Here is a 121,566-nt window from a genome sequence, read left to right as displayed (position 1 = left end):
TCGGTAGTGACCCAAAAATCAACATGTTCCGTACACGTTCTCTTTTATACAAACTAAATACATTTCACTCATGTGACGCATAAATCAATCTTTGAAATATTTTCAAGAATTTGAGAAATTTAAATATAACATAGATAAATAGATAAAAACTTACTTGATTCCATCGAAATAATTAACGAATTAGTTCAGAAATATAACTACGTTTACGTGAGATATGATGGGGGTAGTTTTGTGTGTTTTACCCAAAACCTAAACTAAAAGATATATATAATTCATTCAGCACCTTAAACATATTTTGCATATGTCACAACATACTGTTATAAAATAATTGAGGATGGAGGGAGTGCCCTCTCCGTCGACATAGCAAGTACAACATGATGAGCAAAAGGGCAAAACGAAGGCCCATGCATGATTAATAGTGACGGTGGGGAGGGGCCGAAAACATCCTATCCACTCGAATACCTGATTTTGACACTCACGACCTCTTTTAAAATTATTTGGATGCTTTTGTCTGAAAAAGACAACAACCAAAAGGAAAAAAAACACCAACACGTTCATGCCAATTTGTGAGACACTGACAAAATAACAAATTCCCCCTGTTTTGATAGATTTTAAATACAAGGAGATTGCATATATAGTTTATGTAAGAAAATGTACCTTGCACTGAAATAAGTATACACAAAATATTATAGGACATTATGATTACTTTTCTGTTTTAAATTTGTCGTCAGAAATTTGATTACTTAATGATCCATCTCAAAGCCAATCTTATCTCCTTGTATTAGAAATGGTTTTAGTCTTTTATTAACAAGAGCCAAGAGATTTGTTGGAAACAATGACTTTATAAAAAGGAAATCGTGGGAAATAATCTTTTAAAAGGAAAAATTAAAACCCTAACATTAATTTTGTTTAATTATTAATTATTGAATATTGTAAGTAACTTGCATTTAAAAATGTTTTCACAGTACCTTAATACAGTTGATTCTTTAATAATTAACATTTCTTCTAAAATTTAAACTTGAATCATTTTAATTGTCACCTGAAAAATGTTAAGTTAAATTGAATAATCTAATAGATAATGAGAAGAAAACAATGAAAATAAATAAAATACATGGGTGAAATAATCCCGTTTAGGAACAAATCACCTTCCGTTATATAGCAAGACAACGCTAGTCTAAAAGAATTGGTTTCCATTAGATTACAAACTAGAATCACGTGTAATATGCAAAACTTTAATAATAACAAGTTTAATTAAACTTATCCTTTCTCTGTTGATTCATGAACCTTATTTTGACTTCGGTTGTCGCCGTCTTCAAGCCGCCGGTAACAGTGATGATGATGAGCTGGATCATTAAAAGGACATATGAAATCCATGTTGGCCCCATTCCCGCCGCTACCAAACATTTTAGCGTCGGCTATGTCGAAGTAGAGGGGATCGTAGTCAACGAAATGACCAGTTGCAGCGGCAGTTGCGATTGGAGAAGTGATTGGGGGGGGGGGGGGGGGGGGGGGGGGGGGGGGTGGTGTAAGCACTCGGAAAGTATTTTTCTAAACTGAGTTTATCATCGTATAATGTTGATGATTGGTAACTGCTGGTAGCTTTATATTTTTTTGCTGTAGAATTTAATCCGTAGATTTATTTGTTGTAGTTTTTTTTGCAATAGATTTCTAAAGCACTAAATTTTTGTTCTGGAAATAAAGCTCTTTACAGCCATATTTTGATTTTCCAGAAATTTTTTTGCTGTGAATTTTTTAATGAAAGCAAAGCTCGATTAGTTGACATATATAGCTGTAGACTAAATTTTGGCTGTGCAAAGCATCTACGGCCCCAACTAATCATCTCCTATATTGTTACAAATGGAGATAAACTACTTATAACATATGCAATGGTAATGAATAATTTCATGGATGACAATATATGACATAGTTTTTTATATAACACTCAGAATCCATGGACATTCAATATTTTCGATAAATAGCACGCAATCACAATAAAACCGTTATACTTACAATATTCTAAAATATCTGTGTAAACTTTATATCCTATAATCTTTACAAAATATATTTTCTGAAAATCAAATCCTAAACCTGATGTAGATGTCTTTAAACTCTTTGATTATTAGACCACATAGCTTCCACGCTTGGGGCTTCTACACTGAGAAATGATTTATTTTGACTATTTTTAAATGAAAAATATTTTAGAACATTCCAAAACATGCAAAGATCGCAATAACGAAAAAGAAATACCAAATTAAATGAAATTTCATATACAAGAAAACAAAAACTTATGATTCCAAGAGAATAACAGAAGAAGCGAAAAAATGGTTTAAATCTCTTATTTTCTACCACGAATGTTTGGATGAATGAGTCGGCAAATATTTTACCCTCTTGCTCTATCCACGATTGGGCTAAAAGAACCTCTTGCTCTATCTAACCTATTTTAATCTAGACTACACTTCTGAAACACTGAAAGGCCACTTTTAAACAAAACTATTTTATGGCTTTTTTTGTATAACTACACAACTATTTTATGTTTTTTTTACGTTAGATAAATATGTTATTACAATTATGAGAAATATTATAGACGATTTTACGGTCGACAATTCTACATGCGCCGTATAAGGATTCATGTATGGCTGCATCACCTGAACCGCTTTATTTTATGTTTTAAACTATTTTATGTTTTTTTTTTGTCACCAACTAACATTCATTCATAACTCTAGTTTGGTGGGGACATTAAAGCCACCACCACCTCTTGTTCGTACAATCTTAAGGCATTTTTGGCCAATAAATCAGCCTCCTCATTCCTCTCTCTCGAGATCCAACCAAATACAACATCATCAAAAAGCACTAGCAATAATGTGGATATCTTCCACAATTCCATACAGCTCCAAGGGGGGGTTATCACCATTGACAGCCGAAATCAGCTGGCTCGAATCCGGTTCAAACAATGCTTCCTTCACTCCATGGAAGTTGTAAGTAGCTACCGCTTCCGTCAGCCCTAAGCCTTCTGCAACTAGGGCTGAGGGAGTAAAACCAATCCCTTTCTTTAGCATGGTCCTCTGTTCTCGCGATGTTACCGTCCACCCTAGCCCTGCATTTTTTGTGGTCTCTGACCACGCAGTGTCCGACCGAGCTATCGTACCAAGCTCACGAGACGTCTGCTCCGGGCTCTTTTGGCTATATTTAGCTTTCTTCTCCTGCGCGGAGGCCCACTCTTTTGCTGCAACTATTGCCTGTGATAGTATGTCTGCCGGAGTCCCAGCGAAGTTCTCAAAGACATACCTGTTCTGTGCTTTCCACAAGCCCCATATAATCCAAGGAACAATCGGGGAGGAAAATAAACCTGTTGGGGGGAGGCACTTCTGCTTCTGGAGCTCAGTCCAGTCAGCTCTCAAATCTGTCAATCCGCTAATTCCAAACCGTCCGTCGAGAGGAGCGAGATCCCACACTTCCCGAGCAAACGGACAATGAAAAATAAGATGATTGATAGATTATGAGTTCCCGCACCGTTTACAGGCGGGGTTGATGTTTATATGTCGGGCCAGCAGTCTCTCTCCTACCGGGAGGATTCCCCTCAGACACTTCCACATAAACATCTTTACCTTCGGGGCCACTGCCAAATTCCACACCGTCTTCTTCCAATCAAACTTCGGGGTAGGCTCTCCTTCTAAGATCTCATCTGTTACTTATGCCATGGCGGTAAAATATCCTGACTTGACCGAGTACTCCCCTGTTCTTGTTCCTAACCATTTTAACGCATCAGGTGCTCCTTTAGTACTAGGTTGTAGATTGAGAATTCTTGCTTCTTCAAACGGTAGGATAGTCTGGATCAGACCTCTGTTCCACTCGCCGGTCTCCTCTAGGATGAGATCTTTGACCGTTAACTCAGCTGATTCTCTAGTTTCTGGGCCCATTGGTCGGCACAGAGCATCAAGCGTTAACCATGCATCATCCCAGACCTTGATTGATTCCTAATTCCCTACTATCCAGCCCAGATTTTTAGCCAATAAGTCCCTCCCCACCAGAATGCTTTGCCAACCATGAGACGCTGCACTCGGCGCGAAACATGTGAGGAGGTTCCCATCGGGACAGTACTTGCTTAGGAGTATTCTCCCTAGGAGGCAGTCTAGGTTTTCCTTCAGTCGCCAGCTTATCTTGGCCAGGTAAGCATCGTTAAATGCATGTATATCCCTGATGCCCAAACCGCCATTGCTCTTTGGAAGAGTCATTTTGTTCCAAGCGATCCAAACCATCTTCTTCTTCCCCGACTTATCGTCCCACCAGAACCGGGTGAGCGCTGATTGGATACGGTTACATAAGGATACTGAGAGTTTAAAACATGTCATGGAGAAGGATGGTATAGGTGAAAGGACACTTTGAAGCATCACCATCTTTCCTGCTGCGGATAGATATCTGTTCGACCAACTACTTGCTTTTTGTTTAATCCGCTCCACAATAGACGAGAACAAGTCTTTCTTCTTTCTTCCGAAGTGCTCCGGTAGACCAAGATACTTCCCAACTCCGCCTTCCTTTTGGATTTGCAGTTCATTGTGCACCATTCTTTTCAATGTAGCCGGGGCTTTGCATGAGAACGTGACCGAAGACTTTGCCAGGTTAATCGACTGGCCCGATGCTTTCTCGTAGCTATGCAAGATCTCTTTTAGTGCCAGCGTCGATTCTTTGTTTGCCTTGAGGAAGAACATAGTGTCATCCGCAAACAACAGGTGGTTAATCCGGGGACTCCCCCTTGCCACCTTAATGCCCTCAATACGGCCCTCCGCTTGTGCTTTGTTACAAAGACCCGAGAGTACCTCACTACAAAGAGTGAATATGTAGGGAGAGAGGGGGTCGCCTTGGCGAATCCCTCGGCTCGGTTTAACCTTTCTTCTAGGCGAACCGTTAATGAGGAAGGAGTATGTAACTGTCGAGATACACTGCATGATTAGACCAATCCACTGGTGGTGAAATCCGAGTCTCTCTAACACCGCCGCGATGAAGTCCCATTCTAGTCGATCGTACGCTTTACTCATGTCCGTTTTTACTGCCATCGCCACTCTTTTCTCTGCTTTAGACGTCTTCAAGGTGTGTAAAACCTCATGAGTAATTAGGATGTTGTCTCCTATCAGTCTCCCTGGGACGAAAGCTGATTGGTTCTCCGATATAATCTTCCCCAACAGCGGCTGTAGCCTTCTTTGGAGTATCTTGGAATAGACCTTGTAATAAACATTACATAGCGCAATAGGCCGATAATCAGATACTCGTTGCGGGCCTTTGATCTTCGGGATCATGCACACGTGAGTGTCATTAACTCTGCGGGGAAGGGTTCCTGATCTGAACACCACTTGAACCTCTTCTACAAGGTCTGGCCCGATCACACTCCAATGGGTGTGGTAGAAGCTCGCCGAAAACCCGTTGGGTCCTGGTGCTTTTTCTCCATTAATAGCAAACATTGCTTCTTTCACCTCCAGGGCCGACGGTATTACTATCAGGCCCGCATTATCTTCATCCGAGATTAGGGGTTGGAGGGTGTCTGTCACCATACTAGTTCGCTCCCCCTGTTCCGAGGTGAACAGCTCTTTGAAGTACTCCTCTACTGTCTTCGCTATCTCAGTCTCTTTATATACCATCACCCTTGCGCTATCTTCCAATATTGTTAGAGCATTAGCCCTTTTCTGATTCTTTGTTGTGGCATGAAAGAACCCAGAATTTCTATCTCCTAAACTGAGCCTCAACAGCCGGCTTCTTTGCTTCCAGAAAGCCTCCTCCGCCAGATAGGCCTCATTAAGTTTATCATCAACTTCCTTGATAAGGGCCGTGTCATTTAGCGGGCTAGTCAGGGCTGCCTCCAATTCTTGCTTTCTTTGCTCAATAAGGACCTTGCTGTTCTGTTGTTGTAGCTTATTCCACTCTGATAATGCTCTTCTTGTAGCCGCTAGTCTCTCAGATACTTTTGGCCGGTCTAAGCTAGCCCATGACTCCAGAACCACTTTTATTGCCTCTTCATTCGTGTTGAGCCTTCTGTCATACCGAAAGAGACCTTTCCTGTTCATCATAGTTGGGTCAAGGAAAGAGACGAGTGGCTTGTGATCCGAGCCTTCATACTCCAGGTAATGGCAGCGAGCCGATGGGTAGTTCTCCGCCCAAGAGCTATTGGCCACAGCTCTATCCAGTCTACATCACACCAAATGAGTACCTCGTTGGCCTCGCCAAGACAATGGGTCGCCTGAATGGTGGAGATCATACAGGTCGCCTTCAGAAAAAAAGGTTCGCAAGTCTGAAAAGGAGCCCTCTGGCCTGTCCGGGCCCCCTACCTTCTCTTCACTACGCAGTAAGTCATTAAAATCCCCCGTAAGGAACCACGGTGCATCTCGTGATTCTGCTGATGCCAAGAGGTGGTTCCACAGCAGGTTTCTTTGGCCTCTGTCCGTACTGCCATATACAAAACTTGCATAGAATAATTTTCCTTCGTATTCAATACTCGTATCGATTACATCAGCATTATGATAGAGCACTTGTAACTTTATTTCTTGCTTCCAAAGTAACACAAGACCCCCCGCTCCGTGGCCTGTGGGAGTTACCAAGAAATGCTCATCATACCCAAGCTGATCACATTTTTGAAGTACGAAGTCATCGGGATTTTTAGTCTCAATAAGGAAACAGATGTCGGGTCGGTAGGTCTTCGTTATTTCCTTGAGACGACGAACTGTCTTGGGATTCCCTAACCCTTGACAGTTCCAGCTCACCATCTTTAAGGACCGGGAGCGGATGGGATCCGAAAATCCATCATCTTCCTCGAAATGCTTGGGATCATGTTACAGAGTGGCCTATTTTCTGAGCTTGTCGTTGAACCTCCTGGTTGATTCTTCCCTTTAGACGGACCCGCCCCAGATTTGGCTTTTGCAGCTTTAGTAGACCGCCTTATTGGGGATGGTTTGCCAGCAGGCACCCTTCTTATTTTACTACTAGCAGCTGCAGCTAATGGGGGCTTAGCCCCTGATGACTCGTTTCCTTTTTTTGGTCCTGGGGGTCGTCCCGGCTTCCTTTTAACTGTCGACCCCGTGGTTGTGGGTGGTAGTACAGTCTCAGGGGGGTAATCTAGCCTTAACGAGGCTGGTACTCTCTCCGCATTTACTATATCTCCATTAGGAGGAATGGTCCTCTGAACTGGTTCCTGGACTAGGGGGCACGGTCCCAGTCTTGCAGATGTGGGGATGCACTCATGAGATTCCGGAACTGAAAGACGTTGAACTGCCGGAATTCTTTCTGGAGTATCAGTTATTTGTATCCGACCATGCTTTTCTGCACTCAGATGCATGGCTGCTTGGACCATATTGGTCGCCGTTTCCTCCATTTCCCCTAGATCCTCCGCAAGTCTCATTCTTTCCTCCCGAGCTTCCCTTTCCAATGGGTCAGCCACTCTAGTATATTGTAGCATAGCATCATGAACCTCTTTGCGTGCCTGCTGTAGAGCTTCAGTTGGGAGAGAGGGCACAGGTTCAGGTAAGGGAATCCCCTTTTCAAAATTTCTAGATTGGGACCTCACAGAGCTCAACCCATTGTCAATATCAGTCCGTGGGCTTCTTACTACTGCTCTGTAATAGCTTCTACTTTGAGATGACGCTTGTCTTTTTTGTAGAACAGAGGTACTCATGCGTGCATTGTAGCGCTCCTCAGGGTAGCGAGAGCGTTCCCTAGCTTGACTGGCTCTCTTGTACTCTTCTTTCTCCTTCCATGTCTTCAGTTGCAGTTTATACTACCGGCGGCCCTTCAGTTCTTGATCATAGTGGGACCGTCGCTCACGATATTCTGCTCCATTCGAGGCCGAGAAATGGTAGATTGTATTATCTCGTGGTGACTGCTCCCTAGCTTCGCGACCTTCTCTGACTGAGGTTTGGGAGGCTTGCTTACTACGATCCGCCTTCTGAGACGCTCTGAGTAAACGTTTCTTTGCCTTTTCTTCCAAACAATCATGTATATCATGATCCAGCCTCAAGCAAGTTGTACAATGCCTCTCCAGTCTCTTATAGACTAAACTTGTCGTCACTTCCTCTCCATTGGGATACTCTATTACTGTGGAGGTGATTAGTGGAAGGAGGCCGTTGACATGGGCTCGCATGCGCATGGCCAGAGGAGTGATTTCAGCTTTCTCAAAGATCCCTATATCATTTCCAATACTCGTCGCTATTCCCTCAGACCAGAGGTGTATGGGGATTCCTTGGATTTTTATCCAGAAGGGGATTAAGGACGGGAATGCTTTCGACAGCGTTGGCTCCCATCTTTGGACTATAACCATCCATCTAGCAAAGTGGTATGGTCTTTTCTCCAACACTTGGAGTAGGTCTTCCTCCCTTTCAAATTGGAATTGAAAGAGACCATTACCCAGGTCTGCCCCCACAGGTTTCACATCAGACTTCCAGAGGTCTGAGCAGAAAGAAAGGAGGGGCCAGATCTTCTGAACCGAGCGATTAGTGACTCTCCCTATTAGCGTTAGGGAGCACTTGTTGATAAGCTCAGTGTTCTCCGGGAGTTCAGCTCGAACCCGAGCCGTACGAGGCGCCTGATAGTCCTCTGTACATATTTGTTTTCCCTTATCAGCTACAGATATCCTTCTCTGCATTCTCGCTGCTGATTTCGGAAATAACTTATTGGTTAAGTTTTCGAGCGGTGGGGTGATTGCTTCTTAGATCCAGCCGTGAACTTCAAACAATGTCTCTACCTACTGATACTAAAATCGCAAGCAGCAAAAAGGACAGGAACCTCTGTATCATAAGCTTCGGTTGCAACTGGTTTTGTCTTCAAGGGGCGGTAGGAGACAGACAATCTGCATAAGGACTAACTCTGGTAAGCAGGCTGGCGAGGGCGAACGGCGGCGGTCCCTCCGACATCGGGTTGGGGGAAGAACCCGGGGGATAAAGGCCAAGGCTTTGGATGGACCGCTGGGTAACTCTAAAACCGGTAAAAATTTGAAAATACAGAAGGATAATCAGAGGAATTAACCCATAACCGGTAAAGAGACTGGCGGGTAAAAAGGGTATTGCTTTACGCAAAAAGGATAATGCCTTTTCTCGGGAAGCTCGTCTAGGAGAGAATTTTTCTGATATATCTTTTTTAATTTTATGCTCTTTAAACTATTTTATGTTTAAAACAACTATTTTAGGTCAACCCCAAAACTATTTTATGTTTTTTTTTAACAAAACTATTTTATGTTAAAAAAAAAACAGAAGAGGCGAAAACATTGGGTTATGAATCGGCCCCCATAAAAACAGCACGAATCGTAAACTCCACGGCGTCTTAAGAACAAATAAACAGCACGAACTGTAATAACAAAATACGAAAACAGTCGATCACAATCCTCTTACACTCTCAGTCTCAGATCACAATACGAAAACGAGATGATGCAGATTGTCGAAGAAGAAGAAGAAACATAAAGAACAAGGAGCTTCCAATTTTGAGCTCCACCTTGGTTCCTTGTGATTCAATCTTTGGCTTTATACCTCTCTTGAGGCATCCAAATATACTTTCGTTTCTTCACAGCACTGAGGTTGAGACTCATGATGGTACTAGTGCCAAGGTCACAATCTACATTGTCACTGAGCCTGAACAATGACTGCAAACTTGTGAGTATTTACTTCTTCCAACATTATATTTTCAGCTATTTAGGAATATATGCTAGATTTTCTTGTAGATATCATTTTGAATTTTGTGATGACAAAACTTTGAATCCTCACAGGTACATGGAAATGTCTGCCTTGCGACTGTTGTTGTAACACCTACTTTAGACTGGAAACTCCATGCTTTTGATGTCCTATCGGAGTTTGATGGGAGCAAGTGGACCTATGCTGGTACTACTCCATGAACTTAACTGTAACATATTGCTAGCCAACTTGAGTGCAATTCTTACACTGAAGTCCCCCTTTCTTCCCTTTTTGAAGGTTGTCTTATTTATGAACTCTTCTCGGGCTCTAAGCTGGGGAAAACAGAGGAGCTTCGTAACACTACTGGCATTCCTAAGGTTAGGCTGAATATGTGGATTTAACTCCACTGAATTTGAACTTCAAATACTGGCTTTGTGTTTTTTGATGGTTTATCAGTTTTTATGACTTTAATTACTTCCAGATTATCAGCGACTCCTAAGTTCCATGCCTTCTCGCAGATTGAACACCTCGAAACTTGTAGAAAATGGCGGTAATCTTCCTGTCTTGGTTACAAATTTGTAACTTAAAATACTTTATTTTGGGATTTTTGTAACGGTGTTGTATCGTTGACCATCTCTTAGTTCTTATATTTGACATTTGGCAGAGTATTTCCAAAATAAGCTGGTAGACACCATACATTTTATGGATATACTCAACTTGAAAGACAGTGTTGAGAAGGATACTTTCTTCCGCAAACTTCCAAATGTTGCTGAACAGCTTCCTCGGGAGATTGTGTGTGCTTAAGAAGGTTTGAACCTGGATTATTCGTTGAAGGCTTTGCGTTTTGTTATTTGACTTTAGCTTCTGGTTGATGCAGAAGCTAATACTTTCTGCGTTTTGTTGTGCTAACCATTGACCAAGACAGGTTCCTTATTTAAAAGCACATGTTGTTCCTTTTCCCCACATGTAGTTTAGTACACTTTGAATGGGACCATAGTCTGGCATTTTCCCCAGAAAAGAGCAGACAATATACTCTTTGTGGAGCGCAGCTCCTCTCTCAAAGACTGCATCGGGAACTAGAACACGAGGTTTCCCATCAGGGGAGACGGTAGTTGGAGCAAGGCGCTGAAGAGACCTATCAACCAGGAGCCTAGTTTTCTGAGCATAGGTTTGAGGGGGCTTGGAAGAGTTTGGTTTAGGGACAGAGGGTTTGGTGGTGTGGTGGGAAGGAATTGGAGCTGGTTTAGGTTTGGTTTTGGAAGGGGTTTTAATGGGAGGATCTGACGCTGGCTTGGGTTTGGGGGGCAGTGAAAAAGAGGCGGAGGCAGAGTTTGTAGTGAGGGGAGAAGTACCTTTTGAGGGAAGAATAATTAGGTTTTCATTTTGGGGAAAATGAACAGTAACAGTTTCAGATCCAGAAATAGGATCTTCAGTAATAGGTAAATGGAGGGGGGGATCTTCAGCATTTACCATAGTAGTATCAGAGGGAGGTGAGATGAGGGTGGAAGAAGGCACAAGAAGAGAAACAGAGGAAGTAATTGGAGGAACCAACACAGTAGTGGTTGAAGGAGAAAGAGATGGAAGGGTAGTTTTAAAAGGGGAGCTGGATGAAGGTAGTGGAGGAAACGAGAGAGGGTCAGGGGGTTCAGGGAGAGGGGGAAGTAGTCCACCGGAGGTAGACTGCAGAGGGTCGCCGTCGGAAGCACAACTGTTCAAAGAGAGCCAGGGGTTCTCTCTCTCCATTTTTTAAGTGGTAAATAAATAATCTAATAGATAATGAGAAGAAAACAATGAAAATAAATAAAATACATGGGTGAAATAATCCCGTTTAGGAACAAATCACCTTCCGTTATATAGCAAGACAACGCTAGTCTAAAAGAATTGGTTTCCATTAGATTACAAACTAGAATCACGTGTAATATGCAAAACTTTAATAATAACAAGTTTAATTAAACTTATCCTTTCTCTGTTGATTCATGAACCTTATTTTGACTTCGGTTGTCGCCGTCTTCAAGCCGCCGGTAACAGTGATGATGATGAGCTGGATCATTAAAAGGACATATGAAATCCATGTTGGCCCCATTCCCGCCGCTACCAAACATTTTAGCGTCGGCTATGTCGAAGTAGAGGGGATCGTAGTCAACGAAATGACCAGTTGCAGCGGCAGTTGCGATTGGGTGGGGGGGGGGGTGGTGTAAGCACTCGGAAAGTATTTTTCTAAACTGAGTTTATCATCGTATAATGTTGATGATTGGTAACTGCTGGTAGCTTTATATTTTTTTGCTGTAGAATTTAATCCGTAGATTTATTTGTTGTAGTTTTTTTTGCAGTAGATTTCTAAAGCACTAAATTTTTGTTCTGGAAATAAAGCTCTTTACAGCCATATTTTGATTTTCCAGAAATTTTTTTGATGTGAATTTTTTAATGAAAGCAAAGCTCGATTAGTTGACATATATAGCTGTAGACTAAATTTTGGCTGTGCAAAGCATCTACGGCCCCAACTAATCATCTCCTATATTGTTACAAATGGAGATAAACTACTTATAACATATGCAATGGTAATGAATAATTTCATGGATGACAATATATGACATAGTTTTTTATATAACACTCAGAATCCATGGACATTCAATATTTTCGATAAATAGCACACAATCACAATAAAACCGTTATACTTACAATATTCTAAAATATCTGTGTAAACTTTATATCCTATAATCTTTACAAAATATATTTTCTGAAAATCAAATCCTAAACCTGATGTAGATGTCTTTAAACTCTTTGATTATTAGACCACATAGCTTCCACGCTTGGAGCTTCTACACTGAGAAATGATTTATTTTGATTATTTTTAAATGTAAAATATTTTAGAACATTCCAAAACATGCAAAGATCTCAATAACGAAAAAGAAATACCAAATTAAATGAAATTTCATATACAAGAAAACAAAAACTTATGATTCCAAGAGAATAACAGAAGAAGCGAAAAAATGGTTTAAATCTCTTATTTTTTACCACGAATGTTTGGATGAATGAGTCGGCAAATATTTTATCCTCTTGCTCTATCCACGATTGGGCTAAAAGAACCTCTTGCTCTATCTAACCTATTTTAATCTAGACTACACTTCTGAAACACTGAAAGGCCACTTTTAAACAAAACTATTTTATGGTTTTTTTTTTGGTATAACTACACGACTATTTTATGTTTTCTTTTTACGTTAGATAAATATGTTATTACAGTTATGAAAAATATTATAAACGATTTTACAGTCGACAATTCTACATTCGCCGTATAAAGATTCATGTCTGGATGCATCACCTGGACGGCTTTATTTTATGTTTTAATCTATTTTATGTTTAAAACAACTATTTTAGGTCAATTCCAAAACTATTTTATGTTTTTTTTTTAACAAAACTATCTAACCTATTAAAAGGGAAAAAACGTTAAAAAATCTATTTAAACAAAGTTGTTAGAACATTTCATTAACTATTTATTATATTTTGGACTCACTTAATTAATAACTATTTATTATATTCTGATCCTATAATTAATTACTTTAACTTTATACAATTAATTACTCTAACTAATACGATTAACAGGATTATATTCTCCAATCTTAACAGAGTTTTCTTTTCTCTTTTGTTGGTTGCTTTCCGATTCGAACTGAATCTTTTGCGTTTGAATCAGATAAAAAATTCCGACTTAGATTTGTTCAAAGTTTGAATCTGTTTTTGTTTTTTTGTTTCGCTTTCGGCTTTCCTCTTCACCGATAGCTAAAGCTCTCAAATGTTGGTTAATGAAAATTCCGATGGTTTTATCAACCGGTTTCTCTTCCTCTGCGTTCATTCTCGATCTTTTCTTTCTGAGAAAGTTATATTCTTCACTGTCCCGTTGATGTGGGCGTAATAGGTTAGGAATAGGTGAAGCTTTTCTTTGGATCAATAAGATTGAGGTGTTGTTCTTGGAGATTAAACTTGGTTGGTGACTTAAGAAACCATGATTGGCCTTGATTTGTTCCTGTGGAAGGAGCTTTGTGATGGTTATGATGCTCAGGCGAGCCACGCGGCGGCGCTCATGCAGACCGTGTATCTCATGTACTGGATTCTTTTTTTTCCCTCACGTTGTCAACATTGGTGGGCTTTAGTTCAATCAAAATGTAAATGGGGTCGAATTGTGCTTTTCCGAATCATCACTTTGTATGTTTCATTGAAATGAAACACGTTACAAAACAAGTCGATGACAGAGAAAAAATCAGCTCCGTAAAGAATATTAATTTATTTCGATTTGTTTCCTATGGTACATAGTGTTTTAGACATAAATTTTACGAAGACCTACTGGTCTGTAAAAAAACAATAATGTATTTTTAACATAAGGTCATAATACTTATGTTGTCTAATACCATATACAGTAACTTCATAAGCAAAACAATTTATGGTAAATATAAAAAAAACATTACTTTAATTGTAAAACGTATGAGGTTATATTTGATAGTAAATAAAAATAATTTTAAAACATTAAGTTATATTTGATAAAAGATATTAATTCAACTGAATAATAAATTTGAATTTTTACATACTATCATATAAGTAAATATTTATAGTAATAATAACTAATTTAATTTATAAAAAAACATTGATAAATTAGGTTAATATGTATTCACATTAAAAAAAAATTGATTAATATTTATATTAGTTGATTATATATTAGACCGGTTCACATTTGTATTTACAGGTTATTTCATTACACATGTAATGTGAAAAAAGAAATATTTCATTTTTATTATAAAATCATTAAAAGAATTTTAGCTAATACAAGTTGATTACCACTTTCAACGTTAAGTCATAACAAAAAGTAACAATGCTAAACATGTTAAATAAATAGATTAGTCTATTTTTATTCTCATATATTTATATTTTAATTTAAGTATAATATTTTTAAAATATAATATTATAAAAATAAATATTATTAAAAGATAATCATTCTAAAACTACTATAAAAATTAATTAGACTTATGTATAACTATTTATTATTTTATCGTAATATTAATCATTATAACCACACAATATTTTAAATAAATCATATATTACTCTTCATTTTATCTTATAGACTTTTTTCTAAAGATATTTTATCATCGAACTATATATTTGGACTTAACTATATATTTGAAATTTTTGGTTATAATTCGTGTCAATTCCTTTCGAGTTCGGAAAGGTTTGAGTCAATAATTTAAATACCTGTTATTTCAGGTATGTAATGGATCTGGTTCGGTTTGACTATTTAAGACCCGGAGAAGATTCAAAGTACCAAAAAAACTCGAAAATACTGAAACACAAAAATACTTAAAACGTAAACAAATATCTGAAAATATTCAAATACTCAAAAAACCCAAAATTTTATCCGTGATCTGCTCGAAGAACAAAAAAATTCCCAATTCTAAATACTCCAAATATATTTTACAAATTTGAAAGATTACCCAAAATCCAAACTATAACTGAAAACCTGAACCCAAAACTTAAAAAAAAATCGGTACTACCAAAACATATCTGAAATACCTAATGTAGCACATACACGCGGGTCTCGGATAGCATCCTGACTCGAACAGATACCCGTGGGTTCAAGAAAAAACTTAATAGGCACTTTGCCATAGATCCGGAACCGATCGAACCTGTATTTTTGGGAGGTTTCGGTTTGAATTTTTGGGTCTAGATTAAATAGTGAGGTCTAAAAAAATCACTTAAGAATGTATATACAAAATTTCTGCTTCGATAGTTACAATTTTGTAATATAATAATGTAAAAAAATTCCAAAATACTAATTCATTCCAAAATTTGTTTATAATTCAAAAAAACTAGCGCGAGTCGATATCTAGTTTTATGTTAAAAAGAAAAACAGAAGAGACGAAAACATTGGGTTATGAATCGGCCCACATAAAAACAGCACGAATCGTAAACTCCACGGCGTCTTAAGAACAAATAAACAGCACGAACTGTAATAAGAAAATACGAAAACAGTCGATCAGAATCCTCTTACACTCTCAGTCTGAGATCACAATACGAAAACGAGATGATGCAGATTGTCACAATAAGAAACATAAAGAACAAGGAGCTTCCAATTTTGAGCTCCACCTTGGTTCCTTGTGATTCCATATAGACCAGAGCAACAACGTTCTTCTTCAGTATACAGAGGTCGTGAAGAAGAAGATATGTTCAATATTCGGAAAGGAGTGGTGGGTGGATCTGGGACGGGGCTCAAGGATCTACCTTACAACATCGGTGATCCTTACACCTCAAAGGTCCCTCCTTTCTCTCTCTTTCGAATTACTCTGTTTTTATGATTCAACTCGATAATTATGTAGTGATGGGTTTTGTTCAGGACGATGGATCTCAAGTTTCAGTTGGCTGCTGGGCGTAACGGTGTCAAGCGCCTTCGTACTGTAAGTTCCTCATCACTCTCTGTAACTAAAGTTTCAATCTTTGGCTTTATACCTCTCTTGTATGCAGGTGAGGCATCCAAATATACTTTCGTTTCTTCACAGCACTGAGGTTGAGACTCATGATGGTACTAGTGCCAAGGTTACAATCTACATTGTCACTGAGCCTGAACAATGACTGCAAACTTGTGAGTATTTACTTCTTCCAACATTATATTTTCAGCTATTTAGGAATATATGCTAGATTTTCTTGTAGATATCATTTTGAATTTTGTGATGACAAAACTTTGAATCCTCACAGGTACATGGAAATGTCTGCCTTGCGACTGTTGTTGTAACACCTACTTTAGACTGGAAACTCCATGCTTTTGATGTCCTATCGGAGTTTGATGGGAGCAAGTGGACCTATGCTGGTACTACTCCATGAACTTAACTGTAACATATTGCTAGCCAACTTGAGTGCAATTCTTACACTGAAGTCCCCCTTTCTTCCCTTTTTGAAGGTTGTCTTATTTATGAACTCTTCTCGGGCTCTAAGCTGGGGAAAACAGAGGAGCTTCGTAACACTACTGGCATTCCTAAGGTTAGGCTGAATATGTGGCTATGTGTTTTTTGATGGTTTATCAGTTTGTATGACTTTAATTTCCAAGAGCTGCCTTTTATTTCAGTTTGAATGTTTCTTTTCTCACAGTCTCTACTTCCAGATTATCAGCGACTCCTAAGTTCCATGCCTTCTCGCAGATTGAACACCTCGAAACTTGTAGAAAATGGCGGTAATCTTCCTGTCTTGGTTACAAATTTGTAACTTAAAATACTTTATTTTGGGATTTTTGTAACGGTGTTGTATCGTTGACCATCTCTTAGTTCTTATATTTGACATTTGGCAGAGTATTTCCAAAATAAGCTGGTAGACACCATACATTTTATGGATATACTCAACTTGAAAGACAGTGTTGAGAAGGATACTTTCTTCCGCAAACTTCCAAATGTTGCTGAACAGCTTCCTCGGGAGATTGTGTGTGCTTAAGAAGGTTTGAACCTGGATTATTCGTTGAAGGCTTTGCGTTTTGTTATTTGACTTTAGCTTCTGGTTGATGCAGAAGCTAATACTTCTGCGTTTTGTTGCGCTAACCATTTGACCAAGACAGTTTCCTTATTTAAAAGCACATGCTGTTCCTTTTTTTTTGCTCACTTGGACAAACTGTAAATCATCTCGTCTCATTTTCCTTAACAGTGAGGTTCGATCCAAGGCATTTCAGGCTGTAGAACAGTTTCTTGAGATACTGAAACAGAACTACGAGAAGGTGGAAATAACCGCCTATAGCTTACCTCTTTTCCTTGAGGTTTTATTAGTATGTAAAGTCTTAATTGACATTTGGTTTGTGAATAGACAAACTCTGGAGAGACAGGAGGCACCGGAGGAGCCTCAGCTATACCTGAAACTGCTGGTCTGATCGGGTGAGTGTAGTAGATGATGAACTATATATATGTGAACATTGCTCAGAGTGTTCGGTATACTAAACAGTTTTACTCTTATAGATGGGCTATGAGACTCTGAAGGGTAAGCCATTAGATCAAGCGCCTCTTGCTTCTTCTTCTTCAGCACCATCCCTAGCTTCTGCAGCTTTAAATGCCACAAGCACAGGTACACTTGAGATCACTTTCCATAATCTTGTCAACACTCTTTCTTTTTCTTAGTTTTGTTTATTGATTGTAAATTTTTCCTCAGCAACGGAGGCGCCAAGTGTCATCATACACGTTCCAACTCGGACTTCACAGATCAACCCGCACCACCATCCCCAACATCAACAGATGGTTGGGGAGACATTGAGAATGGCATTAGCGAAGGTCATGATAGCGACAAAGACGGTTGGGATCTCGATCCTATCGATGAACCAAAACCTGCTCCAGCTCTCTCAAACATTCAAGCTGCTCAAAAAAGACCTGTGTCTCAGCCTTCTAGACCTCCAGGTACCAATCTCTATCTGAATCACTTCGCCTCTTAAGCCTATCTCTTATAGGGTGTCAAACTCGTTGCTCTTTGTAGCTACAAGCTCAAGAGTCAAGACCAAAGATTAACTCGGCAAGAGCAGCTGCAAAATACGAGGACGATGATCTGTGGGGATCCATAGCTGCTCCTCAACCTGCAACTACTTCAAGACCGTTGAACTTGAAGAAAGACAGTACAGTCTACTGATGATGAAGTCCCTTGGGCTGCCATTGCTGCTCCAACACCAACCTCCAGAGCAAAACCTTTGTCTTCTGGTCGTGGCAGAGTAGCCAAACCTGCAGCTCCCAGACTTGGTGCCCAACGCATTAACAGAACCTCATCTTGAATGTAATGAACACTAGAGGAAGAAGATAAACAGGCATACACTGTACATTTTTTTGAAAGCATAATCGAACCAAGCAACAAACTAATTATTTGATTTGTCATATCATTCATTTTAAACCTCAAAAATGTCTCTAATTATATTATCTTGTTTAAGTGGACACATCTTTATCTGCAGCTTACTCGTTAAGCTATTCATAGCAATGAATCTTTAGAATTAGAGAGAAGTTCTCAACAATTATGATAAGGTTCCAAACTTTAAAGATATTTCAAAATTTTCATTGTAACATAACTGCTCTCATTACAAAACTTCTGTGATGGTTTGTGGTGAAGAAACGGATTTGATCAAGTTTTTGTTGTACTTCTACTATTGCCACCACTCATCTTCTTTCTCTTCTTTGGGTGTTGCCCTTTCTGGCGTTCGTCTCTCTTCCTCTTCATTGTTTCCTTATGGTGTGACTTTCCAACCAACGAAGGCTGCTCTTTCAGAGCAAAGCTCTTGGCTACATGACCCAAGTGAAGCTTCTTCACCACAAAGATGCTCTTCAGCTCTCCCTTGTGAGCTGCATATCCCCTAACCCAAGAGACAAACGCATTCTTCGCCAGGTTCTTCATCTTCGGCTGCAAATAAAGGATCATTTTCCATCAGAACACACCAAGCAGGAGAAGACAAGAGAGGAGACAGAGAGAGAGAATCATACCTCGGCGTAAGTAAAGAACTCAAGAGCTCTCTGCAGAGATATCACCCAGGGATGTGATTCTAAGGATATGACCTTCTTGATGCGAGGCATGTTGCCAAGTAGCGGAAACTTATCAAGTACTTTCAGAAGAGGGTACTCTGCAAGTGTTGCACCATGTTTCTTAAGGTCCTTAAGATAGTCTATCTCAACCGGCTGTAAAAACAACAAGGCTTCTCCCTTTTCACCAATACGAGCTGTTCTACCAACTCTGCAACCATAAAAATCCCCAAAGCTCATTAAATTCAAAGGTACAATGTATTTTTAAGGTAGAAACGTCATTCCAAGACTACTTTACCTATGCACATACTCAGTAGCTTCCCCGGGACAGTCGTATTGTATAATACATCTTACTTTTGGGAAGTCCAATCCTCTAGCAGCAACATCTGTGCTCAAGAGAAGAGCTTGTTTCTCTGCTTTGAAGTTCGCAAACGCAGATCTTCTATCCTCTTGCTCCATGCTTCCATGTAACCTGAACGTTTTGCACTTGAGAAACAGCTGTTTAGTCGCCGCCTCCTCTTCTTGTGTCTCGGACTTTGGTGGCCACTGGAATTCACTTAGAAGCGAGTGATGAAAATCTACAGCATCACGTGTTGAGAAGAACACAACCACCTGTAACAGAGTGTATCCACACAAAGACCTCAATCAAACAGACTGTTCTATGACAAGAAACTTCAGATATGTTACCTTTTGAGAAGCTTCTCTCTCAAAAAGGTTCTTGAGAACGGAAAGAAGCGCCACAAGCCGTGCACCACACGGTACTGTATACAAATAGACATTGTTACAAAGAGTATCGAACAAGTCAAAAGGACTCAAGTGAAGATAAATGTACCTTTAACATATTTCTGCACAAGCTGCGACGGTATCCCATAGTCCTCAGAGGAAGGATTTGCTGATTTGTTTACGTGAATCACCATCTCATCCTCATCGGAATCAGGAGAGGCATGAGACTCTATTGGCAGCTGCTTTTGTTGCAGTTTGCTGTTGTCAAGACCAATCATTACCGGATCATCCAAACTGAGTTTTGCAAGGTGGTTAACTTTCTCATTCAGTGTCGCTGAGAGTAACAAAGTCTGTTTCTGAGCGCCCTTTGGTACAACAATATCATCATCGTCGTCGTCTTCCCCTTCCTCGTGTTGTCTAGAGCCTAGAAGCTTAATGATCTGTTCTGTCTCCTTCCCATAACCCATTTCGAGAATGCTGTTACAAATTCAAAGAAAGAACTAAATAAAGGAAGTACATGATCTAGCTTTAAGGTACAGAAACTATACCAATCAGCTTCATCAAAGATGACCCATCGAAGATTCTTGTGCTCAAATGAAGCTGTGTTCTTCAAATGGTCAAGAAGGCGTCCTGGGGTTGCAATTAGAATAGATATCCCTGAAGTAACCAATCAAACAATCATTAATATCTTCTACTCAGTAAACAGTAATGCTAAGAAACAAAACATGTGAAAAAGAAGAAAAGACCACACCTTTCCTTAGCCTAGCCTTTTCTTTAGCCTTCTTCTCGCCTCCCATCACATAACCAGGGACAATCCAATGGAACCGATGCAGCAGCTTCTCCAAAGTCTCGTACACTTGCAGACACAGTTCTCTTGTCGGCACAATCACCAAAGCTGCCACATACAAAGTCACAAAGCATCATTACCAAAAGTCCATTTACTAAGACCATCTCCAATGGTTCACTCAATTTTTTTTTTTCAAAAATAAAGTAACACTATAACAAAAAATAAATAAGTTACTTCATTTACTATTTTACTCTATAATAGAAGGGGCACATACCAAAAGTTCCATGAGAACGATCAACCTTGGGAGAATAAGCTTGCAAGTGGTGGATGATTGGTGCCAAGTAGGCTATAGTTTTACCAGTTCCGGTTGCAGCATTAACAAGTCTATACATTTATATGATTATATCCCACGGTTAAAGGAAACAAACATGACTACGACAAATACAATCATAGATAGAAGACTGTAGAAAAAAAAAAGATACACATCTCGACCGGAGAGAATAACAGGAATAGATTGAGCTTGTACAAGCGTAGGAGCTTCAAAACCCATCCTTTCTGTTCAATTAGACACGACAAACAGACCATTAATGTATAGGGTCAAGCTCATTAAGCATGAAGACATAGACAGAGACATAAAGAGTGAACCTTGGAGCTGGTCGGAGAGTTTGGGATCTAGGCCGAGGGAAGAGAAGGAGCAAGAAGCGAACAGACCGTTCTTCGATTTGGTTACATCTTTAGCTTCTTGCTTTGTCTCTCTCGCCGTTTGTTGGGTTCTCTTAAACATCTTCTTCTTCTCCGATTAAACAAACTAGTTTCTCCTCCGTCGTTTACGGTAACTCGACGGCGATAAACTGCAACTGTAAGGGTTTTGATTTCTATACGACGTCGGTTTGTATTTGGGTCCTCGAGAGCTTGGGCCTGTAAGCTTTAAAAAGCCTTTCTATATTATTTCCAGCCTGTAAGACATTCAAATCACTTTATAAACTTATCTGAACATTTTTTTCAGGGTTAAGTATATATTTCCCCTCCCAACTTTTAAATAATGCTAACTGAAAATATAATAATCAGAAATCAACTTATAAATTGTTTTAGCAGTATTCTTCTGTTTCAAAATATAATTAGTTTTTACATTTTAAAGCAATTTTTTGTATTTATTAGATAAGCCCTGTTCGGCGCATCGTCACAGCGCGTCCAGAGTCAGCGACAAAAAAAACAGTGTATTTTTGTTGCTTAACACACAAGACACGGAGAACAACGACGCGCTAATGTTAATAATATTAGACGCAGCGGCAGTTTCCGAACGAGATCTGATCGCTTAAAATTCCAGCGTCAACCGCGTCTTATTCCGGTGACTCTTTTCAATGTTGCGGCGATATTTTTTTAAGCTCACGCCATCCTCCGCATCGTTTAATTTATTGCCGCTCATAATAATCGCCGCGTCCATTATCCGAACAGGGCTATATTGTCTGACCAACTAAATTATGTAGATTATTTATAACTGATTGAACTTATATATTATATATTAGATGATACTTTTTAAAAACGTAATTTTTTAATATTAATTTTTAAATAAAACTGCATATATTTTGAAAATAAAAATTTTCAGAGTTCAAGTTCAACGGAAGTACTTTACTAAGTTAGGTCATTTATTAAGTAATTTACTAAGTTTTCACATTTTAAATAAAATATATCTAAAAATGGTTTTGATATTCAGATTTCAAACTCTTTAAATAAGTTAGGTCAGAATCTGGTGAACATTTAATTCCGCGTTTTAGCTCAATCAGCTCCGCTAATTCCCATATATAAATTTTGATAGAATTATTGGAAAAAAAAAAATTGAAACCAATTATTGGAAATTGACTAGCAATATTAGATAACTTGTAGCATTTAAATGTAGACTATAATAATGGCATGGTTTTATTATATAATCTAAAACAATTCATATGATTACACTATTCTACTACAAGTGTAGATAAATCGTGCGCATACGCAACAAAATAGAACATCAAAATTAAAAAAAAAACTTTTTTTTATCGGCCGATCCGATCGGACTCGGAAGGAACATACTTAGTGCTATAGAGTGGACTAGCTACCATACTGTCTGACCTGAGTTTAGAATATCTTTCGACTAATGTCAGGGGTGAACCGATCATCTGTTACGATCCACCGTGTAAATCATTTGGGCCGAAGTCCAATACAGACTGACCAAGTGATGATAATTTAGTTCTTACGATGAATCGAACATAACACTGACGTGGATACACACCAAATTCCAATAGAATGACACTAGGCTACCGCACCTTGATTAATTAAAAAAATCTTGGTTGGTGGGAGCATGAGGTTTCGTCTAAGACATAGAGGAATGACACGTGGCGTGATGTTGAAAGCTCCCTATGGAGATTTACAATACAAGCCTCCCAAGGATATTCTTCAGGACAATTTCTCCACTGCGTTTCAAACCTTCTCTCTCTATCTTTTGGAGAAGAAAGAGATTCATCTTCTTCCTCTTCAAATCTGAGGTAAGTAATGAGATACATCTTCTTCATATTGAACCCTAGACTTTCTTGCAGCATAAGGTTCCATTATATTTCTTAATTTCTTCTCAGATTTGATCTGAAAACCAGATAACGATGACAATCTTGTGCAACAACGGCCGCAAAAGAGACAAGAGGAGAAGAAAAGAGAAAGAAAAGTTGAAAGAAGAGAATCCTCATCAATGTTGTTGTTATTGCGTGTTGCCTACGTTTTCAATGGTCAGAGGAATAAAGAGATGTCTCTTCCTCTCGTGCTATCCATTTATTCGTTGCTTAGGGTTTGAAGACAGAAGACATCGTCACCATCTTCATAACCACAATCATTTTCTATGATTCTTCCCTCCTTACACTTCTTTTTTCTTTGTGTATGTGTGAAGATTATTTATTAAACATCTTGAAAACACCTTGATTTTCAGACAAAAAACATGTAAACAATCAAATAAAGGAATCAAGATATTGAAATGTTTATGGTTGGGGCTACATATAATATCTCTCATGGTCAGATTCTGCAGTTGATGAGATGACATTTGAGTTTCTCAATATCATATATAGTTTAAGAGACTAGAAACAAGTTATCTAACGAGTTTAGGGTCAAATAAGATTATCATCAACGGCTAAAACAAGGTTTGGTGATAGCTTAACAAAAAAAAAAAAGTCAAAAACAGTAAATAAGAACAAAGTCATAGCTTAACTTGAATTGTGACAACTTTCTTTATCCAACAGAGTGCGTGAATATCATCAAAGAGAAGAAGTATAACTACTTGATGGTAGCTTTGGGGATAGTGGAAGTGCATGGTCCAGCTGACGTCATGAACGGAATGCCCTTGTAAGTGGCTACACCACTTTCATCAGTGTACAGATGCTGCAAATGTATTAATGCAAACACAATACTCTCATCAGTGTTCAGTTTTGTTTTAAAGAATGAAACTTAATGAATATGTGTTTTGTACATACCGGTGTTATCTTCTCAAGTTGCTTCTTTTTTGGGTTCAGTACCTCTTCCGCCTTTCCTTCCACCCTATAAAACACACAAAAGGGTTCTTTAGTTTAGTTAGTGATGGACAAGCATGTTTCCAAAGCAATCAAAGATGTTTGATGTTTAAGTCATAAACATTACATACCCTGAGAATGAAACACGCTCTCCTGGTTTAGCTCCAGCAGGTGGTAGCAACGGCTCCACAACCGAGTGATCTTCATTTGAAGCACAAAGAACCTGTAGCGAAAAGAAGAACAAGTGTGAGAGAACTGAGAGTTAAGCAATAATCTGATCGTTGATAGAATAAAACTCTTACCAGTCCTTCTGACATTACATCTCTTAGCTTTCCAGGTTTGACATTTGTGATGAGCGCAACAAGACGGTTCTTCATCATCATCACAATGCATCAACCAACAAACAATAGATAAGTAAGCTTTAAAATTCAAGACTAATACAACAACAATGCATCACTATTACCGTTAGATCATCAGGACTGCAGAATTTAGCTAAGCCACTAACGACTTGCCTCACTTTACCCTCTCCAACATCTATTTCTTCCACCAGCAAACTGCATAAGACCAGTCCTAACATATTAGAAGACTCCCAACAGAGCCACAAGATTGAAGTGTTTTGATCACAAACCTGTCTGCCGACGGGTGTTTCCATGCTTTGCGAATCAAACCGACCTGAATATTTAGCAGACTGACACTAAGCTCTGTCTCTTTGTTAGCTGGTGCTGGTGCTGCTGCTTCAGCAGGCTTCTTCTTTTCTTTCTTGGCATCCTTCTCCTTTGCAGCCTTTTTCTTCGGCTCCTGGACCAAACAAAAACCGTTGAAACATCAGAGATTCTCTACAACATGTAACATACTCACAATCAAATGAATCCAACTTCAAAGTACAAACTTAATTACCTCAGGCTCAGTTTTCTTTGTGCTTGGCTGAGCTTCTGACTTGTCAACAGGCTTTGGACTCTCTGCAGCTTTCTTTGTATCCACCTTGACGACACTTTTTGGTACCTCGAAGTCAAACTGTGGTAACTTCACAGAGATTGGTCCAAACAATGTTGTCAACTCTTCTTTAATCTGTAAAAGACATAGCAAGCAGCAATTACAAACACAGTGGCTAATTATACAGACACAAGGTGTGTTGTTAACTCCATAGTATTTACAGACTAGCTTGACAAACCTGGATGTAGTTCATCCATCTTATGACATGTGGGATCTTCTCCTTGTCTGAATCTGAGAGACCAAGCTGAGTAACACACCAAGTCAGCAAAACAAAGATGTCATTAAAACAACAGATAACAAGAACATCATAACAGTCCATTACCACTGAAGAATGCAAAGCTGCAAAGACAGCAACATCAGCTGCAGATGGCGTCAGTCCATTTCCCAAGACCACCGACTTGACTGCTAACTCTGCATTCAGCTTCTCAAGAGCTGCAAAGCAATCCTTTGAGAGACCTTCCGCATACTCCATCCACTTTAACACCTGTAATATGCAAAAATGTGAATAAAACCGAATAAAAATCCATCCTTTACCACTATAGATAAGACATTGCATTGTAAACTCAAACAAACCAATCACAAACGAGAAGGGAGCTCAATAAAAATTCAATCTTTACAGTTCAGAAAGTACCTCCTCGTTGTTTTGTGAAGACAGTTCTTTTCCTGATGCCTTCACTACATTAGAGTACAGCGTCTTGACATCATTCTCATCTGACCCTCCAAGACCAATCTTGATGAATCAATTCAATTTCAATATCCCTCATTAGAATCAAAGATCAGAAACTAGCTATCATGAAGAAAAAAGGTGAAAGCTTTCTTCTTGTTCACTTACAGGGTCAACGGAGAAGTGTTTACAGAGAGCTGATAGGATCATCTGCTTCGTCTTTGAATCCATCTTCTTCTCTTTTATCGTTCTTGGGACTCTTCGCTGCCTGAAACCAAACACTCCTGCCGTTTTCTCTCTTAGGGTTTTTGCCTCGAATATAACGGCCTTAACGGACTTCCAACTAGCGGCGTTATCTCAGTTTCTTATGGGCCTGAAATATAAATCGGGCCATTGATCTCTTCCCATTATGGGCTTATCAGAAGGTCTTTTACATTTATACATAGTTATAAAATCTATATTATAATAGTTGAGTTTTTGCTCACTCCTCAGCGTGTCACCTCAGCATTTTGTGGGGTCCACTTTTAAAAAATGTGAAAAAGTGTCAAGTCCATGGCTCGAACCCGGGTTATTGAGATATAATCACCAACATTTATGCCACTAAGCTAAGTGATACTTTGTACATTGATGGCCAAACCTAATATATATTTATAAAGGTCGGAAGCTCTCGATTCTTCGGCTTCCTCTGAGGGTCGGGCCTACAAGTGTATTATGAGTTTCATTTTTAAATGAGATTCATCACGTTATATGAAAAAAAGCTCAAGTTTGCAACAATTATAGTTTTCCCATATTGTAATCTGTTGTCGTTTAACATGAGTTTGAGTTCTTTTCATCATTGTCTCAAACAAGTCTGAGTTACAGAGTTGCGTCGTGTGTCTGTTCGTAATCTATTTTTTCAGCGGTGAACTCTTCATGTCCCCATCTTAAATCGCTTGATCATAAATGTTCCTGATTTGTAGCCCCTATGTAAACCCTATATATATGATTTTCATCTTTGATGAACCCAATCTACATCTCCACAAAACTCATTGATTCCTCTTAGCTTTAACCATTTTCTAGAAAATGTTTGTCCTCTGCCTCTCCTGTTCCTCAAACCGGCGTCCGTCACTCAACCTTCGAGTCTCTCCGTCTTGGCCGTAGTAGTCAGAGCATAGACTTTGGCTTCCTCCGCTTCTGGGATTCCCTGAACTTCAAGAAAGACAGGGAGTTTGTGGGAATCACGGTTCTATTCCTTGATGAAAAGATAATTTAATCTTCGATCTATCACACTTATTTAACATAATTATTTTAATTGATTTCTTGATTCTTTGTTGAATAATATTATTTGCAGATACCGTGATTCATGGGTTTACTCCCATCGGACGTGCTAATCATTACAAGCCATCTTTGAAAGCAGATTCCATTGTGAAAGTCGATCGTTTTGAGATTGCTAGGTGCTCAAGCATGTACAAGATAACTGATCATCCATTCCTCATTCGTTTCATCTCACTAACCATTATTGATGAAAATTAGACTGTTCGGCAATCTCCAAGTGATTGCGAACACAAACCTAGAACTCCCAGGTATATTATCATATTGCATCTGGGTTTATATTATGTTTCGATATCATAAATGATATTTAAACTCGCAGACGTGGTTGGACAAATCCGTTCTGTCCAGGGTACTGACCTCACCAAAGAAACAACTCGAGTCGTTATCCGTCTCCTCATTGATCCGTAAGAAATAATCAACACATAATTCCCTTTATATTACTGTCTATATTGTGCTAACATCAATAATGATAACCCAAACAATCAAAACACCAAAAATTAGACGAGTCATTAATGATCACCTCCCTTTTTGTCTAATCTTACAAATAAACTTCAAAACAAATATGCCATATCAATCAACTCAACTAAAACTCAACGACATATACATTGAACCAACTAAACAAATACAAACTACGAGGCCAGCTATTTAACAATTTACAAACTTACTTTCGCATATTCTTACGAAGAAGACGAAGACGACAACCAAGATCAGTGAAATTACCTGAACAAAAAAGCAGAGTAAGTTACAAACTCTGATAAATACAACTAACAATGATTTTTATTTACATATTACCTATCAAATAAAAGAGAAACAAACACAGCCACACCAGGAGATACAAGAGACAATCCCAACAGACACAAAAGCGTCAATAACATCTCCACCTGCTCACTCCTCTTGTCTTATGAAAATAGCTTACATGCTCAATGTCAACAGACTAATGCTATTGTCTTCTTATAAGAAATACATATATTCGTTTAAAACCCATTAAGGCCCAAATACTAATTGTCACTCATTTTATAGTTATTTCTACAAGTCTTCATGTATTTGTTTTAAAGGTCTGGTAAAAGCAACAAGTTTTAAAAAAAAACATATAACCAACATAATAAGAATAAAAAATATTATTACTTAATACACACAACTTACACAACTAAACTGGAAAAAAAATATTCAGAAACAAAAAGTACTCTCAACAACCTTAATATAATTTATGTAATCTCAACAGTACAAATAAAAAATTAAAAAGACAAACAAACAATAAGTCTGAGTGACACATCAAACAACATCACGAACTATATCAATCACATTACTAACACAGTTTAGTCCTTCATGAGAGGAGAACAGTGCATACACAGTTCATGATCACAACTCTAACCCTATAACAATAAAAAACTTGAAAAACAATGATCAACTCAAAACGCAAAATTCATAGCTACAATAACCCTAACAAATTTTGAGATGAAGCAAGAACTCTGTTCATAACTCCGCGCTTGCGCGGGGGCAATGCCCCTAGTATACTATAATTTTGTGTAACTAAAAATGTTATAAAGAGAAAGTGCAGGTGATTTAATTATTTAATGGGTAATTCTCTGTTTTTTTTTTTAGTTTTTCTGGCCAAAATATTCTTCAGAAAAGAAAATTACCAAAATAACATCTTTTTATTTTAAAAATTTTAATTTTAATTTTTTTTTATCTTTTTAAATTTTAAAATTCCACCCAAAAAACCCCACCACTTAACTATAAACTCTAAGCGTAGATTAGTTAACCCTAGGATATAAATATATATTTACTCTTTAATAAAATTTATTTTGGTCTTTTCCATCTTTGAGAAGTATTATGTGAAAATAAATTATAAATTGATATTTTAGAGTACAACTCCAAATCTTTGAACTGTAAATGAATTTTATGGCAATCCTACATGTTAATCTATTACTCTTCATTCCTTCAAATTAACTGAGTTTAGAACCCCAAAGAAAAAAAAAACTAATTTACATATTTTCTGATATTGATCAATCCAACCTAAGAAAAAAAAAACTTTATCCAACGACAATTCCAAATTACTACTTAACATGCATAAGAAACATCCAAATTACAATTTACAAATCCACAGAATTTAATTACTTCTTAAATGATAATTAAAATCTATATGATTTTGTGTAGTCAAAAGACAGGGAAAAGAGCTTCAAAGTTGCTTTAGCAGTTAAAAAGAAGAAGAAAAAAAAAGTAAATGAAGCACCAAACGACGCCGTACGCAGCCCGTTTCGGTTAAAAAAACGTGAAATCTGAATCTCTCATTCGCTGTCCGATTCCGACAGATAGACAGAGGAGAGAGAGAGAAGGCGCGAAACACAGAGATAGAGAAGGACGATCCAATTCCAAAGAGCATGGATGATTCTTCGAACGCCAAATCTAACCAATGCCCGCCGCCTCTCTCCAACCCAACTCCGACGCCGTTTCGTGGTCCGTACCATCGTCGAGCTCATTCCGAGGTTCAGTTCCGTCTCCCCGAAGATCTAGATCTCTCCGAACCGTTCGGAGGGTTCGACGACCTCGGATCCGAAGATGACATCTTCTGCACCTACATGGACATCGAGAAACTCGGATCCGGATCCGATTCGGCTGGACCGAGGTCCGAGAACCCGTTGTTTTCCGGTGAAGAAGGTGGGAGCTCGAGTTCGAGGCCTAGGCACAGGCACAGCCTCTCCGTTGATGGTGGGTCTTCGAGTTTGGAGTCGATCGAGGCTAAGAAAGCCATGGCTCCTGATAAGCTCGCTGAGCTTTGGGTCGTTGATCCCAAGAGAGCTAAAAGGTTTCCTCTTTTAACTCACAAATGATTTGATTAAAATCTAGTTCCCGTTATTAGATCGTTAAGACCAGTTTGTATATGTCTTGTGCACACACAAAAAAAAAAAAAAAAGAACAAGACCAGTTTACATATGTCTTGTTTTGTATAATTCGCGGGAAAAAAGATGGTTTCTTTATGACGTTGATGTGATGCATTACTTTTGGTTACGTGTTACACTACTTTTGTTTTGACTATGATTCTTGAATTTCAACGGTAATAACTGAAAATTTTAGTTAGGTTCTACTATGCTGCTTTTGCTAGGTCTTTTTTTGGGTGAGAGGGTCCCATAAGTATGTTTCTTTTTGTGATTCTTGAATTTGTACGACAATGTCTCTTTCATGATGATGTGATGCCCCCCTATAACTAGATATTTTTGTTTGATTTTGTCTGTTCAAGCTTGTTGTACTTGTACATTCTTGTTTTGGTTAGAGATTCTATCTTAATAATGACTTTTTTTCGTGTGTGTCGTACTTCTCATAAGGTTTGAATATGTTTCATGTTCAAACTTTTGAGATGATCCCTTTTTAACATTTCCTTTTAGTACTGTATTGAAAGTTAATAGTTTCAAGTGGCTTTGGTTCGGAAAAGTTTTGTGCATTAGCTTTGTGTGCATGTTTCCATAATTGTTATGAACCTCTATGGCAATGGTTGCTATTAATAGCATGACTGTTCTCAACTACTAAATATGTTAGTCTGTATTATTCTAAATTTTTTGAACATTTAATCCAATCCTGTCTCGTGCACTCTGTGCAGGATAATTGCTAATAGACAATCTGCTGCTCGTTCAAAAGAGAGGAAGGCTAGGTACATTATGGAGCTGGAGAGGAAAGTTCAGACCTTGCAAACTGAAGCTACTACCCTCTCAGCACAACTCTCCTTGTTCCAGGTTTCTTTATTCACAAACTGCATTTGTAGTAACATTACATTCTCATCTACTGTGCCTAATAACTTGCTTCTTACAGAGAGACACAACTGGTTTGTCATCTGAGAATACAGAGCTCAAGCTTCGTTTACAAGTCATGGAACAACAAGCCAAGTTGCGAGATGGTATGTTAACCTGTCCCCTCTCTCCTCTTATGTTATTTAAGATCATTTACAGATGATTCTTCTCTACGCAGCACTAAACGAGCAACTGAAAGAGGAAGTAGAGAGGCTGAAATTCGCCACGGGAGAAGTCTCACACGCTGATGCTTATGACCTCGGGATGGCACACATGCAATACTCTCAACAGCAGCAGCAACCACCACAACAGCAATCCTTCTTTCAACATAATCATCATCAGCAACAACAAACCGATGCTCAAAACCTGCAACAGATGACTCATCAGTTTCATCTCTTCCAGCCCAATAACAACAACAACAACCAAAACCCAAACATTATGCATCAGGCTACTTCTAATGCCTCGGGTCAGTCTCATTCCTTTGCAGAGGCGATGAGTGAAGACCCTCTTGGTCGGTTACAGGGGCTTGACATTAGCAGCTGTGGCAGAGGCTCGAACTTTGGTAGGTCTGACACCGTCAGTGAAAGCAGTAGCACCATGTGAGTCCTGCCTTGTGGATAATCCTATTCTTTTGCCCTCTCCCTTCAAAATCTTTAGCTAAATATGGTTCGTCTGATTCATTTTTTTCTATTCTGTAAAACTTTTATTTTCTTTGTGAGGGGGTTTCAACATAGAGACCCACAGGTGTTTTTAACTTTTCTGATTCATATTGTTCTTCCTTGGGAGCTATCTTAGTTGAACCAGTTACCTTTTTATGTTTATTTATGTGCTCTTGCTTTTTCATTTATTCCTGTGTAAACGGTGGTTGTAATTTGGATTTGGCTTCAAGAAATTGGTTTTTGTTGTTTCAGGTCTCTTACATCACTTTATCTTCTTTTGTTACTTCTAGAATTCCATGTTAATTACTTTGCTTCAAGCACAAGTTTCTTAGCACTTCCATAAGAACCCTATTGTCTGAAATCAGTTTTTGTTTTTTCAATGTTCTTAAACCGACACTAGGAATCAACCACTACAGTTTCATCCAAACATATGAACCTTAACTAAATTGCTTAGAAAGCAAATCAGGGTTAGGTGTTAAACCGTCAAGACTCATAAAACATGAAACAAACTAGTCAGGTTGAGGCCACTCAAACGGTATCCTAACTACCAAACAACAAAATTAAATCCTCACATGAAAATCCATGAACTATATCTTCAGACTTAAGTTTATCTTGTGTCGGCTCATAAGTTGGGTCATTGAACTGACGTTCTCTTTGGGACAGTGACAATTCTTCAGGCACGTAGTTATGGCAAGTCCCGGCAGTTTCGGGGCAACTAAGGGCAACATTATAGGCAGTCCCTTAGGCTGGGCCCTTAAGCGTAAGGTCCCTTAGCTTTTAACTAAAAACGCTAAGGGACGGCCTTTAAATAAGGGATTTGAGAGAAGTCCCTTAGCGTTTTTAGTTAAAAGTTAAGGGACCCTACGCTTAAAGGCCCAGCCGAAGGAACCGCCTATAATGTTGCCCTAAGAGACAAACCCCTTGTGATGGGTTACGTAAAGTGTGGTCCCTTTAAGAGTTTTCAACACTTTTGGATAGATCTCACGTGACCTTTTTGTGGATACAATTCTATAGTTTTTTTTTCTTTTTGGTTTCAGTCGAATTCTTGCTTTTCCTACTGGAATATATATTTGTATTATCTAGTTGGTAATAAACGTAGACGACAATCGAAAACTTTAATTTATGTTGTAGTTCTAAAGATGTCATGATTGTATATGTTGAATACAATTGAAACACATTTTACTATTGAAATTCTAAAATTGTAATGTGTCTTTCCTGCCAAAAATGAAAACCCATTTCTACATTTTGAGGGAATCATGAAGGAACCTAAATAAATCAAACCATTTATGATGAGTTGATTACATTTTAGACGTAGAAGACACTTAATAAAATGCATAGAAGGGCCACGAAAATGACGTATCAAAAATATGCATGGGAGGAGCCTCACACGTCAAGAGCCTCTTGCATGTGCTTGTAACATGGTAGGACCATCTCGTGTCACACTTGCTATATTTTGTTTATACATTAGTGGCCTCTCTAGTCAATCCATATCATTTAGAGAGCTAAAGCAAAATCATACTCGTGATCAAACCCCCAAACCAAAACGTATCAATCAATATTAGAATGGAATACCTATCTAAACATTTCAGTATATAATTACCGACTGGTATAATTGATTCCCTATTCCAATGTGTTCACATTAACTAACCTTATAAGTTCATCGTGTAAATGGATCATTTGCAACATAAACATTGATCTAATATTTACACTAATGTTTTCTAAGATTGTCAAAATTTGTATGAGTGGTTTGTACATACTGACTGAAGTTATTGATGTGTATGATCTTCAACACAAATAAAAGATATTGATCATATGACCAACGCAAAATGAAAGAAGAGACAAACTAATAAAGACTTGTGTATTGAAGCATGTGCAAGTAGGAGCCACTTGATTACGAATCACATTTGGTCTAGCCGCAACATTTGCATGTGGCCACAACCTTCAAAGCCCCCCCTGATCTTATAAAATCATAAATACACACATTTTCATTTGTTTTCCTAACTGTTTAATTTGTTGTCCACATATATTAGTACGATATAAATATTATCTCTTGCTACTATTATAAACTCCAAAACTTCCCTATATAAACTCAACTCCTCCACCCTTGATTCCACATCAGTCTCACTATTCTCACCAAATCAAATCCAATACTCAAAACCGAATTAATCAACCAGTCCAAAAAATGTATATTACATCCAAATATTCTATAATCTCAATATTATCCATATTCAGCTTATTATTCTCCCTCCAAGGAACTAATGGGGACGACGGAGGTTGGCAAGGTGGTCACGCCACATTCTACGGTGGCGGCGACGCTTCCGGCACCATGGGTATGACCAAAAATTCTTATGTTAATTAGCTTACTTAATCTCTATACATCCGTCTCTTAGCTAATACGTGGCCTATCCCAAATATTCAGGTGGAGCTTGTGGCTATGGCAATCTATATAGCCAAGGTTACGGGACGAACACGGCAGCTTTAAGTACGGCACTGTTCAACAACGGACTCACGTGCGGGGCGTGCTACGAGATGAAGTGCAACGATGACCCGAGATGGTGTCTTGGTTCTACTATCACCGTCACGGCTACAAACTTCTGTCCACCGAACTTTGGCCTCTCAAACGATAATGGAGGATGGTGCAATCCTCCTCTTCAACATTTCGACCTCGCCGAGCCAGCTTTTCTCCAAATCGCTCAGTACCGTGCCGGCATTGTTCCCGTCTCTTTCCGAAGGTCCGTTTTACTTTTCCTGATACTTGAATTGCAAGTAACAAAGTTGCTAGGTGTTACTAGGAACTAAGTTTTTAATAAAGATGAGGAATGTATCGTACTCCCCATTCGTCACAATGTAAATGTTTAATTTTTTTTCATACACATTAAGATAACATTTAAATTTAATATTATATTAAATTTATGATGTTTTTAATTAATAAATCAAAAGAATAGAGATAAAACTAAAAAAATTATAAATTTCTGCATTAAAAATATAAAACGACATTCTAAGATCATGATTATTGGGGGGTTCTTAGAGTGATGTTCTTACCAGAATATAAGAACTCGTCTCTTAACTTTTAACTAAAAAAGTTAAGAGACGAGTTCTTATATTCCGCTAAGAACATCATCCTAAGAACCTTCTAATAATCATGCTCTAAGTAAAATAAAATTTTACTTTTAAATCGACATATACAATTTAAATATATATAAACTAAACGGGAGAGAGTATTAATTATCATGTTTTTAAAAAAGACCACATCCAAACAAACAATTAAATTAATGAGTTATGTTGTTGTGTAAATGCAGAGTACCATGCATGAAGAAAGGAGGGATAAGGTTTACGATCAACGGACACTCTTACTTCAACCTTGTTCTGATCTCGAACGTAGGAGGAGCAGGAGACGTCCACGCCGTTTCGATCAGAGGCTCAAAAACAGGGTCGTGGCAAGCAATGTCTAGGAACTGGGGCCAAAACTGGCAGAGCAATTCTTACCTCAACGACCAGAGCCTCTCGTTCCAGGTCACCACCAGTGATGGTCGCACAGTCGTTAGCAATGACATTGCCCCTTCTAATTGGCAGTTCGGACAAACATTCCAAGGCGGTCAGTTCTGACTTTTGAGTCAGACAGTCATCCTATCTCTCTCCCTGTTATGTGGTGCTGGTGTGGCTCATAAGCACCCGCTTAGCTTTCTATGGTTGTATTTATCGTGCCTACGAAGAGCAAGTGTTTAATTTAGTTTACATGTTTATTGAACTTAGCCTGCTGGCATACTCTCAAAAATCTGTTGACCTATATATATAAAGAACTTTTTTTTATCAATATATAGAACTTAATAGATTGAATTTCTATTACCAATAAAGAGCATATTGACTTTGAAGTCAACGGTTGCTATATAGACCAAGAATTAACACTATCAAGACGTAACATGATTCTCTAATACTCCACACAAAGAGCTATTTGATATTTGTGTTGTCTGATGAGAGCCTTGTGACTAATTGACTATCTTCAATGGTTATATTTGGGAATAAAGAAAGTCTTTTAAGGATTCAGCACAACTTCATGTCTTTTTAAGAATACCAATTCGAAAATATAATTTGTTTAATAACTCAAAAAGACATGAAAAACACAACCGTAAATTAAAAACAGTAGTCGTCATGGAACAAGAACTTGGACGCATGTCTGTCAGAATGAACATTACCTTTTATATATATGTTATATTTTCAAAATATAATGCATCGTTCTCATCGTATAGAATTAACTCCTGTTATTGTTGGTAAGCATTCAGCTGTTTTACGCTGCTAAGGACATCTACAATGGAGCCTCTTAGCTCCAAAACCTAGATAAAAAATTATTAAAAATTTGATGGGTTCCACACTATATTAAGGATTAGCCTCTTATTATCCTTATATAAGGATCAATCCGTGAGAAATATTGTCACTGTTTGCGGATCCCGCTGTTAAGTGGCGACTTACCATTGGTTATTATTATTTTTTTCTTTGTTGAAAAATAAATAATAAAAAAAAGTGATTTTTTAAGGATTTTTTACCGAATCCACGGTTGCATATGGTCTAATGAATCTCTTTAACTAATTACAAAATGCTTTTGAGTGTAAGAAAAGGTAGGTCTTTTAAACACGCAAACTAAGCACATTAACCTTAATTAAATGAAAACTTACAGAAGTCAAAAGATACAAAAAATGAAATGTGATGACTGTTTCTTCATCTGTTCTGTCTTTCTCCTAATAGGACTTCCCGAGAAGTGCTAACTGTCTGTCTCATTCATGGCTTCTGGAGCTGTTTTCAATTTGTCTGATTCTAGTCTTCTCAAAATCCTTCAAGGTGACATAACCGAGTGGTCCGTGGATGCGTCCGCCGATGCTATTGTAAGTCTCTCCTTCTCGATCAATATAAATCCTAAGAGTTAGATGAAACTTGAGGGTTTGTGATGAAAAATGGTTGATATATAGTCTCTTGTATCATTTGGTTGATACTATTGCTTCATCGTTACGTTGACTTTGACAGTATGTTTCTTCAGGTCAATCCAGCAAATAAACGAATGCTAGGTGGTGGTGGCGCCGATGGAGGTAGCTTAACGAATTTTGTCTTTATCAGTTTTCTACCAGTTCCATTGCCATTGTGTATATCCCTTAACATAAACTGTGACCATTAATGTGAAATCTAAAGGAAAATATAATTATATTTTTGACAGCAATACATAGAGCTGCTGGGCCACAGATGAGAGCAGCATGCTATGACATCCCTGAGGTTCGTCCTGGAGTGCGTTGTCCAACCGGTGAAGCAAGAATCACACCGTTGGTTACTCTTATTCTACTCATATATATAATAAGTGGATATAATATTAATTAGGTATTGTTGATGAATGAAAAATGTTGGGTTGTGAAAATGGAACAGCGGTTTCAACTTGCATGCATATCATGTGATTCATACTGTTGGACCAGTCTATGACTCAGACGTCAACCCTAGAGAATCCCTCACTAGTTCTTACAGGTAAGCAGTTTCTCTTGTTCTATAGGTTTCTTCTAAACATAACTCACTTCATCTCTCTGTTTGCTACAGAAATTGTCTTACAGTGGCAAAGGAAAACAACATCAAGTACATTGCATTTCCTGCCATATCTTGTGGGATTAATGGGTAAAATCGTCGCAACCAAAGACTTAACTCGTTTTCCTAGTTTAGGTTTGCTCTTAGAATGTATTGTTTTTGTTATTAAAGATATCCTTCTGATGAAGCTGCTGTGATCGGCATATCGACGATCAAAGAATTCGCCAATGACTTTAAAGAGGTAAAGGATGCTTTCTCTCGTCCATATTGTTACACTTGCATGGGATTCAAATGACATTTTCTTACAATCTTGTATTGTCATTCTTATGAAGGTGCATTTTACTCTGTCCGCGGACGATATTTATAACGTGTGGGTAAACAAAGCAAATGAGATGCTACAAGAAGCTTAAGATTCCATCTGCCGCCTAAGTGAATGGCCAAGTAAACATGAGTAAATAAGTTGTGTTAGTGTGATGAGAGCCTTGTGTTATACTCCACACAAAAGAAACACTTGCCGTTTTGTGTTATGTGATGAGAGCCTTGTGATATTTATGGTCCTTTGGATTTAAGAGTTGAAAGTTGAACCCAACAAAAACAGTCGGTTTTATAAATAAATTCCAGTTTATTTGTAAACTAAACCCTCCTGGAATCCAACAAACTTACCTGAAAATTGAAAAAGGAAATTGTAGGATATTCTACTACAAAATATAGAAAAATATTAAAATTAACATGATCGTTAAAATAAAAAACCAAATTAAATATGATCGCTAAAAACAAAAAGAAAACTAAACATGATCGTTTAAGGAAAAAGGAAATTAAACATGATCATTAAATAAAAGGAAATTAAACATGATCGTGTTAATATAAAAGGAAATTAGTTAAGGAACTTGTTGAAACAAAAAAAAAAAGGAAATAGTGAAGAGACCACTCTAAAATTTCCTTTTTCGGGCTACCGACTGAACTATATTCTTATAAATAACGCAGCCAAGTCTCCACCATGCATGAACCATATCAAACAAACCTAAATAGCTAGAGAGTATCTGAGTATTATGAAGATGAATAGAGATCACCAAAGTAAATCTAAGGTTGATGAATCTTCATCAAAGTCTAACTATGTTCTTGGTCGTGAAGAGGGTTTTGAAGAGGGATCTTCATCTTCCCACAGTCACGTGAACAATCTCCAGGAACAGCAGAGACTCATGATGCTTCGTTCCCAAGGCATGCCTCCTCCTGTCAATCACATGTACAATCTCGAGGAACACCAGAGACGGATGCTTCATTATCATCGCATGCCTCATACCGATCCAAGCAGCAGCTCCATTAACACTGTGAAGGCTCCGGTTTATCCGCCTGGTTCACGGTTTCTTCCAACCAACTTGGGATGTGTAAGAGTTCATCTTAGGAACAAGGTAGACAAGAAGAAGAGCGGTTTCATAACAACTTTGGATCTGTACAAAGACGACCCGTGGCTTCTTGATCACGTCCAAAACGACCTGTTCCCTAGAGGCGAATGGTACTACTTTACTCCTAGGAACAAAAGAGGTGCCAGTTCATGTACCAGGACCGTTCGGGGAAGAGGAGGCGGTACATGGAAAAGCACTAGTGGGAAAGAGCCGATCAAGGACAAAGACGAGAAGGTGCAAGGTTACAAGCAGAGTCTTGTCTATAACAAGACTAATGTGAATGGAAAGATAGAGCCAACTGGTTGGAACATGACAGAGTATTGCCTTTATGAGGAAAATCAAGACGATTTGGTCTTGTGTCGTATCAAAGGAAATTTAGAAAAGAAAGGGTTCGCTGAGGAGGTGAAGAACAACAACATCTTATCGAAACAAGTGCAAGATCATGTAGAAGAAGCTGGTGCTAATGGAGTTGAGATGAGGACGTTAGAGGAAGACCATGGTGACACCACTCAGCAACCACAACAACAAGAGCAAGAAGCACAGGTTGTATATATTCCTCCTCATCATGAAGGTCAAGGTTTAGGAGTGGAGCAAGAAGATCATGGTGACGCCACGCAGCAGCAGCAACAAGAGCAAGATGCACCACCGGTTCTAGTTCCTCCTCATGAAGGTCAAGAACCAGTACTTGAGGCGATGATGAACGACGAGAACAACTTCATGACGAGGGGGGACGAAGACCAACAATGTCAGTGGGATGATTCAGATTTATATCTTGACGTCGATGAACTCTTTAGGGAGGAAGAGATTATGCCAATGGATGACATTTTACAACAACCGGTTTCTCAAGCTCGAGATGTGGGAGAGAGAGAATCAGGTTATTAAATCAGATTAAGTTTATGTCTCAGTGTGTAATGTTATCTGTTGTGGCATTCTTAGTTAAGTCCTAAGAGTCATCTTAGTTTGTCGTTTGAGTTTGTTTTTCACCTGCTTTGTACCTGTCTCTTGAGTTTTTTTTTTAGTTATCAAAAATATTCAAAAGAAATCAGGTAGGAACTGAGTTCCAATGAACTTTGGTCACGTTTTTGTGCTCAGTAAATAGATATGAAACGCTTCTTCTTCTTAATCATAACTCAGTAGAGATTACAACATACCAAACAATCCAGAAGAGGCTCTGGTTTCACTTGAGCCTCTCCTTTCTAAGTCTTTCTAGTTCCAACACCATTTGCCAGTGCTCTAACGAAAGAGTAGTCTCGTCATAACTCACAGACATCATGCGAGCCATTGTCAACAATCTGCTTAACCAACCAAACAAAATTGCCAAAAAAAAAATCCTTATATATTTGATGAGAATAAACATTAAAGGAAAGGCTTTAGTTACTACCTGCTCAAGTCTTGGCTGCCTGAACTACGACCCGTTTGCCTTAATTCAACCAAATCATTCTCCAGCACCTGTTGCAACTCCTCCCCAATGGAGTTGGATAACGATTTGCAAGTAGCTAAGTAACACCTCCAAGCTTCTGCTGTTTCTGGTGAGATGACTTGCAATGAGTTCACTTGGGAAGGTTGAAACGGTACGACCACATCAGCTGGCATTATGTTCGATTTCCCCTCGGAGAAGATGAGCATTTGAGCATCAGTGGCCATTTCCATTTTATAATATTGAAAATCATACTCCACCTGAAGTAACAGCAGCAGACTCCACAAATTCAATATCTGAATCTGATTTAAAGTGAAAGAGTAAATAACACATTGCTTTTACCTTTTGACACTCCAAGAGGTTTTTAAGCAGCTTTGCATTCTCAACTCCAACGGAGTTCAATGTGCCAGGATGCAACTCTGTTTCGTCCAGTATCAAGTGTGTACCATCAGCGATTTGTAGAACTCAAGGGACCAATCTGTTGGTTCCATAATCTTTCTTGGGACCGAGGGAGGCAGTGTTTAGATACTCAATAATAAGTGGTATAGATTGTGTGATCCATTTTAAATTAGTTAACCTTTGACAGAAGATGCAGTAACAGGAACTGTGCAGCGATGTGATCATCCCCAAGTAACCCTGTAAGGTACTTCATTAAGCTCTCTCTTATCTCTTTAAATACCTGAGGGGATTTAAGCTGCTAGATCAAAAAAAAAAGGTAAGAAGAGTGTTGAAAACCAATATGAGAGCTATAATGTTTTGACTGATGGTATACTTGCCTCTGTTGATAAGGAAGAGCCATTCAAGAAATGTTGTGTTTCAAGCTTCCTGTGGATGATACAATGTAGGCGTGGAACATTTTCAGAGGGCATCTGAACAGATTCAGCTTCAGAAAGGGCCTCGGAGTTTTCATCAGCATTTTGATCGAAAGTCAACACTCCAAGGAACTCAGCCACATCGTTTAGCTTCAGGTCTGACTCTGGAGAATCATAAATCTGCGTTGACGCATATGAGTTTTTGTCAACAAACTATTTGTTCAGCTTAGGTAATGAACAAAAAGCCAAATAGTTACCTTCACAAGACAAGGTAGAGAATCTGTACTAGTTAGCAGGCGGGATGATGGAGCTTTGTGAAGCACAACCAGTCCTAGGAACCTGCTGAGACTCTGAAGCTGATGAGGTAGCTTCCCCCACTTTCTGTTGTATATAAAAACCAAAAATGATTAGAAACTATCTTATCAGCCGCAAAGCAGTAAGAGTATGTATAGTGAATAAAGAATGAGAGACAAAGTCCTTACCATTTTCTTGAATGGAGAGCAGTTAAGCCCAGCTTCCATAGAATCACACATTTCTTCATCAACCCTCGCACGCTTTTCTCTGTTTTGGCCAGTTAGATCCAAAAAGCGGCTCCTCAGCTCAGGCCCGTCCCTGCCATAAGGCAGGTGAAGCATTTGCTTGAGGCCACATCTTCTCTATTAAAAGAGAAGTACCATTTTTATCTACTATTTAGAAGTCTACTAGGACCATTTCATTAATCACATAATATGATATTCTTCTCTATTAAAAGAGAAGTACCATTTTTATCTACTATTTAGAAGTCTACTAGGACCATTTCATTAATCACATAATATGATATAATAATTAATAGGAATATTAATAATAAATTAATTTTAACTATAGATTTGAATTTTATTTTCAGTTATAACAAAATCTGTTGAGAAAAATCTAACAAAATCCTACTAAATTTTTAAATAATTTTTATTTAATATTTGTTTAATTAATTTCGTATTTAAATAATAGAATGCTTTCATTTAAATAAATTATCATCTACCACTAAAACGGGTTCAAATTTGTTAATCATGTCAGATTTGTTTTATGCAAATGAAGTTATTAACATATGTTAAAAATTTATTTCTACAGCTATATATTTTCAAAAATCATATGTTGAAGAATATTTTTTATTTGATGATTTCAAATTATGAAAACTCGAAAACGTAATAAAAAGGGTAAAATGTATAAAACAAACCCCTATATTAATAAAATAATAAGAAACTTAAACAATAAAATTAAAAAGTTATAAAATACTAAACACTAAAATATAAATTGTATATTTAAATTTATATAATAATATTAAAATTAAATATTTATAAAATGAAAATATACCCGCACTATGTGCGGGATAAACTCTAGTTTTATATGGTAAAAATGAGGCCACATTTCATATAATCTTTTGGACAAATGATTATTTGTTTGATTTTTAGTTATCATATCCTTATTCCATTTTTTCCATTTTTATCTTCTCCAGCATACTTCCTATCTTAACCATATTTATTATTAAATGAAAAACCTTATTTATTATTCTTTTTAGCCTTTTTGTATTGTTTGTGGTACTATTTACCATTACTATCTTATGTAAAAGGCCACACAATTTTTTTATTTTTTTTGCTTTAGGCCACTCTCAACTATGGGACGGCACTGCCTCAGCTCCTCAGAAGAACATTCAGTCCACTGGTTTTGTCCTGGGACCTACATTGCAATCCAGTGCTGTTATATATAAGAACCAAGTAAACAACAAAAAACAAAGACAAAGATCAACATTTTAGAGATAAAAAAACGTACTGGAACACAGTAGAGTAAGCGACGCTCCCAAACTTTCATATCAGAACCGTCAGGGAACTGTGAGACATCACTGTACTTATTCGTACTCCATGTTAAACCATCCTTCACATAAAGAAAAACAAACAAACCATTATTAAAAGCTAAAGATTCAAACGCATCAAACCATCAAAAGCTAACCTTGTAAGCGCCAGCATAAAACTCATTACCAAGCATGTCCTGAATCATGCCACGAAACCTGACAAGAGTCTTGGGCTGTACCCACTTGATACTTGACGAATCAAGCATGTGAGAGATAATAGTATTAACGTTTTATTTTTTTTTAATATTCGTGTACTATGCAAACTTTCGATAATAATAATAATCTTTTTTTTTTTTTTGTCTGTGGATGTAGCTAATTTTACCGATGATTACTCATCATTTTTGTCTAAACAGAGGATTTACTAACATCTTGGTCAAAAAAGTCAAAAACACTAACACAAAGATGGATCTATGAACAAAGAAAGACAAGAAGCTAAACTATCACCAATAACAGTGAACATACAAATTAGATTTTGTGTTTTTTTTTCTCTCTTAATTCAAACAACATAAACCATGCCTACTTCCAAAAGCGAAACCGGCGGTACCTTGAGCGCCACGTCAGGTCCTCTACAGTTCCTCCTCAAGAAATTATAACCGAAGTTAACAGCCAACCTCTTCATCACCAACGACCCTTGCTTCGCTTTCACATGCGAGTGTCCCAATATAAACGCCGTCCCAGCCTCTTGCGCCGCCACTAAATCACTCAGCTCACTCCTCAGCTCCTCCTCCTCCTCGTAACTCTCTTCTTCCACCGCAAACCTAACCCTCCTTATGGTTGCCGTTGGCGCCACGTCAGCCATTTCTACGACCTCTTCCATGCTCTCTACTGTGGTGAAACCTATAGAGACGCTCTCCGGCTGAAGATTCTCTTCTATCTCGTAAGCAACCGTTCCTATCACCGCCAGTCTTGAAGACTCGCTTGACCTATCCTCCTCCTCTTGTGTTCTTTTATGCCAATCGTAACGTATGAAGTCTCCAAGCTTGGTTACTAGCTCCGTCTCGAACGAGTCAACATCTTGATGCACGTCACGGTAACCATACCTCACAATACAGCGGTAAGACCTGTGGTCGACAGGCCCAACACGGCCCACTAAGTATCTCTCAGCGGCTGGAACGAAAGGGACAGGGACGGACTTCACGCAGACGAAGACGAGGACACGGTGGAAAGCAGGGAGGTTGGTGACGAACCGGGAGAAGTTCGCGGGGATGCCTGAGGTCAAGTCAGTGAAGACCAAACCGATGCCTGGAACTCTCGAGATACCTAGGCTCGGACCTAACGCGAGGAGCCAGTCGAGGGAGACTTTGTTCTGGAGATCGAACTCGTACTTCTTGATTGTTGTGTAATGCCAAACGAACATGATGATCATGAAGAAGAGGGATAAGAGGATGGGGAGCCAAGCGCCCTCGCGGAACTTGGTGAGTGAGGCTGAGAAGTAGAGTAGCTCTATTGACCCGAAGAAGAGGAGGAACAAGAGGGCTAGGAACGGTGGCTTGTGCCAGCAAAGAACGATGACTAGTGACATAAGACATGTTGTTACTAGCATAACCGCCATTACAGCCAAACCTGCAACCCACCACAAACAACATGAGCAAGTGGAGCGATCGAACATAGCCCGAATCTAAAACAAAAAAAAAACTAATTTTTTTATTATAAATCATGGTCTAAAACTTTAAATTTTTAGATATACTAATAAATTTAGAGTTTGTAATTTCAAAAAAGACGTCAAATATATATAAGTAGGGCTATAAACTTTTAAAACTACTTAATTATAACACTAAAATACATTTAATATTTTTTGAACAGGGTCCATAAATAATATGAGACAGCACTGCACAAAGGAGCAAGTACTAATCAATAGATATAGTGTTTGCAGTTTTTTTGCGGAAAACGTGATTTTGCAGTTTTTTTGGCGGAAAACGTGATTTTGCGGTTTTTAGAATTCAAGAAGTAGTGTGAAGTGGTGAAAAGAATCTTTGGTACCTGATGCATTGCCGAGGTGTTTGACATCTCTAAACCCAATAGTAACAGCAATGCAGAGAACCATGAGCATCCAGTTAATCTCAGGTATGTAAATCTGACCATGGATCTTGTCAGAGGTGTGGATGACTTTGACACGAGGGAAGCATCCAAGAGACTGGCTTTGGTTTATTATCGAGAAAGTGCCGCTGATGATCGCTTGGCTTCCCACAACAGACGCAAGAATCGCTATCATAAGCACAGGCCAGTGTACACATTCTGAATAAAAAACCAAATGATTTAAAATTTAAAGAAAAATGATCAGATTCTTGAAATTAAGGCAAGCTAGTTACTGACTTGGCACCGAGACGTAGAACCCAATGGCGTGAGCAGAGTTGTGATGCTGTGATAGGTAAGCAGCTTGTCCCATGTACGCCAATATGAGAGCAGGATAAACCAGGAAGCTAAAAGCAATCTAAAAACAAAACAAACACATATAACTACTCAAAACATGTGGCGTTATAACAACAAGTAAAAAAGCATAGAAACTTGCCTGAATTGCAGCGTAGTTGAAATGACCAAGATCAGCAAACATTGCCTCAGCACCTTAAAAAAACAAAGACTCCAAGAGTTAGATTTTACCAAAACATTTTCATCTTATTAGCAAAATAGGAAGAGACCAAACTAACCAGTTATACACAACAAGATCCCGCCTAGAGACATCCATCCACTTACTCTCGTCTTCCTCAAGAACATGAACATGTACTTAGGAGAGAGAGCTTTGTACACATGAGGATTCCACTGTATTATATTGTAAAGGCCAATGCCGCTTATACAGAGCAGCCAAGTAAGGACAATAGGCGCGAAAACAAACCCAACACGGTGTGTTCCAAAATGCTGAAGCGCAAAAAGACAGACTAGTATGAAGCAGCTTATAGGAATCACTGCATCTGCAAAGGAAGCCATAGTAAGAACTCAAGGAGCAACAAAGGTAAAACATTAAACCACTTACATTGGTGATGTTCTTTAGACATATTCATCTCAAGACCTGACACAGCAGAGAAAACTAGATACAGGAAAAAAAAAAAGATGAGATTAGAAAAAACCCATTTAAGCATTTAAGGTATCTACAGCCAACCATACCGGAGATAGCTGGAGTGAGAAGTCCATCTCCAATAACCATACAAGTCCCAAGAAGAACAAGAATCAGCAAAGCAGTGTGTAACCACTTGTGCTTCTCCAGATACCTTTTCACACAAGAGTCATGGATCTTCTCCGGTGGATGCTCCAGTTTATAAGTGGATAGCGCCTCGTCAGCTGCTTGCCGGTTAGGAAGGAGGCTGACTTTGACATGACGGCATATCAATGAGTACAAAGCAAAAGTCCCACCTTCTCCGTTATCATCAGCACGGAGGACAATGAAGACATACTTAAGCAAAGGGAGCAAAGTAAGAGTCCAGAAAACGAAAGACAGAACACCATAGATCTCCTCATTGGTCTCTGAATGACGAATGTCTTCAGCGAAAGTGCTCTTGAAGACGTAAAGAGGAGAGATGCTCAAGTCTCCGTAGACAACACCAAGACTCTGATAAGCAAGAAGCAAAACAGACCTCCATGACTCCTTCTGCATTATTTGTAAAACACACATCAGGATAGGTCCAAACTTTGAACAAAATCTCAAAAGAGTAGAAATCTACAAACCTTTTTAGAACCACAGCATTTTCCAAAATTGAGATCCATTGTTTTGTTTTACTTTACTTCAAAATCTTCAGCCTAACAAGTTTTAAGACAAAACCCAGAAGTAAAGTTCCAAACTTGTAATAAGTAGAACCCACCATGATAAAGATTCAACATAGTGAGCCAAGTAAATAGCATTATAAGCCCATAAATGAGTAAAATCAATTATTTTCTTTTGCCCATATTCTGTCTCTCAACGCTTACCTGTATATGTTTCCACTTACAGTAACTTTCTAGAAATTGTAGAACTTTTTTTTGCTGGGTGACGTGAAACGAAATGTATCTGCTTTATTCATTGAGGAGAAGATAAAGCCTCCACATTGCTACCAAAAGAAGAAAAAAAAAATCAAATCTTTTTTTTTTTGTTTTTCTTCTAGGGCGTGAAGAAAGAGAGCAAACGTGGTGAGAATATTATACAGGTGAAGAGACAGAAACACGTGAGCGCCTCCGAGACAGTTAAGTACTTAATTTAATTACTCTACTTACCAACAAGATTTGTGCCATTGATGCAGCTTTGTCCATCAGCCTCCGAGTTTGGTCATCGCCAAACCCCACTCTCTTTCATTTTCCGTTTATTTTTGGTGGTGTTGTTAATAAGTTTTCATTTTTTCAACATGTGTGTTGTGTTGACGGTAACAATTTTTTTTGTTAAAGATGTTAAAAACGCTTAATTAGCAAGTTATCAAAATTATTGGTTTCCATAATTCCATAATTTTTAGCTTACTAGATCTAAACACAAAGATATGGTGAATGAATGGTGTATCAAAAGGCCATGTATATTAAGATTTTTGTCCTATTATAGTGTTCAAGTAGATGATAAATAACAAATAAACAAAATAGCAGGAAAGAAAATCATTAATGGATTAAATAAATCTTCATATAGTGTAAGATGATAAATTGCTTTTTTTCTTACTTTCTTATATTGTAATTTTGATGAATAATTGTTATTATTAAAATAAAATATGGTGTTTGGAAATATCAAATCTAAAGTCATTGGTTGGTAGTTTAGAAAGAAGTCATTGGTTGGTGCTCCTTTTCAATTCCCTTCTTTTCATGCTTCTTTTTCTGTAACTCCATGTTTTTATGTTTCTTTATCTCCTTTTATTAGGTGTTACTGAAGTTTCAACCTTTATCAATTGTGAAAATGAAACGATTTTTTAGCCCACTTTCTCACCTTTTTTTTTGTAAGTGCACTTTCTCACTTTTGACATTACTGTATTTGAACAATTAGAGAACTGGATCGGAATCCAATTCTTGTAGTTCAAAACGTCTACTATACAGGTCGGTGGATTCAATGCATGCATAAAAAATTTGACCGATGTCTATGTACCATGAAAGAGAATTTAGTATACATTAACGTATAATGTGGTTGAGATTTTTAAACAACACTAAAGAGTGTAAATTTCAATATATAGAGCACTTATTGAAAAAATAAATTTTATAGTGGTTGTTAACCTTCAGATTTTGACAAAAATTCAAAAATATGACAATCTTGTTTTATGGCGTAGTTGCATCCTGGCCTGACATAGGAAAATGGTCAAAGAGGTTTGAAATCTTTTTTGTGTCCGTTTCTCTAGAGATTTCATAGTGGTTGGTCCACTGATTTACGCAATATATGAATTTTTATTAAATTAACTGTAAAAAATTAAAGACAATATTCATGTACCAGGAAAAAGAGTTTAGAATACATCAATACAATTGTATAATGCGGTTAGAAATTTTTAAACAACACTAAAGAGTGTAAACTTCACTATATAGAGAATTTACCGATAACTCAATTTTGTAGGAGTTGAGAAAATTTCAAAAAAATATGACAATCTTGTTTTATTGCATAAGTGCATCCTGAACTGACTTACGATGATGGTCAAAAAGGTTTTAAAATATTTATTGTCCATTTCTCTTTGAGAATATATATTTTATAGTAGTTAGTTCACTGACTTAAGCAGTATATAGAGTTTTATTAAATTAATTGTTAAAAATTTAGAGCGATGTCTATGTACCATGAAAATGAGTTTATCATACATTAATACAAATTTAGAATGTTGTTAGAAAATTTTAAGAAACATTAAAGAGTGTATACTTCAATATATAGAGAACTTACTGAAAACTCAATTTTGTAGGAGTTAACATTCATATTTTGAGAAAAAAATCAAAAAATATGACAATCTTGCTTTAGTGCATAGTTGCATCATGCACTCACATAGGATGGTGGTAAAAGAGGTTTGAAATTTTTTTTTGTGTATGTTTCTCTAGAGAGTAGATATTTTATAATAGTTAGTCCACTGATTTAAGCATTATAAATTTTTTTATTAAATTAATTGTTAAAAAAATTAGAAAGATGTCTATGTAACATGAAAGAGAGTTTAGCAAACATTAATATAAATGGAAAAAGTGGTTAGAAATTTTTAAACAATACTGAAGAGCGTAAAATTCAATATATAGAGAACTTACCAGAAAACTTAATTTTGTAGGGGTGTTAACCTTCAGATTTTGAGAAAATTCAAAAATATGACAATCTTGTTTTATTGCATAGTTGCATCCAACACTGACATAATATGATGGTCAAAGAGGTTTGAAATTCTTTTTGTGTCCGTTTCTCTAGAGAATAGAGATTTCATAGTGGTTAGTCCACTGATTTATGCAATCTATGACGTTTTATTAAATTAACAGTTAAACAATTATAGAAAATACTCATGTACCATAAAAAAAGTTTAGAATAAATTAACACAAATGTATAATGGGGTTAGAATTTAAGAAAAAAACTAAAGTACGTAAACTTCATTATATATATTTTAGAGAATATTGTTGTCATGCATAGCATTTCTCTCGAGAATATATATTTTATAGTAGTTTTATTAAATTAATTATTAGAAAAAATTAGAGAGATGTCTATGTAACATGAAAGGGAGTTTATCATACATTAATACAAATTTAGAATGTGGTTAGAAAATTTTAAGAAACACTAAAGAGTGTACATTTCAATATATAAAGCACTTACTGGAAAACTTAATTTCGTAAGGGTTAACCTTCTGATTTTGAGAAAAAATCAAAAATATGACAATCTTGTTTTATTGCACAATTGCATCCAAAACTGACATAGTATGATGGTCAAAGAAGTTTGAAATTCTTTTTGTGTCCGTTTTTCTAGAGAATAGAGATTTCATAGTGGTTTGTCCACTGATTATACAATCTATGAAGTTTTCTTAAATTAACTGTTAAAAAATTATAGAAAAGACTCATGTACCATGAAAGAGAGTTTAGAATAAATTAATACAAATGTATAATATGGTTAGAAATTTTTAAACAACACTAAAGTGTGTAAACTTCATTATATGGAGCATTTACCGAAAACTCAATTTCGTAAAAGTTAACCTTCAGATTTTGAGAAAAATTCAAAAAAAATTGACATGTATTATTTATTGCATAAGTGCATCCTGAACTGACATAGGATGATGGTCAAAGAGGTTTGAAATCCTCATTGTGACATTTTCTTTAGAGAATATATATTTTATAGTGTTTAGTCCACTGATTTAAGTAGTATATAAAGTTTTATTTAATTAATTGTTAAAACATTTGAGCGATGTCTATGTACCATGAAAGATAATTAATCATACATTAATGTATAATGTGGTTGAGATTTTTAAACAACACTAAAGAGTGTAAAAATCTGAAATTAATTTTTCCGGTAAATGTTACATATTGAATTTTACACTCTTTAGTGTTGTTTAAAAATTTCTAACAATTCATAATGCAATATTTAAAACCTCTTTGACCATCATTGTATGTCAGTTCAGGATGAACTTATGCAATAAAACAAGATTGTCTTTAATTTTTAACAGTTAATTTAATAAAAATTCATATATTGCATAAATCAGTTGACCAACCACTATGAAATCTCTATTCTCTAGAGAAACGGACAAAAAAAAAATTTCAAACCTCTTTGACCATCATCCTATGTCAGGTCAAGATGCAACTATGCCTTAAAGCAAAATTGTCATATTTTTGAATTTTTATCAAAATCTGAAGGTTAACCCCTACGAAATTAAGTTTTTCAATAAGTGATCTATATATTAAAGTTTACACTCTTTAGTGTTGTTTAAAAATCTCAACCACATTATACATTAACGTATGTTAAAATCTCTTTCATGGTACATAGACATCGCTCAAATCTTTTAACAATTAATTTAATAAAACTTTTTATACTGCTTAAATCAGTAGACTAACCACTACACAATATATATTCTCTAGAGAAAAGGTCACAGCGAGAATTTCAAACCTCGTTGACCCTCATCCTATGTCAGTTCATGATGCACTTATACAATAAAAAATACAAGTCATATTTTTTGATTATTCTAAAAATCTGAAGGTTAACCCTTACGAAATTGACTTTTCGGTAAATGCTCTATATAATGAAGTTTACACCCTTTAGTGTTGTTTAAAAATTTCTAAACACATTATACATTTGTATTAATTTATTCTAAACTCTCTTTCATGATACACAAGTATTTTCTATAACTTTTTAACAGTTAATTTAATAAAACTTCATAGATTGTATAAATCAGTGGACTAACCACTATGAAATCTTTATTCTCTAGAGAAACAGACACAAAAAAAATTCCAAACCTCTTTGACCATCATACTATGTCAGTTCTGGATGGAACTATGAAATAAAACAAGATTGTTATAGTTTTGAATTTTTTACAAAATCCGAAGGTTAACCCCTACGAAATGAAGTTTTCCGGTAAGTGCTATATAAATTGAAGTGTACACTCTTTAGTGTTTCTTAAAATTTTCTAACCACATTCTAAATTTGTATTAATATATGATAAACTCTTTTTCATGTTACATAGACATCTCTCTAATATTTTTTAATAATTAATTTAATAAAACTTTTTATAATGCTTAAATCAGTGGACTAACCACTACAAAATATATATTCTCTAGAGAAACGGACAATAAATAATTAAAACCTCTTTGACCATCATCCTATGCCAGTTCAGGATGCACTTATGCAATAAAAAAAATTTCTTATTTTTTTTTATTTTTCTCAATATCTGAAGGTTAACCCCTACAAAATTGAGTTATCGGTAAATGGTCGATATAGTGAAGTTTACACTCTTTACTGTTATTTAAAAATTTCTAACCGCATTATACAATTGTATTGATGTATTCTAAACTCTTTTTCTCAAAATCTGAAGGTTAACCCCGACAAAATTAAATTTTCCGGTAAGTGCTCTATATATTCAATTTTACACTCTTTATTGTTATTTAAAAATCTCAACCACATTATACATTAATGTATGCTAAACTCTCTTTCATGGTACATAGACATCGCTCAAATGTTTTAACAATTAATTTAATAAAACCTTTTATACTGCTTAAATCAGTAGACTAACCACTACAAAATATATATTCTCTAGAGGAAATGTCACAATGAGGATTTCAAACCTCTTTGACCATCATCCTATGTTAGTTCATGATGCACTTATGCAATAAAAAATACATGTCATATTTTTTTTTATTTTTTCTCAAAATCTGAAGGTTAACCCTTACGAAATTGAGCTTTCGGTAAATGCTCTATATAATGAAGTTTACACACTTTAGTGTTGTTTAAAAATTTCTAAACACATTATAAATTTGTATTAATTTATTTTAAATTCTCTTTTATGATACATGAGTATTTTCTATAACTTTTTAACAGTTAATTTAATTTATTTTTTTGAGCAACTTCATAAATTGTATAAATCAGTGGACTAACCACTATGAAATCTTTATTCTCTAAAGAAACGGACACAAAAAGAATTCCAAACCTCTTGACCATCATACTATGTCAGTGCTGGATGCAACAATGAAATAAAACAAGATTGTCATATTTTTGAATTTTTCTCAAAATCTGAAGGTTAACAACCCCTACGAAATTGAGTTTTCCGGTAAGTGGTCTATATATTGAAGTGTACACTCTTTAGTGTTTCTTAAAATTTTCTAACCACATTCTAAATTTGTATTAATATATGATAAACTCCCTTTCATGTTACATAGACATCTCTCTAATTTGTTTAATAATTAATTTAATAAAACTTTTTATAATGCTTAGATTAGTGGACTAACCACTATAAAATATATATTCTCTAGAGAAATGGACAATAAATAATTAAAACCTCTTTGACCATCATCCTATGTCAGTTCCGGATGCACTTATGCAATAAAAAAAATTGTCATATTTTTTGATTTTTTCTCAATATCTGAAGGCTAACCCCTACAAAATTGAGTTATCGGTAAATGGTCGATTTAGTGAAGTTTACACTCTTTATTGTTGTTTAAAAATTTCTAACCACATTATACAATTGTATTGATGTATTCTTTCTCAAAATCTGAAGGTTAACCTCTACGAAAATAAGTTTTCCGGTAAGTGCTCTATATATTGAATTTTACACTCTTTAGTGTTGTTTAAGAATTTCTAACAACATTTTACATTTATATTCATATATTCTAAACTCTATTTCGTGCTAAAAAGACATCTCTCTAATTTGTTTAACAATTAATTTTATAAAACTTTTTATAATGCTTAAATCAGTGAATTAACTATTATAAAATATCTACTTTCTAGAGAAACATATACAAACAGATTCCAAACCTCTTTGACAATCATCCAATGTCAGTTCATGATGCAACTATACATTAAAGCAAGATTGTCATATTTTTTATTTGTTTTTCAAAATATGAAGGTTAACCCCTACGAAATTGAGTTTTCGGTAAGTTCTCTATATATTGAAGTGTACACTCTTTAGTGTTTGTTAAAATTTTCAAACCATATTCTAAATTTGTATTAATGTATGATAAACTCTCTTTCATGGTATATAGACATCGCTCTAAATTTTTAGAAATTAATTTAATAAAAATTTATATACTGTTTAAATATGTGGACTAACCACTATAAAATAAATTTTCTCTAGAGAAATGGAAAATAAATATTTAAAACCTCTTTGATCATCATCGTATGTCATTTCAGGATGCACTTAGGAAATAAAACAATATTGTCATATTTGTTTGAATTTTTCTCAACTCCTACAAAATTGAGTTATAGAGAAATGCTCTATATAGTGAAGTTTATACTCTTTAGTGTTGTTTAAAATTTTCTAACCGCATTATACAATTGTATTGATGTATTCTAAACTCCCTTTCCTGGTACATGAGTATTGTCTTTAATTTTTAACAGTTAATTTAATAAAAATTCATATACTGCGTAAATTAGTGGACCAACCACTATGAAATCTCTATTCTCTAGAGAAATGAACACAAAAAGATTCCAAACCTCTTTGACCATCATCCTATGTCAGTTCATGATGCAACTATGCCATAAAGCAAGATTGTCATATTTTTGATTTTTTTATCAAAATCTGGAGGTTAACCCCTACGAAACTTAGTTTTTCAATAAGTGATTTACACTCTTTAGTGTTGTTTAATAATCTCAACCAAATTATACATTAATGTATGCTAAATTCTCTTTCATGGTACATAGACATCGCTCAATTTTTTTAACAATTAAGTTAATAAAACCTTTTATACTGCTTAAATCAATAGACTAACCACTACAAAATATATATTCTTTAGAGTAAAGGTTACAACGAGGATTTCAAACCTCTTTGACCATCATCATAGGTCAGTTCCGGATGCGCTTATGAAATAAAAAATACATGTCATATTTTTTGAATTTTTCTCAAAATTTGAAGGTTACAAAATTGAGTTTTCGGTAAATGATTTATATAATGAAGTTTACACACTTTACTATTGTTTAAAAATTTCTAACCACATTATACATTTGTATTATTAATTTATTATAAACTATATTTCATGGTACTTGAGTATTTTCTATAAATATTTAACAGTTAATTTAATAAAACTTCATAGATTGTATAAATCAGTGGACTAACCACTATGAAATCTTTATTTTCTGGAGAAACGGACACAAAAAGAATTGCAAACCTCTTTGACCATCATACTATGTCAATGTTAGATGCAACTATGAAATAAAACAAGATTGTCATATTTTTGATTTTTTCTCAAAATCTGAAGGTTAACCCCTACGAAATTAAGTTTTCCGGTAAGTGCTCTATATATTGAAGTGTACACTCTTTAGTGTTTCTTAAAATTTTCTAACCACATTCTAAATTTGTATTAGTATATGATAAACTCCCATTCATGTTACATAGATATCTCTCTAATTTTTTTAATAATTAATTTAATAAAAAATTTTATAATGCTTAAATCAGTGGACTAACCTTTATAAAATATATATTCTCTAGAGAAATGGACAATAAATATTTAAAACCTCTTTGACCATCATCCTATGTCAGTTCAGGATGCACTTATGCAATAAAAAAAGATTGTCATATTTTTTTTAAGTTTTTTCAATATCTGAAGGTTAACCCCTACAAAATTGAGTTATCGGTAAATGGTCGATATAGTGAAGTTTGCACTCTTTATTGTTTAAAAATTTCTAACCGCATTATACAATTGTATTGATGTATTATACATGAATATTGTCTTTAATTTTTAACAATTAATTTAATAAAAATTTATATATTGCGTAAATCAGTGGACCAACCACTATGAAATCTCTATAGAAACGGACACAAAAAAGATTCCAAACTTCTTTGACCATCATCTTATGTCAGTTCAGTATGCAACTATGCCATAGAGCAAGATTGTCATATTTTTGAATTTTTATCAAAATCTGAAGGTTAACACCTACGAAATTTAGTTTTTCAATAAGTGCTCTATATATTGATTTTCAATAAGTGCTCTATATATTGAAGTTTATACTCTTTAGTGTTGTTTAAAAATCTCAACCACATTATACATTAACGTATGCTAAACTCTCTTTCATGGTACATAGACATTGCTCAAATGTTTTAACAATTAATTTAATAAAACTTTTTATATTGCTTAAATCAGTAGACTAACCACTATAAAATATATATTCTCTAGAGAAAATGCCACAACGAGGATTTCAAACCTCTTTGACCATCATTCTATGTCAGTTCAGGATGCACTTATGCAATAAAAAATATATGTCAATTTTTTTGAATTTTTCTCAAAATCTGAAAGTTAACCCTTACGAAATTGAGTTTTCGGTAAATGCTCTATATAATGAAGTTTACACACTTTAGTATTGTTTAAAAATTCTAACCACATTTTTAAATTTTATTAATTAATTCTGAACTCCTTTTCATGGTACATGAGTATTTTCTATAATTATTTAACAATTGATTCAATAAAACTTCATATATTGCCCAAATGAATGGACTAACCACTATGACATCTCTATTCTCTAGAAATACGGACACAAAAATATTCTAAACCTCTTTGACCATCATCATATGTCAGTTTAAGATGCAACTATGGCATAAAGCAAGATTGTCATATTTTGAATTTTTATTAAAATCTGAAAGTTAACTCCTACAAAATTTAGTTTTTCAATAAGTGCTCTATATATTGAAGTTTACGCTCTTTAGTGTTGTTTAAAAATCTCAACCACATTATACGTTAATATATGCTAAACTATCTTTCATGGTATATAGACTTCGATCAAATATTTTAATAATTAATTTATTAAAACTTTATATACTGCTTAAATTCGTGGACTAACCAATATAAAATATATATTCTCTAAACAAAAGGTCACAATGAGGATTTTAAACCTCTTTGACCGTCTTCCTATTTCAGTTCAGGATGCACTTATGCAATAAAAAATACATTTAATATTTTTTGAATTTTTTTCAAAATCTAAAAGTTATCCCATACGAAATTAAGTTTTCGAGTAAGTGCTCTTTAGTGTTTCTTAAAAAAAATTAACCACATTTAAAATTTTTATTAATGTATGAAAAACTTTTTTTCATGTTACATACACATCTCTCTAATTTTTTTAATAATTAATTTACTAAAACCATTATAAAATATATAATCTCTAGAGAATTGTGATGCATGACGACAATTCACAATTCACAATCGGTGGATTCAATGCATGCATAGTATTATATTGCATGCGAATATGCGATGCATGACGACAATTCACAATTCACAATTCACACCAACACTAATATTTCAAAGCAAAACACTAAATGTGTTTTTATATAATTTTAAGCTTCATACGTAATTCTAGGAATGATGTGCTTTTCAGGTTGGCACATTTTCTGCAAGTCAGCCAAAAGAAAAACATGTGCACGGGATTTAGAGATCGCTTTATTCTCGTATACAACAGTCGTTTACAGTGGATCAAATTTCTAAGTATTAAGATTTAGAAGTTCAAAATGTTAGATTTAATTGTTTGACTATGGCATAATGTTACTATATCTTATTTTAAGGGAACATCGTACATTGCATATATTTTATTGAGAATTTCCTTAGGATAGTATTTTTTAAGTTTTTGTCACAAAATAGCTCACAATAAAGAAAATGATCAAAATAAGTTTTATTAAAATGTAAAAATGTATTTTTATCGTAAGATTAACTAATTTATACTTAGGGTTTAGAGTTAATGGGTAGGGTTTTGGGAATATGGTTTCAAATTTTAAAAAATAAAAAATAAATATTAAAAATTTCAAAATAAAAAAAGACTATTTTAGTCATTTTCTTTTTTTGAGTGTTATTTTTGTGACAAAAACTTAAAAATGACTATTTGAAAGAATTATCCTATATTATATTAGTTATATATATATCATATTTCACACAATAGCTGCCCCCATGTGAGAGTTAATATTTGCAATGCTTTGTTAAAGGCCATGAAGCCAAAACTTGTTTATCAAAAAAAAAAAATGAAGCCAAAACATGAATTATTGTCGTTTTTTATTTTTAATTTGTAAATACAACTTGTCATATGGTGAATATTGGTTCAATAGCAAAGACTGCACAACTGACACAGTGTTCTTTTTGTTAACAACTGACGGAATGTTTTTGTGTTTTTGCCCCCTTTTATTAATCTCAAATAATATTTTTGAAAACATGAAACTATAATATACACCTGTGTAAACCCGTTTGGTTCATCAATTGTTTTTATGTAAATTTGGATTCCTTCGAACGATAATAAACGTTATTATACCAATTAAATTAATCTCACGACAAAGTAGAAACATGTTATTTTTATATATTGTTTAAGATCAATTCCAACTACCGATTTAGTATACTTTGTGTCTACGGTTTTTTTAACAAAAGAAAAATACAGGTTTATCTAATGAAATAATGAGTACGAAACATACATACAAGAAGCTCCCATCAACACGAGAAAACGAGACAATTCAATATAGAGGTCACTATTTATTAAAAAAAAGACATAATTAAAATGTATAGATTTCGAAAATGAAGAAAAAGCAACAAAAATGATCATGTGGAGACACGACCTTTCAGGACAAAAAACATATATGAACAAGAAAACAAACATGTATGTATAAATATATAATGCAAAATGCTGAAATATAGTATATGTGTAGAGAATACACATGAAAACGTATCATCAGTGGCCAATACCGGGGCTTGGGACATCACCTTGCCTTTTATAGATATCATCGTCATAATCAGGCACTGGTGGTGATGGTGATGCAGAAGTGGCTCCATCATCATAATCACCTGAATAATCAACTTCCAGTTTCGTAGCCATCAACTTCCTTCTCTTCATTGCCGGGAAGTACTTTCCGCCGTGAAATGCTTCCGGTTCGTATCTAGTAATGCCTCTCATTTTGAACCCGTGAATCGAAGGAGCCATGGAGATGAGTATGAAAGAGAGTAACAAAACGTGAATCTTAATCTTACTTTCATCCATTTCGCGAAGAAGCCTTCAAGAACACAATCAAATGGTGAAATAAGAAATTTTGTATATACGGATTTTCTTTCTTCTTGATGACTTTAGGGTCCAAGAAGAGATTGTGTGTTATAAATAACTAGAAATAACTATATAAGAAAAGAAATATTGAATTATTCAATCTGGAGGGCCAACTTTGTTGAAATTGGCAAACAATGGTCATGATGAATTTATAACATGTCTACTATTTACTTCTTTTTTCTCTTTTCTTAATGTTATCTTCTTTTTATCGTAATGATCCATCATTGCATGCTCTATGACAAGTCGTATATTTGTTGGAAAATTGATTAAGACAAGGGAAGTTGGAGGCTATAGCCACACAAAAAAACGATATTCACCGTGTAGCCATTTAACCTAACGATTTTATAGACGCTGTTAGAAATATAAAATAATACTGTAATATCTCTAAAAACAACCGGCTCAACCTGATACAAAAATAATTAAATATTTTAATTATTCACCGCACAAAAATAACTCGTGTCTCACCCTTCTTCACATCTTTTCCTTTTAACTTTTCTTGTAATTTTGCTGCAGTCGAACGGTCTCCTGCACCGCTTTCATCCATCGCCTCCACTCTGCATGCAATCGACATCTTTTCCAGATCCTCCGTCCTCTGTTTTCAATCTTCTTCGGCGTTACAGTTCTTGGTTAGGGTTTCAGCGGCGGTAGTAAGAAACCCTTTCTACCCAACTTCACCCCTTCGATTCTTCTCAGATCTCTGAACCCCACGTAAGTTCTCCTTCTCTACTGTAGATTGTCTTCACCGTGTCGCCCTATGTGCTTATTTTCTTCCAATTTGGAGCTCATCTCATAATCAAAGTGTTATAGTTTCTAGGTATGTATCATCGGCTGATGTGAATTCGATCGTCCCCGATTCGGAATTAGTCTCTCCCACTAAGTTCTTGGTGTTTCTCCGTCGATTCTGGTTATTAAAACTTCTTCTCAGATCTTTATAGCGGTGATGCGAAATAAGTAGTGTAGTAATTTAGGGGAAGATGTGTGGAATATCATTGCTTAGAAATGCTCAGTCGGTACACATAGTATGATATTTCGAATCCGGTTTCCATTTGAAATGTAATAGTATACTTATCTCATTCAACTATTCCACTGAGGATATTATCACTTGCTATTATGTTTTGCTTTGCTGCAATTTGTGGTCGGTTGTGGTTCCCTCCCTGATGTTCTTATTCTAAGTTATGCTTGAATTGGGGTTTTTGTCTCTGCGGTGCATAGTTCATGGTGTAGAAATATTGATTATTTTATGGAATAACATCTGCAATACATAGATGTTTCATCGTATGCCCGTATCAGTACATCTCATTGCTATATGTCATGTTAAGTGGAATAGTATAAGGTTCACATTATTCCATTTTACATGGAATCGTACTTTTACATCATATGCCTTTCCATTCGTTAGCCATTTTTATTCTGTTTGACTCATAATTCATTTCTATATTGAATATTACAGTGTGAACCGTCCTCATTCTTTGCCTCTCTTACTTTTCATTCTTCAGGTTTGGTATGGACGAGTTAGACCTTCCAAGTAGATTGTTTGAGACATGCTTTGAACCAACTGGCAAAAAAAGGGTTAACAACTATTTCCAGTATTATGGCAGGTGAATTTAATTTCACAAAGACTTGAGTTGCCTATGTATTGGGGTTTATATTTACTTAACTTGGGTTTAGTGTTTACTGTCAAGTGTTATATTACCATTCCCATTAGCTTTGTATTTCATGTGGCTAATGAGGAATGTAAATACATATCTCTAGTATTATGGCATGTGAATTTAGTTTCCTGAAGATTTGGGTTGCCTATGGTGGATTGGGGTTTATATTTCTCTAACTTGGGTTTAGTGTTCTATTACCAGCTCCATTAGCTTTGTATTTCATGTTGCTCATGAGAAATGTAAATACACGTCTCCAGTATTATGGCATGTGAATTTATTTTCACAAAGATTTGGGTTGCATATGTATTGAGGTTTATATTTTCCTAACTTGGGTTTAGTGTTTACTATCAAGTATTTTTTTACCATTCCCATTAGCTTTGTATTTCATGTGGCGCATGAGAAATGTAAATACATGTCTCCAGTATTATGGCAGGTGGATTAAATTTCCTGAAAATTTGGGTTCCCTATGAATTGAATTTATATTTCCTTAACTTGGGTTTAGTGTTTACTGTTAAGTGTTTTATTACCATTCCTATTAGCTTTGTATTTCATGTTACTCAATCTTGGCTCTAGTATGCACATAGTATCATTTTAAATAGTACATTGTATATAGTATAGAAGTCTTTTCGTAATGGATGGTGCAAATGTGTACGTAACCCTATACACACATTTATAATCATTAACCTACACCAGTTGTTTAAATTTATACAGTGAAAATATCTTACTAAATCGACGTCAGTATGTGGCATCCTCCTACTCTTTCATCAGGAGTAGCTGTCACCAACTATCCGACTTTCATATTTCCCTAATTTGTGTTTAGTGTCAAGTGTTCATCTACCAATCCCCCATTAGATTTTGTAAATCAATCCTGGATGTATGCTACTAGTATATAAATAACATAGTATATTTTATATGGAATAGCAGTTCTCAGATAAATTACATAGTGTATTGTATATGGAATATACCTTCTCATGTAATATACGTCATAAACGTTAATTCACCTTATAACGGACATATATTATCAGAAGTTAACATTGACATCATTTCATTTAACCAAAATAGAAGGTCACAAGGTTTTCTGTACAACAAACACAATGTGCCCACATTCCATTAAATTTGGGTTACGTTACATATTCTTCTGTGTGGTTTACCGAGAGTTTACATTTCCATACTATTTGGCCTTTAGTTTATTTCTGTCTGGTTGATAAATTTATTTATGGAATATTTGGCTTGCTTTTGGGTAAAACATTACGTACTTTCCTTGCATCATGTACCTTTTTAACTGTAGCGAAATTATGAAGACCATATTTCACTTGGAACTACATTTATAATATTACTATTCCACATACGGTACATAGTATGGAAACTCATACAATCGGTATAGAATATACTTGTCGTCATCTTCAGTTCGTCGTTATGTTAGAATTGTTTCTGGCACACTTACAACTGTTATCCACTCCCTCGATTCATACCCTTACATCATATGTGTTGAATACAGCTGCACAACGCGATTCATATGTTATGTGATTGCTACGATGCCACACAAAAATGCTACGTCGTTTACTTTATAATATGGATCCGGTAACCTGTTACTTGAAGGGGTATAACCGGATGGAATGAAACACAAAAGTCAGACAATTAACTATATCAAAATCATAACTACTTCCTTAATTTATCACCAAAATATGGCCATTTGACCAATAAGCTCTTAAGACAATATGTAGACGGTGAGTCATGTATTAATAACTTATTTATTTAAATCAAACACATTTAATAAACTTTTCAACTAGGATGCATAAATTTTTTGTTAAAAAAAAAACTAGGATGCGATGACTACAGTTTATATGTTTTTTTTGTAATTAAAAAAATGGTAAACCATTTTTCGGAGAGAGAATGTGAAAGCTCCAGTGGCCACGTGCGTGGAAATCTGGTATGGTACAGATTCAAACTCGGATTTCTTTAGAGATCCACGGAACGCCTTGATCATCTAACCACAGACGCGTGATTTTTTTTTTGTAATTAGTCATGGAAGACTAGTTATAGCATCTGCATCGCGATGAAGTGAGCGTCTCTAAAGGGTGGGGAGCCCACAATTTTGGCAAAAGACGGTATGTTATGTTGCAAAATAAGAGACGTGTATTGGGTGGTTTTTGCACTGTTCGCGGATCCTACCGACACGTGGTGGTCCGCGATTGGAGCACTTTTTAATTTTATTTTTTTTTAAATCAGAAGAAAAAAATATAAAAAATAAAAAAATAAAAAATAAGAAACCTTAATGGACGCAGATGCTCTTAGTATTTACTTGAAGAGTTTATAAGCGAAGTACAGGAACTGATATGCACCAAGAATTAAAAATATATATTAATATATATCGTCGGCTATCATATACTAACATCGGAGACACTTGCCATGATTGGTCAATGCAGACTGAAGTGGTAGCTCGAATAAAGCATGGGGCTATAAATTAGGATTTAGGTTAGTATGTAATCAAAGGTACCTATAATGTCTAACGACATAATATTCCAGCACAGAAGAAGTATATAATTGCGTTTGCTTAACTTAGAATAATCATGTCTCGCTTAGAAACTTAGAAATGCACTACATGTTACAAAAAAATTGTAATTTGTTGCTAATTGTAGAGAACAGACACGTATGTATCATTGGGATCCGTTCAAGTTAGTGATGGTCTTAATGCGAAAGAAATATTAACTTAAATTTAATTTAACAAGATTACCTACTTATGTGTCACCAACTACATAATAACACTACACTAATTACACATAACTTGCTAAGATCTCTTATATAATCAAACTTATTACTTAACCTGATTAACATCGTATCTTCCAAACTATTCATGTAACTATACGAATCATCGGCTCATCTTGCATAGAGAATTACAATAAGTTGTAGATACTGCTGGCCAGAGGATGACGTAATGCTTTGAAAGTATATCGTCTTCACACATAGGACATATCAATTTAAATGAAAATGGATAAGAAAGAGTCATACGGTGGACCCCACAACTCTGGACTAGCATGTGATAACAACTTCTCTATCAGATCAAACATAAACCCATAATAAGTTAGCGTCATGGTGATGTAATAATAATCTTTTTTTTTTTTCATCAATAGATATTTGATTGACGGACCTAAAAACCCACAATATAACATACACAAATCCAAGAAAACGGACCAAAATACAATAAACCCAAGGCCCAACTACGAAAACCCTAGGAGACAAATGAGGCTCCGCCGCCGCGCGGACAAACGCTGCGGCTCCGACGTTGCCCTCGCTTCGAAACACCACCGGGTAACCAACCGTCGATTCACCCGGATCCACCAGAGCTCACTAACTCCACACCATCACCACCGCAAACATCTTCAACTCAAGCGAACCCAATATCGGAGAGCATCAATCGACTATTCGAGAGCTCATCCGTCACCATTCATCCCAATCACCGAGAGGAAAGCTTCACGCGAACCATCACCGTTAACCATGGTCGAGCTTCGATCGTCCTCCGACGAGATCTCAACCAACCCTAACCAAACCAAAAGCGTAAAACTAAAAGGAAGGAGAAAACCAAACCCTAAAACGGAACTAGGGAACCAAAAGTCGGCGAGGCAAAGCAAGGAACGCCTTTACCCCTCGGGATCTAGACCGACGACGGCAGAGCTGACGAAGCCTCCACCTCTTGGGGACAGGAACCGGCGTCGACAGAGCTGGAGGAACCTCTGTCTCCTGGAGACAAAACCAAGTAGCCGAACGATGAGCTTCACCGCGCTTTCCTCAACACGACCGCGCCTTTACGCCAGAGACAGATCCGCCATGTGTGGCCTTGTTCCAGAGCTCAAGCAAAACGGAGGAGAGAGGAAACGAGAGCGAAGCGAAAATCAACAGCTTTACAAGTGACTTGAGGGGCTCCGGTGACGGCACGCACGCTCACGCGCCAGCCGGTCACCGGACCCGGTTATAGATCTACTTTCTCTTGTTTTCTCTCTCACTTGTACTTGCTTTCTTTTGCTTGATGTAATAATAATCTTACAGTTTAGATTATTTTATCAAATTTTGGTTTTTTTTTGTTGCTGTTGTTAACTCAATAAAGAGCTAGATTCATTGTAGTTACTAAAGTATAACATTATTTTTTCTACTGTCAAGAGATCTCTAAATGATCCTAATAAAAAGAAGCATATGCTTTTAACCTCTGGAACTTCACATTTAGCACCATAACAAAAAAAAAAAAAAAACTCTTGTCATTGTTTTCTGTTGGTAAACATAAAGAGACAAAACCTAAGAAACCAATTCAAATATTCTGTTTGACAAGTTGAGACTGAGATGCTGAAGGCAATGAGTTCACCGTGTTCGGTTTGCCACTGAACCTCTCTGTATAAGATTGCTGACTCTGCAAAAACAAAACCTGATGGATCATACAAAAGACTCGAGGAGAAAAAAAAAATGGTGAATGAACTGTACCATTTCAGGAATGTAAGTGCCTGTCCCTCTTGATCTCCTCATGTTCTGCAACGAGTTTGATGAACCATTCATATTCCTCCGATGGAAATCATTCTTTTGTCCGGCCACAAACCAACGAACAATGTCCCAAGAACTTGTGTGGTCTTGCCCCTGGCCCTGAGGGATCCACTTATGCTGAGTCTCTCCGTGAAACCCTTTCCCATAAACAAGACTCTTGAAGTATCCTTCAAAGTCTCCTCTGAGTTCAGACGCTTCTGCTCTCCCAGTGCCAAACGCCACGACAGGCTCCTCCACGTCTTGTCTCTGTCCCTTGCCGTTCCTCTCCAACGAGCTACAAAAGAACTTCTCCAGTTTCCATCCCATGGCTTCTCCAGGCACTGAGAGCACATCTTTGAGCTTCCTAGCTCCCAGAGTAAAAGCATGTCTTATACGTTGCAAATTGCCTAGCAAATTAAAAATCATTAGCTTAATGTTTTGGACTCTTGCTGCATCAATTGGGAAGTTACCTTTCGTCACACTACGGCCAAGGTTGTTACTGTGCTTCAAAGGATCCACTATGTTGAAATGCTTCACAGGGAAGTAATGACCATTTGCTTCAACAGCTTTAGTTGGAACCGAATACAACTCAATGCACTCTCTGAAGAACTTCTCGTTCAGGACAACTTCAGCATCATTACTAGGCATATCAGGCAGAGAAGATATGGGGACTGGACCGTTGACAGTTACACAGTAGCTGTCCCAATCAAATGATGCATAGTAATCCAAGAACTTAAACAGCACCTGTTGATACCATATGTTTAAAATCTTAGAACCAATGGGAATATAAGCTTAAGAGTTATTATTATACACACACTCACAGCTAAAGGGCCAGAGAGTGATGAATAAGAGATGTTGATGATATGCAAGACTAGTACTGCCAATGCATAAGTCGAAATCAATCCAGTGTTGGCGCCGAGGATGCGGCTCTCATAGTAGCACCAAGCTTTGATCAAGATGATGCTACGCTTGAACAGATGGTCCTTCCCAAAAATCTGGTCAACCTAACAGAGCAACCAAATCAAAGACGAATCATGGAAGAACTATTTATAAATGTCTACCTGCTCTAAGAAACATAGAGCGCAGAGTCCAGCCATTTGATTGAAGGAGATGTCTACAGCAATGTTCCTGATACTGCATTTTATGACCTTAACCTACCATCATCAGCATAACCATGAAAATGAGTTTTTTTTTATTACAAATAAATCAAAAAGACACAAAAGGGATCAAACAAAAAACCTGTGCTGGGATGTATTGAACGTCAGTCACATGGAAATCAGATTCTTTGTCTTCGGCTCTAAGCATATTGCACAATGCGTTAGCCAAGTCCTCCTCTTTATCTTGAGGAGTTAGGACTGTCAGATCAATATCTCCATCTGGTAGATATGTTTTCAGTGGCACCGAGCCAAACAAGAAGACCTGCAATGGTACATAGAGTTTAGGGACAAGATAATAGTCCTAGCTCCAAATCTAGTCACACAGCATTTTTTTTAACGCTTAGTAGTAATGAACTAATACAACTTTGTGTGCAACATCACAAACAAGATGATATCATCAAACAAAGTATCAACTAATCAGTATAAATATTTGTTTAGTTTTTTTTCTCAATGAACAAAAGAGAAAGCCAAGCAAGTCTAACCTCAATTCCAAGACGATCTTTAACAAGGGTCTGGACATAATCGATGATCTCGTTCCTGCTTTTGTCTGAAACAAAGACAGGTTGGATGGCGTTTAGTATCTCCTGAGCCCTTTCCTCGGCAACCATCCAGAGCTCTCCATCTATTGGCATTGTTGATAGTGATAGAGAAGACGATGATGATGAGGAGGAGGAGGATGAAGATGAGGAGAGTGACATCCTCTCTTGAAGATCAGCCATTTGAAACACAAAGAACTTGAATTTACTGCAACTGAATCACCACAGATCAGAGAAAGAAGAGAAAAGAGGTAAAAGAGATCAATTTACTGCTTAGTGCTAAAAAAAAAACAAAATCTTGAATTAGATTTCTAAGTTCCACCAATGAATGCTACACAACAATTTAAGCCAAACCAGTGATTCCATAGCACTACAATGATTGCAACAAAGCTTAAACTAGTTTCAGGAATCTCAAAGAACAAACCTTTATCAACCTCGTAGATGCAGAAAATAGTTTTTTTTTTTCTTTTCTTTTTGAGTTGTAAGTAACGAAAAGGTACCTGTGCTTTTAGTACATGTGTCAAGATCCTTCCTTTGAACAAAACCCGTGTTGGCTTTTTAACTCATCCTGCAAAACAATAGACATCCAGAAAAAAATAAAAATCAAAACTTTATATGAACAATAGATTGTAAACAGATTTAGGGTTTTAGGATTTTTGATTTAATTGGCATTTGTGTTTCACCTTCAAATAAAAAAAAAAAGAAAAAATGAAATTGAGAAGAGAATTTCAACGAAAATGTTTGGTGGTGTAATTAATTGAGACAATGGTGATTTAGTTTTTTTTTTTTAAGAGATGAGATCAAATAGTAAAGAGGAGGAAAAAAACCCACTGAAACTCCGGCGGAAAATGTGGCAGCTTGGCGTCTAAACAAGGAGAAGATAAAACCAAGTTAAAATGAAAATGAAACGATGGCTGGGGAAATTAAATAAATAAAAAAGTCAATGAAATTTTTGGAAGATTCCTGGAGTGTGTGTGACTTTATGAGTCATGAATAAAATTATATATTTTCTCCATTTAAGATAGATATTTTTTAAAATATATAAATATAAGATAGATTTTATATTTCCTATGCAGTAAATATTTTTTTAAAAAATGATTTTATTATTTATTAAAAATTATTAAAAATTGATAACTATAAAAAATGTTGTATGGTGTATGGATACTCTTAATCTAACATGGATTATGAAATTTAGTATTTGTATAAATGCGTATTGTAGCCTAAACATACTACTATTAATAACTTTTTTTAATAAAGTGATACTAATTTAAACGTCCTTGTTGTTTTTTAGAAAATCTTCTGAAATTTAGCTTTGTGTTCATAAATAATACAAAACAAAAATTAATTTTAATACATAATATTTTATAAAAAATGGACAGAAACTAATACTATTATTGAGAGGATCGATCGGGTCGGATGTACAAGATTTACAGCTACTTTTAATTATGATTTGTTTTATTTGCAAGAAAAACTATATATATATATATATATATAAGTATATTATAAAAAAAAATATTGTATATTAACAATAGAGTTTCAAATTATTGATTACTCAAACCCTTATGAGTGCTGAGTGCATGTCGGTAAGACGTGATGGTGAGTGTACGTAGGCTATTCAAACATATATATGTCCATAATAGTACGAGAGTATAAATAGCTTTTTCATGATTGTGAGTAAATTGTTTTTCTTTTCTAAAACAAACATTGTAGTTGTTTTAAGAGTTTTACAAAATTGTCTAACTTCTACATTAGCTTGAAAAAATTGACAGATTACCAAGTTAATAGCCTTTACATGTGTCCTACCAAAACAAACGGCTAAAAGGAAAACTACCTGAAATGTTAATCTCGTTAATACAATTAGTCTAAGCAGGCAGCAAATATCAAAAACAAGAAGTCATGTATGCGATGCACTTTGTTCTACTGATATCTTTATTTTTGTGATTTGGTTCACTCCATCAATTCTATATACATGTTTTGACTGTATAGTCTGTATCCATCGTTATAAATCCACGAGTAACCTTCCTTAGCCTTTTCATTGTTGTTATAAACCAAGGAATAACCTTCTTTCTCTACCATAGTAACATCATCTATGAACTTCACCTCATCTTCGTGATATATTTTGCCTTATCATAGGCATATTTAGTTCATCAGATACAAATTCTCTAGGCATCGAGAGATGAACGCACAGTTGATGGTCTAATAGTACGAGAGGTCTATAGGAGCAAAGGAAGGAGGTTCAGATCCATTTATACTATTATCTTTAAACTCAATAATACAGCAAAAATGTCCACTATACATTATAGAAAGCTACAAATACAGTAGGAAAAACTGAATACACTACTTGTTATATAACTTATTTTCTTTACAATAACCCTACTTCTTGAATGAGCCATAAAGTGTTATATATTTTTGAAACAACTAGTATAGTTTTTTTTTTTTTTTGTAACAAACAACTAGTATAGTTTAAAAGGTAATTAATAACAGGAATCTTGAGATAATCAAACCCACATCTCCAAATTATCCTTTGTGCAAGTCAAAGTAACTACTCTTACTTCAAACTATATTGATATTCATTCCACCAGGAAAACAGCATTCAGGTTGCATTATTTTGCCAGATCAAAAATGAAGCAAACATGAGTAACAACTTGTATTGAATTGAATGAAGGACTACAAGGAAAATAAGGAGAGTAATATTTTGCCCAAAAAAAAAGAGAGTAATATAATTCAAAGATACGAAAGTCAATCAAACTAAGAGAGAGTACAAATCATTTTCATGCAAAGCAAATATATAACGTAAACTCATTCGACAAACTAAGAAAGAAACTTAAACTGAAGTAAACATGAGATTAATCTGAAGATCCTCCTACTGCATCTTGAGCGTGAGAAACCGGTTGTAAATGTGCTTCATTGGCATCATTTTTAATACTTTCAAAACATAAATCTAAATCATCAAACTGATATTGTTGGTTTTCGTCCAACACCGGCATGAAGTTTTTGTCGTTGTTCGGCGTCCAAAACCATGAAGGAGGAGCTAAAACCTGTGGTGAATCTTGCTCTTGTTGCTGCTTCTGAGTGGCGTCACCATGATCATCCTGTCGCATCGTGATCATCGTCTCAAACCCTAGTTCATGACTTTCATGAAGAGAAGGAGGAGCTAGAACCGGTGGTGCATCTTGCTCTTGTTGCTGCTGCTGAGTGGCGTCACCATGATCTTCTTGCTCCACTCCTAAACCTTGACCTTCATGATGAGGAGGAATATATACAACCTGTGCTTCTTGCTCTTGTTGTTGTGGTTGCTGAGTGGTGTCACCATGGTCTTCCTCTAACGTCCTCATCTCAACTCCATTAGCACCAGCTTCTTCTTCATGATCTTGCACTTGTTTCGATAAGATGTTGTTCTTCACCTCCTCAGCGAACCCTTTCTTTTCTAAATTTCCTTTGATACGACACAAGACCAAATCGTCTTGATTTTCCTCATAAAGGCAATACTCTGTCATGTTCCAACCAGTTGGCTCTATCTTTCCATTCACATTAGTCTTGTTATAGACAAGACTCTGCTTGTAACCTTGCACCTTCTCGTCTTTGTCCTTGATCGGCTTTTTCACACTAGTGCTTTTCCACGTGCCGCCTCCTCTTCCCCGAACGGTCCTGGTACATGAACTGGCACCTCTTTTGTTCCTAGGAGTAAAGTAGTACCATTCGCCTCTAGGGAACAGGTCGTTTTGCACGTGATCAAGAAGCCACGGGTCGTCTTTGTACAGATCCAAAGTTGTTATGAAACCGCTCTTCTTCTTGTCTACCTTGTTCCTAAGATGAACCCTTACACATCCCAAGTTGGTTGGAAGAAACCGTGAACCAGGCGGATAAACCGGAGCCTTCACAGTGTTTGAGCTGCTGTTTGGATCGGTACGTTGGGTACGAGGCATGCGTTGCATGATGCGATGATAGTAAAGCATCCTGAGTCTCTGCTCTTCCTCGAGATTGTTAGGCGGAGGACGAGGCATGTCTTGGGAACGAAGCATCATGAGTCTCTGCTGTTCCTGGAGATTGTTCACGTGACTGTGGGAAGATGAGGATCCCTCTTCAAAACCCTCTTCACGACCAAGAACATAGTTAGACTTTGATGAAGATTCATCAACCTTAGATTTACTTTGGTGTTCTCTATTCATCTTCTCCATAATACTCAGATACTCTCTAGCTATTTAGGTTTGTTTGATATGGTTCATGCATGGTGGAGACTTGGCTGCGTTATTTATAAGAATATAGTTCAGTCGGTAGCCCAAAAAAGGAAATTTTAGAGTGGTCTCTTCACTATTTCCTTTTTTTTTTGTTTCAACAAGTTCCTTAACTAATTTCCTTTTATATTAACGACCATGTTTAATTTCCTTTTATTTAATGATCATGTTTAATTTCCTTTTTCCTTAAACGATCATGTTTAGTTTTCTTTTTGTATTTTAGCGATCATATTTAATTTGGTTTTTTATTTTAACGATCATGTTAATTTTAATATTTTTCTATATTTTGTAGTAGAATATCCTACAATTTCCTTTTTCAATTTTGAGGTAAGTTTGTTGGATTCCAGGAGGGTTCAGTTTACAAATAAACTGGAATTTATTTATAAAACCGAGTGTTTTTGTTGGGTTCAACTTTCAACTCTTAAATCCAAAGGACCATAACATTATATGGAATATCACAAGGCTCTCATCACATAACACAAAACGGCAAATAATGTTTCCTTTGTGTGGAGTATAACACAAGGCTCTCATCACACTAACACAAAATAACAGTGTCTTATTTACTCATGTTTACTTGGCCATTCACTTAGGCGGCAGATGGAATCTTAAGCTTCTTGCCGTGAACCAGGCGGATAAACCCGAGCCTTCACAGTGTTAATGGAGCTGCTGCTTGGATCGGTACGAGGCATGCGATGATAATGAAGCATGAGTCTCTGGTGTTCCTCGAGATTGTACATGTTGGTTGAAAGCCGGAGGACGAGGCATGCCTTGGGAACGAAGCATCATGAGCCTCTGCTGTTCCTGGAGATTATTGTTTACGTGGCTATGGGAAGATGAAGATCCCTCTTCACGACCAAGAACATAGTTAGACTTTGATGAAGATTCATCAACTTCAGATTCACCATCGTCTCTAGTCATCTTCTCCATAATACTCAGATAATACTCTGTAGCTATTTAGGTTTGTTTGATATGGTTCATGGTGGAGTCTTGGCTGAGTTATTTATAAGAATACAGTTCAGTCGGTAGCCCAAAAAAGGAAAATTTGAGAGTGATCTCCTCACTATTTCCTTTTTTTTTTGTTTCTACATTTATCTCTTATAAAGTTTCAAAAAAACATTTATCTCTTATTTATTTATTTTATTTTTTTGTTCCTTATCTAATTTCCTTTTTATTTATTAAAATTCAATATTTTAAGTTACTCAATTTACTATTTCCTTTCTATATCAACGATCATGTTTAATATCTTTTTTTTTTACCAAATCTTTTTTTTCTTGTTCCTTATATAATTTCCTTTTTATTTTAAAGATCATGTTTAATTTCCTTTTTTAGAATTTAATATTTTTGAGTTGAATTTCCTATACAATATCCTATATTTCAACTCTAAAAATATAAAAAAATTGTTTAGGAAATATATAATTTCCTAAACAATCATCACCTTTAGATTTTGAGAAAAAATAAAAACAAATATGAAAAATCTTTCTTTATTGCATAGTTGCATCATGCACTAGCATATGATGATTTTCAAAGAGGTTTGAAATTTTTTTTTGTGTATGTTTCTCTACAGAATAGAGATTTCATAGTGGTTAGTCCATTGATTTATACAATATATGAAGTTTTATTAAATTAACAGTTAAAAATTAGAGACAATAATAATGTATCATGAAAGAGAGTTTAAAATACATTAATACAAATGTATAATGTGGTTATAAATTTTTAAACATCACTAAAGAGTGTAAATTTCATTATATAGAGCATTTACCGAAAAAACTCATTTTCGTATGGGGGGAGGGTAACCTTCAGATTTTAGGAGAAAAAATATCAAAATATGAATATCTTGCTTTATTGAATAGTTGCATCATGCACTGATATAGGATGATGGTCAAAGAGGTTTGAAATATTTTTTGTGTCCAGTTCTCTAGAGAGTAGAAATTTCATAATGGTTAGTCCACTAATTTAGGCAATATATGAAGTTTTAGTAAATTAATTGTTAAAAAATTAGATACTATACTAATGTACCATGAAAAAGAGTTTAGAATACATTAAGACAAATGTAGAATGTGGTTAGAAATTTTCAAACAACACTAAAGAGTGTAAACTTCATTATATAGAACATTTACCGAAAACTCAATTTAGTAGGGGTTAACCTTCAGATTTTGAGAAAATTCAAAAAATATGAAAGTCTTGTTTTATTGTATAAGTGCATCATGAACTGACATAGTATGATGGTCAAAGATGTTTGAGATCTTTGTTGTGCCCATTTCTATAGAGAATATATATTTTATAGTGGTTAGTCCACTAATATAAGCAGCATATAAATTTTTATTAAATTAATTCTTAAAAAAAAATATAGAGATGTCCATGTACCATGAAAGATAGTTTAGAATATATTTATACAAATATAGAATGTGGTTAAAAAAATTTAATCAACACTAAAAAGTGTAAACTTCAATATAGAGAGCACTTACCGAAAAGTTCAATTTCGTAGGGGTTAATATTCAGATTTTGAGAAAAAAAATCAAAAATATGATATATTGATTTATGGCATAGTTGCATCCAACACTGAAATATGATGATGGCTAAATAGTTTTGAAATCTTTGTTGCGTCCATTTCTCTAGAAAATATATATTTTATAGTGGTTAGTCTCTTGATTTAAGCAGTATATAAAGTTTTATTAAATTAATTGTTAAAAAATTAGAGAGATGTCTATGTACCATGAAAGAGAGTTTATTATATATTATTAAAAATTGAAAATGTAGTTAGAAATTTGTAAGCAACACTAAAGGGTGTAAACTTTAATATATACATCATTTACCGAAAAAAACACAATTTCGTATGAGTTAACCTTCAGATTTTGAGAAAAAATAAAAAATGACAATGTTGGTTTATTGCATAGTTTCATCTTTCACTGACATAGTATGATAGTCAAAGATGTTTGGAATCTTTTTGTGCCTGTTTTTTTAGAGAATATGGATTTCATAGTGTCAATCCACTAATTTAGGCAATATATGAAGTTTTATTAAATTAATTGTTTAAAACTTAGAGAGGATACTCATGTACCATGAAATAGTGTTCAGAATATATTAAGACAAATGTATAATATGGTTCGAAAATTTTAAACAAAAATAAAGAGTGTATACTTTATTTATAGAGAATTTACCGACAATCCAATTTCGTAGGGGTGTTAACTTTTAGATTTTGAGAAAAAATAAAAAAATATGACAAACTTGTTTTATTGCATAGTTGAATCATGCACTGACAAATTATGATGGTCAAAAAGGTTTGAAATATTTTTTGTGTCCGTTTCTCTGGAGAATAGATATTCAATAACGGTTAGTCCACTGATTTAAGCAGTATAAAACGTTTTATAAAATTAATTTTAAAAATATTAGAGCGATTTCTATGTAACATGAAATATATTTTAGCATACATAATGTATAATGTGGTTAGAAATTTTTAAACAACACTAAAGAGTGTAAACTTTAATATATAGAGCACTTACGGAAAAAAGTAAATTTCGTAGGGATTAATCTTTAAATTTTTGATAAAAAAATCAAAATTATGAAAATCTTGCTTTATTGAATAGTTGCATCCTAAAGTGACAAATAATGATGGTCAAAGAGGTTTAGAATCTTTATTGTGCCCGTTTCTCCAGAAAATAGAGATTTTTTGTTAGTCCACTGATTTAGACAATATATGAAGTTTCATTAAATTAACAGTTGAAAAATTAAAGATACTCATGTACCATGAAATAGATTTTATAATACATTAATAAAAATTTATAACGTGGTTAAATTTTTTTTAACAACACTAAACAGAGAAAACTTCATTATATAGAGGATTTACCGAAAATCAAATTTTGTATGGGTGTTAACCTTTAGATTTTGAGAAAATATCAAAAATAATGACAATCTTGTTTTATTGCATAATTGCATCCTGCACTGACATAGGATGAAAGTCAAAAAGATTTGAAATATTTTTTGTGTTCGTTTCTCTAGAGAATAGATATTTATAGTGGCTAGTCCAATTATTTAAGCAGTATGTAGAGTTTTATAAAATTAATTGTTAAAAAAATTAGAGCGATGTTTATGTACCATGAAAGAGATTTAGCATACATTATTACAAATGTAGAATGTGGCTAGAAAATTTTAAGCAACACTAAAGAGTGTAAACATCAATATAAAGAGCACTTACCGAAAAACTTAATTTCGTAGGTTAACCTTCAGATTTGAGAAAAATTCAAAAATATGAAAATTTTGCTTTATTAAATAGTTGCATCCTACACTGATATATGATTATGGTAAAAGAGGTTTGGAATATTTTTTGTGTTCAGTTCTCTAGAGAGTAGAAAATTCATAATGTTTAGTCCACTAATTTTGGCAATATATGAAGTTTTATTAAATTAATTGTTAAAAAGTTAGATACTATACTCATGTACCATGAAAGAGAGTTTAAAATACATTTATATAAATGTAGAATGTGGTTATAAATTTTCAAACAACACTAAAGAGTGTAAACTTCATTATATACAACATTTACCGAAAACTCAATTTAGTAGGGGGTAACCTTTAGATTTTGAGAAAAATTCAAAAAATATGAAAGTTTTGTTTTATTGCATAAGTGCAACATAGTATGATGGTTAAAGAGGTTTGATATCTCTATTGTGCTCATTTCTATAGAGAATATATATTTTATAGTGGTTTGTCCATTGATATAAGCAGTATATAAAATTTTAATAAATTAATTCTTGAAAATAAATAAAGAGAAGTCTATGTAATATGAAAGAGAGTTTAGAATATATTTATAAAAAATGTAGAATGTGGTTAAAATTTTTTTATCAACACTAAAGAGTGTAAACTTCAATATAGAGAGCACTTACTGAAAAACTCAATTTCGTAGGGGTTAATCTTCAGATTTTTGAGAAAAATTCAAAAATATGATATTTGTTTTATTACACTGACATAGAATGATGGCCAAATAGGCTTGAAATTTTTTTTGTGTCTATTTCAATAGAGATAGAGATTTCATAGTGGTTAGTCCACTAATTTAGGCAATATATGAATTTTTAACAAATTAACTGTTAAAAATTAGTGGCGATACTGAAGTACAATGAAAGAGAGCTTAGAATATATTAATACAAATGTATAATGTGGTTAGAATTTTTTGAACAACACTAAAGAGCGTAAATTTCATTATATCGAAAATTTATCGAAAACTTAATTTCGTAGGGGTTAAACCTTCAGATTTTGAGAAAAAATTCAAAAAATATGACAATTCTTGTTTTATTGCATAAGTTCATCTTGCACTGACATAGGATGATGTTCAAGGAGGTTTGAAATCTTTTTTGTGTCTGTTTCTCTAAAATATATATTTAATAGTGGTTAGTCCACTATATTAAGCAATATATAAAGTTTTATTAAATTAATTATTAATAAATTAGAGCGATGTCTACGTACCATGAAGAGACTTTAGCATAAGTTTATACAAATGTAAAATGTGGTTAGAAATTTTTAATCAACACTAAAGAGTGTGAACTTCAATATATAAGAGCACTTACCGAAATATTCAATTTCGTAGGGGATTAACTTTCAAATTTTGAGAAAAAGTAAAAAAAAAAATGACAATATTTCTCTATTGAATATTTGCATCCTGCACTGACATAGTATGATGGTCAAAGAGTTTTTGAATCTTTTTTGTTGTGTCCAGTTCTCTAGAGAATATACATTTTATAGTGGTTAGTCTCTTGATTTAGGCAATATAAAAAGTTTTATTAAATTAATTGGTAAACAATTAAAGACAATACTCATGCACCATGAAAGAAAGTTTATAATACATTAATAAAAATGTAGAATGTGATTAAAAAATTTTAAGCAACACTAGAGTATAAACTTCAATATATGGAGCACTTATCTAAAAACTCAATTTTGCAAGGGTGAACCTTTAGATTTTAAGAAAAAATCCAAAATATGACAATGCTGTCAAAAAAAAAATCAAAAATATGAAAATATTGTTTTATTGAATTGCATCATGCACTTACATAAGATGATGGTCAAAGAGTTTTGAATTTTTTATTTGTGTGCAGTTCTCTAGAGAATAGAGATTTCATAGTGGTTAGTCAACTAATTGAGGCAATATATGAAGTTTTATTATATTAATTGTTAACAAAATTAGTTATTATATTCATGTACCATGAAAGAGAGTTTAAAATACATTAATACGAATGTATAATGTAGTTAGAAATTTTCAAACAACACTAAAGAGTGTAAATTTCATTACATAGAGTATTTACCGAAAACTCAATTTCGTAGACGTTAACCTTCATGTTTTGATAAAAATTCAAAAATCATGACATGACAATCTTGTTTTATTGCATAGTTTCATCATGCACTTACGTAGGATCATGGTCAAAGACGTTCGAAATCTTTTTTGTGTTTGTTTCTCTAGAGAATATATATACTTCTTAGTGGTATAATCCACTGATTTGGAAAATATATGAAGTTCAATTAAATTAAATGTAAAAAAATTAGAGACGATACTCATGCACCACGAAAGAGAGTTTAGAATACATTAATACAAATGTAGAATATAGTTATAAATTTTTAAATAACACTAAAGAGTGTAAACTTCATCATATTGAGCATTTATCGGAAACTCAATTTCGTAGAGGTTAACCTTCAGATTTAGAAAAAAAATCAAAAATTATAACAAATTTTTATTGCATAGTTGCATCATGTACGGACATAGGATGATGTTCAAAGAAGTTTGAAATCTTTTTTCTGTCTGTTTTTCTAGAGATAGATATTTTGTAGTGATTATTCAACTGATTTAGGCAGCATATAAAGTTTTATTAAATTAATAGTTAAACTTTTGAGCGATGTTTATGTACCATGAAAGAAAGTTTAGCCTATATTAATACAATGTATAATGTGGTTATAAGTTTTAAGCAACACTAAAGAGTGTAAACTTCAATATATAAATCACTTACCAAAAAACTAAATTTCATAGGGAGTTAACCTTTAGATTTTGATAAAAATTCAAAAATATGACAATCTTGTTTTGTGGAAAAGTTGCATACTGAAGTGACATAGAATTATGGTCAAAAAGGTTTAGAATATTTTTTGTAAACGTTTTTCTAGAGAATAGAGATTTTTTGTGTCAATTTCTCTAGAGAATATATATTTCATACTGGTTAGTCCACTCATTTGGGTAATTTATGAAATTTTATTAAATTAATTGTTAAACAATTAAAGACAATACTCATGTACCTTGAAAGAGAGTTTTGAATACATTAATACAAATGTATAATGTGGTTAGAAATTTTTAAACAACACGAAAAAGTGTAACCTTCATTATATAAGGAATTTACCGAAAACTCGATTTCGTTGGGGGGTTGTTAGCTTCAGATTTTGAAAAAAAATTAAAAAATATGACAATCTTGATTTATTGTATAAGTGAATCTTGAACTGAAATAGGATGATGGCTAAAGAGTTTTGAAATCTTTGTTGTGTTCATTTCTCTAGAAAATATATATTTTATAGTGGTTAGTCCCTTGATTTAAGCAGTATATAAAGTTTTATTAAATTAATTGTTAAAAAATTAGATCGATGTCTATGTACCATGAAAGATAGTTTATCATATATTATTATAAATTTAGAATGTACTTAGAAATTTGTAAGCAATACTAAAGGGTGTAAACTTTAATATATACATCATTTACCGAAAAAACTCAATTTTGTAGGGAGGTTAACTTTCAGATTAAAATAAAAAATAAAAAAATATGACTATGTTGCTTTATTGCATAGTTTCATTTTGCACTGACATAGGATGATAGTTAAAGATGTTTGGAATCTTTTTGTGCCAGTTTCTTTAGAAAATAGGGATTTCATAGTGTTAATCCACTAATTTAGGCAATATATGAAATTTTATTAAATTAATTGTTAAAAAATTAGAGAGGATACTCATGTACCATGAAATAGTGTTTAGAATATATTAAGACAAATTTATAATGTGCTTCGAAAATTTTAAACAAAAATAAAGAGTGTATGCTTTATTTATAGAGAATTTACCGACAATCCAATTTCGTAGGGGTGTTAACTTTTAGATTTTGAGAAAAAATAAAAAATATGACAAACTTTGTTTATTCCATAGTTGAATCATACACTGACAAATGATGATGGTCAAAAATGTTTGAAATATTTGTTTGTGTCTGTTTCTCTGGAGAATAGATATTCAATAACGGTTAGTCCACTGATTTAAGCAGTATAAAACATTTTATAAAATTAATTTTTAAAATATTAGAGCAATGTCTATGTAACATGAAATATAGTTTAGCATACATAATGTATAATGTGGTTATAAATTTTTAAACAACACTAAAAAATGTAAACTTCAATATATAGAGCACTTACAGAAAAAGTTTCGTAGGGATTAACCTTCAGATTTTTGATAAAAAAAATCAAAAATATGAAAATCTTGCTTTATGGAATAGTTGCATTCTAAAGTAACATAGGATGATGATCAAAGAGGTTTGAAATATTTGTTGTGTCCATTTCTCTAGAGAATAAAGATTTTTTGTTAGTCCACTGATTTAAACAATATATGAACTTTTATCAAATTAACAGTTGAAAAATTAAAGATATTCATGTACCATGAAATGGATTTTATAATACATTAATAAAAATTTATAATGTGGTAAAAAAAATTTAAACAACATTAAACAGAGAAAACTTCATTATATAGAGCATTTACCGAAAATCAAATTTTGTATGGGTGTTAACCTTCAAATTTTGAGAAAATTTCAAAAATAATGACAATCTTGTTTTATTGCATTATTGTATCCTGCACTGACATAGAATGATGGTCAAAAAGGCTTGAAATATTTGTTTTTTTGTCCGTTTTTCTAGAGAATAAATATTTATAGTGGTAGTCTAATTATTTAAGTAGTATGTAGATTTTTATAAAATTAATTTTTAAAACAATTAGAGCGATGTTTATGTACCATGAAAGAGATTTAACATACATTATTACAAATTTAGAATGTGGTTAGAAAATTTTAAGCAACACTAAAGAGTATAAATATCAATATAAAGAGCACTTACCGAAAAACTTAGAGGTTGATTGTTTTTGGTTTTTCTTTTAGTTTTTGATTTTTGCTTTTGTAAAAACTATTTTTTACCCAATAAAGTTTTAGCTTTTAGTTTCTGTTTTTGTAAAAATCATTTCACTTGACAATCAAGTTTTTTAACAAATAGATTCCCTAAAATTTAGGGAAACTAGTTTTTCAAAATTTCAACCAATTTGTGAAGAAAAGCCTAAAACCAAATTTTGTGAATTTTCAAAATAAAACGAATTTTTTTATTTTGTATAAAGTACTATATTTTAATAAATTAATAATTAAATAAATAATATTTTCATAAAAATAAAATTCTCATATATTTTTTTATCATTTAACATTAATGTAAAACAATCTATGTGCTTCATATATGTAAATAAATATAGATAATTTTAGTATTATTTGTAACCAATTAATTATTAATATCTATAAATAAAATTATTGAATAATTTTAATAATTATTATACAAACTAAACAACAACTAAAAATTATAAAATTTAAAATATTTTATTAATACAATATATTACACTAATTTTTAAAAATAGCCATTCAAGTTCTAAAAACTAAAAGTATTTTATCTAATAAAATTTATAAATAGTTTCAAAATTTCAAAATATTTTATTTTTTTATAATTTATAGATATTTATTAATTATATTTAAGTATAATAATTCAAAATAAAATAAACTAAAACATGGTAATGTTTTTATTTTAAATAACAACCACTTTATTTTGATAAACTTTAATGGTAATTTTAAAATATTTTATTATTTTTTATTATTTTAAAACAATGTATTGCTTATTTTATTAAAAAAATAAGAATACAACAAAACCAAAATCTAAAAATAAAAATAAAAACCAAAAACCAAAACCAAAAGCTGAAAATTAAAAACCAAAACCTAAAAGTTAAAAACCAAAAATCTAAATCTAAAACCAAAATCTAAAAACGAGAAACTAAAACCAAAAACTAATGGAAACAATCATCACCTTAATTTCGTAGGTGGTGATTGTTTACCAATATATTTCTGAGTTGAATATCCTATACTATTGTAAATTTAGAGTTCAAATATTTTTATATTTAGATTTACAAATAAACCGAAATTTGATTATAAACCAAAGAGTGAAAGTAAAAACATGTATCCAACAGTCAGGAACAGGATCATTGACATTAACTTGCGTCTGGGAGGGAGGTGAAGAACAAAAACATCATTTTAATAGATGTGTAATCGCTATTCTCTTCCATTTGATTTCCAAAACACGAAAGATTACACATCTCTAAGAACAAAACATAGTGTAAGGGAATGTGTACTTGTTCTCTTTTAATATCTAATTCCTTGAGCAACCTCAAAGAAGTGTGCAACGTTCTCTTGAGGCGTTCCAACTTTAATACCACGCCCTAGATTCAGAACATGTTTCTCTCTCTCAGCTTTCTTCACAGTATCTTCAATCCTGCTCGTGATAAACTCTTTAGAACCGAACAAAACTCCCGGATCCACGTTTCCTTGAACCGCTATGTCTCTCCCTAGCCTGTCCCTTCCTTCAGCCATGTCCACAGTCCAGTCCAAGCTCACAACATCCACACTGGTCCGAGCCAGTCTCTCTAGTAACCCTCCTGATCCACTCGCGTAGAGTATTAAAGGTAGGTGTGGGTGAGTTTGCTTCACAGCTTCCACAATGTGTTTAAGGTAAGGTAAGCTAAACTCCTCAAAGTCCACAGGGCTTAGCTCTGTAGCCCAAGAGTCAAAGATTTAAACTGCTTGAGCTCCGCTGTCTGCTTGGTAGCGTATGTATGTGATTGTCGAGGTTGTGAACTTTTGGAGTAAAGCATGTAGAACCTGGAGAAGAAAGAAATAAAGAAACAAACATCTGAGAAGTTTACTAAGTTTGTACCAAATGCTTAAAGGCCGGTCCTGGGCCAAGCCTCGCCTCGGACCCTAAAATTTTTGAAAAAAAATTATATGCAAATAGTTCTCCAAATTTAAAGAAAAAAATTTAGGCCCTTAAATCTTTTATTAAATGGGCCCTCAAAATCTCAGGATCAGCCTGATAATCTTACCTTACATTTGAGAGAAAGCTAATCTTTTGATCTGTGTGAAGTTCTTAGATGAGCCACCTTCGATTACATAGGAGGAAAGAGTAAATGGAGCTCCAACAAAACCAAGAACAGCAGCTTCATTCCCCACCTGAAAGACAAAACATGTTATGATATAAGTGGATTGACCTATCTATCTTATATATTGCTTAGATCTCCTTCCAAGTACCACGTGGGAGACTAGTCTCTGATAATCAAGAGCTTAAGAGCATTTATCATTATGACTACCTCGTTTCTTAATCTTTTGAGTGCTTCTCCAACGTAAGGAACAGACTCCTCAGGTACGAACTCTCTAACTTGATCAACATCAGCAGCTGATTGCGGCGGGCTGAAGATGATGGGACCTTTTCCTTTGACAATGTCGAAAGGTATGTTCATTGGAGAGAGAGGAGTGAGAATGTCTGAGAACAGAAGCACACCGTCTGGCTTGAACACCTTCCAGGGCTGCAGAGAGATCTCCACCACAATATCAGCGTTCTCTGATCTGTCTCGGAAAGAAGGATACTTCTCACACAGAGTTTGATAATAGACATTGAGATGGAGAGAATACTAGAAGAATAAGAAAGAGAAGAGCTTGAGAGTTGAAGGATTGACATTATATTAGAGCTGGCTTCTTCAGAGAGGTGTTTTGGTTGTTATACTCTGCTTTGAGATCTTAGCATCATCTTCTTCCTCTCTTTAACGCAGACAAAGAAGAGACGATGATAAAGAGATCTGCTGACGTGGCTTCAACTTTGCCTTGTCAGCACATTTTTGCCATGTCATTAAAAGGTTAGTATATATTAATCTCTTTTATAATGGTTTAATCACAATTCTTCAGTTTTAATTGCATTTGCTATTATTGTTCTACAAAATCTTCTTTTTTTTTAAAGTTCCTAGCATTTCAAATATGCCATTTTTTTTTGATTTTTTACTGAAGAATTAAACCATTTTAAGATATACAAGTCGAACAAAAATTATAATATAGGAATAACTTTTTTTCAACTTAATATAGGAATAACTATGTTTGCACAATACATATGCATAACAGTGGTTGAAATTTTGAGCCAGTATTTAAACCTTTGAGAACTAGCTTCTCAAGATTTTTAGGTACTGTAATGGTACAAATATTGAATACTCGAGGTTGAATTAATGTTTGATAGTATTTGTAAAGAACGTATCTGATTCAATCTTGAAATGGAACCAATTTTTTTATTTTCGTTATATAACTAGAATTTGAAAAACAAAACAAATGTAACAAAACATATGTAGACTGTACAGATGTAACGAAAGAGTGTATGAGTGTGCTTGAAATAGGTTATTTATTAGTTTGAGTACACCACTAAATGTGGTTTAGGCGGCCATTTAATCTCTGGTTCTGAGTAGTGACCGTCTAGAATTAATTCATATTAGCCGTTTAGAATCTATAGCCTACACCACCCAACCGACTGCTCTCTTGAACTAGAACTGCCTAAACATCTTTATCTTTTTTTTTTTTGAACTGGCCTAAACAATTGTCTAGACCGTCGTTTGTGACTTTGTGTTTATCTTAAATCTATATGTAGAATACATTTAGCGTATATAGGGTGGATATATGAAATAAATAAGAGGAGCTATACGTCTTATATTTTCTAACTAACTTTGTCTTCATATTTCTCTATCGAATTTAAGCAAATCTCAGTACGGTCCACGAACGGCATCTCCTATTCATTAATACGGCTCAACTGTACATCCAGCGATCCACAGTCATCCACCTTGCTTACCCCTCTTTTGTATCCTACAGTATATCATTTTCAACGAAATTAATTGTCACACGGTTTTTAATTACAGGGTATTGTATGCAGCTACCACATGAATTCACTTGATTTCTAGGTTCATTCAGTAGCAAGAACAATAAAAGACCATACATACTAGGAGTAATGTTAATGCATGTTATGTTAGAGTAAATAAAATAGTAACATCTAACAATATTACGTCGCATACACATTCGCCCCCACTCATTTATTATCTAACTATTTATTGCCCTCTGCAATTATTTTGGAGTATCATATATATAATCCATATGGGTCATCCATGTGAAATCTACCAATAGAAAAATCCAGAAAATAATACAGACTACAAAAAAATACAAGAAAGCATAATATAAACACATGACATGTGCTTGCTTAGACACTCCATGCAAATAGAGATCCTTTAATTCTTCCGCAAACTTCTCTTACACTAACAAAGCATCACTTTTCATAAATAGATGCACCTTTGTTTCTCTTTCATATCTGAAGAAGCTTCGTTGTCTTCGGATCTCGCATTTCCATTTTCGTAGCTTAGTTCTGATAAAACCTGACTCAAAACATATCCAAGAGAGGGAGTTTTGCTAGATCACGTCAAACATTTAATGACAATGTCAGAAAGATCAGAAGACAACACAAACGTAGTCAGATCTTTAAATGTAATCGTAAAGGAGAGCTCGCAGGTCAATACATCATCAAGAATCTATTACTACGGCGGAGCTTCCGTGCCGTTTTTGTGGGAGACACGGCCAGGCACACCAAAACACCCTCGTTTCTCTGAATCATTTCATCTTCCGCCGTTAACGCCGCCTCCGTCATATTTCTCCTCATCCTTGTCCTCCGGGAACAAACTGAGCAAAGCTAGAACGAAACAAACTCGATCAGTTAAGACCCTTTTCAACGCAAAGCATCACGTGTCGTGTCCTTCGTTTTCTTGGTCGTCTACCACGTCGTCTTCTTCTTCCTCTTTGTCCTCGTCTCCTCGGTCTAAAACAGTGTATCCTGCCAACAATTGTTTTCTTTTTTGCTCGAGATCGTACGTTAAAGATGACGACGAGGAAGAGATTGGTTCATCGTCTCCGACGTCAACGTTGTATTATAAAAGAGGGTTTAGCTCATCAATGGGAAGTATGAAGAGAGCTTTGAGTTCTGTTCTTAGCAACCGATCTAGTCGTAATGATCTTAGATTGATTTAATGGCATGTTGTCTTATTTCGTTTGTTGTTATGAAACCTAGGATCTTGGTTTTTAGCTTCACTGTTTTTAATGTTTTGGCTTTTGCCTCTTTGAACACACATTTTAGTGTTTGATCGTGTTCACTGCTAATGATCGCATGTTTTGATCATATTGCTCGTTGTGACTTTAGTAATTTCATTGTTTGGAGTTTATGAAATTTAAATGAATATTTTGTTACGCTAAAACTAAATCGATCGATGGTGTGTTTATTAAAAGAGATTTTTTTTCGCCGAAATGTGTTTGTTTATTTTTCTCGAATTTACTGATTAGCTGTCAAATTTTATTATGTGAACGACAAGCTTTATCTAAGAACTAAAGACAAGAAAAAATATGGATGATTAACTGACCATGTGCCATTTATTGACTCTATTCATATACCCTTGGTTTTTGAAAAACATATTCATTCTCTCAGTTTAAACCAGTAAACCAAAACCAGAATGGTCAACGTCAACAAAAAACAGTGATAAGAAACAACAACGAACTGATACCTTTCAACCGTTTTGAAGATGCTAACTATAATTTTAATCATATTTCTCTTTTTATAGTAAGTGTTGTTTTAGATTTCAATGCAAAATTTTGACACACAATTCCTAACTTAATCTCAAATGTAATAAATAATTTCAAGAAGCAACTGTAATCTTGAGGACTAATTATTTTTAATATGGCTTTTTGGGTTGTGCGAAAACTGAAAAGAGTCAAACGACTATCCTTTAAAAACCAAAGTTCATATAAAAGGAGAACAAAGAGCGTTACCTGAAATTGTGGGTAGTTGTTTTTTTTTTGTCTTCATGATATTTGTGCATGTATGACATTTAACAACTGAAGTAATTTTCCCAAAAGAAGATTTCCTTAGAATATGCAACTTTTTGGGTGTCAAAATTTCAAATTGTGTGTAGCATATATCTTAGTGTAGTTTAATCAACCACATAGTTAATCAAGACACATAATTCGGGGGTAAGGCCTACAAAATAACGGTCCAATGGGGCTCGGGTCCATGTAAAAATAAGTATATTGTCCAGCCCAAATTATATTTGTAATTCGATTTTTCAATTTTGCAAGTACACTTAAATTATATTTTATATGTCATTAAATAATATTCTCTGCTAATTCTAAATTTTAAATTTTAATATTTTAAGAATAAAAACTCAAAATTTTTTTTTTGGTAATCATGTTAAATTTCATACCATTTTCAAAAGTTTACATGTTGTTTAGCAACTTATTTGAGTGAGACAAACAAACAAAACAACCCCAAACAAGAAACAATGAAATAGAAAAGACAGGAAGCGACGGAGATTCAAGCCGGCCTTGTGAAGGCGAAGTAGACTTGCAGGAGAGGAGGCTGGAAGCATGAAATGGCTTAATGGACAGCAACCGGTCCCGAATTTGACGATCCACTGCAGCACGAACTGTAGGGGCAGGAGTAACATGTGACTGAAAAATCCTCATGTTCCTTTCTTTCCAAATATGATAAATTATTGATTGGAAGAAGAGTTTGATGATACAAACTCTAAATTTTAATACAAAGAAAGAACAACGGGGCGACTAGTTAGGCTACGAATACGGGTCAAACAAGAATATACAAGTGCAAAACTTTCTTAGAGTCTAAGCAATATTCTTCTTTCTATTGGATTTTGAATTGAAACTGGAGATAAATTGAATAATTATTATTTTACAGTGACCAAGATATATATAACTTATGGATGTTAATCTCAGGGTTATGCCACCATCTGAACTCAAATCTATAAAGTGCATATTAACAAATATATAATATCGTTGTGATAACAATATTACCTTTTTGTAACACCGAAATTCTGAACCATGATATCTTTTCGAATATGAAAGCAAAGCTGACTTAATCCTCTCCAGTAATACATATTTTACGCAAGTGCTATCTACGCCATTGTTAGATGTGTGTTCGTGGTTCAAGATTTAAGTAACCTTTAACGATTGACGAGGAAATTTGATAAAATGTTTGGTACTATACTAAGTACTAACTGTGGTCTACAGAGAATATATATGGGCCTATAGTTAATAACAAAGAATATGTTTTCTAAATGCTTCACCAAATTTTTACTGTTATGAACTTTCAAACGTATTAAGCTATCGTTGATCCGTTTAGGATCGTCAGGCGGTCCATTCGCGTGCAACCGTGTAGACATATATATAATCCTGTAATGCCAGAAAGAATTAGCTGCAAACTTGGTTACATTATATAAAACGTAAATTTGATTTCTAAGAAGTATAAATTTGATTCTTATTGAAAATAAAGCAGAAGCGTTATAAATGTGAAGCAAAAGTCCACATGCGGCCATGGGAAAACAAAAATATTTAAAGTAGGCATTAAGCACAAAATCCATCTGTTGTTGACTGGCCGATGAATGAGTGACTACATGCATGCATATTTGTATATGATTATAATTGTGTGTGATCATCAGAACTTTTTTTTCTGAACACAGATCATCAGATTCATAAGGTCAAAATAAAAATAAAAATAAAAACCCTCACGGGTCACGTGCTTAAGCAATAAATACAGCTCTTCAGTCTTCATTAACTATAGATATCTTCAGTTGTTTTCATCTTAAAAGAGACACTGTTCTGCTTCTCGAGCTACCAAACCCCTTTCATCTCCTTCAGAAAGGTCTATTCAACCCAGCCTCAACATTTTCTTATATATCTATCTTTATATTGACACAGGTATATATCGTGATCAGTAAATTTTAAACTTGGAATTTTACTTGCCTTTAAAGCCTTCCTTACCAATCTTCCTTCACACCCTCTTTAAAAGTCACTTGACTTTAGTATTTCTCTTTTTGTTTCTTTCTACTTTTCTCTCTTTTCTTTCGATCATCTGAGAGCATGCCTGAATGTCAAGAGAAAGGTAAAAAGCGAACATCTCACTAGTGAAACCCTTTTTCTCTTTACAATGATTTAATTTTAATTACCCTCAAATTGGTGGATATGGTTCATTTTCACTTTTTAGTCATGTTTTAACCAAGCTAAAGTTCTTATTTGGTTCCTTGTGTTTAGGGAGAGACTTGAAGAGATAGGGAAGAAGATCAAAAGAGAAGCAGATGCTTGGCCTAATCAAATGGCAGGAATTAGAAGACATATATCTGGTCCTCCTGGAGCCCTCAATACCATTACTCCTTGTGCGGCATGTAAACTTCTGCGCCGACGATGCGCTCAAGAATGTCCATTTTCGCCTTATTTCTCCCCATGTGAGCCTCTTAAGTTCGCGTCGGTCCACAAAGTCTTTGGAGCTAGCAACGTCTCCAAGATGCTAATGGTAATAACAAAACACAAATATCATCATTTTATAGTGATAATGATCATATGTTTCTTTGGTCGTAACATAAACGGGGACTAGTCTGTCTGGCTTTCATTATAAAATATCTCATTAAAAAAATAATAAAATACTTTTGGCATTATTTTCATAATGTTAATAATTTTAACACTAACCAGGAGGTACCGGAAGGCCAGAGAGCAGACGCGGCAAATAGCCTCGTGTATGAAGCAAACGTGAGGTTAAGAGATCCAGTGTACGGTTGCATGGGAGCAATCTCAGCTCTACAACAACAAGTTCAAGCTTTACAAGCCGAGCTTACGGCCGTACGATCTGAGATTCTCAAGTACAAGCAACGAGAGGCTGTCGCCACTTTGATCGTACCTTCCAATTCCCAATATCACAACTCTGGCGGCGTCTCCGTCATTGCACTACCACCACAAACGCCGTCAACTCCACCGCAACCTACGGCGGCTCATCATCCGCCTCCTCCATCTTCTTGTGTTTACTCTCAACCAACCACAAGAGCACTAGAATACGGCGAGATTGAAAGTGAGAACAACTCCTACTTCGGTTAAAATTTATTTGAATCATTCTACAAACACACATACATATAATTTATTTCCATAATTTGTGGTCCGACAATTATAACTAAGTTAAATAAATATAAGGGAGGAGGATGATGTTAAAGAGCCTGTCACTAATCGATCAAATGTATATTTATATTGTTCATTTGGTAAGGGGTACTCTTTACATTTTACATAACCGATATTGAGATGAGGTTGAAACGTTGTTCTTAAACCCACAACGTGGAAGTCCAGTTACAAACTTCCAGTACAGAACAGAGTCGAAGTCTATTTATTTATTTCTTATATAGAAGATAAAGAAACTCGATAATTTCGTTGATTAAATCTTTAATAAACTACACATATGATATATTTGAATTTAGGGTAGCTTAAATTCATTTAATGAGTCATGCGTACTTAAACTTTTTAAAAATCTAGAATCCAAGCAACGTAGTGAGTTAATTCTACAAAAAGCTACTTGCACCAACTTTTTGTGATAGCTGGTTTTGAATGTGCACATATACATATTATAAACACACACACATATATATATTGGGTGAACTGTCAGCTGTATATAAATATCACTAGTTTATCTTATTCATTTTAATTAATTTTACTTTCGGTGTTTCCTTAGCGTATCGAATTAATCAATACATCTTCTTGCGGACCAGATTCATGCAGTGTTCGGTGGGATGTGCTTTAATCAAAAGTAGCGAATTTCTTTCTTTTTTTGGAGCAATTAGAAAAAAAGATATAGTTGCCAAAGTATCCGATATATTAATTTAGTCGAGATATGTAAGTCTTTTTTTTTGGCATCGTCAAGATATGTAAGTCAATAACATATAGTCTAATCCAATATGTTAGACGTTATATATGGTTAGTTAATTGTTCGGATCCGGTTCACGTGAATCCTTCTAGGTGAAAGTGTATGTGACCAATGAGAATTGGTTTCTGTGTTCAACTAGTAGAACAAAACGATATATAGAACGTGAGCAATAACTTAGGTCGTCCAAGTGGTGCTTGTTTGCTTAGGATAAACACTAAAGTTTTATTCATATCATGTCAATCAAAATACCACAACTTACATGTTTTTTTAGAAAACCGTATATATAAATCACTCATTGTTATAGCTAGATAGTAAGAGGAGATGTATCTAAGGATTTACCTCCATTTGAACACATCCTCCATTAAACTCTTTGGTCTCATCACTCTTGTAAATATACTTGCTAGCTGCCCACAAGAACAATCCCATGTTCACAATCGAAATCACCATTAGAAACCCATAATAGTAATCTAGCCTAGAATCGTTCAAGTTATCCCCAATCCAACTCTTGCCTCCCCCTTTACTTGTGATCTTATCAATCATTGTCATCAAGAAGCTGTTCAAGAAATTTCCAAGACCGATCCCACTGGTAAAAAACGTTGTCCCAAGGCTCTGCATCTCCTCAGGTGACTGATCGTAGAAAAACTCAAGCAAACCAATCGCGTCAAACACACCCCCAATGCCCAGAAGACAGTATTGAGGGAGCAACCAGAAAATGCTCATAGGCACAACTTGTTTAGGGTTAGTTATGTGAAATTCTTTTATTACGTGCATCCTCTTGACCTCTACAGCCGAAGCAACAGCTATTGCAACAATTTGGATCAAAAACCCTATCCCTAGCCTTTGGAGTATGGTGATCCCTCTAGGGTTTCCAGTTTTCTTGCGCATGAAGGGAACAAAGTATTGGTCATATATTGGAATTGAAAGAAGCAATGAGAGGGTAACAAAGCCTCCCAGCGAAGCCGCAGGGATTTGGAAGTGGGATCCGAGTTTTCGGTCCAATGTGGTCCCTTGTTTGACAAAGAGAGTATTGACTTGTGCCCCTAAGGTGCTTGGGATTAAAGTGACAAGCCATATTAAGGTAAGCCCTAGCACACGCTTTGCCACTTCCACTTCTGTCACAGTACAAGGTGACTCTCTGGAAGATGTCTTAATGGCAGCTTTATCCAAGTACCTGTAGTAGCAAGACCCAAATCATTCAGTTGTTCATTCAAAATGACTTTGTTTCTTGTCCTGTCCAAGATTTTATGTCTGAAAATAAACGTCGATGAAAAGATGAACACTTCTAGATGTAGATGTTATGTAATAGACTTAGTTTAGCCATAAAAGTTCCTCCATGAAGGAATATGTCTTATCAATTCCCAAATTAATGTTTTCACATTTATAGATATGACAACAAGTAAAGCTACTCGCATAAAATTATATCATTTTTTTTTTTGGAATATTCTAAGTTTTCTATACTAAGTATTTTTGCAATGATTTTGGCAAGAAGCTATAGTGGGACGATATTGGAGAACACATTAACGTGGATAAAGTGGAAACTCGGGACCATCCAATAAAATATTCTACAGAGCAAGTAGAATAAGATAAGATAATATTAACAAAAAAGAAATTCAACACTGCGTATCTTCCACATCATTACCCACCAGAGACAAAGGCAGAATCTTGGTAGATTATTTATCGTCAAGGAATCAAACTACAACCATCCTCTTTTGCTTTTGTTTTTCTTTTTATTCTTCTTTATTATATAATGGCAAGGATGTTACAAAAAAAAATATATATATAATGGCAAGGATAAAAAATAATTATCCGTTTATCTAGAATCAGAACTCGAATAAGAAGTTTTAAGGCATGAAAAGATTGTAAAATATAAATTCTTTGATGAGATGGTATGCAACACTGACCTGAATATGGGGGTGTGATGAACATGATGTTTACCAGTGCTGTTGTAGTAATGGGAGTCAAGCTCATGAAGCTCCAAAAGGTCATTCGGACAATGAAGCTTTCGGTTTTTGAATGCTGCGATAGGGACTCGAACCAAAGCTTTGGCCAAATTGTCTGATTTGATGACCTTATGCCTATAAAACGGTGTCCCGATATAGAACACAACTAGAGAAACCAAGAGTCCTAGGGTAGGGATGCCATAACCTAAACCCCACCCAAGATTCTCTTGGATGTAGACGAGCCCTAGTGTCGCGAATAACGCACCCGAAAAGGAGCTAAACGTCCACCAATTGAAGAACGAATCCTTTTGTTTTCTCTCTCTAATACTGTAATCGTCGAATTGGTCCGCTCCAAACGTGGAAATGTTAGGTTTTGTTCCACCGGCTCCAGTGGCTATCGTATATAGAGACATGTAGAAAAATGCTTTTTGTAAAGAGGATGCCTTGTTGCACAGCCCGTTCCTGCATGTCGGTCTTAAGGATTTTACCGTTACTGCCATTGTTAAGAGAATCATCCCCTGCAAACAAATACATAATCTAGGTCTCATGAAATTTAGACATTGTTTTATAATTGAATACATTTTTGTATCATCTCCAATGTTTTTTGAACTGAAAATCATCCCAAATGTTAAATCCAAATTCCTTGTATTATAAATGTAAACATATTAACTTTTTGTATTTACATTGTAGCTATTAATAAAAAAAGAGTAAAATATTCTAAAAGTATAAATATACATTTTAATACTTTTGGCGTTTGAAACAGTATGACATCCTAGCAAGTACGTACAAATAAAAAGGTGAAAGTAACTTTATGAGTCATGTCTCTCAATAGACAAGGAATCAAACGTTGTTTGGCTATGATTTTTTTCTTTATATATGCAGAACTGTATATATGTTAGAAAGAAGATGCGATCTAACAAAAGTAATTTCTCGATTGGGTTTGGTAAGTTTTCTTTTTATTCTTTATAGATGTTGATAAGGTATGTGTCGATAAACCAAAAAAAGTTGTAAAGTGGAAATCGTGGGTCCTCTTGTATACGTGTGGAAAACAACGTACAATACGTAGTATGCATGTCTGAATGACCATCATAAACCAAATCTCAAAAATAAAATAACTTGAAGTTAGCTTTCGGTTAACTTTTGGCTTGATTCTGACACTTCGTCTACATTTTTAAACGTATAGAAACGTGTTCGACATGAAGACTATGGTTGCTTTAAATCTGTATATAACTGCCAAATGATCAGAAAAGTATTCTAGGTTTTTAAGAAATAAGTAGATTTCTAAATGTTATTTAACGACATACTTAACAACAGACGAATATTTCTACTTACATGTCAGTCATATCAGTGCTTTACACAATCAACAGCACGCGACTATGGTCGTAAGAAATTTGGGACTAGTTAAACTTCAATTCAGGTTAAAAATAAATGAAAACCTTAATTATCTCCCTTTTTTATCAACTTAAATATATTAATTAAACTGTTGAAAACCGTAATTGTAATAAGCAAAAAAAGAAAGAGATTGTATCTTTTAAAAAAAAGATTGTAAACATGCATATATATATATAGCTATTATTCTTATTGCTTTAATTTTTTTAAAAAATATTTTTTTTCTTAAAAGTTGTTTCGTTCATTTGTGTTTTCTTAAATGCCTTTTTCTTCTGATTATTTTTTCAACAGATTATTTTTTCAACATATTATTTTTCTTTTCTTTTCCTAGGTTTAAGTATACTAGCAAATCAATTCCATAAAAATACATTTGAATATATTGTCACGTTAGAATTTAAATTATATTTTTAGTATATTTTTATTTTAAAATAAGTATTTTAAAAAATAATTAATTATTCAGTAGTTTTTAGAATTTTGTTGATATTGTATATATTTCATAAGACTATATATATTTTTAGTATATGTGTGCCACGACTCAAAAAATTTCTAGATCCGCCACTAGTTGCTATCTAGTTTACATTGAAAAGCGAAAGAAGAGACTATAGAAATACCAGAACGTAGATGAGGGAGGAGACAGTAAAAGTCCAGAAGCGGCCAATGTATGTGTCGGCGATGTAAGCTCCGGCGATCGGAGTGATCCACACGACACCGGACCAGTTATTTACATTTCTAACCGAAGAAATCGTGTCTTCATGAAGTCTCGTTGTCAAATAATTCACCAAATTCGAAGCTATTCCATAAAACGCCATCCGCTCACACGCTTCATACCCTTCTCAAATACAAACAAAACTACATAAAGCTTGTGAATTAATGAAACATAATCACCTAATATGCTTTTTAATCCATTAAACAACTGGTATAATTTGATGAAAATAATGACTTGAGTACAAAAATACCAAGAAGGAAATAGCAAGCTCTCCAACGACCGGTCCTGGACGCGAGGGCGGGACGGCCCTGGAGGTCGACGGTGCCATCTTGGGTGTACACTTTTGCAGCCTCCATTACTTTTTGTTTTAAGTAAATTTTGATGTTTTGGTATATCTTTGGTAATGTTGTGGGAACTGGAAGAGCTATGACAGTCAAGAGAGACTAAAGGGAAATGGTTTAAGCCTTTAAGGTTGCATGTTGATTCTCTTTTTATTAGTGGGATCTGGAATTTTTTTTTTAAAAACAATGTCTTAAATTAGCCTAGCTAGACATCGTCTTAAACAATTGTCTTACTCTTTACAAGATCAAGTATAGGTAATAGGTGATATATATATAACGTTACCGCCAGATATTTTGTTACCTTTTCATTAGTGTCGTCATGAACCACGATTATCATCACTATCATCAAATGGGTGTATACAGTTTTTAATTGGTCCATTTTGTATTATAATTATACAGAAAATTCGTCTATCTATCTAGCGAGATATTGTCTGGTCAACAACAGTTAGCGATGGTAACGTTTCCTGGTTCCAATGATAACAATTTCTCAACATATCTACGACATCATCTCACAAAAGAAAGAAAAAACTCAGTAAACCGTATGATATAATTCTTTTTGTATAAAAGAACGCACTACCTTTTTTGCCGTATGTTCTTTCGATGCTTAATATATTTAGCGTCTTAATTAAATATGAAATATCGACCGACAATGATAAAAGTACACACATTAGAAACTTGGCAGTTGGCACTGAAACAAAAACTGAAGAAAATTGAAGAAAATTGTTTAGGGATTGATGATCGTGAGATTAAAACAAAAACTGTTTAGGGATCGTGAGATAAAAAACACAATCTTGCAAGCAAAAAACACAATCGATGCGGAAAGATAGAAAACTGTGTAGGGATCTTTTGGATTGGATGACGATTTTGACATCATCTAAAACTGTTTTGTCCCACCCTGTTTTTCATGCTTTATTGCCAAGGTGTTGCTCTCTTTAGATTAACTTTTGTAAATCTTCTTTCATTTTAATGATACTAACGTTAGCAAAAAAATTGAAGAAAATTATATCGCATCTCAAACAGGAATATCGTAAATCGTATATAAATATAGTTTCAGAGTTTTCCTAGCATAGTTTCGTCATAATGTTTTGAAATTTTATTTTTTTGTTTTTTTTTCAGAATAGCTCTTTAGTAAATGAGCGTGAATTCTGTATTTATTTTTATTTTATTTTATTTGAACTGAACTTGTAGGTGAAATTGTTTTTTCCTTCACCAAAATAGATTTCAACATAAATGATGCTAATTGGTGGAATACAGCAAGATTCCACATTTGTGAGTTAAGAGTCTTCTACACGTTCCCAGTTGCTTAAGTTTCCTAATTCATGTAATAGATTTATGATCAGCTTCTTCAACCTCATCAGAAACACAACCAACCATCTTAATACCGCATGTGCACTAACTAAGACGCACATAGAAAAGATATATGCAGATTAGGTTAATAATAGTTGAAAAAAATATAATTTAATAATAGTTGTGCATTTGGGAAATAGCATTTTTTGTTATAAAAGATGATCGTCCATCCAGTTTGACCGTCGATTTGACCTTTCGTCTCTTCGTTTAAAGGTTAAAAATAAAGTTACTCAACAATCCTAACATCTCAGTCTTAAAGGTTAAAAATAAAGTTACTCAATTTTGACTTTCCTTGGAATAGATCTCTACGATATATGGCAACAGACGTTTCCTCGAGTGGATTTGCAAAAATCTTAAAACAAAAATGGCATACCGATTTGCTACTCAAGGCAGGAGACAGTAATGGCTTTGCAGCTATCTCAGCCCACAAACTTGTTATTGTATTTCTTCTCTTTCATTATCATCTTCATATTAAGAATAAAACACTATAAATACTATTTTGTACGTTGACATGCTTTTATCAATGATTATAGGCGGCAAGATCTGAGGTATTCAAGAAGATGCTGGAATCAAAAGCGACGAAAGCTTCATCCGACCAAACGTTAATTTTCTCAGAGATGAGACACGAAGAGTTAGAGACTCTAGTTGAGTTCATGTACAACGATCACGGATTAGTTTCTTCTTCAAAACTAAAGAAACATGTTCGGTCGCTTTATCTAGCAGCGCAAAGATACGAGATTCCTCATTTAAGGGACTTGTGCAGAAACGAACTTATATCGTCTCTCAGTTCTTCCAATGCACTTGACGTACTTGAGCTCTCGCAGGTTCCTTTGGACAAACCTCTCACCGATGCTGTTTTGAGTTTTATCGCAAGGAATATAAATACATTTTTGGATTCTTGTGAGTTCAAGATGTTTGTTGCCAGAAACCCAAATCTTGCTGTAGAGATAACTAAGGCTTTTCTGAATCCGGTTATGATCCCAGTCGAATATGAGTCTGATGACGATGACTACTAAGATTAGGTAAAATAACTGCCTAGTGAGGATTCCTTAAAATGTTTCTACATTTTTTTCTTTCCTATAATAATAGTAAAGGTAGCTACAACGTTTGGTAAGTTGTAACAATCTTTTCAGTAGCAAGCAAGTTTGCATGCATGTCTTCAGATTCCGAATCACACAAGAAAACTTGCTTTTGGTATTAAATTACCTAGATGAATGTATGCAAACTTCTATTAACGCATATATACCACTTAAAGGACTATAATAAATTAAAAAGTTGTCTAATAATTTAGAAAGAATGAAAGTAAAGAGTTTAATAAGTCAGTACCAGAAGTTCTATCAGATGTTTTCTGGCAATGGACAAAAGATATGACACAGAGGATGGTAAGAACAAATGCAACCGAAAACTTATTGGTGATGGCCATTATATGATAGGGTCTTCTTTTTGCTTACTATTATTCTTTACTGAGGCTGATCAGATTTTATACATAACATAAACATTCATAAAATAATATCTTTTTGGTCAAAGATTAAAATGGACAGAATCTTCCAATTTATTTCTTTAGATATGGAAAATCTTATATAAAAATAATATAAAATTATAAGAAACTAGCTTTAAACCCAAAACATGTATTTATAGAAATTTCTTTCAGTTGAGTTTTTTCAAGTTAGAATGAAAAAAATATATATTACGAAAAAGTGAGAGGAGGAAATTATAAAGTAAATGTCAGATACATATTCTAAAGTAAGTAAACTATAGAGAAAATAGCAGAATATTATTATAGTTTCCGTCAAATATAAAATATGTATTATAGACAACAAAGAATAAAAGAAATAAAATATTTCTCTATTGTATAAAGAAATATAAAAGTATATTTATGTGTTTTATATTTTTATAGATATAAACGAGTTATTTTTATACATGCAGCGTTTCAAATTAAAAGAATATAAATCTTTTGTCTTTAATTGTTAGAAATAAAATCCAGTTTTGGTATGGTTGACTATACTGGTATCTGTATCAAATTGAATTGTTATATCTGTATAAATTTAGGATATGAATCTAGAAGCTAAATTTAGCTGATATGATATGGATTCATATTTGACCAAAAAATATATGGATTTATCAGCTAAAGTGGACTCAATTAGAGAAGAAAACAAATTAAATTCAACTAGACTCAAACCCGCGCGGATGCACATATATTATTGATAATTCTGTTATAAAATTTGAATTAATAGTAATATAATTAAATTTATTATTGAAATTATAATCTTCTAAATTTTTTTATCTACAGGTTTTTAGATTATCAAAAAGGTTATAACAGTCCAACTAATTGACCTCATTAATATTATAAGTTCAAAAATATAAGAATAATAGCTAATCAAATTTTAAAAAGTTTTAAACTATTTTTCGATTATATATTTTGTTATTAAACCATACTAGAGTTTCTCAATTCAAATAATATAATAATATTTATATATAAAAACAAACAGATTTTAAAAACATTTATTTTAAAATTAGAATATATATTTAAATAAATATCTTATATTAAACTATAACCTTTTTGTTACAGTACTTTTAAACCTTCATCATTATAAAGTTTGCATAGTCTATTTTTCCAAATTTCATATATTCTAATATTCTTAAATTTTTATAACAATCCCTCTTTTTTATTTCAAAAAAGTACAAATCCCAAAATATTATGTATAACTTAGATGCAAAAACTTATATAGATATGTTTACAATAAATAGAGAATATATATACCTAAGATTATGTAAACCTATACTTTTCAAATAAATATATTTACTATTTAAATATATATTATTTTCCAAATTGTGGTTAAGATCACAGTTACAAAATCTACTTGCAAAGATGTAGGGGAATAACATTCTTTCCAATTTTCTTAAACATATTATACGTTTAGTTGATTAAGCTAAATAATAAATAAGACATATTAAATTTCGAGTGAATTAGTCTAACAACATTTATAAATAGATAAAAAATAGGACACTGAATTAATAGAGTAGATTTCTCTTAACTTGGTTTTCGATTTTTTTACTGAAAACAAATAATGCATATATAGATATATTAAATGGAAAAAAATAAAAAATCAAATTACAACAATTTTAAGTTTATTTAAATAATTAATTTAAATGTTTATGACAAAGGACAAAACAGATATTATACTATATATATATATATATATATATATCTATTTATATATATATATATCTATTTATATATATATAATACTGTTTCCTCTCTCCTGGGCGCGCTACGTCAGCATCCACTTAGGAAAGTCGACCTCTGCGTTGCGACACATGTCATGTCCGCACAAAACGCAACACTGGATTTATTTGGGCTTCGAACATTAGGCTTATATTCATTGCGTTATTGGGCTGAAAACTTACAAAATTTGGCCCAGAGTCGTTTTCACCTTTGCTTTGCTTTCGAGAAGCCGCCATTCTTTCTAGGGTTTGTCATGTTCTTCAAGCTCTGCCAACAATGGAGGTTTGGAAAGGTGGATTGAGACGAGTCTTTGTGAGTAATCTATGCGTCGATTTCGTTTCATGTCACCCCCCTAGCCGTTAGAGTAGCATGATTCATTTCCATTAATGAGTTCTTAACTCTTTCGCCACACTACAATCATTCAATGATCCTTATCTCTCTTCGAGGCGGTGAATCTCCATCTATAAAATGGTATGGTTTCATCCCTTGAGAAACATCCTCACGATTTCTCATCTTTCGCTTCTATTAAAATGTTACGTCTTTGTAGACATGATTTGTCTGATTCTTAGGTTTGTTCATGTCCTAGCTTTAGGTTTGTTCATGTGTTGCAGAAAATTTGGTTTCCTTTTATAAAGTTCTAAGCTTTGCTTGAAATTGAAAATTTGGTGATGATTATATTCGTTGCATACCTCATGTATCTTCTTATCAAATGCGTCCTTTAACAGTCTGGTTCAAACTTATTGCAACTGCATCTGCAAAGGCAAGAGTAAGAGGACAAGGGTCTCCGAGGTTTGGTCAAGAGAAGCCTGAGAAGAACGGAATTACAAGGCGTCACTCTTCCTCCTGGATCAAATGGGAAGCTGAGTGCAATGTCTCCAAGAGCTCACAGACTTCTCATAGCTTCAGCTAAGGGTTCAATGAACAGTGACAGATCTTTTTCGTCTTTCAAGGATTACTGGTAAGAAGTCTAAAAGCTTTATCCACAAGCCTCAACCTTATCTACATCCTTTAATCCCATTTTTATGCTCATGTTTATTTTAGATAAATCGACCAAAGCTGAGTGAAAACGGTGAATGTCTTTTGAGGGAATAGAGAAAGCAATCATGGTCGTCTTACATGGTTGGACAAAGCTCTGAAACCTTTTTAACCATTTTAGCTGTTTTGTTTCTATTTTTCCTGTGCGTTTTGCTTTTGTTTGGTGTGGTGAGTCTTTGACATGTTCTCTTTAGGTTTACTCTTAGATGCTTTGTCTTCTCAAACAAAAAGGTTTTTTAGCATATAGTTATTATAAATGCTTCTCTTAAATCATTTACAGTTTGTTCATGAATTTTGCCTTTTTAGTTACCGTTTGTTCATGCTTTTTTCTAAGTTATATAACTGAGCTACAAAAGAACAACTTTTATATCACCGGAACTATTTCTATAATTTTTATTATTTGTAAATTAAAATTAAATTTCAATACAAACTATAAAAACCAAAGACAATTAACTTTGTAAAATGCTTACTCCTAAAATGAACAACACCGAAGCCCATGTAACATATACAGATGCATTATTTTACACAGCAGCATGCATTACAACAGTGATTCTATCATACATGAGGAGATTGACTGTGAGCAGGCAAATGAGAAGCAACTGGAGTTATGTGTAAGATATGTATATCATTGGTTCATTTTTAGTCCATCCAATTTTTTAGATTTGTTTGAAATCTTCTTTAACTAATCTTATTTTTCCACCATTGTTCGTCTTGCAAAGCAAAGGGTTTCACTTTCAAAATTTCCAGTTTTATATTTAGTTAAATAAAAATAATAAAATCTATCATGAATAACCTTAAATTTCATCAATTAATTGTATGGGAGTCCTTTCACAAACCAGTGGACATGTAACCCCAAGCCTTATCTCACATGCCTAGAGTCTCTAATTGTAATTCTAAAGTCCTTTCCCTCCAAATATTCATTTCTGTTTCATAATTGTTTTTTTAAATGCCAACGTCCATGTCTCTCAAATAAATATTTTAAACAAAAAAAGGTTCGTATATATGTAAAAGGGCGAAAAAGTGAAATTTTTATTGAAGTTCAACAAAAGGCTCTGAACTAAAAATGATATAGAACAGGAAATAATAAAAACAAAAATTTTAATCCTAATCTGAATAATAAAATATTATTTTAACTAAAAAAGCTAACATTATTCAAAAAAAACTAACAGTTTAAATGATTCTGCAACTATATTATGTAAAAAAAAAAAAAGAATGTTTGGGTGTAGAAAATAACAGTAACATTTATTTTTTGTTAGAAATTACAAAATTATTCTGTAATTAACAAAGTATAATAGTTCATATTTTCTATTATCTTTCTAATTGTTAGAACTGAAATTCTAATTACATCATTCTAAACATTTTTGATAAAAAAAATCCGCGCGTAGTCATAAGTGAGATAAGTGAACTGTCGTAGCCGGAGCACTTACATGGCTGAAATAGACAAGTGTTGGAGGAAATAAGGTGATCTTTTAATGAATACGACCTGTTCCACAAGTAACAATACACACACAATATGTTAATAATCATGCCACGAAGAGGCTGCCGTAGACACCGTGATAGATGCCGATGATTTTTTTCTTTATAAACAAATGAAGAAATTCGCATGTTTTGTTATGAAACAACACCGCTGTCCTCCTCCCCATGATCAGTGTGCGTGATTATTCTCCTACATGTCTTTTGCTTTCCGTTACGGTCCTTTCATGATTGAAATTCATACTCACAACTCTCCTTTACGATAAGTTGCATGTTTCGCTTCTTACAGTTAAAACTTACATTTTTTTTAACTTTACATTCTTAAATAGTATGGATAAAAAATTCACAACAAATAGAAAAATATGCAAATTGCTTTAAAAAAACATCCGTAAAAATACACCATTAGGCAGGAGGAGTACATGGCGCTAAAATTATATAAAACTCCATGATTGCTTAGTCAATAAAATATTACTAAACTGATACGAATATAACAAAACTAAAAAGAAATTGATCCACAAATATATTTGGCTACTTAAAAATGCCCCGTAACGTAACTATTAAATATCAAGAAACCTAAACAAAGCAACATTAGTATAATACATATTAGATTTCAGTTTATTAAATATTTAATCTAACTATTAAAATTATTTTCAAATTTATCCAGTCCCTAGGACAGGCTGACCCTAGTATATAATATACTAGTGTTGTGTCCGTGCTATGCGCGAATTGTTTGCTATTTGTGCTATCTACATGTGCAAATTTTTTTTTCTGATTTTTTGTTTTTCTTTGAAATGTATTTGTTATCGTGTCTTAGCGATTTTGTTGTAATATTGTGAGGCGATTAGTTTATTGGAGTTGTAAATATTTCCCATGATGGATATTTTTTTGGTTTTATAGTTAATCTCTTGAGTTTATTAAGTAACTTGTTTTGTATGATGATGTGTGATACAACATTTTGGTCGTTTATACTGGTGCCTAGCAAGCGTTATTTATGTTATTGTGTAATGTAGTTGTTTCTGTGACAGAACATGTTTTTTTTTTTTTTTTTTTTTCAACTTTAAATTTCGATACCATTTCTGAATAAGAGTTTTGGTTACAATTTAAAGAGCAGTAAATAACATGATAGATAAACTATACTGAAACTCATTTCGATTGATGCAAGAATCGTGTGATACTCGAAGTGAAGACTCTCAAGATACTCTCCATTTTAACGTTGAACATGCTGAAACCAGATTGATAGGTACGAAGGTTTTGTGGCTGTAGAAGTTGACGCAGATACTCCAGTGTAGATCATGTTGGACTTAACCTCTTTGTCGAGCGAGTATAGCTTTGCTCTAAGATGAAGAAAGATGCCCTTGACAATTTGATTATAGGGACGGGAGACTCTGTTGTGCAAGCGACTGTTTCTTTCCAGCCAAAGGTGATATATAGTTGCTTGAAGAATGAGCAACATAATGGTTTTGAATCTCTTTGGCAACCGAATAGACAGGAGGAAGGGGACAATGTCATTGATCCGAGCTGGGAGCTGCAGTCCAGTCGATCGAGTGACACTTCTCCAAGCAGCTGAGGCATAATCACATTCAAAGAAGATATGAGATAATGATTCATTTTGGGTTCCGCAAAGCAAGCAGAGAGGTGAGACATCTAATCCCCAAGTTAGAAGTCTGTCTCTCGTAGACATCCTGCCTCGCATCACCAGCCACATTCTAAAAGCATGCTTTGGGATATTTTTTTTAAACCAGACAGCCATTAGCCAAGAAACCTGAGGGGGAAACTGATAAAGAGAAGACCAAAGCTTTGCAGAGGAGAACGTTGAAGGTGGGTCCCGCAAACCGTTCCTCCACAAATAGTAGTCCTCCTCGTTAGAGCTGATATCAGGGACAGATGAAGGCAGCGATGCACGGAGAAGTAATAAGACCGGATGTCTGCTTCTAGAGATAGACCAGTGAGACAGTGGCATCCAAAGAAATCCCAGATACACTCGGTCCGGTAGGGCCAGTTATATCAAATAAAGGTTTCGTTATGCAATTAGTGTACTATATCTTCAAAAGTATGGTAGTAGAAAAGGCATGTTTCTGTTTATAAATTTTTGTCCTTCCTTTTTATATAATTTGATGTTTTGATTTGACAATTCTAAGCTTCCCTGTAAAATAAGTTAATGCTTCATGTTTGGGTTAGTTCCATGGCTTTGGATGTGATCAGAGGTTTTACTGGATGCATAGGCTGTTTTTGGGAACCTGGTGGTTACGTCACTGTTTATTAAGCAAGTATACAACAAGGAAAAAAATAGGAAAAAACTAACAAAAACGAAACAGATCCACATTTGTTAGGTTGAAAATATGGGATAAAAACAGCTATTTTCACAAAAAATTGAATATCAAAAAACGAAAAAAAACATGTTGATCACAAGCAAAAAAAAAATTGTTCATCACAAGCATTAATCTCAAATTTTTTAAAAGATGATTAAATAACCAGATTAGTTAAACATTTCTATATAATAAAGTAAAATGTTATCTTCACATAGCGTCTTGCGCGTGAGCATTGCTTCTTCTTCCTGCTGCCAAGTCAACCGGTACCTTATGCCTTCTCAATTCTTCATATTGATTCATTTGACGTATATTTAAAGAAAGTTTTAACGATTAAGTAAAATAAAGGGTTTCAAATCGACCGTCTTCCGCAAGCTTCCAATGGTTTTTCGGTCTGTAAAGAAAAAGGTGTATTTCTATGTGTATCTATCTATCTAGGATCAAAAACCAATAACATCCGTTGACTGTTATACAAATTTCTTTATATTTTGGATAAATCACATAACTTTCACTAATTTCAAACTTTTTTTTATAAATGGGGACGATGTAGATTTTGCATCGTATTTAGACATTTGAGAATTTAGAAAAGAACTCACTATGATATTCGAAAAGGTAAACCCTTTAACAAAAAAATATTCGAAAGGTGTTCGAATAAGAAATAAACATCAAAAGATATAAGTTAAACTAAAAAAAACAATAAAAATATCTTAAAACACTAGGGGCGCTTATTGTATCGATGATTTGAAGGAATTTGTTTTTATGACAAATTCCAAGGATTTTTAAGGGAATTTGGGATTTGAACAAATCTTTTAAGATGATCTGATGAAATTTTTATGAGATTTGACGGTTTTAAAATCTTTTTCTTTACAAATTATTTATAAATGAACACATCACACTTTTCAATTTTTTAATATATCTATTAGAAGAACAGTTCAGCCAACTATCTCTTTCTTAAGATATTTACCACCATACCTGCATCACCATTTACGACCAATAACTCAATAGAGATATGTAATACAACTTATATTAATTATATAAAACGAAACACAGCACATTTACACATCAGTGAAATAATCACTCAAATTACCATGAGATACTCCGCAACATGTCACTCACACCATTCAAGAAAGTAAGCAACCAAGGGTGAGAACAAAACTAGAGGAGGACCAGGTGGATATGTCATCTCAGTCAGAATAATAAAAATGATTGAAAAAGCGTAATTTGATCAAGGATTTTGAGCAACATCTACTAGCATTTTCACCCACATCTGTTTATCTAGTTGGATCATCCCAAATTTTTTATCTTAGGTTGTAGCTTACGGAGAACACTGCAAATTTAATATGTCTAAACAAAATAAAACTTGGCATATCTGTAGTGTAAAACACCAATCTCCTCCACACAATCTGACTGCCAAGAGGAAAAGAAGATTCTTTATCAAATTGAATCTGATCCCTGAATTCAGAATATGATTTCCCAGTTTAACAACAGTTTCTAGATCCAAAATCTAATCTTAAACACTATCATGTTCATGACTAAGCAACACCTTCTTTGCTTTCTCTACCGCTTTCCGCATAAACATGTTGATAAATTTTCCGTATACTAGGAACAAATCAAATTAGTGGTTTCTAGACTAGTCATGTGCATTCATTTCTTCACGATCAACCTGATAGTGCACTAAAATTTGTCTAGCTTTGTATGGGATTAGATTATATTCTTTGAATTTGGATTTTCAAGACAAATACCATCCCGTTAGGTGGTATTTGTACCTACTGAATTTTAACTATTAATTGCTTCTCAAATACCTCAAAACATTATTGACGTACTTTATTAAATAAAATCCTTGTTTTCCAATAAGGGGGGATTTTAAGGACTTTGGACAAATGTTTAATCCAATAAGCTTGGATTTGATAGAACTTTTATAAATACCAGATACAATAAGAGGAGATTTGGACAAAAACTAAGATTTTCACAAATCATCAATACAATAAAATAATAGTAATCAAAAGTACTCTCTAATGTATAAAAGGGATTCATTTAAAAGTTTTTTAAGCTATATTAATAAAAAGATTTAACACCACCAATAAAATATATATCATATTTCTACCATTGAGTTAAATAAAAACGATTTTTAGAAACTGAGAAGCTATATGGTTCATCAATCTCATAGACTAAAATCGTTAAACAGTAAACACCGACAGGAATCAAAGGCAATTGTATGGACTTTCCAGACAACACGGCAAAAACAAAAGTCTACTCAGATTATATTTTTTGGGCCATAAACTATACCAAATTCTATTTTTAAATTGGCCATAAACTACACCAAATTCTATTTTTCTAGTCCATCTATTTCAAACTTTTTTAGTCCACCACAAATCATTTTTATTAAAGTCCAGTAAGACTTCTATAAAAAATGTCACTATACAATTTTATAAATTTATAGAGTTATTAATATTTTTTTAAAAAAAATCTTATATTACAATTCTATATTCTTGAAATTAATTTTAGGTAAAGTAAAAAATAATCTAATTTATCATTCGTATAAATTGCTAATTATAAAAAACCAAATTATATATCTTTTTACTTACACTTTTTGATTTATATGCTAACAACTACTTAATAACCACCCCCATAAACTTCAGCTTTTAAACATAAAAGCGCTAATAACGCAAATGGTCGATCAAATCATTAGGAGGATAATATATGAAAATATCAACACATATGAATTCTCCGGTCATTCTTATTTCAACCTAATCAAGATGTGTGCCTTCCAATGTCTCATTCATTACCATTATAGACAACGCGAGAAAATTAAAGTTCAAAAAATACAAACGGCTAAATTCCGTATACAAAACTATACAACACATCAATAACGTACACGGCTTCGCGTTTGTGCGGGGCCTATGCCCCTAGTAAATTTAACTGTTGAAACTTAAAACTATTAATCATGATTTAAATATTATATTAGAGTTGTCAATAAATTTAACGATGTACGAAATGTTTTACTATGGCCGGTTTGAGACAAGACAAGGCAATAAAATATTGATTGTTTATTTAAAAACATTTTATAAAATAGTAAACTGTAATCTTCACAAAAATTGACTAAAGTTTTTGAATTATTATTGGTTTAATCTTATTTAAAATTGATAATCACAATGAAAAATTATTAACTTTCTATCATAAATATATTATTTATCAATTTTAAATAAGACTAAACCAATAATAATTCAAAAAATTAATTATTTTTTTGTGAAGATTACAGTTTGCTATTCCCTTCGTTTCAGATTACTTGTCGTTGTAGACATCGGCACACATATTAAAAATACATTTAATTTTGTATATTTACTAGATAAAAACATTATTTCCAATACACCCAACCACATTTCAATCAGTTAAAAAATAGATAAAAATATAAAATCAATAAATTTTGCATTGAAATTATAAAACGACACTTATTTTGAAACAAAATTTTAGCCTACAACGACAAGTAATCTGAAACGGAGGGATTATTAATCAATATTAGAAAATTTAGAAAAACACATACAAACTATAATTATTTATCAACAAAATATACTGGAACTCTTAACCCATTAATGACCAATCAACTTAATTACACTTTTAAAATATATACTGGTCCCTTGTTGAAACATCCGTTTGGTTCCATATATAATTCCGGATCCCAAGAGCATCGGGCAACCAAAAGTTGGGACTTGGGACATGCAGTGCATGATTATTCATTACCATTAATGTCTCATTCCTTTCCAAGGATTTGGCAGTGTTGAAGAAAGTAAAACAAGAAACATTTTTTGACTGGCGTCTATGGAGTTTTCTCTATATAACTCACCATCCTTTACGAAATAAACTTCACGTTACCTAGCTATGACAACGGAGAACAATCTTGAAATTTTCTTGGGTGGGTTTGCAAAGGTCTTTAATGAACAATGGCAAGTAGATGTACGTCTCAAGGCAGGAGACAGTAATGAGAGTGCAGCTATCTCCGCCAACAAACTTGTTTTGGTCTTCTATTTTTTCTTCTCTTGTCATTTATTTATCATCTTACATCTAAAATAGTTATATAAATATTATGTTTATATGTGTTTGCCTCTTACCTTAAATGATACTTCATCAACATAAGTATGTATGTACTGTTAATAGGCGGCACGATCAGAGGTGTTTAAGAAGATGCTGGAATCAGACAAGTTCAAAGGTACGGCTGATCAGATCGAGACAGTAACTCTTTCGGAGTTGAAACAAGAGGAGCTAGAGGCTTTAGTTGGGTTCATCTACAACAATCGTTCTGTGCTTTCTGAAAAGGAGAAGAAACATGCTCAAACACTTTTTGTAGCAGCGGACAAATATGATATTCCGCATCTAAGGGATCTATGTAGAAAAGAATTGATATCATCTTTGAAACTGGCGAATGTTATCAATATCTTGGAACTGTCTTTGATTCCTTTTGACGAAGCACTCAACGACGCTGCCACCATGTTTGTCGTGAGGAATTTACTGGCGATCTGTGACACTGTTGAGTTCAGATTGTTTGTTGGGAAGAATCCAGATCTTACCGTTGATATAATGAAGTCTTCTAAGTCTCGTAGGTGGAAGAACTATTATATCTAGAGTCTAGATACTAGAAGACCCAAATCGTTTAGTATCTAATACTTCAAAATCACAAATCTCATGTTTTTTTTTTTGGTTTGGTTTGTTACGTTAAATTTAGTTTCTACATCTGCATGATATTAACGAGGGTCAATTGATATTTGTTTTCACACCGGACCGATGGTAAAACTTGCCCGTATTAATTATTGAACTTGTGATCAGGAGAACCTTCTCACACATATATTGGTGTCTTTTTTACTTTTATCATGAGTTTTCTATAGTGGATTAAAAGATTTGTGTAGATTCTGTTAGAGCATCAGCATCGACAAGTTTCTAAAACTTGGTCTTTTTCCATTATTATACTATTTATTCCGTTTCACAAAAATAGATTTTCTATTGTTTTCACACATACTGAAAAAACATATTAAATCACTAAAATAAATGTAGCAATTTTCAATTTTCAATTTTCAATATCTTTTAACCAATAACAATTCAATAAATCAATTAATTTTTTTTGAAATTTACAATTTTTCATAGAAAACACAAAATATATATCTCTGTGAAACAAATTGTTTTTCTAAAACATCTATTTTTTTTAAAGGAGAGAGTATTATTTGTAAATAATTTATTAAATAATTAAATTGTAAATTGTAAAACAAAAGTGTGTGAATGAGAGCGTGGCAAGTGGCATGATAATTTCGATGATGTGAGAGTTTCCACATAAAGGGACGTTTCTATTGTTTTTACTTTTCTCTCTCTTACTATGTAATACTTTATTCATTTTTCTAGATAGAGAGTTTCTAAACAAAAATAATATTAAGAAAAAAAAAAGTATGGGAGAGGGATTAGAAACCTCAGTTGGCAAAAAAAAAGGGAGTAGAAACAAAGAGAATCGTCTTTTAAGAAACGTTCACTGAACTTTGAGGTACTATAAAGACAACTGTCATTGTTTCATTAGTTTAATTTTATTTTTAACATTAAAATTAAATCACATGATAAAATAATGAGAAATCAACATTATAATGAGCCAGTTTCAAGGCTCCTCAGCGCGCCACGTCAGTATTTTGTGGGTTCCACCTTTAAAAAAAATGAAAAAGTGTCAAGCCCATAGTTCGAACCCGAGTTATTGACATATAAACACCAACATTTATACCACTAGACTAAAGGATACTTTGTAAATTGATGGTTCGGCCATCAATATACAAAGTATCCTTTAGTCTAGTGGTATAAATGTTGGTGTTTATATGTCAATAACCCGGGTTCGAACTATGGGCTTGACACTTTTTCATTTTTTTTAAAGGTGGAGCCCACAAAATACTGACGTGGCGCACTGAGGAGCCTTGAAACGGGCTCATTATAATGTTGATTTATGAAGGTCGGTTTAATAATGTCCCACAAATAAATAAAATGATTTACAAATCACGTTCTCTATTATTTGCTGATTGATTTGTGGGCTTATTTTTTAAACTCACTAGTCCATCTATTACATCAGGTTATACATTTGATTAAAGCCTAAGCCTATCTTAATAAACCATAAAACTGGCCCTAAAAAGCCTGCAAGTCGTCAGCTCATTGTCTTCGACTGAGACCTATGGTTTTCCCAATCCTGTGCCTCCCCTCCAATACACAGACCCTACTGTCTAAACTTCTCCAATCAAATCCATGGAACTCTTAGTCTCCCTCTATCTCTTCATCTCCCCCTCTTTACGCACACCATCAAAAACGCTAGCGTCTCATAAATGATACGAACGGCTTCGCTATATATAAGTCATGCTAGATTCAGGAGTCCAACCTCTCATATCTACCAGCACTGTTTTTTTTTTCAATTGTTGAGGATGTCTGTCTCTGATGCTATTGCCATCCTCCCCACCACCTTCAACGCTCTCCGCCTTTGTCGGTCTTCTCAAGTTTGTTGTTGACCGTCTTCTCAGCTACTGGGATCCCCGTAACATCAATAAAAATGGTGAATTTATGGGAATCACCTTCCTTTTGCTAGAAGAAAAGGTACCGTCATCTTCACTCTAACATGAATGATTTCTTCTTTCCATATTTCATAAAAACTAAAACTATTGGTCTACGTATTTAACTCTTCTTACCGACAATCTTTAATGGACGGCAGCGATCGTAGATGATAGGTTTGAAGTTGGAAGATGGACAGAGGTTTGATCATCTCCAGGCTCTTGCAAACACAAACTTAGAACCCCCGGTATATTTTTATATATCACAATCAAATTTCTCCAACGCCGTACATTCATATTAGCTACTGATTTTTTTTTTTGACATCTATTAGCTACTGATTCTTAATTCCATTTGTTAACTTTCAGATGTTGTTGGCCAAAAACGTTTTCTGCTAGGCACTGACCTCAAAAGCGCCTCAACAACGACTCAGCTTATGGTATGTTTTAATCTCATTGACCCAAGCCCGCTTTCACATATAGTTCTCATGTTTTTATCCATTTGCTCCTGCTTTAAGAAAACTTATATTATCTCATACACCAGTACGGTGGTCGTGTACTTGCTTTGTGTGACTGACGATGATGCGGCCCCTTTAGGGGTCTTAAGAACTCAGATGATATAACCCAGTTTGTCATGGTGGTCACCACGGTCAGTCCAAAAAATATTTAGGGATAGTCATCTATTTTTTCTCAAGAAACATGTTGATGCTAAACAATTTCTGCTGAATATAGTACTTTCATGCATATATCTAACAGAATAACATCATCTAATATAACACACGTACAACTGTGTTTCAGACTGCCAGCAGCAACAAAACTCCAGACGTGGATTCCCAATCTATACTACCAGCAGTAACTGTTAGCTACACGGTTCATGTGCCCAGGAGAGCCGAAGAAGTTGATGAAGCAATGTCAAGCTTTGAAAACGAAGAAAAGAGGCACGTGAGTGATTGTTTCAAGTCCATCAAACCGTCATCCCCACTTAGCTTATGTGTCAATGAAATAACTATTTTCGTATATTTTTTCCTACTTTCAACTTCGGTTGTCTTTAATTATCTGCAAACTATCTCCCACCAGGAGAAGAATTACTTGATTTTTAAATAAAGGAGAACGTTGATGGGTCTTTGCATTTCGTGAAAATAAGCATGTCTTTTGCTTCATGCATGAGAACATGTTCAGATAGTTACATGGCATCGACATTAAACAATGCAACAAAGAAACCAACTAAAATCCAATAGCCACCAAAACAAAACAAAAACCCCAGAAAAAGTGACACAAGCACACCATCATATGTTCCTCGGTGGGAATTGGGATGCAGACAACTAAATACAAAAAATATATATGTATCAACTGGTCTTCGTTCACAAAGCGTCATACACGTAATCAACAACAAACAACTGCCTCCCTACTAATTCCACCACCTCCGACCCTCTGCTTTGCCAAATAACTGCACGCACCAACACAAATGTAAGAACAACATAACTAACAACGCTAACACTAAGTAAAACTGAACATCAACAACATACACAAATAACTTCGCGCTTGTGCGGGGCTCGGCCTCTAGTTACCTATGACTCAAATAATACATGTAATGAATATACTAACTCATAAACTTTCTTAATTACTAGAATACACAGGGGTGACGAAAATACAAAAAAAACCAGGCTTCCTTTTATTATTAACAAAATTGCCATTGGATTAATTTAATAGGAAAATGTATAATATTTTCCAAAAACAAAACCCTTTTGTCTAGACTCGTCTTCTTCACACATAGAACCTCCATCTCCCACAACTTCGCAGCAGTTTTGCGTTTCGTCACCTCCTCCCTAAGTCGGCATCGTCCCTGTACATGATGAACCCTAACTCCGAAAGAGGAGAATCTCCTTCTGAATTCATCAACCAATACTCTGTTGGCCACAAGGTTTTTTATGCTTCTTATGTGCCTTGCTCATTGCAAGTGCTAAATGACAATGTTTATTATTGCCTCACCTGACGTGGTGTTTGTTTTCCGAATCAAATATTTCAGCTGACAAAGGACAGAAAATACGATTCAGGCAGGTTCTCTGGACTTCTTCTGTCTTCAAGTGGCTCACCTAGATTGGGGTTTTCCAGGAGCCCCAGTAGATTATCTTCTCAAGATGATTTGGACGACCCTGATAAAAAATATTAAATAAATGTTGTATATAAATTTTTTTATTTAAAAGTTTTAGTTCAGTGTGGATTCATTTTTTCATTATCAAATAAAACTATATATACCAAAATACATGTTTCAAATCGATTTCTTTGTTAGATGGGATATTCTCCGGATTGAGCAGTAGCACTAATGTAATATTTTCCTCTTGTAAATTTCAGTATGCTAACGTAAATCAAATTATCACAATTTTGTTTTGTCAACAATCAGATTATCAAACAGCATCATGATTAAGCAAATAGGAAATCGTGGGGAGAACGTGTAGGATGTATGTATTTGTACGTTTTTACATTCCAGTTTTTCTGGAGTTATTTTGCTCACGTGAACAAAAATTGTTTGTCTTCTTCTGTGGTATAGAATAAGCTCTCTAATATCATCTGATCACATCCGAAATAATTTTAGTTTTCTCTAGCAAATTCAAAACAATGCTAAGCGTCTTCGATTTTCTGATATTCTTATCTAAAGAACTAATTTTTAACACACAAAGGAAAATAAGAACAAGTACTTTTAACAGTCTCAGTTGGTATGTATTTGACTATACTTTGAAAATTGAATACGTATTTTTCTATTGCTTAATTGTGTGAGATAAATAGCAGTAACATACAATTGATTTATCTTCATTATCCCCTTTCTAGGAGAAAATTATGGGCTACAAGATGAACAAACGAAGAAAAAAGCAGAATTACTATAGAAATTGTGTTATTATAATTTTGCATAAATAAAATATAATAAAGAGAATTAAAGAAAATGTGGGTCAATCTAGCTGATCTGTAGATCATTGCTTTCACTCCAGCTTCTGATTGCATCTGTCACTGCTTGTTTCACTGCTTCGGAATCCATACCTTCTCCATCTTCATTCTGCAATTAGTAAAGGTGCGTAATCACTAAACAATTTTTATGTTCCAACACTCACATATCGACCTAAAAAATGTTTATATATATTTTGTATCCGTGTTTGTTGAGATTGCCACCTTCATTTTATAATCTACCATATATTATTTTAAAATTTTCATTAGCAAAAGCACAAACATTCATATTGGTAAGTAAAACCATATGAGATTTCATAACAACATATGACGACACACACTATCGCAACATCAGATCGTCTGTAGTAAGTACTTCATTCTTGGCAAAAAAAAAAAGTACTTCATACAAATACAGTCCGAAACATATATATTGGCAAGTAGTTATAACTATGACATAGAATTGATCGTATATGAATACGTTTCTCTGCTAATTGATTTGTTAATTACCTCGACTCCCGTGGCATGCAAGCTAAAGGAGTCGGTACATGAAACCCTAGCGTCCAGAACGTTAAGCCCAATATCCTCAAAGGCTTCTAATACCGAAACAAGCATGCCTGGTTGATTCTTCCCTGCCAATACGTTTATCATAAAACCCTTTTCTAGGGTTTCCACTGTTACCTATAAATAAATAAAACCTCTTAATGAATCTCTCACATTCACATGCGTACTTATGTGTATATATAATTAATGGTTACAGAGTGTATGTTTGATTGTTTATACCATTGGTATGGTGGGATCCGTGGGCTCGCTTGAAGATTGCCCTGCGGTAGTGTCTCCCTTGAACCTTTCAACTTTCTTCTTAAGCTTTTTGATATATTTAGAAGCATCCATTATGATCGATGTATCGTTTTCCTGTCATTAAAAAGGGCGTGTGACATATATTAGCAGCATATACATCATCCGAAAAACACTATTAGAGGTTACAAAAAAAATCATCTCCGTTTCATCTATCGATCATGATTGTCATATACATCTTGTTTGCAATAATATGCGTTCTTATATGTGTTTAAAAGAAGATAAAGTAATCACCCAAGAAATAAATATATATCGAAGATCCAAGAGATTCACATACCCAATATCGAAAATGACCTTACGGGACAAAATTGTGACTGAGTGAAAAAAATCAAATATAGATCGAGTAAGACTGAGTTCATGTGTTTTGTGTGTGCATGTGCGTTTATCTCCATGGGACACAATAAAAAAGAAGAGAGAGAGGGTGAATATTAATTACAGCATGAGAATTAGTGATTGAACGAAGCAATTGAAACTTCTCTTTCAAAGAACCTCTCTTCTTTTCCCTCGGATCCATTCTTCTTCTATGCTTGATATTATAAGCCTCTTCCTTTCGTATTGAGCTTTCTTGGTTGATTTCTACTCTCTTCGATATAGGGGAACTATGTGTGTATATGCAGTATATATATGAGAAGGAAGCAGAGATCTTAGATTAAATTGTATATAGGATCCTTTCCTCTCTCACATGTCTGCCTTAGTCTCTCTTGATCGCTACAAAATACAATATACGGACAACTCCGTTTTGTATCTCGTGAATTACTTGCTTGCCTCTATGTCTCAATATACGATATCCTATTTAATATTCGACCCTTTTTTTTTTTTTTTTTTTTTTTTGATCGAACCCTATTTTTATTTTGTTTTCTTATATAAATACATATTGTATATTGATTAATTTACGATATGCATTACGAGTATTTTATTTACAATATATATTTATACGATCATGTAAATACGTATAAATATACATATATACGTGTCCGTACCCTTACCTAGCAACGTGAATATTGTAACACTACTTATTGGCGGTAAACTATCGCTGTGATGAAAATACTTTACCATTGCACTATATCTATCTATATTATATACTTTTAACATATTTACGTGTTTTATCTTCTTCTTTGTCTACATACTATTCTAACACCTCCAAGCAAAATCGCGATAATTGATTACAACTATAGCCAGCTTTGAAATTTTGGAAACCGATAAAGATATATAATTACAAAACTCCGTTTATATACTTAATGATATGATATATTATTCCAATCCGTGTTATAAGTAATGATATAAAATTGGACTTTATCACGTATATATATTTTTTTTTGGGCTAATCATTCAGCTACAAATTATAATCAAAATAAATGCATTCACCTCTCCTTTGGGACATCAAATTATATTGGGAAAAAGACATCAGCATCTCTCACTTGTGGATGCAATTTCTATTCAATCGCGAATTATAGAGATGCAAGTACCATTACATCCAATTCGTTATGATCATTGCAACAACAAAATCATTTCAACCTGGGTTGACTAGATTCCCGTTATATATCTATGCACTAGTCTGAATAATGTTAATAGGATACTTGAAGAGAGAATGAAAGTAAAAAAAAATGGCAAGAAAGGGAATGATGAGCTCGTGATATATGGGGGAGGAACTAGTATTGTGAAATCAATTTTTCTTTTAAGAAAATAAAAGTTTGGGAGCATCGAAAGAAGTGAAGGAGAGAAAATAAAAGCAAACAAAAGAATGTTAGTTGTGATTTTGGAATGCCTCCAAACACGCCTCACGGGGATCTTTATGAACACAAACCCACACGTATATATCCTCCTCTCTCCTTGTCCTCTCTATCATGTTATTTCTCCCTCTATAGCTATGTATACGTCTTTGTATATGCATGCCGTATATACTACGTATAACATCTCTCTTTTTAATATATATATCTTTAAATGTGCATCTATGCATATATAGATCACATTTATGAACAAAGACCAATGTAAAGTCACGTCTTTCAAAACACTTATCATTTATAGTTTGATGCCTAACAGTTTGCATTCCCGTTACGTACAGAATGATTTGATGGATCATGGATCAATCTCAAGATTAAAAACGCATCTTTTACGTTAGATCAATATGCTCTACACACTAATGTGTATATACTAAGTTTTGCATATATGTAAGCGTTTAGATACAAGTACATAAGTTTGGATAGATTAGCATTGATATCGATATAGGGATGTAGAAAATTGTCTATATGTAGAAAATTGTCTATATAGGAGACGGACAAACAAACGTACCCACCAATTCACATGTGTGCCAATTAATCATCACAACAAAACAACACTCTACACACAAGTCCCGTTGCTTCATCAAACCCTTCTCTCTCAAGTCTGTAGCTTAGTTCATGTAGACATTCAACTATTCTCTCTCCTCTTCTTCCTTCTCTACACTATATGTTTCTTTTCTTTAATTTAGGGTTTCAAGCAAAATGCACCCTTGATTTTCTGCACCTCTCGTCTACGCCAAGACCCATGTCTTTGGTTAGATATATTGTTGAAAATATTTACTTACGAATTAATATCGAATAATAAAGTTCAGTACTCAAATGTATCTAAGGACCAATATTCCTCCGCATATGAGATTTATATTATAGTATCTTATAATATTATTATTTAAGGACCTGATTGCAATAATAAATGAACCTCATGCTTGGCCAAGCTTTGCGACGGAATTGAAGAGGATAGAGACGCTTCAAATATGCTTCCCGGACTTCAGCATCACTCATGTACCAAGAGCGCGCAATCAAATTTCAGATTTTTTAGCTAAAACTGCAAGATCCTTTCATATGAAGTTACTTCTTATTGGTTGTTTTATTCCGGTCTGGTTACTCATGCCACCTCTAACTTGAATAATAGAATGGTCTTTCGACGTAAAGAAAAAGAAAAAAAAAATTATTATTTATGAAGTCAGTAGATAACATTTCATTGTCAAGAAACTATTTAAAATTGTGAACCATAAAATTTGCTTTGTAAGATATTAGTATATTACTATGAATACCCTTAGAAAAGGTATATGTATATATATATTGAAAAAGGCTTTCTATTAAAATAGCAGAAAAAAATATTACATAAAAATATATTTCAAGGTAAAATCAGGCAACACAATCAAGACTATGCTATAAATTATGTATACTGTATAACTTTCTTTTTGGTATTAACACTGTAGATATCAAGTAAGTATTATCTACAATCGTGATGCTATTGGTTTTCTTGTTATAGAAAATACCGATTGGAAATTAAAATATATGTGAGATTACATTTGTTTCTTATATATAGAGGGTCGCTATCTACATCTGAATTCTAATGGCTACAAAGAGTTACCTTGTCATCGATTCACTTCGAAAAGTTTTTGGCTTAGAAATGATCATTTTAGCAAGACAAGTAAAATATTTTTTTTCCTATTCCATATTATCTATTAGTTTATGTAAAAGAGTCTCGTGTTCGTGACAGCTATACCTCTTTTGTCTTCTCCCCCATATGAATCAATATTTCCTTGCCCGAACTATTGATTTTAGTATCAATTTGTTTCTACGATACACCCTTAAAATTATGATATAAGCAAAAAAAAATATAACGAGATCCATTTTCATAGATTAATGTTCCACTCGGAAAACGATCATTGGTTTGGTTTCCTACGTATTAGGAAAAGGATTCTGATTGTACTTGTAAATTTATACGTTCGATTTATGAACCACCACTATGGAGGTTATTACGTATTACTTATTATTATAAACAGAAGCAAAGAGCATAATCTATTAATTTTTAAATCAATTTGACGATATTTTTGTACTGAGAAGGACGCATATGCATCAAATATTTTATATCACCATAATATCAAGACTTTTTTTTTTGTCATCAATATAAATATCAAGACTTATATAATTGAGACTTTTTTTAACATAATTACCAGAAATGTTAGCATTTTACAAGTATAGATTTAATGGTCAAATACATCATACAACTAAGGCTAACATAACTACACACCAATCTAGATTCTAGAGTTTAGATTGGTTATCCCCTTCATAGAAAAAACTGAAAACAATTGTATTCGTTTAATTGTTATAATCTTAGATGCATACTTCTCATTTCAAGCAAACGTTTTATCATTTTGCAGATGAGAATTCTAGACATACATCGTATAACCTTTTTAGTATTCAGACTATTAAATATCCCTAATATTCATAATCAATGTTCAGATATTCTAATTTTTTTTTAAAAAATTATATACAGACAATACCAAAAAGAGTTTTAACTAGAGTATAAAAATCAACATTTTGACATTACCACTAAATCATCACACATTTGGTAAGCTATCTTTCTTTCATTCAAATCTCAATTAATACTATAAATCATTCAAATTAGTATGATCGAGTCACATGTTTCTAGATCATACTAATTTGATCCAGTCACATGTTTTCACATCATCTTAATATTAAAAGATTTGTTCAGTCACATGTTTTCACATCAATTCTTACAACAGCACTTTCATATAAATAATATTTTTTACTAGAATATTAAAATTTTGAATAATACAGATGTACTAGTCTTAGAACAATTAATACTGCATACCAAAACAAAAGTTTTGATAAAATGTTAAAATATTGGGTCACATTAACTATATATATATATGTTATTACATAAATTTCCTAAAGCTGTTGTTTATACCATTAGTTAATTAATATTTCTTATTGAAAAATAAAAATTCACTAAAATACAATTTTATATCTGGGACACTTTTTTAAAATAATATATCTTAAAAAACTGTAATCAGTATATATTCAAATTAATAGCATTTGTCAGTCCTTTGAATAACTTCTATAATCTCACTACAAAAATGAAGTGAACTGTATCACTTAATTTATATCACAAATTAAGTGACTATTTTAAATCACATATTTATAAATGAGATAAATACGTATATATAAATATATTTATCGCATTTATAAGAAGTTGATGTTTATTAAATTATTTGGCATCAATTCAATATGATGCAAATTATTTGCATCACCACTTTCAAAGTCATTCATATAAGTGATGTAAAAAAATTTACATAATTTATATTAATACAAAATATAAAATAGATGATGCTAAATAATTTTTTTTGTAGTGTCTTCACTTGATCGGGTGTGTTAACATCACTGTATATTTTTTTTGGATGTAAAATCACTGTATATTTATTAACCTTTTTGTAAAATATAATAATTGGCTGATTATTACCACTTTTAATATACTAATGAAACAAATGGAAGGCATATAACATCTTTTTATATAAGTAATTGATAAAATAATTTTATGAAATCGAATTAGTTGACAAAATAATTATAGTATATCGTTGTAGTTTCTTCTTCATGTTCACATCAATGTTAAGGACGACTCATTAATTAAACTCCAAGATATAAACACATTGGATAGACCATACGTGGGATTTAGAAGAGACCAAAAAGACTAAATAATATTGAACATATGTTATGAAGAATTTACAATAATATGTTGTAGTCAGGGTTTAGCAATTTGATCTACCCCACTCTCCTCTTGAATGTGACAAAAGAATCAAATGGGAATTAGGTCACGGGGGCGGCTTTGTGCTATCAAACATCACTCATTTTATTTAATTTTAAAATATCTTTTATTTTCGATTTTTGTATAGTATCTGATCAAATAATAGACATTGCTCAATCATTTACATCCTCATGTTTATACATCAGAATACTGTACATATATGCGCGACGACGTGACGTTTGCATGTCTAGTTGTAGACTTATAATCAATTTTTTTCACATAATTTACTTGCTGGAATCCCACGAAAATGGGAGGGAGAACATTTGTTTAATCTATAACAGGAGTAGACAAATACTAGCTTAGGATGAAGACTTTACAGAAATGAGAATACAAAGGGACTTTGTAAACAAAAGCTGAAGTTCCAGTCAACTTATAATTATTTGGGACATATGGGTAATATGATAGATTGATAAGACCGAAATTTACATATCATTAAATATGTAATTTACATATCAGAAAAAATAAGAAATTCACGACTAATTTTGTGTGGTGTTCTATATTTATTGTTATGAATCTTTTCCCAAAAAAAGAAAAAATCATTATGAATCAAAGGTTTAGAATCAAAATCCAACCAAAGGTTTTAAATAGAAAAATAAATAAATCAAACGATGGGCCCATTAAAGCCACTTAAGGCCCATTATGTTTCTTTCTAAAGCCCTACCCTTAGTGTCCTCTTCTTCAAGCACACACCTTTCTTTCTTCTCTACCGTTACTGAACCAACCTCGTCGCCGCCGCGAGACACAACCAGAGAGAGAGAGAGATAGCCAGATGGGTAACAGGTCAAAGAGTTCAAGGAAAGGCAAAAAAGCATGGAGAGCTAACATAAGCACCGAGGACATCGAAGATTTCTTCGAGAAATCAACCAAAGACGCTCTCTCCGGCGGAAACCTCTCCGCCGCTCCAAACGAGGATCTCTTCCACGTCGACAAATCTCATGGTTTTCCCTCTCACCCGCTTGATAAAATTTGATGGGTTGTTAGAATATTCACGAAAGTTTTAATTTTTATTATGGTTTTTTTTTTAATATCAGACATTCCGGTGAAACGGAAGATTGAGAAACACAGAGAGAAGGCTCTCCGGTGCGACAGTGTTTTAAAGAAGAATCCTTTTGTCCAGGTCGTGTCGTCTTCGAAACCCAAGTCGAAGATTAGCAAGAAGAAGACAAACGTTGTGGAAAGCAAAACTTTTAAACAAGCTCAAAAGGTGTGACCTTTATAGATCTGAACTGAAGCTGTATTGTCTTTTTTTTCTTCCTGGGAGCTTATATTCAAATGATTCTCACTTGTTTGCAGAATGTTGATGACGGTTCTGTAATGATGGACTTGTGGGGTGATGATGATAATAATAACGGTAATGTTTAATGTAATTAATCGTTTTTTTTTTAACCGGTATAGAGATGTTAAGATTTAACATTTTGTTTGGTAACAGGAGAACATGAGAAGAATCCTAGAAAGGTAATGTCTCTTATCCTTGTTCTTGTATTGGAGAAGTGATTTGGTTTTTTGAGACTGAACTCTTTTTCTTGTTTGTGCAGATTTGGAAAATGACTTCGAGTATTCCAGCAGTAGAAGTTGATCCTGCAGGATGTTCATACAACCCTACAGCTGAAAGCCACGAGGTTAAAAATCTTTACTATGAATATTGTTGAGTATTTTGCATTGACTCCTCTCATGTTTTATAGGATATGTTGGCGGAAGCAGTTGCTCAAGAAATGCAGAAAGTTTACAAAAATGAGTTAGGTCCTGAGCCAGTTCCTTTGACTATTGATGGAAACAACAACATTGAAGACGAGGCGGGTCTTTTGAGTGTGTGCAATAGAATAATTAATGGGAAGAGTGCCTACTTTCTTGGAGTGGATAACGGTAGTGAAGGTGAAGAGGAAGCAGACGCTGAGAAAGAAAGTTCTGAGGCTGGGAATAATAAGTAAGCTCTCTCTATGTTTCCAGACAACATATACTGTAATAAAGAGTTGGATTTGATGTTTTTTTGGAATCTTTTCTACTGCAGAAACGCAAGAACAACGAAGAGGGTGACACGCGTGGTGTTGAATAAGCGATCTAGACAAAAGGCGTTGCGGAAGATGGAGACAAAGGAAAAGTTAAAAGAGAAGCTATCGAAGGAAATTGATAGGTAAGTTTGTGATTTTTTTTTAGTGTATTCAATCACGGTAATTGCATGTTCTTACTATTGTTCTTTTGTGCTTTCTTTCTTTCTCGTAGTTTGCCTAAGATCTTGAAAGAGATAGCCAAAGATGATAAGGAAAAACAGAACAAACTCATACGAAGGAAGATCGCTAAGGAGGAAGTGCTCAAGATACGTCCTCCTCGTTTGGGAAAACACAAGTAAGAAACGATCTTCTTCTTTGTTGTTATCTCTGGCTCATTAATGCTCACTCTGTACTGTTTATTTCAAGATTTGAGGCTCCTCCTGTGCAAGTCCTCTTAACAGAAGAGATGACTGGTTCACTACGTAAGCTGAAGGCATGCTGCACGCTTGCAAGAGATCGATTCAAGAGCTTGGAGAAGCGAGGAATACTTGTGCCGTCAAAGAACATTAGAAGGTATAAAGCTCTAACAGTGAATGACTAGTGAACAAAGTAGGTTATGTAACTTATGTTGAGTTCTTACTATGATCAATGATTTGTGCAGGAACTAGGAACAGAAGCTGATACTGT

The 121,566-nt window shown here is 34.3% G+C and overlaps 17 protein-coding genes, 2 long non-coding RNA genes and 2 pseudogenes across 27 annotated transcripts in view; 11 read left to right on the top strand and 10 right to left on the bottom strand.

Annotated features, from left to right (window-relative positions):
- Positions 1-2,840: 2,840 nt before the first annotated feature.
- Positions 2,841-6,749, bottom strand: LOC106349680. Its single transcript, XM_048754059.1, has 5 exons — positions 6,247-6,749; positions 4,026-6,174; positions 3,718-3,974; positions 3,564-3,616; positions 2,841-3,451 (listed from the first exon to the last, which is right to left on the bottom strand). Exons 1-5 carry the CDS (start codon positions 6,747-6,749, stop codon positions 2,841-2,843), a joined length of 3,573 nt encoding a protein of 1,190 aa, XP_048610016.1.
- Positions 6,750-9,557: 2,808 nt separating this feature from the next.
- LOC106396608 lies at positions 9,558-18,266 on the top strand. The gene is given in 13 exon segments (XM_048754058.1): positions 9,558-9,620; positions 9,734-9,845; positions 9,936-10,015; positions 10,128-10,188; positions 10,303-10,430; positions 10,523-10,563; positions 17,304-17,373; positions 17,460-17,527; positions 17,609-17,616; positions 17,619-17,714; positions 17,799-17,813; positions 17,816-18,040; positions 18,124-18,266. Coding segments are annotated over 13 exon segments (1,110 nt in total).
- A 302-nt stretch (positions 18,267-18,568) lies between these two features.
- Positions 18,569-21,515, bottom strand: LOC106396607 (DEAD-box ATP-dependent RNA helicase 17). The gene is made up of 10 exons (XM_013837047.3): positions 21,294-21,515; positions 21,131-21,203; positions 20,923-21,032; positions 20,613-20,756; positions 20,410-20,518; positions 19,971-20,338; positions 19,826-19,899; positions 19,437-19,750; positions 19,103-19,349; positions 18,569-19,022 (listed from the first exon to the last, which is right to left on the bottom strand). The coding sequence occupies exons 1-10, from the start codon at positions 21,430-21,432 to the stop codon at positions 18,747-18,749; spliced, it is 1,854 nt and encodes a 617-aa protein (XP_013692501.1). The 5' UTR covers positions 21,433-21,515; the 3' UTR covers positions 18,569-18,746.
- A 313-nt stretch (positions 21,516-21,828) lies between these two features.
- Positions 21,829-23,648, top strand: LOC106396793. Its single transcript, XR_001279548.3, has 2 exons — positions 21,829-23,167; positions 23,255-23,648. It is a non-coding gene; the product is annotated as an uncharacterized LOC106396793 (long non-coding RNA).
- A 106-nt stretch (positions 23,649-23,754) lies between these two features.
- Positions 23,755-26,168, bottom strand: LOC106396792 (tRNA-aminoacylation cofactor arc1). The gene is made up of 11 exons (XM_013837277.3): positions 25,998-26,168; positions 25,797-25,895; positions 25,488-25,649; positions 25,344-25,409; positions 25,070-25,240; positions 24,801-24,970; positions 24,636-24,726; positions 24,475-24,543; positions 24,304-24,395; positions 24,137-24,200; positions 23,755-24,044 (listed from the first exon to the last, which is right to left on the bottom strand). The coding sequence occupies exons 1-11, from the start codon at positions 26,058-26,060 to the stop codon at positions 23,940-23,942; spliced, it is 1,152 nt and encodes a 383-aa protein (XP_013692731.1). The 5' UTR covers positions 26,061-26,168; the 3' UTR covers positions 23,755-23,939.
- A 3,244-nt stretch (positions 26,169-29,412) lies between these two features.
- Positions 29,413-31,832, top strand: LOC106396258 (bZIP transcription factor 18-like). Its single transcript, XM_013836598.3, has 4 exons — positions 29,413-29,946; positions 30,736-30,868; positions 30,945-31,029; positions 31,101-31,832. Exons 1-4 carry the CDS (start codon positions 29,522-29,524, stop codon positions 31,523-31,525), a joined length of 1,068 nt encoding a protein of 355 aa, XP_013692052.1. The 5' UTR covers positions 29,413-29,521; the 3' UTR covers positions 31,526-31,832.
- A 1,753-nt stretch (positions 31,833-33,585) lies between these two features.
- LOC106396259 (expansin-A8) lies at positions 33,586-35,395 on the top strand. Its single transcript, XM_013836599.3, has 3 exons — positions 33,586-33,911; positions 34,001-34,313; positions 34,881-35,395. The coding sequence occupies exons 1-3, from the start codon at positions 33,764-33,766 to the stop codon at positions 35,185-35,187; spliced, it is 768 nt and encodes a 255-aa protein (XP_013692053.1). The 5' UTR covers positions 33,586-33,763; the 3' UTR covers positions 35,188-35,395.
- A 952-nt stretch (positions 35,396-36,347) lies between these two features.
- LOC106396260 (macro domain-containing protein XAC3343-like) lies at positions 36,348-37,912 on the top strand. Its single transcript, XM_013836600.3, has 7 exons — positions 36,348-36,458; positions 36,611-36,659; positions 36,785-36,887; positions 36,988-37,083; positions 37,153-37,227; positions 37,309-37,378; positions 37,470-37,912. Exons 1-7 carry the CDS (start codon positions 36,357-36,359, stop codon positions 37,545-37,547), a joined length of 573 nt encoding a protein of 190 aa, XP_013692054.1. The 5' UTR covers positions 36,348-36,356; the 3' UTR covers positions 37,548-37,912.
- Positions 37,913-39,636: 1,724 nt separating this feature from the next.
- On the bottom strand, positions 39,637-42,857 carry LOC106392465 (annotated as a pseudogene).
- Positions 42,858-43,001: 144 nt separating this feature from the next.
- On the bottom strand, positions 43,002-46,957 carry LOC106390235 (potassium transporter 2). 5 transcript variants are annotated; one of them, XM_013830654.3, is made up of 10 exons: positions 46,831-46,957; positions 46,549-46,667; positions 46,309-46,380; positions 45,751-46,231; positions 45,620-45,673; positions 45,297-45,557; positions 45,161-45,213; positions 44,965-45,082; positions 44,632-44,886; positions 43,002-44,214 (listed from the first exon to the last, which is right to left on the bottom strand). In XM_013830654.3, the coding sequence occupies exons 3-10, from the start codon at positions 46,345-46,347 to the stop codon at positions 43,148-43,150; spliced, it is 2,328 nt and encodes a 775-aa protein (XP_013686108.1). In that variant the 5' UTR covers positions 46,348-46,380; positions 46,549-46,667; positions 46,831-46,957; the 3' UTR covers positions 43,002-43,147. The 5 variants fall into 5 exon arrangements, with proteins under 5 accessions (XP_013686108.1, XP_048610385.1, XP_022557879.1 ...); XM_048754428.1 differs by having other exon boundaries at positions 46,569-46,667; XM_022702158.2 differs by lacking the exon at positions 46,831-46,957 and having other exon boundaries at positions 45,297-45,551; positions 46,549-46,742.
- Positions 46,958-57,560: 10,603 nt separating this feature from the next.
- Positions 57,561-58,445, bottom strand: BNAC04G01420D (precursor of CEP15). The gene has a single exon (XM_013835675.3). The coding sequence runs from the start codon at positions 58,157-58,159 to the stop codon at positions 57,854-57,856; it is 306 nt and encodes a 101-aa protein (XP_013691129.1). The 5' UTR covers positions 58,160-58,445; the 3' UTR covers positions 57,561-57,853.
- A 5,595-nt stretch (positions 58,446-64,040) lies between these two features.
- On the bottom strand, positions 64,041-67,034 carry LOC106396971 (poly(A) RNA polymerase cid12). Of its 5 annotated transcripts, none has more exons than XM_013837486.3 (9): positions 66,896-67,034; positions 66,565-66,632; positions 66,011-66,278; positions 65,611-65,790; positions 65,433-65,525; positions 65,193-65,375; positions 64,842-65,115; positions 64,336-64,778; positions 64,041-64,264 (listed from the first exon to the last, which is right to left on the bottom strand). In XM_013837486.3, exons 3-9 carry the CDS (start codon positions 66,245-66,247, stop codon positions 64,166-64,168), a joined length of 1,509 nt encoding a protein of 502 aa, XP_013692940.1. In that variant the 5' UTR covers positions 66,248-66,278; positions 66,565-66,632; positions 66,896-67,034; the 3' UTR covers positions 64,041-64,165. The 5 variants fall into 5 exon arrangements, with proteins under 5 accessions (XP_013692940.1, XP_013692941.1, XP_022557873.1 ...); XM_013837487.3 differs by having other exon boundaries at positions 66,011-66,272; positions 66,896-66,986; XM_022702152.2 differs by lacking the exon at positions 66,896-67,034 and adding an exon at positions 66,748-66,880.
- A 13,456-nt stretch (positions 67,035-80,490) lies between these two features.
- LOC106392463 lies at positions 80,491-83,178 on the bottom strand (annotated as a pseudogene).
- Positions 83,179-83,554: 376 nt separating this feature from the next.
- LOC106394429 lies at positions 83,555-84,685 on the top strand. Its single transcript, XM_013835000.3, has one exon. The coding sequence runs from the start codon at positions 83,871-83,873 to the stop codon at positions 84,459-84,461; it is 591 nt and encodes a 196-aa protein (XP_013690454.2). The 5' UTR covers positions 83,555-83,870; the 3' UTR covers positions 84,462-84,685.
- Positions 84,686-85,722: 1,037 nt separating this feature from the next.
- On the top strand, positions 85,723-88,545 carry LOC106395296 (LOB domain-containing protein 15-like). The gene is made up of 3 exons (XM_013835792.3): positions 85,723-87,378; positions 87,528-87,786; positions 87,963-88,545. The coding sequence occupies exons 1-3, from the start codon at positions 87,365-87,367 to the stop codon at positions 88,359-88,361; spliced, it is 672 nt and encodes a 223-aa protein (XP_013691246.1). The 5' UTR covers positions 85,723-87,364; the 3' UTR covers positions 88,362-88,545.
- Positions 88,546-89,377: 832 nt separating this feature from the next.
- LOC106392390 (protein NRT1/ PTR FAMILY 5.1-like) lies at positions 89,378-93,803 on the bottom strand. Its single transcript, XM_013833205.3, has 4 exons — positions 93,461-93,803; positions 93,116-93,333; positions 91,077-91,633; positions 89,378-90,346 (listed from the first exon to the last, which is right to left on the bottom strand). Exons 1-4 carry the CDS (start codon positions 93,564-93,566, stop codon positions 89,503-89,505), a joined length of 1,725 nt encoding a protein of 574 aa, XP_013688659.1. The 5' UTR covers positions 93,567-93,803; the 3' UTR covers positions 89,378-89,502.
- Positions 93,804-95,212: 1,409 nt separating this feature from the next.
- On the top strand, positions 95,213-95,914 carry LOC106392462 (putative BTB/POZ domain-containing protein At2g40450). The gene is made up of 2 exons (XM_048754057.1): positions 95,213-95,338; positions 95,432-95,914. Exons 1-2 carry the CDS (start codon positions 95,213-95,215, stop codon positions 95,912-95,914), a joined length of 609 nt encoding a protein of 202 aa, XP_048610014.1.
- A 10,900-nt stretch (positions 95,915-106,814) lies between these two features.
- On the top strand, positions 106,815-107,663 carry LOC106395852 (putative BTB/POZ domain-containing protein At2g40440). Its single transcript, XM_048754056.1, has 2 exons — positions 106,815-106,946; positions 107,091-107,663. The coding sequence occupies exons 1-2, from the start codon at positions 106,815-106,817 to the stop codon at positions 107,553-107,555; spliced, it is 597 nt and encodes a 198-aa protein (XP_048610013.1). The 3' UTR covers positions 107,556-107,663.
- A 2,562-nt stretch (positions 107,664-110,225) lies between these two features.
- LOC125585414 lies at positions 110,226-111,787 on the top strand. The gene is made up of 2 exons (XR_007322324.1): positions 110,226-111,410; positions 111,516-111,787. It is a non-coding gene; the product is annotated as an uncharacterized LOC125585414 (long non-coding RNA).
- A 483-nt stretch (positions 111,788-112,270) lies between these two features.
- LOC106391237 (transcription factor bHLH61) lies at positions 112,271-114,071 on the bottom strand. The gene is made up of 4 exons (XM_013831845.3): positions 113,718-114,071; positions 113,207-113,338; positions 112,934-113,104; positions 112,271-112,538 (listed from the first exon to the last, which is right to left on the bottom strand). Exons 1-4 carry the CDS (start codon positions 113,793-113,795, stop codon positions 112,440-112,442), a joined length of 480 nt encoding a protein of 159 aa, XP_013687299.1. The 5' UTR covers positions 113,796-114,071; the 3' UTR covers positions 112,271-112,439.
- Positions 114,072-119,555: 5,484 nt separating this feature from the next.
- LOC106396951 (ribosome biogenesis protein NOP53) overlaps positions 119,556-121,566 on the top strand; it is a 2,167-nt gene continuing 156 nt past the window's right edge. The window contains exons 1-10 of the mRNA XM_013837460.3: positions 119,556-119,829; positions 119,923-120,095; positions 120,185-120,242; positions 120,321-120,346; positions 120,427-120,510; positions 120,574-120,815; positions 120,900-121,022; positions 121,112-121,234; positions 121,306-121,452; positions 121,541-121,566. The exon at positions 121,541-121,566 is cut by the window's right edge and continues 156 nt beyond it. Of these exons, the coding sequence (XP_013692914.1) occupies positions 119,661-119,829; positions 119,923-120,095; positions 120,185-120,242; positions 120,321-120,346; positions 120,427-120,510; positions 120,574-120,815; positions 120,900-121,022; positions 121,112-121,234; positions 121,306-121,452; positions 121,541-121,547 (1,152 nt within the window). The 5' untranslated portion in view covers positions 119,556-119,660 and the 3' untranslated portion in view covers positions 121,548-121,566. The remainder of the gene's footprint in view (positions 119,830-119,922; positions 120,096-120,184; positions 120,243-120,320; positions 120,347-120,426; positions 120,511-120,573; positions 120,816-120,899; positions 121,023-121,111; positions 121,235-121,305; positions 121,453-121,540) is intronic.

This window comes from Brassica napus, chromosome C4 (genome assembly GCF_020379485.1).
Source record: "Brassica napus cultivar Da-Ae chromosome C4, Da-Ae, whole genome shotgun sequence".
NCBI lineage: Eukaryota > Viridiplantae > Streptophyta > Magnoliopsida > Brassicales > Brassicaceae > Brassica > Brassica napus.
The sequence above is the reverse complement of the archived record's forward strand: the minus strand, read 5'-3'. Positions and strand labels throughout refer to the sequence as shown.

Coding starts and splice junctions, on each gene's coding strand:
- LOC106396260 (XM_013836600.3), top strand. CDS start 36,357: ATGGCTTCTGGAGCTGTTTTCAATTTGTCTGATTCTAGTCTTCTCAAA. Junction 36,660..36,784: donor TGGTGGTGGCGCCGATGGAG/GTAGCTTAACGA, acceptor TATTTTTGACAG/CAATACATAGAGCTGCTGGG. Junction 37,228..37,308: donor ATATCTTGTGGGATTAATGG/GTAAAATCGTCG, acceptor TTGTTATTAAAG/ATATCCTTCTGATGAAGCTG.
- LOC106349680 (XM_048754059.1), bottom strand. CDS start 6,749: ATGGTGAGCTGGAACTGTCAAGGGTTAGGGAATCCCAAGACAGTTCGT. Junction 6,175..6,246: donor TTTTTTTCTGAAGGCGACCT/GTATGATCTCCA, acceptor GGTGTGATGTAG/ACTGGATAGAGCTGTGGCCA. Junction 3,452..3,563: donor GTCTGAGGGGAATCCTCCCG/GTAGGAGAGAGA, acceptor TTGCTCGGGAAG/TGTGGGATCTCGCTCCTCTC.
- LOC106396971 (XM_013837486.3), bottom strand. CDS start 66,247: ATGGCTGATCTTCAAGAGAGGATGTCACTCTCCTCATCTTCATCCTCC. Junction 65,791..66,010: donor AAGATCGTCTTGGAATTGAG/GTTAGACTTGCT, acceptor GTACCATTGCAG/GTCTTCTTGTTTGGCTCGGT. Junction 64,779..64,841: donor TGGCCGTAGTGTGACGAAAG/GTAACTTCCCAA, acceptor TTAATTTGCTAG/GCAATTTGCAACGTATAAGA.
- BNAC04G01420D (XM_013835675.3), bottom strand. CDS start 58,159: ATGGATGAAAGTAAGATTAAGATTCACGTTTTGTTACTCTCTTTCATA.
- LOC106390235 (XM_013830654.3), bottom strand. CDS start 46,347: ATGGATCTCAATTTTGGAAAATGCTGTGGTTCTAAAAAG. Junction 46,232..46,308: donor AATGCTGTGGTTCTAAAAAG/GTTTGTAGATTT, acceptor CAAATAATGCAG/AAGGAGTCATGGAGGTCTGT. Junction 45,558..45,619: donor GTCTAAAGAACATCACCAAT/GTAAGTGGTTTA, acceptor CTTCCTTTGCAG/ATGCAGTGATTCCTATAAGC.
- LOC106396258 (XM_013836598.3), top strand. CDS start 29,522: ATGGATGATTCTTCGAACGCCAAATCTAACCAATGCCCGCCGCCTCTC. Junction 29,947..30,735: donor GATCCCAAGAGAGCTAAAAG/GTTTCCTCTTTT, acceptor CACTCTGTGCAG/GATAATTGCTAATAGACAAT. Junction 30,869..30,944: donor CACAACTCTCCTTGTTCCAG/GTTTCTTTATTC, acceptor TGCTTCTTACAG/AGAGACACAACTGGTTTGTC.
- LOC106395296 (XM_013835792.3), top strand. Junction 87,787..87,962: donor ACGTCTCCAAGATGCTAATG/GTAATAACAAAA, acceptor AACACTAACCAG/GAGGTACCGGAAGGCCAGAG.
- LOC106396607 (XM_013837047.3), bottom strand. CDS start 21,432: ATGTTTAAGAGAACCCAACAAACGGCGAGAGAGACAAAGCAAGAAGCT. Junction 20,339..20,409: donor ATCTTTGATGAAGCTGATTG/GTATAGTTTCTG, acceptor AATTTGTAACAG/CATTCTCGAAATGGGTTATG. Junction 19,751..19,825: donor AGAGAGAAGCTTCTCAAAAG/GTAACATATCTG, acceptor ACTCTGTTACAG/GTGGTTGTGTTCTTCTCAAC.
- LOC106396792 (XM_013837277.3), bottom strand. CDS start 26,060: ATGGATTCAAAGACGAAGCAGATGATCCTATCAGCTCTCTGTAAACAC. Junction 25,241..25,343: donor GATGGATGAACTACATCCAG/GTTTGTCAAGCT, acceptor TGTCTTTTACAG/ATTAAAGAAGAGTTGACAAC. Junction 24,045..24,136: donor AACTTGAGAAGATAACACCG/GTATGTACAAAA, acceptor ATACATTTGCAG/CATCTGTACACTGATGAAAG.
- LOC106392390 (XM_013833205.3), bottom strand. CDS start 93,566: ATGGAGGCTGCAAAAGTGTACACCCAAGATGGCACCGTCGACCTCCAG. Junction 93,334..93,460: donor AGCTTGCTATTTCCTTCTTG/GTATTTTTGTAC, acceptor GTATTTGAGAAG/GGTATGAAGCGTGTGAGCGG. Junction 91,634..93,115: donor CCTCCCTCATCTACGTTCTG/GTATTTCTATAG, acceptor ATTTGTTTGCAG/GGGATGATTCTCTTAACAAT.
- LOC106391237 (XM_013831845.3), bottom strand. CDS start 113,795: ATGGATCCGAGGGAAAAGAAGAGAGGTTCTTTGAAAGAGAAGTTTCAA. Junction 113,105..113,206: donor CGGATCCCACCATACCAATG/GTATAAACAATC, acceptor ATTTATTTATAG/GTAACAGTGGAAACCCTAGA. Junction 112,539..112,933: donor TGCATGCCACGGGAGTCGAG/GTAATTAACAAA, acceptor TACTAATTGCAG/AATGAAGATGGAGAAGGTAT.
- LOC106395852 (XM_048754056.1), top strand. CDS start 106,815: ATGACAACGGAGAACAATCTTGAAATTTTCTTGGGTGGGTTTGCAAAG. Junction 106,947..107,090: donor CTATCTCCGCCAACAAACTT/GTTTTGGTCTTC, acceptor TACTGTTAATAG/GCGGCACGATCAGAGGTGTT.
- LOC106396259 (XM_013836599.3), top strand. CDS start 33,764: ATGTATATTACATCCAAATATTCTATAATCTCAATATTATCCATATTC. Junction 33,912..34,000: donor CGACGCTTCCGGCACCATGG/GTATGACCAAAA, acceptor CCAAATATTCAG/GTGGAGCTTGTGGCTATGGC. Junction 34,314..34,880: donor GTTCCCGTCTCTTTCCGAAG/GTCCGTTTTACT, acceptor GTGTAAATGCAG/AGTACCATGCATGAAGAAAG.
- LOC106392462 (XM_048754057.1), top strand. CDS start 95,213: ATGGCAACAGACGTTTCCTCGAGTGGATTTGCAAAAATCTTAAAACAA. Junction 95,339..95,431: donor CAGCCCACAAACTTGTTATT/GTATTTCTTCTC, acceptor CAATGATTATAG/GCGGCAAGATCTGAGGTATT.
- LOC106394429 (XM_013835000.3), top strand. CDS start 83,871: ATGACAATGTCAGAAAGATCAGAAGACAACACAAACGTAGTCAGATCT.